This window comes from Manis pentadactyla, chromosome 1 (assembly GCF_030020395.1).
Source record: "Manis pentadactyla isolate mManPen7 chromosome 1, mManPen7.hap1, whole genome shotgun sequence".
Lineage (NCBI taxonomy): Eukaryota > Metazoa > Chordata > Mammalia > Pholidota > Manidae > Manis > Manis pentadactyla.
The window spans coordinates 186,186,515-186,330,693 of NC_080019.1; the positions used below are offsets into that span (position 1 = coordinate 186,186,515).

The 144,179-nt window shown below is 37.9% G+C and overlaps 4 protein-coding genes and 1 non-coding gene across 20 annotated transcripts; 1 reads left to right on the plus strand and 4 right to left on the minus strand.

Moving 5' to 3' along the window:
* Positions 1–7,018: 7,018 nt before the first annotated feature.
* On the minus strand, positions 7,019–43,434 carry GART (phosphoribosylglycinamide formyltransferase, phosphoribosylglycinamide synthetase, phosphoribosylaminoimidazole synthetase). 6 transcript variants are annotated; one of them, XM_036880213.2, is made up of 22 exons: positions 41,211–43,434; positions 37,300–37,489; positions 35,123–35,218; positions 34,591–34,765; positions 33,397–33,508; positions 32,550–32,618; positions 31,925–32,050; positions 30,584–30,671; positions 30,113–30,198; positions 29,750–29,918; positions 27,514–27,745; positions 25,794–25,888; positions 25,320–25,429; positions 24,752–24,950; positions 23,491–23,742; positions 23,086–23,238; positions 19,654–19,860; positions 18,356–18,493; positions 10,830–10,960; positions 10,414–10,555; positions 9,272–9,387; positions 7,019–9,179 (listed from the first exon to the last, which is right to left on the minus strand). In XM_036880213.2, exons 2-22 carry the CDS (start codon positions 37,448–37,450, stop codon positions 8,988–8,990), a joined length of 3,039 nt encoding a protein of 1,012 aa, XP_036736108.1. In that variant the 5' UTR covers positions 37,451–37,489; positions 41,211–43,434; the 3' UTR covers positions 7,019–8,987. The 6 variants fall into 6 exon arrangements, with proteins under 6 accessions (XP_036736108.1, XP_057360211.1, XP_036736107.1 ...); XM_057504228.1 differs by lacking the exon at positions 41,211–43,434 and adding an exon at positions 40,704–40,815; XM_036880212.2 differs by lacking the exon at positions 41,211–43,434 and adding an exon at positions 39,785–40,622.
* On the minus strand, positions 31,491–31,592 carry LOC118909644 (U6 spliceosomal RNA). The gene has a single exon (XR_005023722.1). It is a non-coding gene; the product is annotated as a U6 spliceosomal RNA (small nuclear RNA).
* SON (SON DNA and RNA binding protein) lies at positions 40,788–71,733 on the plus strand. Of its 5 annotated transcripts, none has more exons than XM_036880194.2 (12): positions 40,788–40,934; positions 43,940–44,106; positions 45,830–51,775; positions 53,062–53,222; positions 55,128–55,274; positions 55,439–55,627; positions 62,560–62,670; positions 63,813–63,929; positions 67,976–68,123; positions 69,847–69,918; positions 70,017–70,132; positions 70,616–71,733. In XM_036880194.2, the coding sequence occupies exons 1-12, from the start codon at positions 40,858–40,860 to the stop codon at positions 70,673–70,675; spliced, it is 7,311 nt and encodes a 2,436-aa protein (XP_036736089.2). In that variant the 5' UTR covers positions 40,788–40,857; the 3' UTR covers positions 70,676–71,733. The 5 variants fall into 5 exon arrangements, 4 of the variants coding, with proteins under 4 accessions (XP_036736089.2, XP_036736088.2, XP_036736090.2 ...); XM_036880193.2 differs by having other exon boundaries at positions 70,669–71,733; XR_005023696.2 differs by lacking the exons at positions 70,017–70,132; positions 70,616–71,733 and adding an exon at positions 67,279–67,358 and having other exon boundaries at positions 69,847–69,919.
* On the minus strand, positions 55,396–80,136 carry DONSON (DNA replication fork stabilization factor DONSON). 3 transcript variants are annotated; one of them, XM_057504247.1, is made up of 14 exons: positions 80,119–80,136; positions 79,650–80,084; positions 78,909–78,989; positions 77,551–77,754; positions 76,455–76,633; positions 75,739–75,917; positions 74,995–75,076; positions 74,778–74,882; positions 74,119–74,317; positions 73,198–73,407; positions 72,518–72,663; positions 66,686–66,782; positions 61,694–61,732; positions 55,396–55,559 (listed from the first exon to the last, which is right to left on the minus strand). In XM_057504247.1, the coding sequence occupies exons 2-11, from the start codon at positions 79,947–79,949 to the stop codon at positions 72,526–72,528; spliced, it is 1,677 nt and encodes a 558-aa protein (XP_057360230.1). In that variant the 5' UTR covers positions 79,950–80,084; positions 80,119–80,136; the 3' UTR covers positions 55,396–55,559; positions 61,694–61,732; positions 66,686–66,782; positions 72,518–72,525. The 3 variants fall into 3 exon arrangements, with proteins under 3 accessions (XP_057360230.1, XP_036736114.1, XP_036736115.1); XM_036880219.2 differs by lacking the exons at positions 66,686–66,782; positions 80,119–80,136 and having other exon boundaries at positions 79,650–80,064; XM_036880220.2 differs by lacking the exons at positions 55,396–55,559; positions 61,694–61,732; positions 80,119–80,136 and having other exon boundaries at positions 66,670–66,782; positions 79,650–80,064.
* On the minus strand, positions 80,133–109,292 carry CRYZL1 (crystallin zeta like 1). 5 transcript variants are annotated; one of them, XM_036880223.2, is made up of 14 exons: positions 109,117–109,292; positions 100,891–100,958; positions 99,214–99,291; positions 97,143–97,215; positions 94,119–94,163; positions 92,836–92,904; positions 89,067–89,200; positions 87,961–88,072; positions 86,024–86,122; positions 84,851–84,972; positions 83,913–84,018; positions 81,648–81,693; positions 81,025–81,105; positions 80,210–80,270 (listed from the first exon to the last, which is right to left on the minus strand). In XM_036880223.2, exons 2-14 carry the CDS (start codon positions 100,954–100,956, stop codon positions 80,225–80,227), a joined length of 1,077 nt encoding a protein of 358 aa, XP_036736118.1. In that variant the 5' UTR covers positions 100,957–100,958; positions 109,117–109,292; the 3' UTR covers positions 80,210–80,224. The 5 variants fall into 5 exon arrangements, 4 of the variants coding, with proteins under 4 accessions (XP_036736118.1, XP_036736120.1, XP_036736125.1 ...); XM_036880225.2 differs by lacking the exon at positions 80,210–80,270 and having other exon boundaries at positions 80,558–81,105; positions 109,117–109,280; XR_008998380.1 differs by lacking the exons at positions 81,648–81,693; positions 83,913–84,018 and having other exon boundaries at positions 80,133–80,266; positions 81,021–81,105; positions 109,117–109,260.
* Positions 109,293–144,179: the final 34,887 nt, after the last annotated feature.

The window sequence follows — 144,179 nt, forward strand, 5'->3', positions numbered from 1 at the left end:
AAGACTAAAAGTAACAAATGCTGTTGAGGATGTGGAGAAAGGGGAACCTTCCTACACTGCTGGTGGGAAGGTTTCATGTGAAACTTTCATAAGAGTGTATATCAATAATACCTTAATAAAAAAGCTAGTTCAACCATTGTGGAAAGCAATATGGAGGTTTCTCAAAAAACTAAAAGTAAAAATACAATTTGACCCAGGCATTCCACTCCTAGTTATTTACCCAAAGAATATAATTTCTCAGATTCAAAAAGATATATGCATTCCTATGTTTATTGCAGCACTACTTACAATAACCAAGATATGGAAGCAACCTAAGTGTCCATCAGTAGATGAATGTATAAAGAAGAAGTGGTACATATATACAATGGAATACTATTCAGCCATAAGAAGAAAACAATTCCTATTATTTGCAAGAACATGATTGGAGCTGGAGGATATTATGCTCAGTGAAATAAGTCAGGTGAAGAAAGACAAGTACCAAATGATTTCCCTAATTTGTGGAGTATAAGAACAAAGCAAAACTGATTGAACAAAACAGCAACAGACTCACAGACTCCAAGAAGGGACTAGTGGTTACTAAAGGGGAGGATTTGGGGGAGGGTGGGTGGGGAGGGAGGGAGAAGGGGATTGAGAGGAATTATGATTGGCACAGATGGTGTGGGGGATCATGGGGAAGGCAGTGTAGCACAGAGAAGGCAAATAGTGACTCTGTGGCATGTTACTATACTGTTGGACAGTGACTGCAATGGGATATGGGGGGGACATGATAACAGGGGGGAATGTAGTAACCACATTGTTTTTTCATGTGAAACCTTCATAAGAGTGTATATCAATAATACCTTAACAAAAAAATAAATTATAATATGATAAAAAATAAATGAATAAATAAAATAGCATCACAGAGGAAAAAAAAGAATAATGTAACCAAGGAGGTATAAGATACTGAAAAGTATAAAATTGCTGAAAGAAATTTAAAAGACCTAAGTAAATAGAAAGACAGTCTAAAAACAAAGCAAACCTGAAGGAACAAAATAGCAGCAGACTCACAGACTCTTAAGAAGGGACTAGTGGTTACTAAAGAGGAGGGTTTGGGGAAGGTGAGTGGAGAGGGAGAAGGGATTAAGCAGCAACATAATTGTCAATCACAATACAGGTGGGTCACGGGGAAAGCCGTATAGCATGGAGAAGACAAGTAGTGACTCTACAGCATCTTACTACACTGATGGACAGTGACTGCAATGGCGGGGGTGAGGACCTGATAATATGGGTGAATGTTGAAACCACAATGTTGTTCATGTGAAACCTTCATAGGATTGTATATTAATGACACTTTAATAAAAAAATAGACATACTCGATCATAGATTGGAAGACTCAATATTGTTAAAATATCAATACTCCTCTAATTGATCTACAGATTAGACACAATTCTTTTTAAAATCTCACTTGACTTTTTTGTAAAAACTGACAAGGTGATCCTAAATACAAATGGAAATTAAAGGAACACAGAATATGAAAAACAATCTTGAAAAAAAAAAACAGAACAAAGTTGGAGGTTACAGTTCCTGATTTCAAAACTCGCTACAAAGCTACAGTAATCAAGACTTTGTGTGCTAGCACAAAGATAAACACATAGATAAATGGAAAAAATTGAGAGTCCAGAAATAAGCCCCTATATTTATGGCCAATCAATTTTTGACAAGGGTGCCAAGATGATTAAGTGGGGGGAAAATAGTCTTTTCAACAAATGGTCCTGGGTCAACTGGATATCTACATGCAAATGAATGAAGTCAAGACCTACCTCACACCATATGCAAAATTGACTCAAAATGGATGAAAACCAATGATCTGAAATCAAAACTCTTTTAAGGAAACATAGGCCTAAATCTTTGTGACCTTGCATTTGTCAATGATTTTTTTAGATATGACATCAGAAACACAAGTAACAAAAGGAAAAAAATAGAGAAATTGGATTGCAACAAAATTAAAAACCTTTGTGCTTCAGAAAAAAAGTGTGCTTCAGAGGACCATCGAGAAACTGAAAAGATAACCCACATAAATGGGAGAAAAATTTTGCAAATCATGTATGTGATAGGGTCTAGTGCCAGTGTCCAGAATATATATAGTACTTTCACAACTCATTAATAAAAAGACATTTAAGACTATTTAAAAATAAGCAGCGTTGGAATAGGCATTTCTCCGAAGAAGATATAAAAATGGCTAATAAAACATGAAAAGATGCCTAACATTAGTCATTAGGGGAATGTAACTCAAAAACACAAGGAGATACCACTTCACACCTACTGGGATGGCTATAATCACAACTGCAAAGTGTTGGCGAGGAGAGATCAAAGCCCTCATATATTTCTGGTATAAATGTAAAATGGAACAGCCCTTTAGAAAACAGTTTTGAGTTTCTCATAAAGTTAAACAAGGAACTGCCATATGACCCAGTAATTTCACTACTAGGTTTATACCCAAGAGAATTAGAAACACACTTCCACATAAAAACTTGCACATGATTATTCATAGCAGCATTATTCATGATAGCCAAAAGTAGAAACAACTCACATGTCCATCCACTGATGATCAAATAAAATGTATATTCACACAATGGAATATTATTATTCCATCACAAAATGATTAAAATACTGTTTCATATTACATAAGGGATGGAAATATGCTAAATGAAGAAGCCAGATACTAAAGGTGAGTGATTGCTAGTAGATAGGAGTTGCTTTTTGAAGAGATGAAAATTTTCTGGAATTACATAATGGTTATGGTAGTTCAACCTTGTTAATATTCTAAAATTCACGGAACTGTGCACTTTAAAGATTGTGTTTTGTAGTATGCGGTGTATATCTTAATGAAAAATCAAATTATTCTTGTGTTAAAAACTGGAGTGCATTTGGTATCTTATGTAGTTTAATATGGAGTAACTCATACCTAATAGGATCCTAGGGCTATCTTAAACTATAATTGAAAATGTGTAGCTGAATGATTTAGAGTTTGATTTAAAGCTGAAATCTTCCAGAATTTATATATATTATCAGCATATCTAAGCAAATTTAGCCATCAACTTATTTTATAAGTTTAATGTATCAAAGTAATAACTCAGACTAAAAAATCAGATAATAGAAGTATTTAGGAAGGAAAACAAATACAGAAAACTTAAAATTCAGCCTCAAATGTTTTCATTTGTCAGTGGACAACTATTAATCAAAGTCTGCTTAACAATGATAGTTAGCTAAACTCATAAGTAATATAGTAAGATATATAAGCTGAGTTTTGAATTTGTAACTTTAATAAATTGAATATTAGTTTTAAAGAGTAGCTAGTTAAAAAAAATGTTAGTTTTAAAAAGTAATTCACTTAAAAATAATGCCGGAAAAATCTCCCCTCTCATCCCTGCCCCTTTCCTTTGCTGAAGGGATGGTACCAGCTGCTTGTGTGTCCTTACCGAGATCGTTAATACATGAGAATGTTCTTTTACCTGACTCCCCTTTTATATATAAATGGAAACATACATACATACATACCTTTCTTTACTTTTTTGCTTAATAACATATATTGATCAAAAAAAATCTTACCATTCTTTTGAAGAAAATATTTACAGAGTGCTTCCTGGGTTTACCCTCTACTTTTCGAATCTTCAAAGTGACCTCTATCAACAGCCAACCCTGCATGGTGGTTGGGCTGGTCCTTCTGTCAACTGGCTGAAAGATGCCACTGCAGTGATGGCTCTTGGTGTTCCAGAATGTTCACCTGGGTCCTTGCACCTCAGATGTGGAGACAATAGATGTTAAGGGCTGAATTGTATCTCTGTTTCCAAAATTTGTATGTTGAACTCCAAATCCCCAGTACCTCAGAATGTGGCAAATAGTAAATCTGGCCTTTAAAGGAGTGATTAAATTAAAATGAAGCCATCAGAGTGGTCCTAATCCAGTCTGACTGGTGTCCTTATAAGAGGAGGAAATGTGGACACACGAAGGGACTCCAGGAATGTGGGCACCCAAAGGAAAGACTATGTGAGGACACAGTGAGAAGGTGGCCTCAGAAGCCAAACCTGCAACATCTTGAGGTTGGACATCCAGCCTCCAAAACTGTGAGAAAATTATTTCTGTTGTTTAAGCTCCCTGGTCTGTGGTGTTTTGTTATAGCAGCGCTAGTGAACTAACACTGCTTTCTCCCAGATGGAAAACTCTAAAAGCAGCTTTAGCCCCCTCAGTGCACTCTTGCTGGACACAGACCGACCTGCAGGTCTAGCTTCAGCCTCCCCACCTCCTCCAGAGCCATTTCCCCACCTTGGATATGTGCATTTTGGTGGAGCAAGCTTGGGGCCCCAAGGCTTCCCCAGGCAAAGGAACAGATTTATGATTCTGGCATTTCTGGCATACTGAAAGGTACATGGGGTTGGGGTGAGGGTGGTTATTTCTCTCCTCACTCTAGTTGACCTCTTAAGAGAAAGGAGCCAGAAGCTTTCCCTGCTCCTTGAAACGCCCTTCTCCCAACTTCGGTGGCATCCCTCCATCCCGGTCCTCTCTGCTGTACTGCTGATGCATTTTCGGGCTGTGCTGGCTGCTCCTCTCTCACTTAACTGCTAACTGTTCTAGTGCTGCAGTGTCTCCCAGGCCATGGGCTCTTGTTACTTTCCTCATCTACACTCTCCAACCCGCTCAGTTCCAGGGCCTAAGCTCCCACTCTAAGCTAATGACTGACCCTGGAGGGGTAGGGAGATATTCAGGACACAAATCCTTAAAGGTGCCAAGAAATCACCTTCCCTCTCCAACTCAGTCTTCACTCATTTTGCAAAAGAAAGACACACCTTGCAAGACCTGACTCTGCCCTGGGTGCTGTAAACACCCTCAGGGCACCAAAAAGAGGCACAGTGGAAAAAGTTGATTTGCTGGGATGCTGCAAAAGGAAAATAAATCCTTTACAAGTTAGAGGGTTTCTAATACTTGGCTTGCAACAAAGTGAAGGAGGACCCAATAGGTTTGTCAGCTGGATATTTAATTTGACATAATTTTTGATGAAAGATCTTGTTTTGTTTTTGCATATAGCAAGCAGTCAAGGAACTGATAGTGCTGTAACAATATTACTTTTTTCCCTGTTAATTTTTAGAGTTTAGTAGTGCAGAAAAATTTTTAATGCAGTTTGACTTCCACAGTCTTTCAATTCATGAACTTAAAAATGAAATCGACCTGGACTATTAATATCTTCCTACCTTTATTGGTATGCTCAGAATACAGGTGGGACTCAGGAGTTAGTATTAAGGCTAGTAAATTTAGCCATGGGAATTACCAGTTAACAGGTGGAGGATTTGAGGATTAGGATTGCTACTCAGATAGTCGGTTTTTAATATGATTTCCATCACAAAGCATAGAAGTCCGATCTGTAATCACTAAAGTGACTTCACATTCTGAATGTGAAGTATTTTTAAAGTTTGATGTTTTCAAAAAAGATTAAATGTAGTCTTGTATTTCAAAAACTATGAATTAAGCTTTTATAGTGACAGTTGTATCTCTCTTTTTGGGGGTAACAGTTTTATTGAGATATAATTCATGGCACATAATTCACCCATGTAAAGCGTACAGTTCAATGACTTTAGGTATGTTCATGGGCTGGTGCACCTATCACCACCATCAATTCTAGAACATTCTCATTACACAAAGAGAAACCCTGCATCATTAGTCATCAGTCCCCAAATACCTCTATTCCTATGGGCAACTTGGGCAACTACTAATCTACGATCTGTCTCTGTGGATTTGCCTATCCTGGACATTTCATATGAATGGAATTATAGACATTTGGTCATATGTGACTGGATTTTCACTTAGCGTAACATTTCAAGATTCATTCATGTGGTAGCATGTGTCAGTACTTCATCCCTTTTTACTACTGAATAATATTCCATTGAATGGATATTCTATATTTATCAATTCATTAGCTGATAGACATTCAGATTTTTTCTACTTTTGAATTTTTAAATGTTAATTAACAATTGGCTCCAGGTAAAGGAAAATGGCCTATGTTGTGGTAAATATAAGGTTAATGGTTTGGGAAAGAATGGTTATCAGAGACTCTCTCTTTTAAACAATGGTGGAGGCAAAATTTATGTATTAGGGAGATAATTGGTAAAAGCGGCTCAGGGAAATGAGAAGCCAAGAGGAACTGTTAGCACAACATGAACTTAAAAAAAAACACCCAAACACAACTGGAACTTCATTAATTTTCTGAATTACTTGAAGCAGCGTCACCAAACTATGGAGTTGGACCTTTGTCATCCTGGGGCTGCTGAGCAGGGCAACCCCCTTGCTGTGTTTGGGGGCATCCTCCCATCATGTGAGAAGCAGTTTCACTCTTTCACAGCCCGAAGGTCATATTCTTGTTCTCCAGGACTCTGGCTGTGAAAGTGGGGTAGGTGACCTAAACTTGGTCAGTCAGATAATCCTGCCTGTGATTTTTAAGCCTGGGATGAGTGACCCAGAGCCAGGGGCAGGCAGAGTGCATTTCAGTCATGGGGTAGCTGCTTCAGTGCCCACTGGAAGTGGGGCCAGCAGAGCCTGACTTGGCCATGGCAGCAGTGTCCCTGCCAGTCTCTTCCTGGGGCACTTTTGACTGTGGTTCTGGCTGCTTAGCATGGGAGAGAACAGCCACGGAAACAGGAGTGAAAAAAAGTAATGAAGAGGGATTAGCTGTACCAGTTATTCAACTTTATAATCATTAAATACTACATTGTACTTGAGTTAGAGTTTGTATAGTACTTGAAAATTGTAAAAAACTGGAGGAGCACTGAGAGACCATAAATCTCTTAGAAATGAAAACATTCCTATGTAGAACATTTGGTTTACTTTGGAACTTGAGCATTTGAATCCCTTCTCTTCGTAATCAGCAGGGCTGATGAACTGTTGGATTCCCACTCCCACCCACTGCCCATTATCTTTCTAGCTGAACACAATGTGTGATCAAGGGACTGGTCTCTTTTATTCCTTATACAAATAGAGACAGAGACACCTATTAAAAAAAATCCGTGTTTATTGCATGAAGCAAATATTAACACTTTTTACCCTTGCAGTATGACCTTTTTACAATTTAAATGACCTTTTCTGAGTATCATCATAAACTAATGACTGTCTACATACTCAACATGTCCAAATACTCATCTTATCAAACTAGACAGTAGGATGCTCTTTAAACTGATTCCTTTGTTCTTTCAGTATCAATCCCTATTTCCAAGCGTTTTTTTTTTGTTCCCAGCAACCAGATATTTCAGACGTATTTCGATTCTCCCTGTCCCAAGATATGGACTCAGCTACTTCAAATAGAGCCAAGGTTCTTTTTAGTGGAGATTAGTATCAAAGGGCTTAAAAATTGTATTTCTGAAGTTGCAAGTTCGCACTCATTTTTCAAATTTACATCCTGGTACTAGACTCTAATTTAATTACAGTGTGTGATTTTATCAACTAATATTTTCCTTTGTATCTTTTAACTTTCTATAAACTTCACAGGGAAGTGTTTGGCCTGTTTAATAGGTCCTTAATGTTAAATTTGGTGATATCTATGGGTAGCTGGCAGGGGGTAGGAGTCATACAGCAGTTAAGTATTAAATGAATCCTATTTTTACATTAAAAGGACATATGTGAAATGACACACCTGCATCTTGCTTTGGATGGCAGTTGCTGACTGCAGTCAATGTGAGCAAGGGTAGTCACTGGCCAGCTGCCCAGAAGCAGTGGTTAAGGTCTACAGAAGGTCTCTGTTCTCTTAACCCTCTACTCTTTCCTGTCCTAAGGCTAGAGTTTACTATCTCCTATATATAACTACTCTGAGTCCTTTGCTATTAGGTTTTGAGTTTAAACTCCAAGGGAAGATTTGAACAGGGCCTCCAAGTACCCTCCCAGTAATGTATACAACAGCTGCGCAGGCAGAGCTTAGGCAACACTATCTCGAAGGCTGTAAGGATGTTTGGCTGGCTTTGGACCAAGTGGCCATTCCTTGTTCATTCAGCTTTGGTAGAAACGTGTACCAAGCTTGGTGCCCTATGGGCAGAGTCATGCACATGTGCCCACCATGTCTACCTAACCTCCCGGTTCCAGAATTGCACATCCAGAATGGAAAAGACTGGCTAGAGTGTGAAATACATACAGTGCCATCACACTCTTTACTAGTCTGGATGGACTGCTCTCCATTTTATTTGGCAGTGCCCTTACTCCTCCCAAACAGCACCTACCAGACTTCCACTAACCATATGACAGGCATTTGTCTACTTTAATAGATGGGGAAACAGCACAGAGGATGAGTAATATGCCCGAAGTCCTAAGTTTGAATCTAGAAGCCAGCAAAACTTCCCCTTTAATTCTCTAGTCATTTATAAAAGTATGGTGTTTATAATCCATGGAGTACCTGTGAAGCAGAAATCTGGGTATTATAGTAACTGTCAGTAATTAGAGGGCTGGTTAATGATATTACAAAGCACAAAGTACACTATCCCCCAGAAATGGGAGCTACCCAGAAATTTTATGACATTAAATTATGATCAGGATAATTAGAGAAGTCTTAATTCAAACTGGCACAGATATACAATTTGCAGAAAAGATATTAACCCTTTAAACTTGATTAGATTAGAGAAGATAGAACAACAAAAAAAATGGAGGTTGATATTGGTCAGAAAAAGAGGATAAGACAAACTAAGAGTTTTGTTAACTTGTTTGGCTGAAAGTTAAAGGAATTCTGAATTACTAGCCTGATTATGAACAGGAAGGTCCTGAACTGGTAAAACCTGGAAGACTACTGAGGATGATACATGTATGTCTTAGATATGCTGAACTAGTCTTGTTTTTAATAAATCTGATGTTTAAAAAAATGGCCAAAGAGGTAAGGGTGAGGTCTTCTTTTTTAGCAGTTTTTCTTTTGGGTTGAGGCACCATGCAAACAACCAGACTTCTTTAAAAAATGGCTCCCTTCCTGATTTAGGAGACTTCAGACTTCATTCCTCTCTGACCCAGCAGATCTTGCCATTTTCTCCCAGCTGTACAGTTCCATTGGCCACCAGCTGGAGGGCTGCAGGAAATATCTTATGTTCTGCTAATTTTACTCTTTCAGACAGAGTTGAAACCGTGTCATCCCTCTTCACAGGAACAGCTTCTTGTAAAATAATTTGTCCAGCATCCACATCTTCCTGGAAAAGGAAGAAAACATTTGAACATTACCTTCTGACCAGTACTGTTTACATCTAAGCACTAATGTTTTGGCAGAAAGAGACATACTCACAGATACAAAGTGCACAGTGCACCCAGTGACTGTGACACCAGCAGCCAGGGCCTGCTCATGGGCTTTTGAACCCTTAAAAGATGGAAGCAAGGATGGGTGGATGTTGAGCATTTTCCCTAGAAATTAACAGAATGATAGTGGTCAGAATTTAAAAATCCTATGAATTCAGTCAAAGGAATGTATGTTTTCCTGTCTAGAATCAACAGTCAACAGGGGTAGGATTTCTTGGATGGGTATTGCTTTGTCAAAAAATGGAAATGAGGTAAAGGGAAATAAAGCTTCTCATCCAAGGAGGTCCTGGGGGCAGCAAGTTCTGCCTGGCCCAGCTGAAGACAGAGGGACTCTGAACAGGAGCCTGCAGTAACTAGAAACTGGATGGGAGGCAATCTAACCCAGATCATAGGGCTCCAGAAGAAAATTCAGTTTGTTGCTGGCACATAATATTAAAAAGGAACAGAAGGTTCTTGTGTAGTGTCTATGTATTTGACTTCTAACCACTAAGTGGCATATCTAACAGCCAAATGCTAGTTTAGTTCTGTGTGCCTTATGTCAGCAAAGGCATTGGCCTGTTTTATATTATGCCACAAGTATTCTAACTATACTCATTTAAGAAAACAAACTCCTTGGAGAAAACATGCACTTACTGCCCAAATGTGTGTACATAAGAACAACAGGACGCAGTCAAAACTTTTGTGGGGAAAGGGCCATACAAGATACTATGTTTTCTAGCAAAACCACCTTCCTTGTCATTTTCTGACAATGGTCTACACTTCCTAAGGAGACAATGAACTCTTCCATTTTGGGCTACAAGGAATCACTTACTCTTGTTTCTAAGCAAGTAGTTTCCCTTGAACATATCTGCTCAGAACATGAGATATTGCCTTTGTTGTAACATGAAACAAACTTTGGCTCTATTAGAAAAAGTGATTAATTATAGCAGGCCAAAGAAAACTGAGAGAGAAGGGTAATAAATCATGATTGTGCCACTTTTTGGGCTAAGGCAAAGGAAATTAAATTGCAACCTGTGTTACAATAAAATGTCACAGTAAATATTTCATGAGTGGGATTGTTTGGTAAGTTAACCACCCTGTTGTCCATTTTCAGTCAATTTCTCAATGAGGTGTCAAACAATTTTTGCTTACCATTCCATTTTCTCACAAAGGGGCCAGATAAAATTCTCATGAATCCTGCAAGACAGACTATGTCTGTGGAGAACTCTTCTAGGACTTGGTCAATGGCAGTGTCAAATTCTATACGACTTTTATATAACTTATGATTAATTACCTGTAAGAGAAAAATAAAGTGCAATTTTTCTCAACAAATTACCAAATTAATTAAAAACTCAACTTTTACCTAGACTAGATTTCACTTCCTTCTGAAGACACACCAGGTATAAAGAATTAAGGAATGGACAGGGTAAAGTAGAAGGCAAGCAAGCCCAGGACCCACCCCAAATCCAGAAATCCAGAGAACAAGTGCCCTGCAGACCCAGGTTCTGGGGGGCTGATTACGAGCTGATGTGTAGTCTGCAGGAAAGCTCCTTTCCAAAGTCACTTACTCTGGTGGGAATCCCGGCTCTTTCTGCTCTACCTAAGCCAGCCACAGCAGCGTTGTTAGAGACAACGACAACAATGTGTGCAGAGCTACTTGGTTCCCTAGTACTGTCAATGAGAGCTTGGAGGTTAGATCCTGAAAAAGAGAAAAACACAAGTAAGCTCACATTTCTTAAAAAAGAGCTACGTGACACTTTGAATAGGGACTAGTCAAGATTGCCGAATAAATAACTTAGAAAAGACTGCCAAAAATACATGAGGCTCTTAAATTCCCTTCTTCTTGGGAGTAGCTCCGCTTACTGAAGAAGATGCTGCCAAACCATCAATCTGCTTAACAAAGCCAGTGAGAACTTCAAATTTACTTGGATGACTTTTGGTTTTTTAACACCCCTTAAAGTAACCTGATTGATAGTAGGGGATTAAAAAATATAGAGAATCTAAGCGGACAGCTTAAAGAGGGCAGCGTGAGAGGTGAGATAGAAACCTCCTCCCAAAACCACATTTAACGTGAAATATAGCAAATACAACTAATTCTGAAAGAGCAACAGAAAAGAAGGCTGTGACAAGACTGCCTACATCTGGGGAAAAGAGCAGACCTCACAGAAAAGGGTAAAGTACTAAAGCCATGATCCAGCGGGATCCAAGCTCTTCCACCATCACAGCTCACTGGTGGGAGGAACTGACGCAGAGTGGGAGGGGGTGGAGGTCTAGGACTGCTGAACACCAAGTGCTGGAGGTCTGCTCTGGGGGCACCAACCTACATTATATGGTGCTCTGGAGATTAGTAGGGTTGGAAAGCTAAGACAGGCGGAATACTCAGAGAGACTGAAAATCCAGCTGCTTGTGGAGAACAGGTACCCACAACGAGCCGCTCTGGGACAAAAGAAAGGCAGGCACTCTGAGAGACTTCCCAACGGCGAGAGGGCTGCTAAAGGGGCAAGGATTACACAGAGCTTGCTGCTCGAGAGAAAGGACAGGTGGACAAAATTGACCTGGTGAACTCAGCCCAGCAGGTTGGGGATTCACGGGAGCTTCAGGCGTTCCATTCCCTGGCTGCCAATGCAGCTCCAAGTCTCCTCACCATGATACACAGCCTGCTGCTCCTTCCTTCTGGCCAGCATTGGCTCATAAGCCTGATGCCCCTGTGATTGCGCCAGGCCAGCCAGAGGGCAGCCCAGCCTATGGAAGCTACAAGGGCATAATGCAGGGGCTCATTCCTGCGTGCTTGGCCCATTGGCCCTGGCAGTAGAGGGAGGCATTGCAGCTGGGAAGCAGGAAAGAGCTTTTTCTCCAGGGCGGGCACCAAAGCGGTCGCCTGTGACCCCTGCCGTTGCTCCCGGCCAACCAGGGCAATGGTGCCTATGGCATCTAAAGGGTCGTATCCAAAGGCTACTCCCTGCATGCTTGGCTCTCTGGCCCTGACAGTGGAGGTAAGCACTACAACTGGGAAGCAGGAAAGAGTGCTTTCCTCCCGGCAGGCACAAGAGCTGCTCGCCTGTGACCCCCGCCACTGCTCCAGGGGCTGAGCAGCTCTAGAAAGTAGAGCTTCTGGACACTAGAGGACGCCACCTACACCAAGTTATTTTGATAAATATGAAATGTCAAAAGAACCTAGTACAAACCCAGATCCCACAAACACCAGAAAGAGGACCAAGTGAAACTGAACTGAACAATCCTCGTGAAAAAGATTTCAAAATAAAAATCATAAACATGCTCACAGAACTACAGAAAAATATTCAAGACTTCAGGGAGGAATTCAAGAAAGAGACAGAAACTGAAAATAACAGTATTCAAAGTAAAACATACAATGGAGGGATTTAAAAGCAGATTAGATAAAGTAGAGGAGTTGGTAAATTAAATAGAAATTAGAGAACATGAATACAAAGAAGCTGAGGCAGAGAGAGAAAAAAGAATCTCTAGGAATGAAAGAATATTAAGAAAACTGTGCGACCAACCCAAATGGAACAATATTCGCATTATAGGGGTACCAGAATAAGAACAGAGAGGAAAGGGGATAGAAAGTGTCTTTGAGGAAAATATTGTTGAGAACTTCCCCAATCAGGGGAAGGAAATAGTCTCTCAGGCCACAGAAGTGCACAGATCTCCCAATACAATGGACCCAAGGAAGACAACAAGAAGACATATAATAATTAAAATGGCAAAGATCAAGGAAAAAGACAAAGTATTAAAAGCAGCCAGAGAGAGAATAAAGATTATATACAAAGGGAAACCCATCAGGTTATCATCAGACTTCTAAGCAGAAACCTTACAGGCCAGAAGGGAGTGGCATGATGTATTTAATGCAATGAAACAGAAGGGCCATGAAACAAGAATACTCTATTCAGCAAGATTATCAATTACATTTTAAGGAGGGATTAAACAATTTCCAGATAAGCTAAAGTTGAGAGAATTTACCTCCCACAAATCATCTTTACAGTGTATTTTGGAGAGACTGCTCTAGATGGAAGTATTCCTGAGGCTAAGTAGCTTACACCAGAGAAAATAAAACCACAGTAAAGGAAGTAAAGCAATTAAATACTATGCAAATGAAAAATTAAATGAACTACCCGCAGAGTCAGTCAAGGGATACACAAAGAGCACAGAATATGATACATAATATATAAAGAATGGAGGAAGAAGAAGAAGGAGAAAAAAAAGAACCTTTAGACTGTGTTTGTAAGAGCATACTAAGTGAGTTAAGTTAGACTGTTAGATAGTAAAGAAGCTACCCTTGAACCTTTGGTAACCATGAATCTAAAGCCTGCAATGGCAATAAGTACATTTCTATTGATAATCACTCTAAATATAAATGGTCTGAATGCACCAACAGACTAAAAGTGAAGGGATGGAAAAAGATATTTCATGCAACTAATAGGGAGAAAAAACTGGAGCTGCAGTACTTGAATCAGACAAAATAGACTTCAAAACAAAGAAAGTAACAAGAAACAAAGAGGGATATTCCATAATGGTAAAGTGGTCAATCCAACAAGAGGATATAACCATTATAAATAACTATGCACCCAACATAGGAGCACCAAAATATGTGAAACAAATACTAACAGAATTAAAGGGGGAAATAGAATGCAATGCATTTATTTTAGGAGACTTCAACACACTACTCACTCCAAAGGACAGACAATAAGTAAGGAGACAAAGCTACTGAACAAAAGATTAGAACGACAGGATACTCCACCCAAAAGCAGAAGGATACACATTCTTCTCAAGTGCACATGGAACATTTTCAAGAATAGATCATATACTAGGCCACAAAAAGAGCCTCAGTAAATTCAGAAGGATTGAAATTGTACCAACTGGCTTCTCAGACTACAAAGGTATGAAACTAGAAATAAATTGTGCAAAGAAAACAAAAAGGCTACAAACACATGGAGGCTTAACAACATGCTCCTAAATAATCAATGGATCAATGACCAAATAAAAACAGATCAAGCAACATATGGAGACAAATAAAAACAATAACTCAACTACCCAAAATCTGTGGGATTCAGTGAAGGCCATGCTAAGAGGGAAGTATATTGCAATACAGGCTTACCTCAGAAAAGAAGAACAATTCCATATAAACAGTCCAAACTCACAATTAATAAAACTATAAAAAGAAGAACAAATGAGGCCCAAAGTCAGTAGGAGAAAAGGACATAATAAAGATCAGAGCATAAATAAATAAACTCAAGAAGAATAATACAGTGGAAAGAATCAACAAAAGCAGGAGATGGTTCTTCGACAAAATTAACAAAATGGATAAATCCCTATCCAGACTTATGAAGAAAAAAAGAGAGTGTACACACATAAACAGAATCAAAAACGAGAAAGGAAAAATCACTTCAGACACCACAGAAATACGAAGAATTATTAGAGAATACTATGAAAACCTATATGCTAATGAACTGGATAACCTAGAAGAAATGGACAACTTTCTAGAAAAATACAACCTTCCAAGGCTGACCCAGGAAGAAGCAGAAGATCTGAATAGACCAATAACCATCAACAAAATTGAACTGGTAATCAATAAACTACTCAAGAACAAAATGCCTGGACCAGATGGCTTCACTGCTGATTTTTATCAAACATTTAGTGAAGACCTAATACCCATCCTCCTTAAAGTTTTCCAAAAAGTAGAAGAAGAAGCAATACGCTGAAACTCATTCTATGAGGCCAGCATCATGCTAATACCAAAACCGGACAAAGATACCACAAAAAAGAAATTTACAGACCAATATCCCTGATGAACATAGATTCAAAAGTATTCAACAAAATATTAGCAAATCGGATTCAAAAATACATCAAAAAAAAGATCAACCATCATGATCAAGTAGGATTCATGCCAGGGATGTAAGGATGGTACAATATTAGAAAATCCATCAACATCATCCACCACATCAACAAAAAGGACAAAAATCACATAGCCATCTCCACAGATGCTGAAAAGCTTTCGACAAAATTCAACATCCATTCATGATAAAAACTCTCAACAAAATGGGGTAGAGGGCAAGTACCTCAACATCATAAAGGCCATATATGACAAAACCACAGCCAACATCATACTTGACAGTGAAAAGCTGAAAGCTTTTCCTTTAAGATCAGGAAAAAGACAAGGATGCCCACTCTCCCCACTTTTATCCAACATAGTACTGGAGGTCTTAGCTATGGCAATCAGACAACACAAAGAAATAAAGGCATCTAGATTGGTAAGGAAGAAGTTAAACTGTCACTGTTTGCAAATGACATGATATTGTATATAAAAAACCCTAAAGAATCCATCCCCAAACTACTAGAACTAATAACTGAATTCAGCAAAGTTGCAGGATACAAAATTAATACACAGAAATCTGTTGCATTCCTGTATACTAATTATGAACTAGCAGAAAGAGAAATCAGGAAAACAATTCCATTCAGAATTGCATCAAAAAGAATAAAATATTTAGGAATAAACCTAACCAAGGAGATGAAAGACCTATACCCTGAAAACTATAAGACCCTCACGAGAGAAATTAAAGAAGATACCAATGAATGGAAACACGTCCTGTGCTCATGGATAGGAAGAATTAATATTGTCAAAATGACCATCCTGCTTAAGGCAATCTATAGATTCAATGCAATCCGTATCAAAATACCATTGGCATTCTTATGGGGGAATTACACTCCCCAACTTCATGCTCTACTACAAAGCCACAGTAATCAAGAAAGACAATTTGGTACTGGCACAAGAACAGACCCATAGATCAATGGAACAGAATAGAGAGCCCAGATATAAACCCAAGCATATATGGTTAGTTAATATATATTTACAGTTAATATACGATAAAGGTGCCATGGATATACAATTGGGAAAATGACAGCCTGTTCGACAACTGGTGTTGGCAAAACTGGACAGCTACATGTAAGAGAATGAAACTGGATCATTGTCTAACTCCATATACAAAAGTAAACTTGAAATGAATCAAAGACCTGAATGTAAGTCATGAAACCATAAAACTCTTAGAACAAAACATAGGCAAAAATCTCTTAAATATAAACATCAGCAACTTTTTCCTGAACACATCTCCTTGGGTAAGGGAAACAAAAGCAAAAATGAACAAATGGGACTACCTCAAGCTAAAAAGCTTCTGTACAGTAGAGGACACCATCAGGTGAACAAAAAGGTATCTTACAGTATGGGAGAATATATTTGTAAATGACATATCCAACAAGGGGTTAACATCCAAAATATATAAAGAGCTCACACAGCTCAACATCCATAAAGCAAATAACCTGATTAAAAAATGGGCAGAGGATCTTAACAGACAATTCTTCAAAGAAGAAATTCAGATGGTCAACAGGCACATGAAAAGATGCTCCACATCGCTAATTATCAGGGAAATGCAAATTAAGAACACAATGAGATATCACCTCACGCCAGTAAGGATGGTCAGCAACCAAAACACTAAGAATAACAAATGCTGGTGAGAATGTGGAGAAAGGGGAACCCTGCTTCACTGCTGGTGGGAATATAAAGTAGTTCAACCATTGTGGAAAGCAATAGAGAGGTTCCTCAAAAAACTAAAAATAGAAATACCATTTGACCCAGGAATTCCACTCCTAGGAATTTACTAAAAGAAAACAACATCCTTGATTCTAAAAGACATATGCACCCCTATGTTTATCACAGCACTATTTACCATAGCCAAGATATTGAAGCAACCTAAGTGTCCATCAGTAGATGAATGGATAAAGAAGAGGTGGTACATATGCAGAATGATTATTCAGCCATAAGAAGAAAACAAATCCTACAATTTGCAACAATATGGAAGGAGCTGGAGGGTATTATGCTCCCTCCATAAGTAAGCCAGGTGGAGAAAGACACATACCAAATGATTTCCCTCATTTGTGGAATATAACAATGAAGCAAAACTGAAGGAACAAAACAGAAGCAGACTCAGAGACTCCAAGAAGGGACTAGCAGTTACCAAAGGGGAGGGGTGCGGGAGGGCGAGTGGGGAGGGAGGGAGAAGGGGATTGAAGGGTATTATGATTGGCACAGATGGTGTGGGGGGGATCATGGGGAAGACACTGTAGCACAGAGAAGACAAGTAGTCACTCTGTGGCATCTTACTACGCTGATAGACAGTGACTGAAATGGGGTGTGGAGGGGACTTGATAATATGGGTGACTGTAGCAACCACTGTTTTTCATGTGAAACCTTTATAAGAATGTATATCAGTGATACCTTAATAAAAAAAAGTAAAAAAAAATTCCCTTCTTTGAAAATGGATTAGTAATTTATGAAAATATAGCTAATCCTGGTTCTAGGCTATGTAATGCAAAAAATATCTTATGATGTAGCATAGCAATAGAAACTGTATAACATGATTAAGCTGCCTAATTAAGTAAGAAAAATCAACCCTCTCAAGAATAAAACACTATGGCCTTTCTAATAGTTTCTTTGCTTTAACATCAACTTGCGCCTAAAGCATACTGAAACCTTAAAATGGACTTGTAACACAATTACACTTCCAGGAGTGTATTCTAAAAAAAAATCAGATATGCATTTAAGGCACATTGCATACTTTAAGAGTGTTTGCAACAATGTTACTTAACAATAGTGGAAAAAAAATGCTACATTCATCTGAGAGAACATGATGCTCTTATTACTTTATCTCTCTATCTACATGAATCAAATATAAATTTTATGTCCTTATTAATATTAACAATGAAAAAAACCCTCAAGTGTTGTTAAGACTTCTCCATTACAAAGCTTTCATTCCAAAGAAGCTGGATTTTCCATTTTTTTCCTCTCCTAGTTTCTCCTTCTTCAACTGTCTGCCTGACACCCTCTACTTTTCCTTTAGGAATTGTTTCAAATGCCTGAGAAACGTGGAAAGGCTGAGGATGCAGAAAGACAACACTCCTTGATGATCCTCTGCCCCACCCTGCTGAGAGTATTCCCATAACCTGAAAGGAGATTTTTAAAAGAGGGGAAAAGGGTGAAAGTGAAGGGCCTTTTCTGCAACTCTATAGTAAAGAGGCCACATCTCACCTGTTCCAGATATTAAGACAGCCACTCTTGCCCTTTTTGGTTGGACAAACGAATGATTTTTCAGGATGCCATTCTCCAAAGCTGATCCATTTATTTGCATGGTGTCAATCAGATGCTTGACTCTCACACGAGGAAAACCTCCATTTGAAACATACCCAATAAATAAGAAAAACTGTGAATTAACAGTAATAATGGAAAGAAATGTTATTTTATGAAAACTTTAGAATACTGTATATTATTCTGAAAATAAGATGTGCAAGGACTAAAATGGGTAACAGGTCTGTATTACTTAACATTACTCATCCAAAAACAAAAAACTTCTGAAGGCGAACATAATTACCTACCTCAGTTAAAAGCTACAGCATATCATTGTATCTAAACAAAGAATGGAGGATATACTACTGCCTGCCAGTGTTCTGTCCCCACCCCTCCACATCTTCTATTCATGGGAGTGCTATGACCTCCTGGCCTCAAGAGTAGGCATGTCACCCAAGTGAGGCCATTCAAAGATTTAATATAGGATGTTCAGAAACAGAGGGACTTTTGTTTACTTATTGCAATGTGAGCTGAAGGATGTAGGCTCAAGACATCTTTCTGGTATTTGGAGAACCTGCCTGAAAATTAAACCTGCACAACAGAGGAATCAAAGGCAAATAAATACAGACAAAATCCACAAGCCCTGAAGTCTGTTAGCTAATCTGTGTGGGTTTTCTGTTACTCTGCCAGTTTCTAGTATTCCTCATGGAGTCCTGATTCACACAGCACTTGCTAAGGTGCTCGCTCACTCCTCCTTGAATTGAGCTGAAGCACAGATAACAGACTGAGATGTCTTGTGTGTAGGAAGATTACATGGGGAAGTGGTTGCAGGGAACCAGAGTGAGGATCTGGGAAGAGCAATATAGAGGAGCCAATGTAAGAGTGAGATCAAATTGGTCACCACTGTGGGCAACTGGGGCTTGATCCTTCTGGGAATCTCAAAGGAGACATGTAGACTGTGCCTCAGAACCGCTCCCTACTTCTGTCCCTAAAGTGGGCATTTACTCACTAGCTCTTATCCCATTGGTCAAGGGTTGTCCTGGGGGGTGTAGTTGTGCATGTGACTTCTACACAGAGGTGTCAGAACTCTGAGGCAGAAATGAATAGATGGTTGCTGTTACTGATGTGGGAGTGGTCATGTTACAGCTGTGTAAAGATAGTTGCCATAGCAATGGCTGGAATAAAAGGTGGGCAGGGAGTGTTTGAGACACAATTATATTTAAGATTAAATACCTAAGAGCAACTAAATAAGGAGCAATTACCTTCAGGACATGCAACCACCCTGCCAATCACCCAGGCTTCTTCCTTGTGCTGCTGAATGTCCCTCAGAATCTGCTCTGTCAGATCCTTTGATACCACGAGGGCAGCCCCAATGCCACAGTTAAATGTTCTGGCCATCTCTTCTTCAGAGAGATGTCCTTCCTGCTGTAACCACGAGAAGATCCTAGGGATCCTCCAGGTCTGGGCATCTGAAAACAGGTAAAGGTGTTTAACTATTGTCTTACACATGCACAAAGCTACAGAAATAACAAGTACTGCTATTTTATATCAGGCAAAACTATATAATGGCTTTTTGTAAGTTTTTTTTGGATCCATTTATTTTTTAGACATTAAAAACATGTTTTTACATACTTGGCCAGCATTCACAATTGAGTGAGGTTTTGTACTGCATTAACTAACTAGATTTTTAAAAATCTCTAATGGATTAAATGTGCTAATAGCTGAATTCCTGTAAAGGCTGGCATACTACCCTTTTGTGAGTGTTTACCTGGGTCTTAGTGACCAAAATGTACCCTAAGTATGATGTAAACCTATGTGGCTTATATATAGATTTGGAAGAAATGAATATACTATTAAAAAGTCATGGTATACAGAAAGTTTAAGATCAATATCCTGTCTCTCTGCATTTATCTTAACATTTAGACTTAGGTCTGTTATAAGAATATATCCTCTATTATCACAATACAATTAAAATGTCTAATAAAAAAATACCCATATACACATAAAGGCCTATATATATATATTTATACACACACACAAAAAAATTCTTGAATAATAAAAGAATTTGGATAGGCCTTTTTAATCTACAGTTATGGGATATGACTTACAAAAACATAATTATTTATTTATAATGCTCTTTTGAAAGGAAAGTCACAGTGAACTAAGGTTGACTATCAGTTCCCCTTATTTATTTGGTATGTCTGCAGTATAATCAGTTTTTTAATGCTCTGGAGTTGATACAATTTTTAAAAGGCATCACATGTCTATGAATCTTCTCCCCTATGAGATTTAATCCCAGTTCTACTAGCTGGGAATGTCCATTCTTAAGAGCTGGGCACAAAAGATTTAGTTACCATGATATGCTCACTATTCTGTCAATAGTCAAAAAGTCACCAGCAATGTAAAACCAAACGGCAGTATATCCATAAAAAAATGAATTACTTAAAATGCTAAAAAATGATATTATGACAGGTAAATGTGAATTAAAAGGCAGGGTAAACAGCAGATTGCTAAACTATGAGCTCATTTTAGCACAAAGATTTACAAAGTATTTATTTATGGAAAAAAAACTGACAAAGAGCATAGTTTCTACAAATGATCAAGTATGTCATGAGTAATATAACAAGTTGTGGAAATTTAATGCTGAAAATTCCTTACTTAAAAGTGTTGTCAAAGTATGATTCTTGGAAGAAACCTCAGAGGCTGATGCAAGGGACTGAATTGTGTTTTCACCGGGAAAGATATTTGTATAACTCAAAACACGATGGCTTTTATGACTATGACTATATCAACTCTCAATTTTCTGATGTGGGGACCATTATGTTATTTTTAACCAGTGGTGTGTGCTACAGACAGCTTGTAAGGCCATTAAAAACCATTTAAAAATTGGCTAGGATGGGAGTATTTACAGAAATTGTCAAATGCACGGAGCAGCCTGCCTTTTCCCTATTCATCAGTAGGCCACTATTTTTAACCAATTGAAGAGGGTAGTGAAAACTTCCTTAAGGTTTTGTTTATGTTCACTGGAAAGCATTTCTACTGCAGGAATATGTTAAACCATTAATTTAATCGTTCGCTGTGCCCTGTGCCCTTCAACTCCGTGCTATGCTAATGAAGGGATTCCATTCAGCTCAGCCCTGTCTAGCCATCTCCTCTGCTTCCTTGGCTAGGCTGACCTCCTGTTTAACCGCTCTCCCAGTGTACCCTTCCTGTTTCCTCACTTCTGCACAACCTCTCTGACTTCTCAGATTCTCTCCTTCACATACTCTGACTCCAGGGTTAGCTCAGTAAATCTACTCAACTGCATCCCTAGCTGCTTCCCCCGACTGATCCTGCCACCTGCCGAGCCCAAATGCATCAACCAAATCAAGCTATTTTTTGGCTCTTGTCTCAAGGCTACACACGCTCTTACTTTGGGTGAAAAATTACTTACCCAGCTTCAATTTCACCATCAGTGCTGTTTGCTGTCTCACTCTCATCCTGACCTTGACTGCTTCATTATTTATCCCTCTCCTCAAGCCCCTGCTCCACGTTTGCTCATCTCATAAGCCCTTCTTACGTCACTAGGAAAAGGCATTATTTTGTGTTAACTCCTTGAGTTTCTACTCCCTCAAGCTAATTTATATTTGTTGACTATGAGAGCTGGAACAGTTTCTCTGTCTCTTTACCCTACAAAAATAGGGAGGGGAAATCTGTCCCTCACTTTGCCATGAGCATAGGTGTATTCCAACCCTTCCTTTTTACCACTAAGTTTACTGAAACAGCAATCTGCACTCACTGCCTCCCATCTCTGCCACCCATCCCAGCCAATTATCTGGTGGGTGGCATCTGCCTTCACCATGCTGCTTTTTGAGCTACCTCTGAAGTATCCAGACCAATTTCTGGTCCTTATCCTAGATTTCTGTGCCGCACCCGACACTGCTGACCGGCGGCATGTTCAAATCCTTCCTAGGAGTTGATGGTACTTTTGTATGGTTTACTCCCTGCTTCTGATTGTTCTTTTTCAGTAATTCTACTTCTGCCAACCTTTAAGGGACAGAACACTAAAGAACAACCTTTTGGTCTCTTCTGCTCTCTTGGCCATAATTATTATTACCTGCATATGAGCACCAAACTTCTGCTTAGAGACAACTTGCAATAAACATACTGAAGATTTAAAACATTATATTCCCACTTCCTGCTCCAAATCTACTCTTCTTCCTGTGTTATGGATGTTACTGTCTACTCACCTGCTTTAACAGAACTTGTGACTTCTTTGTCCTTCTAAGCACAAAATAATTCTCAAATCTGCCTCCCTTGTCTATGCCTTGGTTTGGGTCCTCCCTATGTCCGGTAGGGACTATTTAAATGCTGCCACTTCCCCTCCTGGAAGGTTCCTGGGTCCGTCTTGATACAGCTTGCAGTGACCAATCCCCTTGGAGGATCTGCTTACAGCACTTCATCTAAGTCACATGCGATAATTTTATGCCATATAAACACGGCTAATAAAAACTAAAAGGAAAAAAAAAGGAAGCCAAGGCAAATAAAGTAAAAAAAGGTAGAAAAGAGTCAGCCCTAATTTTTTGCCAAAAAACCCAATTAAGAATTTTCCACTTATAATCATATGTGCACTACTTACCACAGAATTTCCTCTCATGATGTATTTTTTTTCTCCTAAAAGTTTTCAAAGCAAAAGTTCCTTTCAGCAATCTTACCTAAATCCACCCCAAGTTTCTGAGGAAGGACTCTGGGGATGTTTTCTAGCAATCCTCCACCAGTAATATGGGCAAAGGCCTTGATGTGCCCTGAACGTAGGACAGGTAACAGTGAATGGCTGTAAATTCTGGTTGGAGTAAGAAGTAAGTCCCCTGTATGTTGGAGAGAGAAGACACAAATTTAGCCTACAAATATAAATCCAGAGCATGTATAAAAAAACAATTCTGAAACAGACTATGACTGTGACCCTGCACAGACACACCAGTTCTACGATAATGTCCAAGTCACAATACCACAGGGCAATGTAATTTATTCCATTCTAAGTTCAAGTAACGAAAGACTAGCCCCACTAATTGGTTGCTCAGACATTTCCAAGCAAGTGAGTTTAAACCTGAGTGTGTTACCTAAGGTCTGGTCACCACAGCCATCTGGTGCTGGAGAGGAGTACTGGAGGGAAGATTTTGCAATAATTTTCCTCACAAGGCTAAACCCATTGCTGTGTAGACCAGATGAAGCCACTCCAATAATGACATCCCCTTCGGTGATTCTTTCCAAGTGAGGGAGTTTTTGATCCCGCTCCATGGCACCCACAGCAAAACCAGCTAGGTCATACTCTCCGGGGGGATACATGTCAGGCATTTCTGCTGTTTCACCTCCTGGAAGAAAAATAAATAAGAGCAAGGAAATCACAAAATGTTTATAAAACTTAGACAAGTTTAAGAAGTAAGGACACCAGCTACTCTTTAATAAGAACAATTAAACATGTGGCAATATCCTGCAGACACTCAAGTGACATGTACTCTGTTAGGTGCTCAACAGAACTTCTGACCAAGCATCTCGGGGGAAGGAGCACTAATTCTCATCAAGGGTGAGTGTAGCCGCAAACATTACTTTCATGAGATGAACACTCAGTTGGACATGTCATTTCTATAGCTAGTTTCCTTTTAGCAATGCTTTCACCTATATTTGATCTTTACACTGCGCTTATGTTCCAGATGATGGTACAGGTTTAGAGAAGTGATTTAATCAGGCCTAACACCAAATGCCTGGTCTAAAAAATACACTATAATTCACTTCACAATCATATCATGTAAAGACAGGGCCTAGGTAGGCAGATTTCAAATTAGAAACTTTTCAAAAAGATGGATGAAAAGGCAATTTTGGCTTTTGGCAGATTTTTCCATAGAAAGGATAATATTAGAGGTACTTTTTTTGTTTATTGGTCAACCTTACAAATTCTTTTGCTCAAAATTCTCATATATATTTAAGCAATATTTCTATGAACCTTGGGTACCCTTTATTCTTATTGTCACTTCTGTGAGAAAATGAGGCCTAAGATTCAGAATGCCAAAAACCCATCTGTCTCTGTTGTAGGGCCAGTAGGGAGGAAATAACCCCTACCCTGTCTGTCCAGGAGGCCTTTGAGAAAGAGAGTACTAGAAATATCGACCGAAGATCAGGGAGAAAGGTAAGGCCTGGCATCTAAGTCTGGGGAAGAGGGTGTTGAGGGTACCAGGGTCTAACTTTTCTTCAGGTTGTGTTATCTTTATTTGCCTCATCTTGTGATATAGTTTCTTTGTTAGCTATATTGGTACTGATCATGTTTACACACCAGACTAAAATACAGGAAGAGGAAGGATGCATGGTTCAAAAGGATGATCTTACCAATGAGAGCACATCCAGCTTTTCCACAAGCTTTAGCGATTCCAGTGATAACAGTTTCAGTTGTATTGAGGTCAAGTTTTCCACAGGAAAAGTAATCAAGGAAGAAGAGGGGCTCTGCTCCTTGTGCCAGAATATCATTTACACACATTGCAACCAAATCTTGACCAATGGTATCATGCTTGTTGCACTGCTGGGCAATCTATGGAAATACAAGATGCATGTCCACATAATAGAATAAGCTCCAAATTATAATTGCTCATTTCTCAATGGAGGCTCACAAATATTATTGACTTTTGGCTAGCTGCTCTGAACACCTAAAGACAAAAGAACACTTAATGCTGATAAGCTATGTGGTTCAAAAGGATCCCCTTTTATGCATTAAAATCACCCCTCCATCCAGATATACCAATAATAGTGTTGTCAGAAACATTTAGATATATTAGCCATACTATATGGTTATATGGTATGGTTTAGTACATATATGTCAAGAGGGGAAAAGTGTGCATTTTATACACAGTAAATTCTTATGTTTCACAAAAGGCCTTTACTCACATAGGTGTCTGATTACCTTCAGTTTAGTTCCAACACCATCTGTTCCACAGGCCAGAAGAGGATCTTTGAAACCAGCTGCTCTCAGATCAAAAAGACCAGCAAAACCTCCAAGATCAACATCACAGCCTGTTGGAGAGGAATTAATTACTTGCTGCATTTCAATAGATTAGTTAAACATGAATATAAACCTCTTCCTAAGACTGGCTAAAACAAGAGATGCCTTTCCTGAGAATGGGAGAGAGTATCATATGCTAAAAGAATCAATCAAGGAAGTAATTAAGTATTAAAGGGCAGACAAATCTTTTTGAATTTAATGTCATGAGAAAGAAATGCTTTTCTCAATATTAGAAATAAGAAAATACAAAGACTATGGGTTTGGCTTAACCTGGCATTAACTTGGAACATTTTCCTCAGGAAACAACAAAGCCCAAATCAATTCACAATGTTTGTCAAAGCTAATGAACTAGCAAAGTACAGGAATCTGATTTACCTGGTCTGGAGGTGGCTTTTGCTGAAGGCTTAATTTTTTGGACAAGCATATTTCCAGCTGCAATGTCTACCCCAGATTCCTTGTAAGTCAGGCCCCTAAAGAATTAACACAAAAACAAAAACAAAGATATTACCTAAAAGCCAGGGAAAATCATTTTTATCTTAAGCAGAAGATATCCCTATTGATTCCTGTCTGCCCTAATGTGCTGGGCCCCAACCATAAATTTTCATTTACTGGTCTACAGCAGGCCCTAGGAATTAAAATGCATTTAAATAACCTCTCCAGTTGATTTCATTGTATCATTACTATTGAGAACTACATCTCTAAATAAACTCTTTCTTTTAGAAGTACAAAAGGAGCCAAATACACCAATACTTTCCCACAACCTGTCTCTGTTCTCTGTTCAATTTTAGTATGGGAAAGAAAGCAGTGCAAAAACTGAGTCAAAAGAAAAGAAAATCAGGATAATTAGAACTCTACAAAAAATTGCCTAAATAATGAAGCTGCGATCTTATTGCAATGAAAGACTTGCATGAGATTCCTTAAAGCTGAAGACAAGTAAGAAACGAGATTTAAAAAAACTATGGGAAAAACCAAACCAAATAATGGTATTCAGTGTATCATTTCCTTCCATAGAGGGTCAACACATTGGAGCAGTGAATGGTACTGTGATTTCAAGTCTTGCCTTACAAAAATGAGAACTTTGGCTTAGTTGAATACATGAATATGTGTAGTTTTATTAGAAACAAGGTGCCAGGGTTCAAATAGAGTTGAGAGCTTTGTCAGTTAACTCCAATGAAGTCAGCAGTCCAGGGTCATGCTCAGAAAGGAAACAAAGTTCTACTGGTTAAAAAAACCCTTTTGTCAGGTAGCAGCTGTCATTTTCTTCATCTTTAAAGAACTAGACTAGTATGAAGATTGCATCCCCTTTAACAGGTCATTTCAGTGGAATCTATTATTTTACAGTGAAAAATAAAATTTTAGCATGGCATTTTAATGTTCTTACTTCTAAAAAAATTCTAGTATTAGCTTAAAAAATTTGCTTATCAGTAACAGTATAGATTGAATTAAGTTGCTAAAAATTTCTCATTTTGTCCTAAAACATATTTATTTCTCATAGATGAAATCAACAATAGTAACTGTGATATAGTTACAAAATCAAAACACCCACATTTCCAATGAAAAGTTTATTGATTTTATAAAGGAATAGTTGTACATGCCAATTAACCAATCAATAAGTGGTTAAAAATGCACTTCAGTAATAGGTATAAATAGTGAAAAAATGAGACAGCCAAAATTTTACAGTATATCAAACTAAGTTAGTTGCAAAGTAGATGACCAATATTATCATCTTGAATTATTTGACAAGACCAGAACTTAAAGATATAAATACAATAGTATTTAAATAGATAACTCACGCAAAATTATTTCCCCATCTTTATTTAATAATTGACAGTTATATATATTTAAAGTATACAATGTGAAAAATTCAACATCTCTGTGACTTCATTGTATTTTTCAAACATAAGGAAATACCATGAAGTCTGTTCCATTTAATTTGAATGTTGTTATGAGTAGTTTTGATTCTAACTAAATGCAAATCAAAATCAGATCAGTCCCATAGACAGAAAATACAGGGTGAGAGTATAGTACTAATTTTCTACATAGCCATTTATGCCAGTTCTGAAGCTGTGCTATAATCCCTCAGTAAGAAATTTACCTGGGCTGTTGGAAGAGAGCTATGGCACGATAGCCAATGTCCTTCCTGTAAGTGGCTCCCTCAAACTTTATAGCAGCTAGTCCTTTCTCGGCTTCTTCAAGGGCTGAGATGAGACTTTCCCGGATGGCTGTTACTGTAAGGACTCTACCTCCATTAGTCACCACTTTGCCATCTTTTAGGGTAGTGCCTGCTTGGAACACCTCTAGTCCTAAAGCTTGAGCCTCAGGAAACCCTGGTGAGAGAGTACATTTGACCTATTATTTGCAGTAACAATATTCTACACTTGCAGTTTATAATTTCCAAAAGTTTTGAAAATCTTTATTTCACTGAAGTGAATTTCCCAAGAATCCTACCAGGAAGAACTAATGCAATATACTACTCAACAGACCCTTTCTTTTAAGAACCGTTTGTTCTGCTCTAGGGTGACAAAAGTATTCCTAAAACCTTGTGTTATCATAAATCTCATGTAAGAACTATTGTTTCAATGAGAGAGGGGGGAAAAAAAGCTATGGCCTGAAAAGTTTGAGACTTTTGAGACTTAAAGGCACAAAGGTACTTTCTTCTGACAAAACGTCAAAAACTAAAAAGATAAAATCTGAACATTAATTAATAAGTCCTGCATTTGATCACATTATATTTAAGAATAAAGGAATTTCTTTTTTTATCATAGCCATTCAAGTAAAGTTGCTTGCTTTCTTTTTTAAATAACCAATAGGATCACTGCATGCAAACAGATTCTTACTCTTTACCCTAATTAACAGTTGTAAAATTCTAAGACAAGCTTGATTTAAATTAGGTTTTGCACTCAGTCTAAAATTCCTGGCTTCATTTTCTTCTGAATTATCTTTAAGCTCTCATACACAATTTTACTCTTAAAATATTATTAGACTATTATTTTCTAAATTCTAAAATGACTAGCACAGACAGTTTATACAAAGATAAATTCTTAGTTAAAAAAAAAGAAATTCTTATATCCCGTTTTTCTTTTTTGGTCTCCATTACTCTTTTAGCATCATATTTGGTAGTTTGTTAAGACGTGTCTTCCCTAAGTGTTTTTATAACAGGGGTATTCTCTCGAATGATACTGGGATACTGTTGGTGTTGGTAAAACCCAGTATTGCAGTGTCAGAAATGACTACTACACCTGTCACCTCTACTTAGGGAAATTTCACCAACACAAGGGATCTTGATTCTAGCCCCTTTCTCTGTTCCTTTTAAAAGGCAATCAATTCCTAACTGCCCAGTGGCCATGTGTGGGATTCATAGGGCAATGGATTGGTTTTCTGGGCAAGACAGTAACAGGGTGTTTGAATCAAACACACTATTGGGGTACTGAATGAGGCAAAACTACAGCCTGCTAGGCTTATGGCACTGGAAGTTATCTGGCATTTCAAGACACTGTTTTATTTTAACATCATTTAATTAGATGCCTCAACCTCCTGTAAAGAGAAACAGAAGAGAAGGCTTTACTTTATTATTATTAGTATTATTTTTTAAATTAAAGTATCATTGATAATCTTATGTTGGTTTCAAATACACAACACAGTGGTTCAACATTTACCCATATTATCAACTCCTCACCCCCTCCAGTGCGGTCACTGTTCACCAGCGATGTGTTACAGAATCATTAATTGTATTCTCCATGCTGTACTACTATCCTAGTGACCAACCTATATTGTGACTGTGAATTATTGTGCCCCTTAATCCCTTTCCCCCCACCCTCTTCAACCCCTCCCCTTTGGTAACCACTAGTCTCTTCTTGGTATCTAAGAGTCTACTGCCATTTTGTTCGACAAGGCTTTACTTTTGAAACTGTTTTAATCTTCTCATCCAAGTGACTATAGTATGCACTGCAAACTGGGGGGGTACACTTGTGATCATGTCTCTGAAATTTCTCATTGATATGCTTTATTCTAACATTCCTCTGACTTTCATACATTCCCATTATCTTCCTGGCTCTGGGACAGGGGAAGAGAAGGCAGTACTGGGTGATTCTTGGGAAATTTGGGTAGGCCCACTTAAATATTCCTTGTGCTGGAAAGGAAATGGATGGCAGTTCTTTAAATTTTGGATATTTGAACACCAATATTTAATAGGCAATACGGTTATGTTAAGAACCCCTGAAAGGTTTCCTCCTCACACCCTTAAAATGAGCAGAGCATAGCCCAGGAGAAAGGCCTACTATGGTACCAGCTACTTGTCACATTGTAATTCAACCTTTTGTTCTGATATTCACCTGTTATTTCCACACCCTTGGTGTAGTCTCCTGGGTAACCTTTACTTGCCATGACAACAGTTACGGCAGTGCGGTTTTTGTGCCAAACAGGCAGAGATGTGCAGAGCCGGCCATCTAAGGTAGACTGAATCACTTCATAAAGATCACTTTTAAGAAGTGGGAGGATCACCTGTAGAAACATAATCAACATGGCAGTTGAGAGCAGTTTTATTTCTCTTTAGAAATTTCATTCACTGGGATACCAGCAGAACTTGCATATATTTCTGAAAGGTAATTATTTCAATGCTGATAAATCCTGAGATTAAAACAACACACATCTTCTAGAAATGTATACTTTATATATTATCTTTAATGATTACCCACTTGGCACTCTGGATCACCGAAACGGCAATTAAACTCCAGAACTTTTGGGCCATCCTTGGTCAGCATTATACCAGCATAGAGAACACCTTCATTAAAAAAGAAAAATCCACAATGAAGACATTGTGCTGAGACTATAAAAATTAGAATATAAACTTCTAACACTTGATAGTGACTCTATAGCATCTTACTACACTAATGGACAGTGACTGCAATGGGCTATGGGGTGGGGGACCCTTGTTAATATGGGTGAATATTGTCACCACAATGTTGTTTATGTGCAACCTTCATAAGATTGCATATCAACTATACCTTCAAAAAAAAAAAAAACTTCTAATGCTTGAAGTTTTGGAATAACCAAATGCTATAGTAGTGGTCAATTAAAAGGTGGTGAAAAAAGAGAAACTGGGTAGGTTTTGTCAAAGGTGTAAACTGACTCAATGATAATGTCCATGATGACAACAGTGTGCTTACCTGTGTATGGCATACCCTCCTGCCGCATGCCATCCACCGTCCTCTGAAGAATGGTATTTTTTATTTTTAGCAACAAATCCTTAGAAACCTGGGGAACACACAGGAATACTTAAATGTAACTGGTATTTAAAAAAATCATCTTGGAAGTGGTATCACGTGGGACATAGAAAACTATCACTTTTTTTTTAACCACTTGATTGGCTAAGCACTTTAAATTCATTAAAAATCCTCACACTAACTCTATCAAGTAGGAATTTAGCATTATTCTTACAAAAGAAGACTTCTGAGACATACAAATTGTAAACAGAAGCTGGATTATGTATTTATTGATCAGTGTCAGCCACTGTTTTAGGATTAAGTGACCATTAAATCACCTTTTACTACTAAACATATAGATTTTCAAACATATACATGCTTAAAGGTCACTAAAAAGTTTCCTGAAACATAATAAGAATGAAAAAAGCCCTCTTCCACCTTACGGCTCCTTTGTATTCTTTCAAAGTAGCCTATGCATATTTCATCTACTGCCTATAAATTTAAGAATCTTGGAGCTGATATATTTAATTGTAAAAACTAGACTTAAAGACTGTTCTCATATTAAAATCACTTTTATCAAATGGTATTTTTAGTATTTATAGTCTAAAGTCAATCTTGTTTGGTTTTTTAATCTGTTAATGAAGAAAAATATCTAAAGGCATTACATTATTAGCAGAAAGGATTATGACTATCATCAATGAAAAGAATGGATGAATTTCTGAAGTGCTAATCTACTCAATGAAGATTTCTTATAAATCTTTGGGAACACACTTTATCTATAAATTATGAAATAGAAAAATCAAAAGTACAAATTATGGCCTGCCTGGGTTCTCAATTCACGCGCCCCCACCTCCCCAGACTTCCTTTTTTAAAAAATATGGATTCATAAATTTGCATGTCATCCTTGCACAGGGCCCATGTTCATCTTCTCTGTATCGTTTCAATTTAGTATATGTGCTGCCAAAGCAAGCACAGAGACTCCTCTTACTGAGCACTTATGTGATGACCTTTGATATCCAAAGATGAGTAAGAGGTAATTCTAGACTATAATTGGCTCCCATGGGTTAAAAACAGGGTATAAAGAGGAGGGGCTAGAAGGATATGTTCAATCCATACTTAACTTAGTTCTTCAAAGGTTTTCAGAAAAGGTTAGTTTTAAGAGTGAGACTATAAGAGATACTTTTCATTTACTAGGAAACCAAATTGCGGATTAATTTATAGAACAAAACAAAACAAAACAGGACAGCTTCGTCTAGAAGACCAAAAACAATGATGACTGAACTTCAGCTTGCTTCTGGGAAGTACCTGAGGTGCTGGGCAGTAGGCTCCCATTCCCCCTGTGTTGGGGCCATGATCTCCCTCCAGCAACCGCTTATGGTCCTGTGCTGCAGGCATGGGGGCCACAGATCTCCCATCAGTGAAGCACAAACACTGTAAAGAAAACAAAATAGTCCACCTACCCTAAGTGCCAAGAAAGTTGGAAAAAGTAATTTAATAAGAACTCTATCTACTTTGACTCTTCTCAGAGGACAAGTTGTCTTTTCTTAAAGTAAAATGAATTGAAACATAAACAACCCTAAGTTACCTGTATCAAGAATCACAAGATACTCAATTTCTGAAGAATCTGTAAGTTTAAAGGGAGGATGGGGAAAAAAAAATCAAGCTACCCCTAAAGTAAAATATTTCAACCTTTCCCACCTTTAAATTTTGTGATATAAGTCTAAATCCCCTACTGATACACTAGTGATGATTAAAAGAGAATATATTCTTTTCCATTGTATCCCCAATACTAAAAGTATACAAATTCTTTTGCTAACTGCTGGGTTATGCTTTTAGATGAAGCAACCAGAGTAAACCAAGGCTTTTTTGGGCTCATAGGTCAGATAACACAGCTTCTACTCTATAAAGCCAGTAAGATGAATATACGTACAGACACCTCTTCTCCTTCAAGAAGTTCTTCAATGACAATTGTTTCTCCAGCTGCTCCAAAAGCTTTATTCTTAATGTAGATTAAAAAAAGAAAGATGTAAATTCTAAGCTTTTAATATTTATTATTAATTAAATGACAATAATTAATAAAATGACAATTGGCCATTGTCATTTTCCACCATTTGTATTATGATCAAATGCACTATTATTGAAAATTCCCTTTCTAAAAGCCTCGAAAGGATCCTAGTTTTAAAGTGGCAATGATCTACAGCTAGCATGAGTACACATGAAATGAACACATCACTTACAATCTCCTGGGAATCCAGCTTCCTAGTTTCAAATAAGGTAACAGAAAAACAGATGCTTTCATCGCTATTTCTGATATCTCATTATAATTATGTATGTTTGCCTACAATAATTATACTGAAGAATTTCTATAAGGAGAGAGGGGAACCCACCATAACCAAGATGGATCATATTAGAAAAGTAAAGTTATTAATTCATTGCTTTACTTCTCTTAGACCTGGGACACAAAGGACAAATACTTTTGTCATCATGGATGGTGGAGAATTTACTTATATATTCTAGTCTGAGGATTTTCCACCTTTCAGTAGAAGATAACAAAGGATGCAAGAACTTACTTCCAAAGAAGAGAATCTGGGTTAGCCATCAGTGTACATCTATAACTCTTTTATAGAGATGGATTATAATAAATAGTAATGTGACAAGTAACTCACCAGTGTTTGCTAGATATGTTTTCCTTATCTTGATGTACATTTTGTAAACTTAAGAGTATTTATCTAGTGTGACTAAAAAATCAAAAACTTTTTCAGAGGAAATCAACCTACCTGCATGATTTCCTGTACAGCTTTACAGGCCTCTTCTTTGCTTTCTGCAACAATCACCCCTTTCCCAGCTGCAAGACCACTGGCCTTCACAACCAAAGCAGGGAAGTCTGCACTGTGAAGACAGAGTAATCTTCAATACCAATAAACCCTTACAACTCAGAGGCTGAAACGATTTGGGATTGTGCAATGAAATGCTATAGCAACAACTGAAAAGCAGAAAGAAAAAAATTACTGATCATACCAATACCATTTTGATGCACTTCCCACCAGGAATTTTTTCCCTTATGTATTCCTTTATAGTTGTGATTATAAAGTACACACAATTTTGCTTTTTCATTTATCATGAGATCATATAGGAAAATCTTTGGAAGAATAAAGTAGTTGTATAGCACAGATATTAGAACTGATCATTAAGATACAAAGGAGTGGATTGTATTCTCTTTCAGGTAGAAATATAGCCGTATAAGACCAATATAAGCATGGGTACACGACCGTTTCTCAAAGTACACATAAAAAAATGTAGTTGGTCATTTCTTCAGTTGAGTGGGACTGAAGATCTAGAAGGCGACTTATCCAAAGTAAGTAACAAAATTGTTACTTATTCAAGGCATCTGGCTACTTAGGAAATAATAATATTCAGTGTCTAAGAATCCCTGTAGGATGAAGAACGAATAAAGAATGAAACTGACCCAACTGAAAGGACAATATACCAGGTAACAGGGAGAAGTGTCAACAAGGAAAGGGCAAAGGTGTGTGTCTGTCCACATTCATTGATTTCTCAATGTTTTCCATGTAACAGAGAACAAGGATGTTAATTCTAAGATTGAGGATTGAGTAGGGGTACCAGAAGGCCAAGGGATGATTCCTCAGTCTAATTAATTATTTATGAAAAAAATCAATATCCTTTATGTTGTAAGACGCCACTGTGTTTGTCAATCTGGCTGTGAAGAGTGCGTGACTGCAGACCCAATCTATCTTCCTCCCTAGAAATTATTAATATATTTAAAAAAAATCATCTTTCTGAAAGACCATGATTGTACAACTATATATACACAGAATTCCATTTTATTTTGATGGTGGAAAAAGGCAACCTATACAGCACGTTGTTTTAAAAAATTATCTTATGCAAAACTTGTGACACAAAAGTGATCTATATATTTAAATACTGTAACAAAACCACCACCTTCTAGCTACCTCATAATGAAGCTGTAGGCCTTCTCAGGTTTGTTGAAAGCTCTCCATTGTGCTGTTGGGATTCCATGTCGGTCCATAAACTCTTTGGCAAATCTTTTGCTGGACTCTAACTGAGCTGCTTCTGCTCTGGGGCCAAAGCATCGCACTCCTGCAGACATCAGGTTCCCAACAATTCCTATTGATGGAAACAAGTAGCCTTAGGTGAGCAAGGTCTCAGTAGGGTCTTTTCATTCTAAAGAATTAGGATTAGACTAAATCTACATTGAGATAAATACACTGGAAGAATAAAGTAGTTGTATAGCACAGATATTAAAACTGATCATTAAGATACAAAGGAGTTAATTGTATTCTCATTCAGAGAATGAGAATTCAGGGGAAAAAAATCTAGAATCCATAAATTTCAAGAGGGTGAAAACTTTTTCCAATGTAGTATTATATTAGATTCTCATCAGTAAAAGGAATTGGACTATATGCTCCTAAGCTCCTGTTGGCACTGCATATATTGTAATAAATAAACAGAAATGAGCTTTACCAGCAGCCAGAGGTGCTTCTGGTCCAACAACTACGAATTCAATTTTCTCATCTTTGCAGAACTGAGCAAGGGCAGTGTGATCACTGATTGAGATGGCTGTGAAAAGAAAAAAGAAACAAACCCATCTCACTTATGAAACAGTGTTGAAGTTGACTGTTATGCTGAAGCCAAGGACTACACTTCAATATGCTTAGTAACTGTTGGTTTTCTCTTATTGGTATAGGTGATAGTTTCACCACAAGAAATTCAGAGCACAGTGCATTAGGCTAACCAACAAAGCTCAGTTTTCAATCACTGTAGCCAGTTGGATGAAAATACCAGTAAGTTTCCCAAAGAGCTATAAAGTACTTTCTCAACTATAGCATTCATGTCACTAGTGTTGACTGTATAGTAAACAAAAAGTATATCACAGAATATACTCAGAAATTGGTTTTTAAATGTCATTCATTCAAGATCTACTGAGACCACTATGTGCTTAGTCACTGGGTTAAGATGTTAACATAAACAGGGTCCCTATACTTAGAATGCTATATTCCACTGAGGGAATGTCGGGTGATAAATATATAAGCAAAAAAATACCAAGTGTGAACAAAATAGGCAATTTTGATACGAGGTGAATTAGGCTATTTCTGGTTGAGTCAGGGTGTTTTCACACACAGATGTTTAAACTAAGAACTGAATGATGATTTTAAGATGTAGCTCACTTCTCCAACCTTTAAGCTAGGTCAATTTTCTTTCTTGATTGAGTTCTAAGTAAACAGCAGTAGAATCAACCATATACTAAGCATTGGTTGGTTCTACACTGCTTTCCTGCTTCACTGTTATCTGGACTACCATTCTAATGGCTGAAATCTGGAATTATTCTGCACATATGTGGTATTTGTGATGTGCAAGGAATTAAGTGCAGAAAAGACAGAGTTCTCAATCTACAAAAACTGCCTGAGTAGGATAAAGATGGCACACATGCACTTTGGCTTAGGAGCTGCAAACACATCTGGGCTGAGCAGACCCAACTATTTCAGCCCAGAAGAAGGTAGCAAGAAGATACACCTAACTGGTTGCTGCAAGTGCTGTCATGACAACCTTGGGAGACTTTAAGGGGTTGGCCTGCACATAAATTGCATCTAGATAAAATGTGCCAGTTTAATAAACAGATACACTAAGAGCTAAGTTCTTAGGGAAGCAGAGATTTTCTTATTTATTTTTTTCTTATTATTTTGGTTCTATGTATGCAATTATCTCCTCCCAGTTTGTGGCTTTTGGGTCTATGTTCTCTTCATAAATATTATGTACCACACAGGGTACTAGGCACAGTACAACAAGACAAAAGAGTTCCTTGCCCTCATGTAGCCTACGTTCTAGAACTTACAGCTGGCCTAAGGAGGAAATAAAAATAGATGGACAACAGCAAAGTAAAAATAAATACAAATAATGGTTCATGACTGACAACAAATGAAATGCGGATGGACATGCTTTACTTAGAAACTTTTGGCAAGACCTCTTTGAGGACATAACATATAAGAGATCTGAATGATGAGGAGCCAGTCATACTAGAGGTGGGAACAAATACAAAGAGCAGGGAACTCTGTTTGGGAAACTGGCAGGACTGCATGGACAGAAGACAGTGAAAAGAAAACAAAAGATATAAAGATTGGGTTGGAAAAGGCAGGCAGGAGCCAGATCACAGAAGGCTTTGTAAAGAACGTTAAGGAGTTCTGAGTTTTATTCTAACCACTATGGGAAGTCACTGAAGAGTTTAATGTACCATAAGAACTGATCACTTTTACCAGTGGAAGAGATAAAAGGTGAGATCTATTATAGCATTAGAATTCCAGAACTTACATTTAATAGCACTGCTCAACTTTTCATTTCTGAAAATACACATCAAAATGTCTTTAACTTATATTAGGCATTTGTGACTTTTTAAATGGATGTGTTTTATAAGGAAATGCCACCCCCAAACAACAGGGTACCTCCAAATAACAAAATGCCACTCTCCAACAACAGGGTACCTTAAATTTACAACAGATGGCAAGTATTCAAATTACCACATACATTTAAAGGTTAAGGAAAACATTCAAATTTGGATAGCAACTAACTTTATAAAGGATAGATGTTGCCGACAGCTTATCATTTATAATTATTGACTGTTACTGCTCACTTTAAAACATGATTACCATTACCAGTATTTGAAATCTTTTCAGAGCAGGCAGTGCCTGCATTTCCTGGGGCAACCAACACCTGTTTGACATGATCAGACTGTGCAAGTTTCCAGGCCAGTGTATGTTCCCTTCCTCCATTGCCAACGACAAGTACTCGGGCTGTCATTGCTGTTTGCAAAGCAGGAATTTAAAAGGAAAATGAAAGCTGCAGGAAGAAAATCACAGTTGATATTTTAGAATGCACATACTTCAGAAATTACCATTTCTAAATATGGTTTAAGTAGTCATACAAATATTTTATTCCAATGAATCATCTGTGAAAAATTAGGGTTCTTAATTTGAGAAATATGATTGTACTCATTGGTTAAGGAGTGAAATGGCAACTTAGTCTCTTACCTGGTTAAAAAAAAAAAAAACTTCTGTGAATAATCACCCTTCCTTGGGCTTCACTTTTAAAAGACTTAATAATCATCAAGCCTCAGTTAAAAATGAATCCTGATGTTTTAAATTTAGGCCCCAAATTTAAATGAATTGTTTTTAAACCTTGAGGTCTTAAAGACTTTAAAGTTATCTTACATTGAAAGAATTCAGGCTAGGGCATAGTAAATTTTTCACCTCTGAGGGCCACACAGTCTATTTGAAACTATAGAGCTCTGCTGCTATAGCACAAAAGCAGCCATAGACAATTCATACATGGCTGAACATGGCTATGCCCAGTAAGTGCTTACATGAATAGGCAGTGGGCTGTAGGTTATAATTTGCCTATTTCTGTTCCATGCAATAGGAAGGTACCAGAGGTTTGTAAAGATAAGCATGACTGTGTTTCAACAAAACTTTACTTATGGGCACTACAATTTGAATTTCATATAATTTTCAAGGGTCATAAAAACACAATTCTCCCTTTTATTTTTTTCCAACCATTTAATGATATAAAAATTATTCTTATTTGGTGAGCTGTACAAAAACAGGTAGCAGTAAGGATTTGGCCCAAGGGCCAGTTTGCTGATCCCTTAAGAAGATAGTGGAATTATGTTAGAGAATTGGTAGAGAAAGGAAATTTGAACATGTCTCACTTCACTTCTGACATTTGCTTCTGAGCAGTATGGGCACAACAGGTACCTCTCAAGTTAGCCGTGTGACCTTGACTAAACTTTTACTATCTGTAATTCAATTTCTTCACATCTTTAAAGGTAAAAGAGAACTTGGTTTATGAGGTCATGTATGGATTAACTGAAATGACACATAAACAATTAGTACAATTTGACACTCAGCAGTAGTAAATGCTAAATTGTTATATTTATTACTTTTACCTAATTTGCTACTTTAGGGAAAGGTGTTTAACAGGAAAAAAAAGCCAAGGGAATGAATAATTTGCCACATTTATTTACTAATTTTCAGAAGATTAATTATGTATAAGGCAGACTTGAAAATGAAAAAGAAAACTGAAATCGGCAACTTCTTGTGAGATACTAGGATTACACATTTAAAGAAAAATCTAAGACGATATTATAAAAAACTAACATTTTTTTGCTCACTCTGTGCCATATGCTATTCCAAATGCTTTTCATGAATTACCTCACTTAGGCTTTGTGAGAATCCTATGAGGTAGATACTATTATTGTCTTCACTTACAGGTAAGAAACAGATTCAGTTAGGTTAAGTAACCTGAGGGAGGTCACACAGCTAAGAAGAGGTGAAGCCTGGATTACAATGGAAGCAATTTTACTTTACATACTCTCACAGTTGATATGGTGATCACTGAAAATTTGAGGAAGAAATACAAAATTATTTTCTGAAAGGGAAAAGCTGTTTTAATGGAAAACAGAGACCTGCCATGTGGATAGAAATATCTGAAATAAACATCATCTTTAAATCTAGAGGAAACATTACAGTTAGTTTGAATAAGAGGTGCAGTGAAGGTAAACTGTCCTGGTTACTACAGTAACTGGGTCACTGACAGAGAATTAGGACTCAGCCTGAAGGAATTTACACCAGGAGTGGTTAGGAGGCCTACCTGCTCTGAACAGTGGCTTGGTTTAGGTTGAGACTGCCCCTTACTAGCTGGGACACCTTAAGGAGCTTAATTAACCTTCTTGGGCCTCAGTCAGCTAAATGGGTAACTTACAACGAGAATCAGCGGGCCAGGTAAAGCCATTTCAAAGGATTTGGTGGAATATATAAAATAGAAAACTATTACAAATGTGGACCAAATAACCGGCTAGGGGATGGGTACACACCGGGAAAATATGCAATTTACGCTTATGACCTAAAAAAACCATAAAGATACAAAAAGGCCCTGACATCTCAAAACAGGTAAAGTGATAGGATCCGATGTAAACTTCAGTTAAAAGTGACAGCACATGGGCAACCCACACCCAAGGCATTTAAAAGTAAGATGAAAATTCCTACAGCCAAAATACCTCCTACAGTTTCACTCAATTCCTGGTGTTAAATCTCAAAACCACAGCCATAACCGAACTTAAAAGCGGAGGGAACTTACGCACCAACACAGAGAGGTCTCGCCGCTTGTCCTTAGAAGCCCATTCCGCGCGCTCCGAGCCCGGGGTCCCGCCACGCGCCGGAAGTCGGCCGAAGGGGATCCGGCGCACGCGCACCCCCCTCCCCGCTCCGCCCCGCCCGGGGGGATTGAGCCTCCTATTGGTTCGGGCGGCCAGGAGTCCCGGCCGCGAGGTAGTCAAGTGCCAATCCCTCCAGTTTACCGGTTTGATACAGAGCAAAGCTACCAGGGCTTTGCCCGTCTACGATGTAATGCTATAGTATCCCGTGCCTTGTAACGTCGCTGGTCCTCCTCCAGAGCCTCCTGCGCTCTGAGGAGGCGGAGCGCCAAAATGCTAAACCTCCACTGAGCCAATTGTGTTTGCTAGTCAGAACTGACCAGACACCTCCTGACATGTCTTGCTCCTAACGAGACTAGAATGTACCAGGCCTTGAACACAGGTCACTCAGGACCTGTGGCCTGATACTAAAACAAAACAAAAAGCGAGGCAGATTATAGAATGCCATGAGAACTGGGGACAAAAAGGTGTTCTTCGTATTCACATCCCGGGGGGCAGGCGCTGATTAGTGCTTTCCCGGAGGCATCTCCCTGGCGAAAACTCAACTTGGCATCACCCGGGAATGCTGGAGGCCGCCTGTCAAATACATTGTTGCCCTTCTTGCTCCCTTTCCTCACAGCATTTGATCTCGGGCGTTTAGTGGCTAAAATAAGCCACATAAGCCACACAAATGCCGTTAGGGACTGAGAACTTAAGCTGATGGAGTCGCCACAAGATAGACTTCTCCTGTAATGGCGCCTGCGTCAGTCACTAACATGGCGGACTTGGTCGTGCGCGGCGCAAACGTCAGCAGCTCTACCCTAGCCGCTCAGAAACAGCGAAGGAGAGCGAGGCCGTGCTTACTGATTGGTGCAGCGGTGGAGCGTGCAGGTCTGGACGCTCCCACAGGAGCCAATCAGAACGGCAAGAGAAGGAATTGGCCGCTGCGCCTCTTCCCGAGGCATGTTGGGAGCCTGGAGGACTAGCGAGGAGGAGTTGAGAGAACGGAGCGGACGCCATGGCGACCAACATCGAGCAGATTTTTAGGTCTTTCGTGGTCAGTAAATTCCGGGAAATTCAACAGGAGCTTTCCAGGTAAGCGCTTCCCAGACTCTTCTACTCACAAGGGGCCGTTAGGGTCCTATGCAGCCTTCCATGGCACCTTTCTGAAGAGACGCCGTTTCTCGCCTCAGGCCCCGCTACAGCTCCGCCTGGGCCTGGGATCCATTTTCCTCCCTACCCCCCCCCCCCACTCCCGATCCGCTCCCTCCCTTCCCAACGAGGAACTTCGCCCCTTCTGAATAACCCAGATTCCCTTTCTAGAACCGAGTTAAGATGTTCACTCTTCTTTCCCATTTGGTTATCCCCTACCTTTAGCTACTTGTAGGCCTGGTTGTCCACCGGGGACGGGCCTAGTTCCTTTCTCAGCTCCTCCTCCGCAGCCGCGTTTCCCCTCCCCCTCTCCACCTCCGCGGATTTCACCGGCCGGTGCCCAGGACCGGAAAGGGTCTCTTAACGGCCGTTTCTTGGGTAATCTTAAATCCGCTTTATTATTTGCAAGCTTCAGACCATTTGAGGGTCGGTATCCTTTAATTAGATTATTTGGGCCCTAGAGTCCTGTGACTTCCACCAGGCCCCATTCTAGATTAGAAATTTAAAGCAGCTCAAATTGATGTTACCTACATTGACAAGATATTAGAGGTGAGGATGGAAAGGGACTTTGGATTACCAATAATTTATTAATTTCTCAAGTGGAAAGTGGGCTTTGTGTGTAGGCCTAAATTTTTTTGCTACCCCCGTCCCAATTGACGTACCTGACGGACGCGCAACTTTTGTCATTATTATTGTACTCCACATAGTTTACCTTTGTTTCCACAAAATTGAACGGGAAGAGATTTCCAAAGAAACAGTTGTTTACTCAGGAAGGAAAATAGTGTGGGTCATGTTGTCGTTCATTGGTTGTCTTTTAGTATTTTTGCTTTAATAACAAATATTCTGAGTTGAAACGTTTTCGGTAGTTGTATTTTAAAAGTTGAGAGTAAGCGCAATATGTGAATTTGAAGATGACCCGAATATGTGATTGTAAATAAGCACTCAGATTAACAGTTATTGGTGCGGTGAGATAGTATTGTTAGAAGTATTATTTTTGCAGAATATGTTGTTTTTTAAGTGGGAAATAGGACCGCCCACTCATTTCATTGCTTCCTAAAATTTTGTTACGTGCTAGTGTTTTTAGGGTGATGGGTGATGAGAAAAGACCAGAGAAAGGGAATATAATTTTTCTGAAAGCTTTTAGTTGCATGCAGTAATTGTGTTTGCTTATTGAAATGCCTTGTTTTTAATACCTTTAAAAAGTCAGTTTTTGTATTAGAAAATAGTCATAATTTAGAAAAAATTGAAAAAACCCCACAGTCATTGATGTTCTTAATGTGAATGTTTTTCTTGTGTGTGCAGATTCACACACGTATTCTGTGAAATGATACTGTTTTTTTCACTTAATACACTATGAACAAGTTTTGTCTTTTATCAGAGACTCAGTAGTCTTTTGGGACATTTTTCCTGGCTCCATAGGATTATGTTGTAGGAATGTACTGTTGGCTATTTAGGTGATTTGAAGTTTTCTTCCTATTTCAATAATTGAGATAAACATCTGGTAGCTTTAAAATGATTATTTTCTCATAGACTTTTTAAGTTATACTTGTCTGATTTTTAAATTGTGGTCTTTATGTGAGGTGATTATGAGTTTGTAAGTGCTTAGGAAAAGTGTAAAAGAGCTCTAGAGAGCCTGAAAAAAATGCTGGACAAAGCAATTTATTACTAAAGGAATATTCAGTTTTCTCAAATAACATGTAATACAGTATCAGTGTAAGAAATTTTAAATTATTTGTCATTTCACTTAGCTACATTTCCCTTTTTCCATCTATTTTTACATATATCATTTTGGGTGAGGAGAATGACAGTAAGATAAAGTAATTTTCTATTGGTTAAGAGTATGCCTGGTTTTGAATACCAGCTTCACAAAGCTGTTTGACCTTCAGCTAGGTTTCTTGTCTTTGTGCTTCATTTTCCTCACTTATAAAATCAGAGTAATAGTGCTGGTCTTAAGAGTTTTGTTAGGATTAAGTAAGTTTAAAAGTGTAAACCTGTGAGACACTAATTAACAGCCAGTAAAAGTTACTGGTATTATATGATATACTGTATTGTATTGGAAACCAAATGTTCCTTGGTAACATTTTGTTAACCACTGATTTCTTTGTTTTTTTGACCATTCAGCCTTTTAATCAGGTAGTGGAGCATAATTGATTTTGTTACCGAAAATTTGAACGTGTTGAAATTATTTTTTAAAACAACTGTGTAAATTTACCCAAAAAGAGCAAAAATGAGTTGGTAAATGACATGTCTTATGTAAATAGTCTTCTGGCCCTGTGAATTGAATATAAATTAAGTCACCTATTACTGTTAGTGTAAGCAAGTTGTCACTTGTTTCACATGAATTTTTTTTGAATAATCAAGTTTCTTTAACACTAAGATTTTTGACAACTGGGTAAAAATTCTGTAAATGATTTTTCTTCATAAACTTAAAGGCATTTCAATAACTCATTAGTTTACAAGCTGTCAGAGGCTACAATTTACCCTTTTCATTCACTGTGTGTGTTAATTTTGTATTTCTTAATACTGTTGACAGTTGTGATCATGCAAAGGTGCAGCCTTATTGTAGATTCTACTATCATGATGTGTTAAGTCATGTTTTTCCTTGGATTTGTGATTGTGATCTTAAGTTTTTTCCCTTTGAGATCAATACACAAGTAATGCAAATCTAAATCAACTTAGATTTCTGGGAGTATTTTATTTAAGAAAAAAAATGAGCTCAGAAACCTGTTCTGAAGACTTTTTCTTTTAACTTTCACAGCTCTGAAAACTAAAAATGAGAATGTACCAACTATAAGTACATAGTGTTAACTATTGGAGGGGAATATCATCTGAAAGAAAAAAATGGGATGTATGAACAATAAGATTTTATTTTAAGTAACTGAGTTAAAAATATATATTGTATGGTGTGGTAAAAATATTCATGAATTTCGATAACTTTTCTTGTCAAGTGGAAGAAATGAAGGCCAGCTCAATGGTGAAACAAATGCACCTAGTGAAGGAAACCAGGCAGGTGATGTAGCTGCCTCCTCCAGGAGCCTACCAAATGAAGAAATAGTTCAGAAGATAGAGGAAGTACTTTCTGGGGTCTTAGATACAGAACTACGATGTAAGCCAGGTAAGTTGGATATAATCAGCCGTCTCAAGTTTCAAGAATTTTTTTTCAGTAGTAATTAACATGTTATTTCTTGACTGTAAGGGTATTTAAAATGTTCATTAGATCTAAAACCAATACATCTCCAAGTTTTAGTTAATTTGTTTAATGAAGACTTGTTTAAATCCTTTGAAAATATAGTTGTACTGAAACATGAGCATTGATGAACTTGTTGGCTTTACTGGTGGAATGTAACTTTATTTGATTCAGTCTTATAGTGCTTCAGTGACAGGATTTTCAGGATTTAAAATGTGGGTTTTCTTCTAGTAATGTTTAAGTGTCACTTTTGGAAGGTGTAGGAGCCTAAACCAAATCTAATGATTTTAAAACACTGGGAGGTTGTATTTTAAAAGCCCAGGTTTAGAGATTGCCTTGTTTCTGCATCCACTTCTCTCAAAAGTATACTGAATAGAGAGGAAATATTGTGTATTAAGAATTTTTGGAATTGATTAAAATAATTGGTGTTTAGAAATAAAAGATTTATGATCAGTCTCAAAAATAGCTAAATCTTCATTGAGTTTTGGAAATGGTATGGTATGGTTTTTAATTTTTAATATTACTATTTTTGGTATAGGGTATGGTTAAAAAAGAAAGACTTTAGCCCTATTTAGATTCACTGTTCTAGCAACTTTTTCTTGATTGAAGTCTAACTTAGGTGACATTTGGTGCCTCATAAAAAACTAATAGACGATTAGTTTTGCTTTGGAATAGATCTCATGTGTTAATTTTTCCATAATCTTAGTGGCCTGGATTTCTGGAGAGTTTTTTTCTGGCATCACTAAGATTTATCTAATATGATATTGGTACTAGATTAAATCCCATCTGATTGTACAGTGGTTATAAGCTTTCTCTTTCAGATATGCAGATTGAAATGTTCTTAAGTTACATGTTAATGCCTGTAAGAACTTCCCAAAATGAGTGTATTTTTTAAAAATAGAAACATTAAAAATCAGTATTAGTCATTTCAGGAGTGTATTGGGGGAAAAGATGTTATTTTTATTAAAGTGTAATATGGGTGTGATAAGTCAAGTTCCATATCGCTGTACGTTTATTTGTTGTTCATGCCTCTGTATATACTATATAAAGGCAATCACATTTGCTGAGGGGCTTACTGTGTGCCAGGCATTGTTCAATGTACTTGGTATGTTTTAGTTTACTTCTTTAACTCATAAAAGAGACACAGAGTGTCAATAATTTGTCCGAGTGCATTCCTCTAGCGAGTGGTGGGTTAATTCAGGATCCAAAAGCAGACATTCTGTTCCAATAGGAGTTAAAAAATAGTAACAAAATACTTAACATTGATATTTTTAATAGAAATTTTAATAATTGGTAATACGAAAGGTATTCATCTGTAAGTGTAGTTTAAAAGTAATTTTCTGGGTAATTCCAGAGGTGGAGAAAATCATTTAAAAATGAATTTAATATAACACATCTTAATAATAATTCTAAATGTTTTGTGATATTCTGAAAACTTTTAAACCCAGGCTTTAGTTGTAGAAAGTAGTAGTGGGAAAGTGTGAGTTCTAAGATTATTGGTTTATGGAAAAGAGTATATATATTCAATGACTTTTTTATTTAATAAGTGTTATACTATGGTGTTCTAATGTAGAATGTGAAATCTTGGTTTATGTGATTTATCTAAACTACTTTGGGGAATGTTTGACAAATTAATTTCCATTGATTTCAGACCTGAAGGAGGCCTCCAGAAAAAGTAGATGTGTATCTGTACAAACAGATCCAACTGATGAAATTCCCACCAAAAAGTCAAAGAAGCATAAAAAGCACAAAAATAAAAAGAAGAAAAAGAAGAAAGAGAAGGAAAAAAAGTACAAAAGACAGCCAGAAGAATCTGAATCACAGCTGAAATCACATCATGATGGGAACATAGATTTAGAATCGGATTCCTTTTTGAAGTTTGATTCTGAACCTTCAGCGATGGCACTGGAGCATCCTGTAAGAGTGTTTGGCCTATCTGAGACCAGTGAATCTGCAGTTGTGTTAGAACCTCCTATACTATCAATGGAGATCTCAGAGCCACACACCTTAGAAACTCTGAAGCCAGCTACAAAAACTGCAGAACTGTCAGTTGCATCTGCATCAGTAATCTCAGTGCAGTCAGAGCAGTCTGTGGCAGTAATGCTGGAACCATCCATGACAAAGGTTCTGGATTCTTTTGCAACAGCACCAGTGCCTACTACAGCAGTAGTGCTAAAGTCATCTGAGCCAGTTGTAACAATGTCGGTGGAGTATCAGACAAAGTCTGTGCTGAAATCTTTGGAGAGCGTACCTCCAGAGCCATCAAAGATCATGTTGTTGGAACCTCCAGTAGCAAAAGTGCTAGAGCCATCAGAAATCCTTGTGTCATCAGAGATACCTACTGAGGTGCACCCTGAGCCAAGCACATCAACAACAATGGATTTTCCAGAGTCAGCTGCAACTGAAGTGCTAAGATTGCCAGAGCAACCTGTAGAAGTACCATCGGAGATTGCAGATTCATCCATGACAAGACCACAGGAGTTGCTGGAGCTGCCCAAGACCACACCGTTGGAGCTGCCGGAGTCGTCGGTGGCCTCAGTGATGGAGTTGCCGGGGCCACCTGCGACCTCCATGCTGGAGTTGCAGGGGCCCCCTGTGACTCCAGTGCTGGAGTTACCTGGGCCCTCTGCTACCCCGGTGCCAGAGTTGCCAGGGCCCCTTTCTACCCCAGTGCCTGAGTTGCTAGGGCCCCCTGCGACAGCGGTGCCTGAGTTGCCGGGGCCCTCTGTGACATCAGTGCCACAGTTGTCGCAGGAATTGCCAGGGCTTCCAGCACCATCTATGGGGTTGGAGCCACCACAGGAGGTACCAGAGCCACCTGTGATGGCACAGGAGTTGCCAGGGCTGCCTGTGGTGACAGCAGCAGTAGAGTTGCCAGGGCAGCCTGCGGTAACAGTAGCAATGGAGTTGACCGAACAACCTGTGACGACGACAGAGTTGGAGCAGCCCGTGGGGATGACAACGGTGGAACATCCTGGGCAGCCTGAGGTGACAACGGCAACAGGGTTGCTGGGGCAGCCTGAGGCAGCGATGGTGCTGGAGTTGCCAGGACAGCCAGTGGCAACAACAGCGCTGGAGTTGCCAGGGCAGCCTTTGGTGACTGGGGTGCCAGAGTTGCCAGGGCTGCCTTCGGCAACTAGGGCACTGGAGTTGTCGGGGCAGCCTGTGGCAACTGGGGCACTGGAGTTGCCTGGGCAGCTCATGGCAGCTGGGGCACTGGAGTTTGCGGGGCAGTCTGGGGCAGCTGGAGCACTGGAGCTTTTGGGGCAGCCTCTGGCAACAGGGGTGCTGGAGTTGCCAGGGCAGCCTGGGGCGCCAGAGTTGCCTGGGCAGCCGGTGGCAACTGTGGCGCTGGAGATCTCTGTTCAGTCTGTGGTGACAACGGAGCTGTCAACGATGACCGTGTCGCAGTCCCTGGAGGTGCCCTCGACGACAGCGCTGGAATCCTATAATACGGTAGCACAGGAGCTGCCTACTACATTAGTGGGGGAAACTTCTGTAACAGTAGGAGTGGATCCCTTGATGGCCCAGGAATCCCATATGTTAGCTTCTAACACCATGGAGACCCATATGTTAGCATCCAACACCATGGATTCCCAGATGCTAGCGTCCAACACCATGGACTCCCAGATGCTAGCATCCAACACCATGGACTCCCAGATGTTAGCCTCTAGCACCATGGACTCCCAGATGTTAGCAACCAGCTCCATGGACTCCCAGATGTTAGCAACCAGCTCCATGGACTCCCAGATGTTAGCAACCAGCTCCATGGACTCCCAGATGTTAGCAACCAGCTCCATGGACTCCCAGATGTTAGCAACCAGCTCCATGGACTCCCAGATGTTAGCAACCAGCTCCATGGACTCCCAGATGTTAGCAACCAGCTCCATGGACTCCCAGATGTTAGCAACCAGCACCATGGACTCCCAGATGTTAGCCACCAGCACCATGGACTCCCAGATGTTAGCAACTAGCTCTATGGATTCCCAGATGTTAGCATCTGGCACTATGGACTCTCAGATGTTAGCTTCCGGCTCCATGGATGCCCAGATGTTAGCGTCTGGTACCATGGATGCCCAGATGTTAGCATCTAGTACCCAAGATTCTGCTATGTTGGGTTCAAAATCTCCTGATCCTTACAGGTTAGCTCAAGATCCTTACAGGTTAGCTCAGGATCCCTATAGGTTAGGTCATGACCCTTACAGGTTAGGCCATGATGCTTACAGATTAGGGCAGGATCCTTACAGATTAGGCCATGATCCCTACAGACTAACTCCTGATCCCTACAGGATGTCACCAAGACCCTATAGGATAGCACCCAGGTCCTATAGGATAGCTCCCAGGCCATATAGGTTAGCACCTAGACCCCTGATGTTAGCATCTAGACGTTCTATGATGATGTCCTATGCTGCAGAACGTTCCATGATGTCATCTTATGAACGCTCTATGATGTCTTACGAGCGGTCTATGATGTCCCCTATGGCTGAGCGCTCTATGATGTCAGCCTATGAGCGCTCTATGATGTCAGCCTATGAGCGCTCTATGATGTCCCCTATGGCTGAGCGCTCTATGATGTCAGCTTACGAACGCTCTATGATGTCAGCTTACGAGCGCTCCATGATGTCCCCGATGGCTGACCGATCTATGATGTCCATGGGTGCCGACCGCTCTATGATGTCGTCATACTCCGCTGCTGACCGGTCTATGATGTCATCGTACTCTGCAGCTGACCGATCTATGATGTCATCTTATGCTGCTGATCGCTCAATGATGTCTATGGCAGCTGATTCTTACACCGATTCTTACACTGATACATACACAGAGGCATATATGGTACCACCTTTGCCTCCTGAAGAGCCTCCAACAATGCCACCATTGCCACCTGAGGAGCCACCAATGACACCACCACTGCCTCCTGAGGAACCCCCAGAGGGTCCAACATTATCCACTGAGCAGTCAGCATTAACAGCTGAAAATACTTGGCCTACTGAGGTGCCAGCATTACCTCCTGAAGAATCTGTATCGCTGCCTGAAACTGTGAGTCAAAATGAGATTTCAGAGCCTTCAGCATTGCTTGCTAATTATTCAGTGTCAGCATCAGAGCCTTCAGTGTTAACATCAGAGGCTGCTGTCACTGCCCCAGAACCACCGCTAGAGCCAGAGTCTTCAGTTACGTCAACACCTGCAGAGTCTGCTGTAGCAACAGAAGAGCATGAAATTGTTCCAGAGAGACCAGTGACTTATATATCTGAAACTCCCATGTTAGCTGAACCAGCTATGTTAACATCAGAGCCGACTATTATGTCAGAGACAGCAGAAACCTTTGATTCCATGAGAGCTTCAGGACATACTGCCTCAGAGGTATCTATGTCCCTGATAGAGCCAGCAGTAACTATTCCAGAGCCATCACAGCAGAGCACCCTAGAGCTGCCAGCCATGGCTGTCTCAGAGCTGCCAGTCATGGCAGTCCCTGAGCCATCAGCCGTGGCTGTTCCAGCCCCTGCAGTCGTGGCTGTCCCAGAGCTCCCAGCTGTGGTTGTCCCAGAACACCTGGCTGTGGCTGTCTCAGAATACCCAGGTGTGGCTGTCCCAGAATACCCGGCTGTGGCTGTCCTGGACCCACCAGCTGAGTCTATCCTGGAGCCCATGGCATTGGCTGAGCCAGAGCACGTTACTATTCCTGTGCCACATGTTTCCGCCCTGGAGCCTACTGTGCCTGGCCTGGAACCAACAGTGTCAGTCCTTCAGCCTAATGTGATTGTTTCAGAACCATCTGTTTCTGTCCAAGAATCCACTGTGACAGTTTTAGAGTCTGCTGTCACTATTTCAGAGCAGACTCAAGTAATATCAACTGAGACAGTTTTAGAGTCTACACCAATGATACTGGAGTCTAGTGTTAAAAAAGGAATGAATTTACTATCTGGAGATCAAAATTTTGCTCCAGAGATTGGCACACAGGAGATTCCCATGCATTCAAATGAAGAGTCACATGCTGAAGGACATCCGAAGAATGACTCTTTTGAAAGTGAACGTGGTATAAATATAGACAATATAAGTAATCATTTAATTGCTAAAGAGATGGAATATAATGCAGTGTCTGCTGCCATCACTGGTGCTGTTGGTGAAATTGGTGAAGAGAAAATTTTGCCCATCAGTGAGACTAAACAATGCACAGTATTGGATACCTGCCCTAGTGTTAGTGAAGCTGATATAGGAGGAACTCTGTCTTCTACTGGTCCTCTTGCTCCTGAACCTGATGCAATGGGAACTAGTATGGGTATTGAACTTGCCGTAGCATCTGCTTTCAGTTCAATTAGTAAATATGATGTTGAAGTATCTTTAGCTACTCAAGATACTGAACATGACATGGTAATTTCCACCAGCCCCAGTGGTGGTAGTGAAGCTGACATAGAGGGACCTTTGCCTGCTAAAGACATTCATCTTGATTTACCATCTAATTTTATTACTAAAGATGCAGAAGGACCATTACCTGTAGAAGAGAGTGACCAGACATTAGCAGTTGCTCTCAGCCCTAAAGAAAGTAGTGGAGAAAATAAAGAAGTACCTCTCCCTACTAAAGAGATACTGTTTGATTCAGGATTTTCTGCCAATATTGATGATATTAACGAAGCAGATTTAGTGAGACCATTACTTCCTAAGGACATGGAACGACTTACAAGCCTTAGAGCTGGTATTGAAGGACCTTTACTTGCAAGTGATGTTGAACGTGACAAATCTACTGCTAGTCCAGTTGTAATTAGTATACCAGAAAGAGCTTCAGAGTCTTCTTCAGAAGAAAAAGATGATTATGAAATTTTTGTAAAAGTTAAGGACACACATGAAAAAAGCAAGAAAAATAAAAACCGTGACAAAGGTGAGAAAGAGAAGAAAAGAGACTCTTCATTAAGATCTCGAAGTAAACGTTCAAAGTCTTCTGAACACAAGTCACGCAAGCGTACCAGTGAATCTCGTTCTAGGGCAAGGAAGAGATCGTCTAAGTCCAAGTCTCGTCGCTCTCAAACACGTTCACGGTCACGTTCAAGACGCAGGAGGAGGAGCAGCAGATCAAGGTCCAAGTCTAGAGGAAGGCGATCTGTATCAAAAGAGAAACGCAAAAGATCTCCAAAGCACAGATCCAAGTCCAGGGAAAGAAAAAGAAAAAGATCAAGTTCCAGGGATAACCGTAAAACAGTTAGAGCTCGAAGCCGCACCCCAAGTCGTCGGAGTCGGAGTCACACACCAAGTCGTCGAAGAAGGTCTAGATCTGTGGGGAGAAGGAGCTTCAGCATTTCCCCAAGCCGACGGAGCCGCACCCCGAGCCGACGGAGCCGCACCCCAAGCCGACGGAGCCGCACCCCAAGCCGACGGAGCCGTACCCCAAGCCGACGGAGCCGCACCCCAAGCCGACGGAGCCGCACCCCTAGCCGGCGGCGAAGATCAAGATCTGTGGTAAGAAGACGAAGCTTCAGCATATCACCAGTCAGGTTAAGGCGATCACGAACACCCTTGAGAAGAAGGTTCAGCAGATCTCCCATCCGTCGTAAAAGATCCAGGTCTTCTGAAAGAGGCAGATCACCCAAACGTCTCACAGATTTGAGTGAGTCATTTTAAAATTTGATGGTATTGTGACAATGTTTTAAATCTGAGTTGTTTTTTATCTTTGAGGCAAATGGAATATTTTGGGTTATTTAGGATAAATATTAAAAAATTTTTATAATTAGATTAGCTTTGTGCTTGGAAAATGTAGGCATAAGTATATTTGTAACATTAAAAAGACCTGCTTTGGAGTATGGTACAACCAAGATGTTCATTTTGTTTGAACTACCTTCCATAACTAAAAATGAAAAGTACAAGTCCAGTTGAAGACAAGACTAATATGTGCTCAGATTGTTATGTATGTATTCCAATGTAGATCCTTGCAAGTAAGCCTAAATTTACAGTGTTTCTTTTTAATAAGATACATGTCTTTAAAATGAAAATACAGGACTCTTTAATGTTTGTGAAGGTATTTCTGGTTTGTGTAACAGGTAATGGAATTTTGGAGGGAATTTTGCATGTGAGAGGTGGATGGATGATACTAGCAAAATAATGTGAAATTCATTAAAGTGATTTTAATAATCTGCCTGCCTTTAAAAATAATGTCCTCTAGTTTCTCCTTATTTTAAGAAGTGTGCAGAGATGATTAAAGCTTGATGGATAATGCATGACTACTGGCAATAATAATATATCACTATAGATTGGACATACCCAGGTCAGGGTTGTGTAAAGAAAGGCCCTAATAGAATAGAAGGGAGAATGCATTCAGTTCAACAAAAGGTTTCTGAGTTCTTTTTTTTTATTCAAAGCAGAGGAATAGTATGTAATTCTTGAAGTGATTATAGATAGTAGAGGAAATGTGGATAAAATGTGTATATATGTCTCTTACCAAATAGCAAAACTGCCAAAGAACCCCATATTCTGGTGATTGCTCTAAGTACTGGTATAGGTGTTGGCATAAGTAAGGCACTTTGGGAGCACAGTAGAAAGGAATGCTACATTCTGACTTATGACTTGTTGGGAGAAGTGGCACTTGAAGATGTCAGAGATAAGGAAAGTAAGGGTGTGATGATTTTGGAAAATAATCTTTGGCAGGTGTGTCTTTGTGTTTGGCAGGGTGACCATTCTTGTTTGATATTTTAGCTCTTTTGCATAATTGAATGGGAAGCTAAATGTGGGCTTCATTCTTTCAGTAAGAGTCATCTGCTTAGAAGTTTTGAGCCAGCGTGATTTGATTACAGCTGTAAGGGCAGAAAATTAATGCCTTTAATTTTGTTATTGTATAAAAACTTCAGATAAAAAGTGTACAGCCTTTTAGAAAAACTCCTTATATTTTTCCTCTTACAGATAAGGCTCAATTACTTGAAATAGCCAAAGCTAATGCAGCTGCAATGTGTGCTAAGGCTGGTGTTCCTTTACCACCAAACCTAAAGCCTGCACCTCCACCTACAATAGAAGAAAAAGTTGCTAAAAAGTCAGGAGGAGCTACTATAGAAGAACTAACTGAGGTAAGCTAGATAAAATTTGTTTTCTTTCTTAAATGGATTATTCCAGTGATGTTGACTCTGGAGCGTGCCAAAACCCGAATTGTGGGCTGAACTGATAATGGCTGGCACCGAGTGGCCAAAACCCGAAATACAGATGTGGCAGCGGCAGAAGCTCTGTTTAGCAGGCCATTATCCGGGATGGCTAAGCTCCGCTAGCTAAAAGTTACTTCCCATTACTTTTGCTTTCCAGTTTTAGAAGCCAAACTGACTGAGGAGTGGGACGGTTCGTTTGAATGGAGGAGGTGTTGAGTGAGCAACACGCAGAAGCTCGCCTACAGTTTCGTTTCCATTCACGACGCGCTCACTGATCGCCACGAGTGTACTGCATAAACGCAAAGACACAGACAATCTTCAGAAATGATCTTTTGCCACCGGAGCTTGGAAATTAATGAGAATAGCTGGCCATTGCCTGAAAGGAACTTCTTTCGCATCAACATTTCGGGTTTTGGCTGTTTGGTACCAGCCATTGGTGATAATGGCCGGCCATTATCAGTTCTTTCTGCGGTTCGGGTTTTGGCAGTAACATGTATTTTAAACACACTTATTTTTGTTTTTAAGAGTTTGATCTTTTCAATTGAGGCTTTTTTTTTTTTTTGGCTTTATTAATATTTTTTTTGTTTTTGTTTTTTTTTGGGAGGACGCTGAAGTATTGCTGCTAGGATCCAGAAATACCACACTGTTTCATATATTGAAACTTGTTATTGGCTGGCCTTATGCCAGTCTGCCACTGTCAATATATTCTGTTCCCCTTAATTAAAAGCTTGGTATGCTGTTTGTTTTTGGCTAAATGAGCTTTTTATCCTATTGTAGTATTTTCACTTGATAGTGGATGTGACAAATTCTACTGCTTGTATAGAAACAAGTCCACCCAAATTTACTCTGACCTTTTTATAAAGCCAGGAAATGGAGTCTGTTCCTTTTGCTTCTCAGGAAGGAATTGACCTTGCTTTACGTGTCAGACCTCACCCGTTGTACCCTCTCCATCATTCCTTCCTTTGCATTTGTGAGTTCTATTCCTTTAGCCTACCAAACATTTATGGAGAGGCATGTTACTATATAACCCCATTGCACATGTTTAAAATGTTTTATTTTGCCATACATTTAGGGATCATATAGTTTCTTAATCTTTACTTATTTAGATTTATCAATATGAATTATAATTTTTAAATTTAAGGACCTAGTAAAAGCTTCTGTTGCTTATCAACCCCAAGCTCCTTATCCAAAACTTTTGTGAATGCTTAGTGTTTCCCTGTATGTTTTTAGCCTCATCTTTAGCCCTCTTTTCCTTTCTAGTATGTTCCTTCTCACCTTTTTACCACACCTAAGATGATATTTCTTTCCCCTGCCAATCCTTACTCTAAACTATAAAAATCTGGCTTAGAACTCTTCAAGGAATATCCCTTGATTATCAAATTGTGCCTGATTCTATTCACTTAAGCTTTTGTTCTTTCAGCACTTATGTACTCAGTTTGTATTATATCAGTTTGCACTTGTTAATTGTGTTGCTCTGTAAAAGCGTTCCTCAATTATTTCATGTGTATGTATTCTGTCTTTTGAACTAGATTGTAAGCTCCTTGGGAGCAGGGACCATGTCTTCTACTCTTCTACTTTTTTTTTTTTTTTTGTATTCCCTGGACAGTGCCCAGTACAGTGCTCTGCACATAGTAGGTGCTCAATAAATGTTGTTGACTGACTGATACTGATGTGCTAGAGTGTGTTTAAATAATAGCTAGTAAGCTAATTAATCTATCGTTAATCTTGCTTTACTTTTGAAAGTTGATTGTATGTGATTCTGATTTTCTTTAAGAAATTACATGTTACTCATAAAGCTTAAGATTTATCTTTTGTTTGTTTTTACTTTTTAAGAAATGCAAACAGATCGCACAGAGTAAAGAAGATGATGATGTAATAGTGAATAAGCCTCATGTTTCGGATGAAGAGGAAGAAGAACCTCCTTTTTATCATCATCCCTTTAAACTCAGTGAACCCAAACCCATTTTTTTCAATCTGAATGTGAGTATTACTGTTTATATATTGATAAAACAGCACAGCTAAGGAACTACTTAAGTAAAACTCAAGTGGAATTTAACTTTTAAACTTTTGGACTAACTACTGTGAGAAATAATGAACAAAATCATTTTCAGATTATTTTTAATTATGAAAACATTATTTTTTAGATTGCTGCAGCAAAGCCAACTCCACCAAAAAGCCAGGTAACATTAACGAAAGAGTTCCCTGTGTCATCTGGATCTCAACATCGAAAAAAAGAAGCAGATAGTGTTTATGGAGAGTGGGTTCCTGTAGAGAAAAATGGTGAAGAAAACAAAGATGATGATAATGTTTTCAGCAGCAATTTGCCCTCTGAGGTAAGTAAGAGGAATATTATGTATTTTTTCTTTTTTATACCTGAATCTGCCATTTTTATTGTAATTTTATATCTGATTTGGATTCTGTTTCACTCTTCTTAGGGCCGGGTTAAACGGCAGGGCCGGGTTAGACGACAGATGAAACAACCCGCAGCTTCTCATTTGACAGTAACTCGATGCAATTCACTTTGTGGAGCCAAACCACAAAGTGAAAAGCATCGAATTGCAGAGAACAGTGTTATCACATCCCTACCCAACATTGGGCCCTCCTTGCACTTATGGGAAGGTAGCCCAAGGTACAACTATTTAGCTTCCCGTTTTGCCTCAAGGCTCTATAGCTCTAGATTTTGGTGGTAGCAAATTTACTGGGTGGAGGGATTGAGTGGAGAAAGGCAGATCCTCAGGTTCAACACAAGAACTGGATTGGAAAAGGTCATTGTAGGCTGATGTGAGCCTCTTGGATACATAGCCCATTGCGTTTAAATAATGATTTCTTACTATTTCCCTGGGTTGTTTGTCAGATAGTCTTTAATTTTAATCATTTCTTCTCCCCTGTGCTAGCTTGGCCCTTTTGAATTCTTGTGTTTAACCTAATGCTCAGCCTTGGTACTCCATTTCCCTTCTCCTTCCCCTCTTTGCTACTATTAAAAGTTGGAGAAGTGGAATTCACACTTTGAAATTTCCATGAGGCTATAGTTGTATCTTGTCAAAATGACGTAGTAATAACGCCAAGTGTCAAAACAACCCCATTAAAATGCTGCCTGGTTAAATAATGTGCTGCTAAATACAGTGCACATGAAAACAGCAAGACTGTATATATATGTAAATATATATATATATCTGTATCTTTGTATGTATCTCTGTATCTGTATCTTTGCTGTATCTTTTAATAAACAGTTTACTTTTATTTAACTTGTTGTGCAAAATCACGCTTGGGGGATCTGGGAGGGTGGAGACTTACTAGGGGGGGGTGGGAGTTTTAAATGATACCATAGATTAGTTACCACCTGTTACCCTTGGTTTCCAAAGACCAGACATTTGTCCAAGGACTGGACTAGATATGTAAAACCCTTAAAATGTGGGACTTCTTCCCCATTTCCTTTTCTTGCAGTTCTGGGATATGTAGGTCAGAGAGACTTGTACTTGTCACCTTCAAGGTTCCCTTCATTGGCCATGCCACCATCTTCCACTAAATACCTCTGATACCATAAATAAACAAATCCTGTTTATAAAATCAGAAAGTGAACAGAACCCAAATCAGAAACTTGTTTCCCCTGAGCTATTCATAGGTGACATTTTTACTGTGGTTTTTGACCTGCAGCGTTTTAAAAGTTCTATACAATGAAGCTGGACATAACTAGACAATGCAACTTACAGTCATCAGTGATGATCTATACTTACATGGGGTTGAACAGTTGAATCAAATTATACTGTCACCAGTGAGGGAGGGATAGCTGGTTTGGACATTGTTGTAGTAAAATCAGTTGAGTAGCTTAGTAGCTAATCCCCAAGTCAGGCTACCTGCACATCTCAAGAGGGAAAGCTTAACTGACAATGGCAACTGACTTAAATCTTGTAGTAGCTGAATATGAGCCCTGGTAAGAGGACTAGGCTTAGAAATTCTAATGCATATGCTTTTCAGTAATTTCTTGCAGATTAAGCATTTAACAAAGTTGGAGAAAACAGGGAGATTATGTGAGAAAAATTTTCCAACAGAGTGAAGCCCTATAATTTTGCAAAGTTCCAAGGGATTTTCCTGAGAAAATAAGTGACCATAACTATTTTAACTTCAGTTGAACATGGGGAAAGTTCTTAGTGAATCCTGATGATTGTTTCTTTCTGATTGAGTTTAATATGTTTTTATATATTTTGACATTTAGTACTCAGCCATTTTCAGTCTAAACACTAATGGTGCCTTGTTTGTCATCAAGAGTGGGTCTAAGATTTTAATTGTAAGTTGGAGGAATTACTCCAAAGAAATCCCACAGGGAAATGTTGGGTATTCAAGTTATGTAAGTAAAGGGGTCTTCTGTTAAAGCAGGAGAAAAAAAAATTCTGTTTAGAGGGCTAAATAAATGAAGCAGATTTCTCCTCTGAGAGGATATATACAACTATTTGACATTAGAACTCTTCTAGCTTATTTCTTAGAAGATTAGACTAAACAAATGTTTACTTTACTGGAATACAGTTGATAGACCTAGGTTAACTTTAACTTTAGCAAAACAATCCCAAATTTTAGGAAAAGACACAGGATTTTGTTTTGCTTTCAGGTGTCTGTAGTTTTACCTAGCAATAATAGACACCTAGAGGAAGTGTTCTAGTTATTAGCTGCATGCTAAGTAAGTGAAGCAGGTTTCTATATGTTCTCTATGTCAGTGTTTAGAATACTACTGGTGACATTTTCTGGAAGCACTGACTCTTGACTAAGTCAGGTTGAAATAGAGGTAATATAGAGTAAAAGGAAAGTTCTTTTAAATGGTCAATATTTTAACAATAGTCTTTTTCATTTTTTTACCTAGCAGTCTTTTTCATTTTAATAAATATAAATGGAGTTTGTGGTTCTTCAGTTTTAAGCATACAACATTTAGGCAAAGATCACAGATTTGATCTCAGCTTTGCTATAATCCTTAATCCCACCAATTATCTAGCACATGAGTGTTCTTTGGCATAAGTATGAGTGGATAGACGTGGATGGATCAACATAAATCCATATCTTACGGAATATCAACTCAACAGACTGTGTGCCCTACTACCATAGCATCGTCTTCCTACCCAGAAGCCAGCCAGCATCATCCTCAGTAAGAGTGACTACAGAACTTTGACCATATTTGTGTGGATTTGATTTATAAACAAACCAAAAATGTTGGAAAATGAATATTGAAAAAAATTGTCCTTGGGGGCATTAATTTTTGGTAATGAAGTTACCAGAGGCTTATTGATAAGGTGTAGGAGGTTTAAATGTAGTTTCTGACTTAAAATTTCTTGGGTTTACTGTCATAAATGTTTTCGAGGTCCAGAGGTAACTAACTCTCCATTAAGGTCTAGTGATTGCTTATATGTTAAGATAATTTAAATTTATTGAAGAATCTCCAAATCCCAGTGAAACTTAAGTTTAGAAGTTCTATATTTATAAAGTTTAGGAAAGCTAAGTTCTTGGAGTAAGATGAAAATTTCAATTGGAAATTAAACACATAGGTCCTGGCTTTGCTAGAATGTGTTCTCTCCTTAAAGTCTCCTGGGAGGTGAACACTGAATTTCTCTCTCAGCTGTTTCAGGGTTATCTGTTTTCCTGTTTAACTCACTTAGACTAAATGTAAGTTAAGAGAATTTTATATTAAAAAGGTTAATAATTAACTTTGAAACCCATATGAAACAACAGATGTGCTGTACATAGTGTGGCTTTTGTAGTTATCATTTTCAGTATGATTTTTGTATCTTAATTTTTGCTAAATATTTTTAAATCTTTTTATATATAGGTCAGGTACTTTTTCTTTAGTGCTGTTTTCTTGTAATTAAAAATTTCCTTTCATACTGTCGTTTAATCAGATAACCTGCAATTACTTATGTAGAAAATAATTGTGGTATTACTGACCCCCTCCTAATAATTCTCTTTAGCTCTTTTATATTCTATCATTGACTTTCCAAGAAATATCTTTAAGATGCTTGTTCTATTTATGTTAAAACATTTTGTGTTAACAAATGCAAGTAAATTGACTTACAAGAATTTTTTAAATCAGGAAGATACAGAAATAACTTATAACTTAGACTGGGGGGAATGCATGTTATATGGTGTCAATTATGTATTTGATCATTACTAACACTTTTTTAGGTTATAGAAGTAGTAGTAATTGGCTGTGTTGCTGTAGTAGATGAAATAATTTGGATAGGTTTTTATTAATGTGAAGTGAAACTATAATTTGGACACTTTTATATAGTTTATATAGATTTTATATTTTAGAACAGGTTCTAGGAAAAAGGAAGTTAAGCATTTGCCCCCATTATAATACTTAGAATGTTACTACATGATCATAATTATACTTTGTACATTAGGCAGAAAGTCTGCTGTATTAGTGGAACAAATAAGGCTTCTTGATGACAGATTTAAAATAGTATTCCATTTAAGATTTTTTTCCCACTTCTTAGATTATTTTGGTACTTGACACATTCCTATTTTTGAGCAACATTAAAAGATGGTTAAGGCTCTAAATCTCCACTATGTAGTATAATCCCTGCTATATACTATACACCCCCTACCCCAAGTTCAGTGTCATAGTCACTGGCCACTGAAAAATAAGTTCCTTAATTGCACTAGCCACATTTCAAGTGCTCATTAGCTGTCCTTGTAGAAAATCCTATTGGACAGTGCTGCTCTGAAGGGTAGTGGTGATATTTTTTGAGTGTTTAAATACTAATATGTAATGTTTGGTCTAGTCCTTGAATATTAAAGCTTTGCATATTATGTTTGACTTTAATGTGTTAATTGCATACCCTGGGTTACCATGAAAACTGGAAACATGTTTTTTTTTTTTTTGATGCAAACTCTTGAGGATACTTAAGAGGTTAAGAAAATCCTGATTTGTTCCATTTTAAATATACTCACATTGAATAAATGTGAGTATGAAATTAATAGTAAAATTACTATTTATTAATGAAGTTTTGACATACTTGCAGCTCACTTGATAATCCTGTTGAAGAAAGTATTATCTCAGGAAAAAACTAATTGTATCTAAAGTAAATTTATATTAAACATCAAGGTTGCTATATTAAAATTCCTTTCATAGCAAGATGTGAGTTTAACAAAATACTACTGAGGTTTGAATGACCTTTCATCCTTGGGATAAATGATGAGGTGTTTAGGTTATCTGCTTAACTCAATAAAGACTTAAAGAAAAAGTACGAAGATAATGTTTTCAGAAGAATGCATGCACAGATTGGTATATTCATTTGGTTTCCATTTGGAAAGAATTAATTGTAGAAACTATGAAGGTTTCAGAGCCATCTTAACTACATTTTTTTGACTGTATAGTTGGGAACTTGGGATCAGGTCTTGGGATGGTGGGTAGATACATTTTCCTCAGTATCTCCTCTTTAGATTTTTTAGAATAAAAACCTGTTATTTTATCTAAACACTAACAGGTTTATAAAGACTGCTGTTAAACCCAAAGTAATTCTGGCACAGCTAATGAATAGTATTGGAAATACATTTGGTGGCCTGCAAAAATTACATCAGTAATCCTACTTTCCAGTTTTAGGAAACATGCAAGGTAGGCTAAAGGAGTATAAGCTATTGACATGAAATAGCTGGGTTCCTGTTCAAAGCCCTGGCAGTTGGTCAGGATTGTAATAGAAGTGAAAAGTGAACTTACTAAATTTTTCAGTGTTTCAGTCTGACTTAGATTATTTTTTATAGGCCCCAGAAAACTCTTAGTGTGGGTAAATTACTAAACTGACTTAAGAAATTAAAATCTCTTCCATGAGATCTATAAATTGTCTCATAAACAGTTACAGAATGAAGTCAGTTTCATTTTGCTTTCGTTTTTAAGAAAGCAGCATACAAGAATCTACTTTGGTACTTACGTGGAAAAGATATTTTGCTAAAGGAGTACTAGGTAATTGATTCAGCAAAATAACTGGAATGATGGAGTGATTAAAGGAGTCCTAAAGGTAGGAAAAGGAAGATAAGTAATCATGCATGAGAGAAATACACTCTCATAGTCATACACCTTCCTCTACTGTGTAAAGTCTTGTTTTTAAAGGAAGTATTTCATAGGCATTACTCAAATTGTAGGTAGCCTTTATGAGTTTTTATAACAAAACGCTTAGCTGTTAAAACTGTACCGACATCCTTGTATTTGTCATATCCATGTAGTACCTTTTAGTCACTCTTTGAATATGAGAATAAAACCTTCCCATGTCAAAAAAGCATTTTCCCAAAAAAGAACTCTTTTTTGGGTGAGGTAACTAAAAAATATTAATGGGTTGAGTTGTGTTAGAAGAAAGAATTGGAGTGTTGACAGAAATTGACCTGATCTCTTAATGTTAGAACAAAATACATCAAATACTTACTTGATGGATTTTTCCTTCTGTGGTTGAGCCTTCACATATCTGACAAATTGGGAATTAAGAAACATTTAAAAAAGTTAAGCCATAAAGTCACCTCTGCTTAGCATAGTTTTTACAGGTAGAATATGAGCTTTGAAAAGGAGTATCTAAGATATTGCAGTGTATCTTTAGTTTTAATTTGTTATTGTTATGTACCCCCATGGAAATAGGAAATATTTTAACTTTGATCATAAATGTATATAAACCGAAAACTAAAGACTTATTTATTTATATAGTGATGAATATATTCTTTGAAGAAAATTGAGTTCTTAAGACCAAACTATATCTATGAACAATTGCCAGAAGGTGAAAATGTATGCAAACGAGTTAGAGGACAGGCAGATCCATTGATGTGAGTCTAGGTTTCCTGCTTGCTCATTCAGGAATCTTGCTTATTGCTTCTGAAGTCTGCTGATGAAATGTAGTAGGGTAAAGTGAAAACTGCTAATGGGTATAAAATTAGTAATTAAAAAATAGTTCAAAAAATTATATTTATAGTACTATAAACGGCTATTTTGTTAGTGAATGCTAGGGAATTTTAAGTTCTTCATGGAACTTCATGTGATCTTAATTTGATACAGTAGAAATACGAAATTCAGATTTTGGGTTGAGTTCAACTGCTGCCTCTGATGCATTATAACTTACCTTAAACAGTCTTGTCAGCTTTCCAAGGTTATGTTATTTTTTGGAGTCTTCTGACTTTACAGAATTATTAACATGTGATACTGTTGCTTTGTTGTTGACATTTAGCAACTAAAGATACTGACCAGTTTTCAGATTGTAGGGATTCTATTGTAATTTGAGATAATTATCTATGTTTTCTTTCTTAGCCTGTGGACATCTCTACAGCAATGAGTGAGCGAGCACTTGCTCAGAAAAGACTCAGTGAAAATGCATTTGACCTTGAAGCCATGAGCCTGTTAAATCGAGCTCAGGAGCGGGTATGTAACAGTCTTCATGTATAAATGAGAATTTCACTAACCAGATGTTTATGACAGAAGCGTAATCGGTGGCATGTTGTTGAAATGTTGATCCTTATCTTGAAATTCCAAGGAAATAAGTCATTTATCTTAATTAGGTAGCTTTGTTATTAAATAGAAGTGATTTGGGGCCTGATCATTGATATGCTAATATTTATTGTGTACTATGTAAGCAGGAACTGTTTCCTGAGAGAGTAAAATAGAGAAAATATCCTTGTCTCATAGAGTTCATAATCTGGTGTATAAAAATAGTAGCTATGTGCCCTTAAAAGCCCTGTGAGATGTAGCTACTAATATGAATTCCTGTTTTCCAGTTGAGGAAACTGAGATAGAGTGTAAACTAGTAGGTGGGGGAACTGGGATTAAAACTCAGGAAGTCTTGAGTCCAGAGTCTATGCCTATAACAATGGACAGCTTCTCTGCTTGTCCTCTACCTTTCTGTGGTAGATGTATGTACAAACATTAAGTAGATGTTCAGGTAGATAAGAAATACATTGCCTGACAGTACCAGGTGTTTAGTAAATACACTTTGAAAGAATGACAACTGATTCTTTAACCATCACCATAAATGCTGGTGTGATTAATGTAGTGCACAAGTTTTAAAGAAAGCTGATTTATGTATTTGAATAATTTGCTGTTATTACTCCTTAAGCATATATCATGAGTTTGTTCTGGATTTATAATACCTCAAGGAAAGTAGTTAAGAACTCAGGCTGTCATGACACATTTATTAGAATGTATTTATATAAGATACCTTAAGTGGGAGGGAGGGGATCCTTTGCTTTATAAGCTCTTTCTGTTTCACGTATCCATGTGATACTTTGAAGAATGAATATTAGTTATGGTTTTCAGTTATTAGAGATCTCAAATCTTGTTATCAGTGGGATCTACTGAATGTTACCAGCCTCTTTGGAATGTTTAGAAAAACAGTTTTAAATGTGTTTAAGTTTAGTATATATTTTTTTAAGTTGAATATTTAAATCTGTTATTCAGCATTTTCAGGTACTAAAACCATTTCATTTAGTGAATTAAGTCAGTATCAGTGGCATTTTAGTTAGATAACTAATTTTACTTAGTTAATTGAAGCATCTTCTTTTCTTCAGATTGATGCTTGGGCTCAGCTGAACTCTATTCCTGGCCAGTTCACAGGAAGTACAGGAGTACAGGTTCTGACTCAAGAACAGTTGGCTAATACTGGTGCCCAAGCCTGGATTAAAAAGGTACAGAATATAGGCACATACAAAAGTGTCCAAGTACAAAGTTAAAATTAAAAAAAATGTTTTATTAAAAATGCACAAAGAAGCCAGTGACTGTAACCTAAGTTCATGAGTAGACTTGCTATGTGCATATACTCCAGGATGGATACTGAAGATGGACCTGACTCATGAGATAATGGCAAATGTATAAATGTGGCTCAAGAGCTGCTCACTTTGTATCCTGAGGTTATTTTTTTATTGCTGCTGGTTTTTGTGGGGGTGGTTTTTAAAACTATTTTGAATGCTAATAGTGTATCCCAGGTGCTGTTCAGAATATTCCACAGTTCCTGTTAAACTGTTGATCTAATGGTTTCAAAGCAGTGGTTCTCAAATTTTTTCTCATCATGGGATACTTTATTACAGGTTTACTTTTGGTGGATTATTGCCCCCAAGAGCTCTCTACTACCCTAATTTTCCATTCCTCTATTCCTTTGCCCTTCTCTCCCCTTCCTTAGTGCCTGCACTCTCCTGTAAGTTCCTTGGCCCCTATTCTTCACCCTTCTTGTGATCTCCAGCCCCAGATCCCTGTGATGGTCAGCTATTGGTTACAAGTGGTTGGGAGGCCCCAGCATTCACATTGCATGTGGTGTTCTTGCCATGGGACTGGATGGCTGGGGGAGGATGGCTAGTGTGTGGGGTGGGCACTGCTGAAGGGATGAAGGGGCTGGATGGGGATGGAGAATACTATCTGTGGACCACCATTTAGGCCTTGGTGGCCTCTGGTGATCCATAGGCTCAATCTGAGAACCACTGATCTCAATGAAAACATATGTCAAGACCTAAATTCAAGGGAGAGGATGGACGCCCCATGCTGTGAAGATGTAGGTGCTCCTGGTTTCAGATTCCTGCAGTGAGACCTGTGAACTCCATCTATGGCTGCCTCGTTTTGGGGGGAGTCTTAGGTGGTTAAGAACTGCTTTCTGAAGAAACGTGTTCTGGTGAAAGGGGTGTTGCTTGATTGGATGGGTGATGGGAAGTTTGTTTCAGGAATACTGGCAGCATAGCAGTGCTGAAACTGGGAGGCTGCACGGTCTAGTGGACTGGGAAGGTTTCTTATCCTGCTAAACTCCTGACTCCTTTTGTGATCATGGGCAAGTAATTGGAATTTCAGTTTTCCCATTGTCTCAGGAAGACAAGTCCTTATTACTGTTTCACAGGGTGTGATAATCTATAGTGTGATGGGTTCCTATAGAGAATTGCCATGAGTAGCCAGTGAAAGAACAGACTTTCTGAAAAATGAGATTTTGGTTGCTTTAGACCTTTAATCTCGTAACATTTATTTCAGTTTTGATAATGTTATCTCTGGTGATCTTTTTCCTAATAAAATGTATATTTTCACTTTTCTTGCCATTTTTAGGGAAATAGTTGGACTAATAAGTGTATAGTGAGTACATGGTCAGATTCATTAAAAAATGATTATTTTACTAGAGTAGGGGATAGTGTTAGAAAAAATATGAGAATCTAGCAAAATATTTTAAAGTTTGAATCAAGTTTGGACTTAATTACAGTATTTAAAATATTAGTGACTTGTAGTATTTGAAAAATGGCTTTCATCTCACTGGGAGAATTATAAATGTACATCTACTTTAACAGTTTTAATTTTTAATACTGTTTAATCTTGAAGCTTGAGTACTCTCTCAGTTAGACTTGAAATTTATATGGCTGTTTAGGCACATAAAATTAAATAGTCATATACATTACTAGATAGAAACTTCTGAATGTAATTCCATGACAAGATTTTGGGCTTCACGTGCCAATCTGGAATGTTTGTATACTTAAACTCCATGTTAACATAACTTTTAAGAAGTGAATCTTACTGATTCAACTGGTTCCCCATAAATCTTCCTTTTTTTAAAAAATTTCCAGTCTTCTAGGTGCTTGACAGATTTTAAATAATTTAGTCATTTAAATCATTAGTATAAATCATTGTGATAAATTAGCTTGAGACAAAGATGTGTTTATTCATCAGACCAAATCTTAAATTAGTGCTTTCAGGAAAAACTTCCATTTGTATGTTACTGAAGAATGTTTGCTACTAATTTAAAGGAAGGAACATTTTATTAATAAAAGCCAGAACATGTGGAAAAGTAGGCAACTGAAAATTTAACATTTATTACAAAACTATCTACTAGCTGTGTTTAGGAAACCTTTTCTAATGACTGTTTGGCTTTTTCTTGCCTTGCATTATCCCAGTGCACTCCTTGTATGTTAAACCCACATGAAATGCTAGCATTCTCTGTATTCTTAGTTTGTTGCAGTATATTCTTAGATGAAGAGTAATGGGAATTTATCATTATCATTTGTGTTTAAAATTAAAAAAATTTTAAGTGGTTATTTAAAAGAACCTTTATTTTCTGGAAGGGAAATGATTTTTGGACATGACCTGATGAATATTGTGTACTATTGTAATCTTATTAATCAGCTTTTTGGTGAACTGTTTACACACTGTGGTAAAGAAACAGATAAAGGTATTAGAGAATGGAAACAAAATTGGAAACCTGGGTTATCTGGGGATTTGTATTATACTCTGCACAGTTGCCCTTTTTTTTAGGAGTGTTTCCTGGAAAAGAGGGGCGGATGAACCTGAAGTAAGTAAAAGTCATTCTAGGTGTGTAGCAACAAGGCAGTTGATACCCAAGCATCAGCTAACTTTCCTCTTTATACATCAACACTGCATGGCCTGCCCCAAATAAGGAACTGAACCAGGGGTATGTTTTTACCTCCACAGCTGCCTCCTTCCATCAGAGCACCTTGTTGAACTTAATGTCTAGTCACACATCATTGGCATGTTTTCTTCCCAGCATATAACTTTAAAAGCTGGGAAAAAAATAAGATTATACAGTTTTACTTCTGTGTAAAAACAATACTTTAAAAATTTAGTATTAACTTATCAATACAGGAAATTATTAATGCATACTATACTACCAAAATTTTTGACTCCCTCTCTTAGTAAGTTAATGACTTGTTGCTCTATATTTGCTAGAGAATGTAAATCTAAAATATAATAAGCGGAAATAAAGCATGATTTAGAGATGTATGTTATCACTGTTTAAAACGTGGCCATAAAGATCAAAAGTAGAATTCAACGTTTTGTTATATACATGGGTGCCCTTTAGAGAGATGCACTGCATGTTTCTTAATTTGTGAAAATAATTATTGATAATGCCAATGTATCTATAATTGTGCATCTTATGACATTAAGTAGTTTGCTGCTTTGATGGAAATTACGGTTCAGTGGGTTGGATACAAGAGAGATGACTGTTCACAGAATAACCTGTGAACTTTCACCCCTCTGTATGGAAACTTGTTTCAGGGCCAAATCCTTGTAGCTGTCTTCTTGCCCCGGTCAGTGCCAGCCCTACTATTCACAACACTGCTGCTACCGAGGCCTAGGTATGTAAACGTTTAAGGAGTTTTTTAAAAGTCTTTTAACATCAAGCTAGGTTTTAAAAGAATTCACATCCAGGTTAAAGGGTTATCTTTTTGCTTCATAGGGATTTTCTAAGTAAAATATTTACACTTGCTTTATTGGTAGAATGGGAAAGAAAACTTTGGATAATGACAATATGTTTCTTCAGTGTCCAAACTATTTCTAAATGATTTCTGGGCTTTATTCATTAACTAGGTACACCTGGGACAATTAATATTGACTGTTTTAACATTGCCTTCTTTTTATTTTGCAAGCTAAGAAGAGGTACCAGTGAACCTAAATAGTGGACGAAAACAGGAGTGTTCTAATTTTTTTGGGGGGTGGGGGGCATGAGGGCCACTGTTTTAAAACTGCCATTTATTCGCTGTATTTGACTTTCAAAATACTATTATGTTAATGTGAAAATAATTAGAACATACACACTACAGTATGTGTATAAGAATAGAAGCATTGAAATTTTATTGCTAAAATATAACAAATCTAGAAGTAAAATAAGATTTCTTTTTTAAAAGTTACACTGCATTTATAGTCAAATTCTAACTGTAAAATGGGGACATTTTACCTTTCTTTCTTTGGATAGGATCAGTTCTTAAGAGCAGCCCCAGTAACTGGAGGAATGGGAGCCGTTTTGATGAGAAAAATGGGATGGAGAGAAGGAGAAGGATTAGGAAAAAACAAAGAAGGAAATAAGGAACCTATCCTAGTTGATTTTAAGACAGACCGAAAAGGTAACAAGGTTTTTTGGGAATGCTAATTATACCTCCTCTAACATTTAGAATTTCATTATTTCATACATTCTTTTGATGTCAGCAGTCTTGAAATGGAGGCCCCTCATCTGGTTTATATACAGCTGTTTATTAGAAAAAATAAGTTGAGCCCATTTTTAGCAGCTTAAGTAAATACAAGTTGAGTTTTTAAAAGGTAACCTTTGTTGAATATTATGGAAACGTGGGGCATATATCTCTCTGATTAAAATTTTTAGATTTCTTGTTTAGAAAATGGAATTTGCATTTTGTTTTCTCTTGATAGGAAATATAATGCTTGTATTTGTTTCTAGGATTTGTTTATTTTTTCTTTCTCAGTTTATCCTACATAATTGTCATTTCTTACTGGAGTGCTGTTTGGTTTTCACTTTACACAACCCAAATTTTTGCACGTCCTTCTTTTCAAGCTCAGTAATTGAGTGCGCTTAGATCAGGGCTGGAGAATATTAGCCCAACTGGTGACGATGTTACTTTTCCCTCTTCGTATTGCCTTGAGTTTGGGGCACGTTGGAACTTTTCTCTGCCTTATTTCGCTGTTGTCCTCAGATACCTGGGGGTCTATCTATAGCTTGCATGTAGTTGCTAAGTATTAAAAATTTAAAAGATACTTAGTGCCCACAGATAATAGCCAGTTGGTTATCTTTTAAATAATATCTTCCCTTGGAATAATGGGCTAAGTAGAATTCTTGATCACATGCAGCTGCCAGCTTGTGATTTCAATAGTTTGTGTAAGTTTGATTTTTTAAAAACTAGAATTTATTTTCCTTGTCTTTGTAATAGTAAAGGTAAGTTGAAGGTAATGCATTTTAAATTATTGTCTTAATGAATTTGGCTGTAGCTAAATTAATGTATTTACAAAATGTTTGCATCAGAATTTCTACTTTGTTATCCACATAGAATATTGTGTTCCCTTTTTTTAAACAATGATACTCAGAAATAGTATTTTTTATGCTGTAGTAGCATTAATTCAGACTTTAAGTTACTGATTATGTCACATTGACATATTGCTTATACAAGTGTCATAACGTAGTTTCTTGGAAGAAAACATCTGTAGATGCATTGCTTAATTCCAGGGAATACTCTCTTTGGAATTGCACAACATGCCCTGGGTTTGGGAAAGCATACTAGCAGAATTAGCAAAGAAGTGGTTGAATTTCCGCTAGGATAAATGGAAGTTGGGAAAGCACTGACTTTAGATAGTAATATTGCTCAATCCTTTTGGAAAGGGAGATGGTATGCAGTGAGACTGTCTTTTGAGAACATCTGATGTTTGACAAGTCAGAAAGGGCTGGTTTGCTGGGGAAAAAAATGGACCCATTTAATCCAGAGACAACCCTTCTAATTTCTTTTAAAGGGATGGGGAACCTTTGGAACTCAAGTGCAGTAAATAGCCACTACTTTTCAAACTTACAAAGAGACATCTGGAGTTACTGATAATTAAATATGTAATTCAGAAAACATAAGAATTTAATGTGTGAACATTTGATTTCCAATACTGAGGTATATATAGATTTATATATTGAAACACAATAAAATAAAGTCAATATTGATAAATCAAGGGTAGTGGGATTTTGAGTAATACTTATTTAAAGGCATGGATTGAGGTTCAGGTTTCTACAGAAGGAAATAATTGTTTTGCTATATTATAATTTGAAATTTATTCAGTGAATATTGGCTTTTTTAAAAGGTCTTGTGGCTGTAGGGGAAAGAGCACAAAAGAGGTCTGGGAACTTCTCTGCTGCAATGAAAGATTTGTCAGGTAGGGGCACACTTTTTAATTTCCTCTTGCTCCATCCCTGCAATGAATTAATTTATTGCCACAGATGGAAATAACTGGTTATTTTTTTTCCTCTGCAGGCAAACATCCTGTGTCTGCCTTGATGGAAATCTGTAATAAGAGAAGGTGGCAACCACCTGAATTTCTCTTGGTCCATGATAGTGGCCCTGATCATCGCAAACATTTTCTCTTTAGGGTAAATATGAATTTGTGAATTAATTGTATACTTTTATTTGATGACTTAGTGTTAGAGGGAGAGGGATAAGCATTATATGATCACAGGATTAATATATTTGTGGGTTGGGAGTGTGTGTATATATGTACAGATAGAGTGGTGTGGGATTTAGAAACACTGAAGTTTGCTTTAGTAGGACCTGTAAATACCCTCTTTTAAAAGTATGTTATGGGGAAAGATGTGGGCAGAATCTGGTGAACAGTTCTTGTGGAACCTGGGGAATTAAATCAGTCTTATCAAGACTTTTTTCTTCCAATTTGGAGACCTGCTCTTAATTTGCAGCCCCTTTTCCCAAATTATGTGCTGCTTTTGGGTTGTGATTAGCTTGACTTAACATAGTATGGGTTTTATATTTTTGTAAACTATTAGCATTTAGTGAAAAAATACAAAGCTAATAGATATTAAAGTTTGATGCTGTTCTTATTGTATGTTTTTCTTGAATAGGTATTGAGAAATGGAAGCCCTTACCAGCCCAATTGTATGTTTTTCTTGAATAGGTATTGATAAATGGAAGCGCTTACCAGCCCAGCTTTGCCAGCCCTAATAAGAAGCATGCTAAAGCCACAGCAGCTACTGTGGTTCTTCAAGCAATGGGCCTTGTACCAAAGGACCTCATGGCTAATGCCACTTGCTTCAGGAGTGCCTCACGTAGATAGATTGAGGTTTTATATTAATCATTTCAGATAATTTTACTCTGCATCAAAATGTATTTCCTCTTTAATGTTGTAAATATTTGGCAATTTAAGACATTGTGTAAAAAGCAATCTGTACAAACATCTCCAGGCTTTGATTTTTGTACCATGGAAATTGTATTTAACCATACAGGGTTTTGGTATGTTTATATTGTTTACCTTAGTGATGTATTTGTTTAAGTGGCTAACATCCAAACGATTGTTTGAAGGCATCCGTAATCTTCAGTGTGGAATGTTAAATGACGCTTTTATACTGTATTTTGTACTATGATGTAACTTCCCTTCCTTATGGCTAGGCTGCTGTAACACTTGCCTGTAATCAGTGAAGGGCTGTGCACCTTGTACTAGTTCACAATGGGTTCTGCTGGACAGATACTGGGCCAGTGTTATTTGAGGTAATCAAGCAAGATCTGTTCCACAGGGCTAATGCCACCATCTCCCCTTAAAATTTTGTAGAGGATATAAAAAGAAAATGGTATAGTTGTGTGATGATCAGCACCAAGTCCTGCGTTTCCGTCAAAGCCACTTGGGCCACAAGGGAGTTAAGATGAAGTCCGACTAGAATTCTACTGCAGAGGCCAAGTACATTTAGTATGGCATTGAGTTGTGATATAGTTTACTTTGATGTGCATTTTGAATTTCAGCTACACCTAGATAGACGTAAAATGGTAATTAAAATGCTGTAACCAACTTATCTAATAAAATCGGCATCCAGCCACTATTTTGTTGACTATGAGAAAGTTTAAGTTTATGTTAATTTTTAGGGACTGATAGAATATTTCATGTGTATTACAGTGGTATTCATATGTTATGTCTCTAAACTTTATTTTCAAAAGCTTAAGGCCCAAATATAAACTTCTCTGGAATAAATGTGGTGTTTTATTTTCTGGATTATCAAGTGAACATACACATACTTCTTCACTAAGTGCTATTATTTCTTTACCCAATGCTTTTGTTATCTAAGCACTTTTATTTGAGAAAATTTATATATACACACGCACACACGCACACACACACACACACAACATTAAATTCTGTACCATAAGAGTATAATTAACAGTTTGTAGCGCTCTTCTGTGTGGAATACAAAATACCCTTATCTGGATTAACATGCATTATAAAAACAAGTTTAATATATTTGAGAATAGAGGAATTGTAAATCAGTAGGAAAGCAGCTATGGGTAGAAGCATCAACAGCCAGCTCCGTACATGTTGACTACGTTTGTTTTCTACCTTCATAAAACTAGAACCTACTAAATCGTTTTGCCCTACAAATAGTTTTGCCCTAATGCCATTAGTCAGAATGCCGTGAGACAGTTGATAACTAAGTTAGCCTCAATTTCCCATTTCCAAAGAAACAGTTTTCTGCTTTTATAATTACGTTCTAGGGAATCTAAATTTTTCATTGAGTTTTTAAAGAAGTTGGAGTATTTTCATATCTGACTCTTACCAAATGGTAAAACTTTAAAACCTCAATCCTATTGCTTAATGCATGTAATAAAAGTTAATGTAATAGATTAACATTTTAAAACATTTTAACACTTTTAGGTAATGTTCATTTAACTTCCAAAATGAACTTTAAAGCCAAAGGTATAAGAATCTTGAATTTCCTTGCTAGAAGGCTTTTTTCCTCAAAGATTCCTTTTAGGCTTACTTTGATGTTCAGGATCTCCAATTATAAATGTAGTCACTCATTTCCACATGCCGTAAAGATGATTTCCCCAGTATTGGTACTTGACTAAGTTGATCCAGAGTTTTAGGGTGCAATCCACAGTTGGCAAGCTCCTCAGGAGTGGTCTCCTGTGGAAATTGGTATACAAAGTTAGCAAAAAGCACATCAGTCTTTGAATAAGAACTTTTAATAATTACCATGGAACTTTGACAAAAGCTTTGTTCATATTAGTGAGGTAAGGGCAATAAACTATCGAGAAAACTGCATAGTGACATCAAAAATACTAATTTTGGTTTTTATAACTGGCAGACTAAAGTGTAAGGCAAGTTTAAAGGTCTTAAAACCTCTTGAAAACCTATACATATCCAAAATTAAAGGAAGAAATGTGGCTAAATACCCATAATTACAGTAAAGGAATCAGCCTATAAATTCTGGATCAGAGGCTGATGAAGGTAACTCACCTCTTCTGTTTAGCTACTATTGAGTATGATAGCCTCAATTCACAAAATCTACCTCAAAAGCAATAGACACGCCTTCTCAGTAATTATAATTGATTACTTGATTTTTGAGTAATACAGTTAAGTAACTTGAAAAACAAGTTTGGCTGCTCATACATTAATTACTTCACCTAGTTTGAGAAAATTTCACAGCTGTTTACTTACCTTATCCAGTACTTTTTCTATTGGGCAGATATTAAATACAGCAGTTGGCTCATGTGTATACAGTCCTGCAGAAAATGACCCACTCTGTGAAGATTTGAGTAGCATGGTCACTGAATGTAGAGAATGAGGCATGATAGGACCTGTAATCTCCAAACTAAATTGATCCTTGTACCCAGAGTAAGTTTGTGTCTTCACATTTACACTCCGTGCCTTCAAAAAAATTCAAAGAAATTGTGTCATCTCAAGCTTTTGTCCCAAACAATGTGTTCAAAAACTTTATTTTCCTCTGTTAATAATTAGGGAACAGAAGCAGTTCATAAGACTCCAAAAGAATGTTACGTGACTAAGATACTTAAATCGCAGTCTCCAGCATCCTCCAACTGAAGAGAACAGTATACAATATCCTGACGGATGCACTTTCATTGGAGGATATCGGGAAAACTCAATTCTGTTGCTGTTAACATTCAGTATAGTTCTTGTATTTACACACATTTTTAACAATCTGGATATAGTTACTTTTCTCACTTATCCATGATGCAGGTTCTGTCTCCTGTAATTTAACCTCACATTGTTGGCTCTGTTTTATTGGTTGAGACAAAATGAGATTAGGCAACTTTTCCTTAGGATGGCGAAGAAGGAAAGTAATACCGAAATGGTTTTGTTGCCAATTACCCTATTTATAATGATAAAAAAATTATACATAAAACATTTCACTTAATTCATGTATTTTCATGTAGTTCCTTGTTTGTAACTTCTATCAAGGAATTTTTTTACTGGGAAGAAAGCAAAAAACATGCATCATGTAAAAATGGTAGATGGTTACTGAAAGCAAATCAAGAATTTATCCTATTAAAAAGATAAGCACTTGTTAAAAAGCTAGGTTTCGAGGATTAGTATAGAATATATATATTTTTTAATTACCTTCAGCATTTGCATTGTGGCACCCCGAAAAGCTATAGGGGATAAGAGGGTTGGTGGAAGTCCTGCCTGTGGACCCGAGGTAGCAGTTAAGCTCCTACAGTTGATCAAAAAATTCAGTAATGTGAAAGTGTTCATTCCCTTCACCAACACAACAGACTCGGGCCTGTGATCCATTTGCACTTCATGTTTCTCTCTATGCCTGAAAATGACCATCAAGGAAATGGCAAATGCAAATCCCACACCAATGGGAAATGCAAGTCATCCTGATTCTGAATCACCTGGGGCCCTTTTCCCCCATTCCAACCTGTAAATGCTCTTGCTACCTCTCTTCACTGCAATTACAATGCATGTTTAAATCACATCGATTTCTCTGAACATCTGAATTTCTTAGGAATTGACACCTAACTAAAATTATCTTTTCTAGTCGAAAATGTTTTCTCCAGGAGCTTACAGAAAACGGGATGTTTTTACTTAAAAAAAAAAGTTAATAGTAATTGTTCATGGCTTGTTGATACGGGTTTTTGAAAGTTATGACAGAGAATAGTTTTAGTATGATCTTAAGATAATTCAAGATTACAGTCAAAACTGCCAATTATTATAGTGCTCACTAACTCGATTAAATGGAAAACAGTTCTAGTTAAAGGCAACTAAAAGGATACATCTTGATAGACAGCATGTCTGGTTTTTTAATTTTATCTTGCACACCCATCTCTTCCAGCCAGGAAAAACTTTCTTCTTCATCCTCATCACTGATTACTTGCTCCCTAGGAAATTGGCAGTTAGAGCTCCCCATTCATAAAGCTGTTTCCTTTACAAAATCATTGCACTGAGTCTGTAAGTCACTAGACAACATAAAAGGTTAGATTAGCCACATACTCCTCATGTCCCAGGCTTGTTCCAGATGCTTTTTTCTTCTCATGGCCATTTTCTTTTAATAAAGGCAAGGAAAATTCAATACCTACACGAGAAAAGAAAAATGTCACTGAGCTTTCTTTAACATGACCTAAAAGAATTTAACAGGTGTGCTCTTTTAGAAACTATGAAATTTGAAAATGTTGAGTTTTTATATTTCATCTACTAAGTAAGTAGCTTTCAAGCTTTCTTGACAGCAGCCCATCTCACACACCCCTTGAAACGAGGTGGTTCAGGAAATAATACACTCTTACTACATGTGGTACTCTTTCATAAAGTATATTCTACTCTCTTTCTGTTTTTAAAAAGTTGCCAACTGAATCCACTAAATAGATTTTGTGATCCACTCATGTGCTGACCCAGTTTAAATTTGTTATTTTTAAAAGGGTGTAGGTAATTTGTACTATAAAAGAATATATATTATATATTATAATATTAATAATATTAAAGAGAAGTATAATCAGATTGGGAATTTTCAGCCCAATATGTGTTTAGAGATCAGAGAAAGGAACATCATTTAAAGAAATGTATAAAGGACAGCTTAAATAACTGTTGGGAAAAGTTAGAAATGAAGAAATAAGACATTTCTTAATACAGGTAAAACTGGTAAAAGTCAATTCAGCTGGTAAAAGACCATTCGAATTTTAGCTTTCAAGGAAAGCATTTACTATATAGTATGGTCGTCTCATTTTAAACCTATAGTTTTACCTTCATTTTTCATAGCTTCTCTGATGCCTCTAGTTGTAGGAGATATGAGAGCTGTGATTACATCATTTCCTGCGAATCCTGCTGCACGGAACAGGACAGTAAACTGATAGGTACAAACGTAGAAATAAGGGCAAAATTTTGTCTTCAGAAGATTATATAGAGAAGTGAAGCTCACAGACCTATGATGCAAAAACATTTTTTTAAGGTATTATTAAAAAATTCAACATCTAAAATTTAATTTTGTACAATTCAGTCCGATACTCACCTGATTTAAACACAACACAAATATCACAGATAACTGTTTGAATTTTTTGTCATTACATACAACTGGGCTTTTAAAGGACTGAAATTGGTCATGGGACTTCTAAATACTTTAACAAATAGTGTTTACCACTTAAAACACTAACTACTTTTTCCTTGAACTTAATTGATAACTGGTTGCTGAGCAGCTTCTGCTGATGAGAAGTAGCCACTGACAGTGTTAAAGAATTATGTCCATGTATATTTAATCAAACACATTCCACAACTGCATGAAGAGTGAATAAGAGCAAGGAAGTCAACAATTAAGATGTTGTTTATTGACAGTTTAGATAAAATAATTTAGAAGGACACAGAGATCCTTCTACCATTATACATTTCCACATCATAGAGTAAGGAGAGAAAACTGCTAAAATGAAATTTCTCTACTGGGTTGCACAAGTTTTTACTGATCTTACCAGTCACTCATTAAAATGTGTTGCAGGGTTTCATCATTTGACCAAGGGCTTATCCTTCCGGTCATTTTTCTATCAGCTCCAATGCGAGGAAACAGTGGTAACCAAGAAAAGGCAGGGTGGAGCCAATAGATAAGGCTTTGCTGGAAGGCACAACGGAGCTTGGTGGAGAGTTTGGGATCCTAAAATTCAGAGATGATAGTGATTGGACAGTTTCTGCCCCATTAGAAGTATAAAATTCCATTAGAAAGACACTTCCATTAAAAATATACTTCTGCTGCCTATAGGAAAGTGCTAGTAATTGTTACAGGGGCTAAAATGTGGCTGGTTCTTGTTTGGGAAGGCCTTTCTTGCCACCAATTAAAGACTGCTAAGCCATCTGTCAGAAAGGAACACTCATCAAACATAGATGCCATCTCTTCTGTTCTCTTGAGAATATTGACCATCTTTTTTATCATGAGAGGTGGGGTGTGTGTATGGGTGTGTGGGTAACATTATGTTCAGCTCCCTCCCAGCAGTTTTAAAAGAAGCCAGTAAAAACTGATAATGGGAACTGCAAATTACCCACATCGGTTAAAAAAGATGGACCAAGTCCTTTCAAGTAATCCCTTTTAACCTAGTTTGAGCAGATGAGCTGCTTGTAAGTAATGCAGTTATATTTCTCTAAAACCAGTCGAGAACTCATGAATTCTACTAAACTTACAAGAGCCCATCAGCCAGGTGGCAAGAATTAGTACACTTACAGAAACAATATACATTATGCGAGACAATCAGTAAAATAACCAGCAATCCTGCTCCTCAATTGTTTTTCATGTATTTAGGCATTAGAAAGTAATGGGTTTAGTTCAAACAAGGCCTGCCTGCAATACCAACTGATACTCAGGATAGGTCTCCAAATATAACGGGCGATTATTGAATTTGAATGAAGATAACTGTACAAAAGCACCATCTAGGAAATACAAAATTTCCCAAGACTTTGTGTCTTTAAAATGCCAGAAGAAAGTTTTAATGGAAGGAAATATCTCTGGTATTTTGCAGAGAAGTATATGTTACACTTAATCTGTTACTTTAAAACATAGCTACTTCCTTTCAGAATTACCTGGATACTTTGAGGCAGAGTAACTTCTGTTGCCCTACAATGCTGCACCACACCTTGAGCCTCTTCCTGTGCTTTCAAATGATCTGCCCAGGTAAAGGGTTGAGGAGAGGTGAAAAGGAGTCGAGTTTTAATACTCCAGTCCGCAGGTAACTCAGTACTTTCTGAGGATGGAATATCAGATTCGGAGGATGATATGTGGGGAGTCTTTTAGAAAACAAAGAGCATGATAATTAGTAAAATACCAAGGAAAAAAGCCTTCCATCTACAGACTTTATCAACTAACACATATACTCATGATCACTGAAATGTCAACATTTTGTAAACTGTATAATAAATAACATTGAAAATACACTACACACTGAAAATGTCTGGAAAGAGCTGCACTAAACTGTTACCAGTGGTTATCTCTGGGAGGCTGGAATTTCTTGCTGCTGTTTAGGGGTGGTGGTGGCGGCGGCAGAGGAGCAGAGTTCACATTTTAGTATATAAACAATATAAAGTTCTATATGGCTTAATTGCAAGAGACATGTACTATTTTCATGGTAATTAAAAAAATACAATCTATTGATATTGTTATTAAAGCAGAAATCTTCCAATATTTCAAAAAGCACCTCTTAAGCCTCTCAAACTCTGGAACCAGGGTTAACAGCCTCTCCTGCAGGTAACTTAAGTGGGGCTTTCAGAAGCCATATTTACAAAGCATTTCCTGACTTCAAAAATTTCCTCCCAAACTGTTCTGCTCTACTTTCAAGTCAATATTCTCCACATCACAAGGAATTCTTTTATGTGACATCACCAAAAAATAATAGGAGATACTATTTCCAACAGACATCATGAAGGCCGTTTATTTACAAGAAAGAGAGCCTGGGCCTTGGAGAGCTCATCTAGCCTCCTGCCAACAAGGACAAACTATGCATTCACTATCACAACAGAAATACCCAGGGAATGGAATCAGAAGTGAGTGGGTGAGTGTGTGTGCGTGGTGTCCAAAGTTCAACGATACGCCGCAGCACATGGAGGTAATCCGGGGGATCTGGCTGAAAATTCCCAAGAGGACTCAAAGCCGCTGGGCCTGGGGGCGGTTGGCTCTGTGGGTTGAAGCTAGCGTTGTCACTACTTTATAGAGAAGAGGGTTAGCAACTGTTGGGGGTTGAAAGGAAACCCACATTTCCTATTTCAGCGTTGATGCCATTGTACACACACCACTACAACATACGGAGTCCTTTACTGTGGCCAGTGCCACTTTTTCAACCCTGGTGGAGATGATCGCTCCCTTCGGGCTCTCTTCCAAGTAAATGCTTCTGAGAACTATGAATTTAAAGAATACACACGTTCTAATGACATTTAAGAAGTATTACCTGGAGTAATTCAGTAACGTCTGTTCTTTCAGGAAACTTCTCTTCCCATAACAAATCATTCTTTTGATTAGAATCTAAAAACTGAGGTTAAAAAAAACAGTCCTTTTTAATCTTAAATGATGCTGGCATCTGTTTTAATTATGTACAAAGCCCCACCTGGCATACAAGTTTCTCAGTAAGTAAAAGTGTACGAATTTACACGCGCCCAAATCGGTACAGCAGAGTGTTTCACTTCAATTTTGTGTTCGTACTTTACTATAAAAAAAAGGCTAGTAACTTACGCATCTAATAACTGATGCACCAATCTCCAATAAAAAGATCCAAAATGCTTTGGGGCAAGGCAAATGCTGGCAAATTCTGACCCCACGAATCCTCAACCTTCCTCCATCCCCAGAATAATTCTGAGCGCGTGAGGAGGCACGGAGGCGCTCAGGCAAAGCGGGTCCTGTAGTAACACCCGTCGAACCGCGGTCTTCAGGACTTGGGAGTCTTCGAGCTACCGCCCCACCGATTCCTGACCCCACCAACAGGGGCTGCTGCGCTAACCCCTCAAACCAGAGGCCCCAGGCTCCCGGCTGGGGGCGCGCACCGCATACACTCGGCCTCCCAGGGCTCAGGGCACCTCGAGACAACCGGCACCCCTTTCCCTCCTCGAACGCGAGAACTTGCCGTCCCCGATTCACAGCAGAGCCAATTCAAGACTGCAGGAGCCCCAGGGCTGTCGTGTACGCAGGCACTCACCGGGCCCGGCGCCGCCTGCTCGGCGCGGGGCTCCGCGGCGGCCCGCGGACGGGTGTCCAGGCGGGCGAAGGGGTTTCTCCGGGCCGCAGCCAGGCCGCCGCCGCCGCAGCCTCTGTCCGCCGCCGACGGAAAGGGGCGGAGGGGCAGCCCGGCTGCCAGGGCGGCGTGGCGGGGCGCCGGCTTGGGCAGCTCCCTGGGCACAGCGGTGGCCTCAAGACTCCGGGCCCTCTTCCGTCGGAGCCGCAAAGTCTCCGGCGGCTTTTTGAAACCGGGCGAGTAGCCGGGAACCGAGAAGGCCATGACCCACCCAGCCACCCCGCTGGCGCTTCCCGCGCGTGCCGGCCCCGCCCCCGAGGCCCCGCTCCGCGCGTGCGCCGTAGGCCTCTCGAGGCCCCGCCCCTGCCGCGATCCTCCGAGGCGGCCTCCGCTGCCCTGGCGGTGGTTCCCGGGGCGCCGCCCTGGCGCTCCTGCGGGTCTTTGGACGTGGTCGCGGAGCCGGGTGCTGCGTGGTTGGGAGGCACGCGGTCGAGGGCACGGGTCAGCACTCCCTGTTGGACACCGAAACAGACCGCTATTTAAATCCGCATCAGGGGTGTGATGAGCCCGGGGTTTGGCGCCTGGCTGAAAAGGAAACGTCACACTTGAGCGGCTGCTTCGACAAGCTTACACAGGGCACTGGCGACGTCCAGAGCTGGGGACAGCGCTCCGGGCCTCCTTCTCTCACCCCACATAGAGAACCCAGATAGGAAATCAGCACGCTGGCTCTGCCAGCGCACCTCGAGCACGCCTTTCCAAGCGTGGCCACTGCACCCTCCACACGCACACTGCAGTTACTGTCATGCTCCACTTCGATCCCAAGAAAACCATGAATAAATACTTGAGAAAAATATTAAGTCCATGGGCTAGAGCCTTTGAGACTTGAAAATATACTCAATTATTAAATTACGACAGCAAAGTCCTGTTAAGGAAGGAAGGTGTCACGAATGAAGTTGATACAAAATTAATACCGTTATTTTGACATACCATTAGACTAACAGCTTTATCAATAGAGTAGCCTGGCTTTTGCTGAAAGCAGTTTTCTTCGTGGAAAGAATTTTATAACAGAGGCAAATATACAGAAACAGTAACTAAAAAGGCTTTCAGAATATTCCCTTTAGATGTTATAGAATTGTCTCCACTGCGCAATAATTTTTCAAATACTTTTCAAAAACGTGATATAACTGAGCATCTTGTCTCAGCAGCAAAATGGAACAACTTGCTTTTGTCTTCCATGACTTTGCTGAACAATTTCCAAGCAAACTCTGGCTTCAAATACTGGAATGGGTTTGTCCAACTGAGGTCTGAGAAAGAACAAAATTAAAATTGAACAACTTGCTTTTTTCTTCCTTGATTTTTCTGAACAACTTCCATGGTAACTTTCGCCTCATACAGTGGAATTGGCTCATCCAACTGAGGCCTGAGGAAGAATGAAATTATTAGAAATGTCAGGTCAAGGGAAAGATGAGTAGAGCACATAGGACGATAGGTGACCAACTGAAAATATCTAGAGTTCAATTCCATTACTTTAAGTAATTCAAACAGCCTTGTTCATTACTCTCTCTACTGTTAAAAGTGGTTAAATTTCGAAAAGGAAAAATGCCTACTGTGCCTACTCTTTTTGGATAAAGAGATCCACTTTTAAAAAATTGTACTTTTCCCTCTTCTCATGTTGGGGGCTATTTCAAGTTGCTTTGGGAAAGGTGATGAGGAAAAGCAATGCGTGAGGTATGGTATGGCATGGAGTAAGGAAAAGCCAGGAGCCACTTGTACCTCAGGAAAAGCTTACTGGTGTACTACAATATACACTTTGAGAACAGTAAAGAACAGCTGTTTAAACGAAATAATAAATATAGAGGCAACGGGTATACTGTGCAAGCTGAAAAAAAAATGGAAATGTTCACCTTATCTCCTTGAAAATAGGAAAATAAACAAGAACAATGACTTGGTTACTTAGCGTACCTAAAAACACCAGTTGATAACTTCTCCATCACATCTTTTAAGATACGTAGCTGGAAAGATTGTTAAGGTGGCAATGTAAAGGAGACAGTATCAAATAAAACCAATACGCAGAAGATGCTAGGCAAGTCACCTTTTTTTCCTTAAGTTTAGCACTAACAGTTCAAAATTTCAGCTACAGAAATTCTGTAAGCTGTCAAGTTTACCTCTCAAAAAGGTTATAGAGAACTGATCTGAGAGAGGTGACATAACAGAGCTGTAACTTCTAAGGACAAGTGATGAAAGCAGTCAGGCCTAATGCCTGTCTTAAGCAATGACTAGTGTGTCCCAAATGGATGGCAATGGAATGGTGTCCGGTCAGCATTTTAGCACCATGGATACAGTATTTTTAATTAAAAGCAATTTTAGCACTTACGTCTCCTACTTTAGGTGCACATTTATTTACTAAACTGGCTAATAATAGGCTCAAAATTTCTATGCAGTAAAGTTAAACTGTGTATGTGTGACATATATAATTAATAGAATAAAGTTAAAATTAAAAAATATAGTCATTTAATTGAAATTATAAAAGGACTGAGAGTATATGTTAATTAGTAGAACTAGAAAATTATTTATGGCATATCATCACACAACTGGAGGGAGCTGTCTGTGAAGTCACAAGCAGTAACTGGCCCATGTGTGAACTGAATGAGGAAGGTTGCACAAGTGAGGACTAAAGTCTGATCCAGGACTTTAGAAAATGTAAATATAGAAAATATGAACATAAACCATTTTAAAGTTTTTAGAAGGACTGAAAGAATACTGATTCACTTATTTCCATATTGTAAATTCTCCACTTTTGTTAATGAAATGGCCAACAGTATGTGTACGTATATATGTATATGTGTGTGTGTGTACATACACACACATAAAAATGTGTATTTTGGATTTTTGAAATTTAACATCATTTCACATGATGATGTCCATGGATTTGTCAACTAGGTAAAAATAATCTTCTCACCGGGTGGTAGGGCAACTGAGAGAATTAACACAGGCAAAACAGCCAGCCTAGGTTCTGACATGCAAGATTCAAAACATCTTAACTAATGTTACTCTGAATACATGGCATTCTCTACTGTTAACATCCCATGATATTCTTAATAATTACAATGTTTTTGGATATTTATGTTGCTTAAACTTTAAAGAATTCTTTTAGGCAGTTAAAAATTAAGTTTATTTTCCGAATTTAATAGGAGAAAGTAATCAGAAATAGTTTAAACTCATATATTCACTACATTAAGGATATATTCTGGTTTTGAAATGTACTCTTTAAAACTCAACATATACAGTATATTAGTTAAATACTACTATTTGAAAGCTCTGAACTAAGTCTGTCATTGCTACTAGAGTAGGCTGGCTTTTTTACACATCACAATTATACACATTTAACAGGAAGTACAACATTCAGTGGAGACTAATGTAAGGCTATGCAAGGCTCTTCACACGAGTATAGTAACGAGAACTTATTTTTTAAAGAATTTCATTTTTAATGAAAACTTATAAAATTTTTACATAAAAAATTTTACCATGTGCAGCTGTCTTCAAAATAGTCATCTTAGAAATAAAAGGCTTATTCTTAAGTTGACCTTGCTATTTCTTTTGGAAATGCTTTCATATTCTCAAGAAAACTTTTCATTACTTTTAATAAAACAAGAATGATTCAGTTTCTTACCAGATTTGTCTTTGAGTGATTTACATTAAAAAAAAATCAAATCCATCTTCATTTAATAAAGAACTCTTAGCATTGATAGTCTTAAAAACTCTCCACAAAGTCTATTTTGGTAAGTATTCTCAAATGTTTTGCACAATGGCACCATCACAGGAATAAGGATGCATGCAGCCTCTCAAGGTGACATGTAATTTCCATAATGCCAGGTTAAAAATCAAGCAAATTCTTCCATCTATCTGTGGTTATCTGTCATTCAGAAATGAACAAGGCTGCCTGAGTATGACTCCTGTCCTGCTTTCTTGCTGTGTCCTTGAGCATGTATTAACTTTTCTATGCTTCAAATACTTCACCTGTGAAATAGGGGTAATAACAGTACTTACACCTCATGGGGCTGTTTTCATGTTTAAATAAATTAATACCTACAAAGCACTTGGAACATTGCATGCTCGGTGAAAGTTAGCTGCTATTATTATTAGTTATTGCTGTCACTATTAAAGAACTTGATGAGAGTACTAGGTAAATGTCAAGCCAGAAATTCAAATCACTAGAAAAAAGGATATAAAGGTATTTTCCCTGTTGTACATTTGACAAATTCCAAACTTCATCATTAAGGAAGGCCACCGTTGCTCCCTTGAGGAAAAGGCAATGGCTATCTGGCGGATCCAACTTGGACAGAATGCATAAAGACTGATCAATTACTGTGAGTTGGACAACAGAAAGATGATTGATACCTTGAGCCAGAAAAACTTCCAAGCAAATTAAATACTCAAATCACAAATAATCAGCACACAATCTTTAATAACAATATGTAAACTATAAGGTTTTCTTTTCTAATTCATTGCTCAAATTGATGGAACAGCTAGGTCAGGTACAAGGCCAATCTAAAGGTGATGGAGTGGTTGTGTGTGTGAGTTCATGTGTGTGATTTCTGGCTGCTACTTACCAGTCATGTTCGTTGTGAGGATGTCAGAAAATCAATGAAGGTTTAGTGTAAAGAATTAGAATATCTGCATATCAACCATGATAAAAATATTTAATTTGAATTCTATTGAGAAATGTAACTGGCAGACTATATATATATATATATATATATATACATATATATATATATATATATATACACACACACATATATATATACATACATAGTAAATTCCAATTTGATTAATTGGGAAATAGCCATAATTTTATATAGAAGTATTTTGTTAAGTCATGTTAACAATAATGTTTGTTGCTAAGAAAAACCTTATTTGAAATACTCTTAAAATATTCAGAAGTTACTACTTCTTAAATAAAGGCCTCTACTAGGCACTATTTCAACATCTTGGCCAACATGGAGCTACAAGTTAAAAAAAGAGCCAATTATCTTTAAGTATAGGGTATAATTCAGAATGAATACTAATTTAGCCACATCTTGCCTCAAAAGACTTAGGCATTATTCTTTGTTAATTACATCCTTTTGGTGTAAATAGTAATGCTTTATTATTTCTCATATTACCTGCAAGTTTTCCTCCGTTGTTACCCAATGGCCTCCAACACCAAGAAGTGTGATGATATCATGTTTATGGGGTAGTAGTTGTAATTTTACAGCTGGTTCATCATCTTTACTATATAGTCTCACTTACAAGGGAGTAGTTTTAAAAAAAGAGAAAGAAGAAATATATTTTATAGCAATCTAACAAAAATTTATTCTTCAGACTAGTTCTCTTTACTTTTTAATGTGGGAATGAGGAAGCATTTTTCTTAGAAAGAGGTAACACAATGTATCAGACAGACACCTTAAAAAACACTTTTTGCATTAAAACTGGTCATAAAATTTACTCTAGATTTAGTTATAAATGAAATAACTAAAGATAAAAAATCTATTTCCATTTGAAAACCAGGCAAGGTGACATAGCCCATAACTAAGTCTGATGATTTTAATTATAACATTGGTAGCTTTAATACTCTGGGAAAAGTTGACATACTTTGACATAATTATTGAAATCTTCATTTGAAAATTAATGAAGTATAAATTCACTTCCACTGAAAGATTTTTCTGAGTTAATTTCAAATACTGAAAATACTGGTTAAAAAGAAACACGATTGTCATAGTTGTACTTATCTACAGTTTTCATGATAAAGTATAAACTGTAACAAAGTAAACAGAATCCCTTCGCAGACTTGTGAAACTCATCCTAAAGGTGTGATGGCTAAGTGTGTACAGACTAGGTGTTAAATAGATATTTAACTTCTGTAGTTCAACTACAAGAGTTCAAGGGAAGTAAAAAGAACAAAATTGTGTGTTTTCCAAATAGAGACCACAAAAGTCTTCATCCAATAGAGGGCAGCCATACTAGCAGAATTGACCGAGTAAATATCTGAGACCTGAACTAATGTGTCTATCTGGGAACCACTGAGGAAATCATGTTTGTAGATTTCTTGTAGAGATATTTTAATTCAAATGCCTATACATTAAAGGTAACCATGTTCTCTCTCTTAGACAATGTTTACAATGGGAATAAAATGAAGAAGCTCCAATTTAAATTTTAAAAAGAAAAAAAAACCCAAACTAAACATCAATTTAATAATAATGTTAATAATTATTCTCTGGATTATATATATTTTTTTCTGAAACTTATTCATCACACTAAAAAAATAACACAGACTACTGATTTAGGAAGGTACCCACCTCCAGCATCTATGACAATGTCTACTCCTAGGCCACCTGTTTCTTCTAAACAGCTTTCAGCAACATGGGCTTTCCCATTAGATACATCAATCACTCGGGCTGTGAAGGACAGGAAATCAGACAACTGTACTGTTCTCCATGTGATCAAACAAACCAAAGAAAAAGAAAAGCATGTGTGTGTATACATATATATATATACTATATACACACTATATATGTTCTCTGAAATGAATAAAGTGGTTCAAACAACTATTGAATCCGAATTACACTTTTTTCATCTAACCCAATATTGGTAAGGATCAATTTAGATGAAGGGGCTGGTATATCCAATAACATAAAAATATGAGCATTCTGTGGATGTGTTCCAAGGCTGGTCCATTGACACAGGGGACTATTTCCTCTAGCTAAAGAGTGGTTGTTGCCAGAACTGAGAATCTATAAACCAGAGATACATACATATTAAGACATGAACTGAAAGATTAAGCAGTTTCTTAAGTATGTTCAGATTTAAGAGTTTAGAGCTAAAGAGTACAAAAAGTATTTATGTGAGATGGTACTTCTCTATTAAAGGCTGTTTTATCCTTTGTTAGCCATAGAAGCCCCCCACCCGCTACTCCTCCACTTGCTCCCCAAAATGAAGAGAAATCCTGAAGGCAAAGAAAAAAAATATGATTATTTTTAGCAGTTAGTGAAAATTAAACTAAAATATTTAACTGGTTGCTTTAAAGTATTATATTCACAGACCAAGTCAAGGAGAGAATAAAAAAATACCCTCAGTATTTGAACTGGCAAAATGAAGACATTTGTATTTCATTTTTGTTATCTTTTAACACGTTTTTAAAGAGAAATCTTCTGAGAAGCTGCTCAGATTCAAGGTTATCTTGGATTCAAATCCAAAGCGATCCAAGATTCAGGGGGTGGGGGAAGGGGGGGGAGGACCCAGGGAAGGGGACTGAAACACACGGGAAGGGCAGGGTTAACTCAGAAGAAACCTTTCCCTTCAACAATTCCATTCGTGCTTCCTCCCCACTCCATTCCATTTTCAATCTCTTCTCTTCCCCTTTTTCCTATTTTCTGCTTTTCTCCATGCCAGCTTAACCTTCCTTCCATTTTTTAGTTATCTCTGCCAGAAGCATAATGTAACAGTGGAAATAACAGGAGCTTTAAGGTTAGACAGGCCTGGCTTCAAATCCCATCCCAGTCCTTCTGGTTGTGTATTCTTAGACACGCTACTAAACTCTAGATGTGGTTTCCTGCTTAGCCAACACAGGGCTGTGGGAGACTTAGGGCGGCACCATCCATCTCATACTCAGTAAATCTTACTTCCCTTCCTCCTGCTTCCCTTACACTCTGCTCATCCTCTTTTTTCTCCTGTTAGTTTTTCCATTATTATCTTTTTCCTTTCCTTTTTCATTGTTTTCAGTCTCTGTTTTCATTCTCCTTTCCATATTTGTTGCTGTCCAGCTAGGTTCAATCTTTTCAAGAGCTCCTGTATCTCTGCCATGTCCTGTTCACCATATGCTCTATCTGACCTGTTTCTGTGTCAGTGGATCCTCTCCCTTCCTGACGTATCACAGAAAATAGGCAACTTTAGAGGTATGTCACTACGTAAAAGAGGCTGAGAAATATACAAAGTGATGCAAAAATCTGATTTACTGAGTTAAACTGGAGAGACACCAGATACTTTAAAGCTGTGTCAAAGACTGCCTAACTCAAACTTCGGGGAGTTGATAACCATGCGGCAAAGAAAAAAAACATTAAAAAATGTAGGTTTAAAAAACACATAATTAAAAAATTAAAACTATCACTTAAGTAAACTTGGATTTAGCACTGGGACTAAATGCATTTTAAGTGATTTTCATTTGGGATTTCATACTTTAACAGGTGCAGTTTTTAAGGTGATATCCCTTCAAAATTTTGTTTGAAAGTCTACTTACCTAGTGAAGGCCTGAGTCTTTCAAGGCGTTGTTTGTCTTCGAGGCTGCATGCTGTGGTGATCACTTTGGCTCCTCTGTGGTGTGCTAACTGGATAGCTATTGTACCAAGTGCCTGTGTGGAAAAAATTACACACTGGGTTTGCAGATGTAGGGCAGAGGCCGTATCTAACTTATTTTATGGTTGTTTAAGTAAGTATAATACTTTAGTGCTACTTTAGTATATTTTTAAATGCAATCTGATAGAAAAAGAAGAAAATATGGCCAAGTTCAGTAGGTGAGACACTCTTTGGAAGGGTGTGGTGGGAGGGACGTGTGCCACATGTTCTCCCAAGTCTGATCACAGCATGTCATTTCGGGATGGAGGGCCACATTCATAAACACAGCCTTGGAAAGAGAAAACTGGGCCTTTAAGGGCCTTGTCAGCATGATTTTCTAAGCAAATTATATAATACCTGTGGGAGTCTGGCTACCTCTCTTTGAAGATCAAAGCACCTCAAAAGCTCCACCCTTCTGCTGACCCGTGGGCTAAAGTTCAGGAAACACCACTGTCCTGATGTTGGACATCAGATTGAAGTAAGTACTGAAGACAGTTCCACCCTTTTCTCAAAGTAAAGAAGACTAAAAACATTTTCATCAACAGCCAGCTAGATAAGAAGGAATTCACTCCAAGCTTTATAACATTTTTTGGATTATAATATTCTATTTTTAATGTATTTTCAGTGTCTTGATTTTTTTGATGATACATTTAATATATTTAAATAAGCACATTTTTTATCCCGTGGGCCCCATCTATAAATGCAATATACTTTACTAACGTAAGTGTATGGGATATATAAAATGGGTAGAGTTTTGGGGTACAGCTTCAAAGACTTCATGAGTTATTTCAGGCTTTGTTTGCTAGGCATGAAGAAGAAATGGCTTGTCTGCTTTTTTAAGGCACTAGCAGATTCAAAATAACAAGAAACTAACCACACTAACTTTTATTTCCTACTGATAAAAGCTGTTTAATAAAATGGGAGTTTGGTAAAGAAATCAATGAATTAGCTGGTGGCAAACAATTATATTAGCAAATGGATGCCCTATTCCCTAAGTCTACTAGTACCTACACTTGCTCCATCCATTATCAGCACTGATTTTCCAGAAGACAGATGGGAAAGATAATGCAGGGCAGTATAGGCTCGTACTCCATCCCGAATAGTTCCAGCAGCTTCGGTCCATGTAACTTTTTCTGGTTTGTGAACTATCACAAGAAACAGGAGGAAACAATCAATCCTATTAGTCCTGCCTCCTGGACCCGTCTGTTTCTCCACTCCCACCATGGCCTTGGCCTGGGCCTCTACCCCTATTATCTTTCCCCTGTACTGTGGTTTCTTTGCTTCCATTCTTGCCCATGTATAACCCACCCGCAAAATACGACCAGAGTGTGTGTCCATTTTAAAAAACACTTTATTGTGAAATAAAACACAAGCAGAAAAAGACATAAAGCATTAAGTTCAGCTGGATGAAGAGATATAAAGCAAATATATAAGCCATGACTGTCCTGGTTGAGAGAGAGTATAGCTCTCACCCAGCAGCCTCGTCTCTCCCACCAGAGGTCACCACCATTCCTTTTTTGTTTTTTAAATCAAGATATAACTGACATCAGTGGTCACCACCATAATTTCTTATTTGCCTTCATAGTTTATCACTCAATTATGCATTCCTAAACAATACAATTTAGTTTTGCTTCATTTTGGACTTTACCTAAATGGAATTGTACCATGTGCATTCTTTTCTATCTTGCTTTTTTGCTTAACATTGTTTTTAAGTCATCCTTTTTCTTGTACATGTGGCTATAGTGTTTTCTCTTTTGTCATCTTATGGCACCCTGCCATGTGAAAACCTTTTCATTTGGTTATCTGTTCTCCAGCGAGGAACATTTGTGTTATTCTGTTTTTGGCAGTTATAAACAATGCTGCTAAAAATGATAAAAGATAGTGTTATGCTGGTGCATGTTTCTTTAGGATGTTTACTGAGGAATGGAAATCCCAGGTCCCAGGGTATTTTACCTTTGACTTTATCCAATCTAAAGTGACTGTATGAATTAACATTGCCATAGAAATGTATTAGAGCTCCTATTACTATGGACATTCTTGTCAACCTTCAGGATTATCATGCATTTTTACCAATCATGAAGGTGTGTGATTTTTTTTTACTGTGATTTTTAATTTTCTTTTCACTCACTACCAAAGAAGTTGAGCATCTTTCCATGTTTACTGGCTATCTAGAGTTCCTTTTGTGAAGTACCTGTTCAAGTGTTTATCAATTTTTCTATTGTTATCATTTTCTTGTTGATTTACAGGTATTTTTTTATATATTCCAGATGAGTCATTTGCTTGTTTATGTTATAAATATTATCTTTATGGGCTTCTCTTTTCAATCTCTTTAATGGTGTCTTTGAGAAACAGAAGTGTCAGAATGATCTTTTTAAAAATATAAACAACATTCTAACACTTCTCTGTTTAAAATTCATCAATGACTTTCCATCGCACTTGAAAGAAAATACAAACTCCTAACATAGTTTAAAGATTTCTATTCTATATGATCTGACCCTGAAGCTGCTCCTTAATATGTTTAATTACTTATTATTTTTAAAGTTGCACACTACATGTGATTTTTTCACAGCACAAGCAAACCTTCCTCATTTTACCTAAAATCAACTTTATAACACTTTTCATAGTCTTTACCAGCTCTGATATATATTTTTCCTCTAGTGGGAAATCAGATGGCATAGCACAGGACAGTCAGCACCGCACTTACCAACTAATAGTGCCATCTAGTGTGGAAACACTGTCCATGCGCACACGGCGATGTTCAGACAAACAAGGAGTTAACAGTAAAACACACCAAACATCAGGTGGTATCACACACCGCAGTTTATTTCCTACCCAAATCTTTAAGATAGCTATTTCTATCTTAAAATATCTTTACTATCTTTACCCTCTTTTACTGTTTATGAAATGGGATTCAGGGTAATTAATTAATTAGTCTGGGGCCACATAACAAGTAAGTTTGAATGTCTGACTATAAAGCACATTTACTCTATCAGCACATGTTCAATCTATATGCAATTTACTTACATGGAGATTTTTGGGAACATTTTCCATCATAAGAATTGGGACTACTTATATTTTCATTAAAAATCCTAACAAGAAGTTCTTAAAATTCGAACAGGAATAAAACTAGTTAGATAGCAAAGGCTCTAAAACTGCATGGTTAGATGTGGTTTAAATAAGAGATCCTTGCTTTTGTGTTAGATGCTCCACAAGTATTTGCATTATAAAAACTTAACAAAATAAATAAAGAGCTATGTATGGATTAACAATAACAGTGTATCAGAACCAAATAATTATAATTTCAACTCTACTTTAAGTCCAAAGAAATAATGCCAAAAATATGTGCCAAATTTTTAATGAAAAAGTTATTTTTATTTTGACCGACAGGCTTGGGAACTGAAAGCAGAAGAGTTGGAATAATTACTCAATTTTTAACTCTTATCTTCAATATTTTACAACAGGATTGATAAGACGTTTTGGGGAGAGTTGTTTGGAACCTCATTCTTCGGTTTGGTGAAAGAAAAGACTTATTTGAGGGTTACTAAGTGCTGAATTTCCATTAAAAAAAAAATAGAATAGGAACTAAAATAGGAATCCATTAATCTTCCCCTGCCAATCTCCAGGGAACATACTGAAATTACTTCCTTTTTCACAAAACGTTGGAGCTGCAGCAGAGCTTAGAGGTTATCTAGTTTGACATCCCTTTCATAGCCAAAGTAAACATGCCCAGGGTCTTGCCTAAAGATCACACACAGTGGTCATTCTTAAAGTACTTATTTAAAGAAACATTTTACTGTATTTTCTTTCTCAAGGAATATCTGCAATTGTTTTCTCTATATATGTTCATGGATTTTTGGACTATAATCATGCTGATTTGTAGGAAGATAAAAGGTCATTTGTGTGGCTTCCCAGTCTTAGCTTAAGCTTTACAGCTAGGAAACCGATGTTCTAGTTTGCTTTTCTCCATTTGGCCCATTTTATCATCCTCCAGTATTCGGCAATGCCTAAAGGGATGGGCCTTTTAGTAGTGTGTGTGCTTTTTTTTTTTTTATGTTTTACTTTTTATTTTGGTATCATTAATCTACAATTACATGAGGAACATTATGTTTACTAGACTACCCCCATCACCAAGTCCCCCCAACAAGCCCCATTACAGTCACTGTCCATCAGTGTAGTAAGATGCTGTAGAATCACTACTTGTATTCTCTGTGTTGCACAGCCCTCCCCGTGCCTGCCCCATTATACATGCTAATCGTAATGCCCCCTTTCTTTATCCCCACCGCCTTATCCCTCTCTTCCCACCCACCCTCCCCAGTCCCTTTCCCCTTGGTAACTGTTAGTCCATTCTTGGGTTCTGTGATTCTGCTGCTGTTTTGTTTCTTCAGTTTTTTTCTTTGTTCTTATACTCCACATATGAGTGACATCATTTGGTACTTGTCTTTCTCCACCTGGCTTATTTCACTGAGGCGTGTGTTTTTTTAATAGTTAACCTTCTATAAGAATTTAGTTTAGGGAACTCAGTCAAAGCTCAAGCCTGGGAATCCAAATCAAAGGTTTTAATTGACTGAATAGTTATAAGATTCTCAAAAGAGCAGGTCCAATAAGGCCCAAGAAAATCCTGGGGGCAAAAATAGTATAGTTTCTGGAGAAGGAGTCAGTTGTGGTCCTCTAAAGATATCTTACTATCTGCACAGTATCTATCTAAATAACTATGGACCAGACTTTCATTGCATGAAGTGACTTACTTATATGAGCCCCAAAAGACTGAGCTGCCACATACCCAAGTAATGCTCATGTACTCTAACCACGTCACAAAGTCCAGGGTCTTCAGAATCCAGGGGTAAGATTCCTGTCGATTAAAACAAGACACTTAAGGGAAAGAAACAATCTCAGTATGAATTCATCCCTAATGAGATGCCAGTAAGTATCAGTTTAAATTTTGGTCAGTGGTATTCTGAGGAGGAGTCTAGGAATTACTAATGTGGGGAAGGGAGAGACTGCAGAAACATGGAAGGAAAGTAGATAGCTCATTTTCTTACATGAAGCTCTATCACCTGTACTCTTCTTCTCCTTCTTTCACCTCTGCGTAATGGTAAGGACGACTGCTGATGTACAGAGCCAAGTTAGAGTATTGCAAGCAGGGCACCTAGATTCATTATTAAATAGTCTCTGATGCCTTCCCACAGTTTCATTCTGTAAGATACCCCAGGAGACTTCCAATAAACTCCCATTTTCCTCTAAACTAGTCTAATTTTATCTTTGGTCTAATACAAAAACAATCTTGACTATACAGGGTCACTGACATCTTAGCCAGATAAAAAAGGTAAGACAGAAATAATAAATTCTCCAAGAAAATATGTGAATAAAAGGCAACACTGTAAAAAGCTGATGAAAATCTTCCTACAAATCTATTCTTAACAGCTTTGAGCATGCTGTAATGTTAAATATTTTCTGAATTTATATGAATATATTCCTATGAATATTTGCACAGAGAAATGGTAATTTCAAGACTACCACTAAAGCCATATCTCATATGTTGTTCGACTGTCTCAGATACAGGTATAAAAGTATGCATATTTGCAAAATAGCATGGACTCTGGATTAAAAAAACAACAACAAATGTTTCTAGTAAATTTTTACTTTTACAAGACTAGTAAGGGAGCAGCCCTGTAAAATTCAAGTTGGGTTTGGAGTGGAGCTTCTGTATTAGCGACGTCAGTCAGTAGTCTTCAAGCAGATGCCCTGTGGCTTTTCCTGTCTCTAGAGTCTCCAGTCCAGCCACAGACTGGTGTCCTGTCAGGAAGGGGCTCACTGAGCACAGCACAATGTGTCATCTTTCTCTCTGAATAATGTTAGAGTCAAATACTGAAAAGCTTTAAATGTTCTGCTATTGAGAGCAGAATCCCAATTTTCTTGATCAATGGGTATTTGAGAGCAACTTCCCGAAATCAGGAAAGTATTTGAATATGAAGAAAAGTCAAAATAAACATTAATAATTGTCTAGAAAAAAAGATATGACAGTAAAACAGATGAGTTCAAATAGCACTATTAACTGTAACTTACCAACAACTTCATCATCTGGTTGAAAGAATGTTACCTTGCTTCCGACTAAAGAGTGGAGAAAATTAATAATTAGTATCATGAGGTCATTAAGTAACTATTATTTACCTATTAAATCAAAAGGTCCACATGTTTATAAAAAGCCACTGATTCAGAGAAAAGGCCAAGAACTTCCAGGACATTGTAATGGTCTATAAGGACTACTGAACAGAACGCTTCAAATCTGGATTGTCTATAAAATTTCTACCAAATCTGGGCCATGTGGCTGTTACCACAGAGAAGGACATCACTCTACTTAGCAAAGGATGAAGGATTAGAGGAAAATAATGCACTCCCCAGCTCCTATGACGATCACATTGCTTTCCACCCTTCCTGCGGCTAGCCCAATCTTCTACCTTTATTTTAGATGCAGAATCTCAAGACACACCACAAGGAATTCTGGTTGAGTCACATGTAAAATTACTTTGATTTGGGATTATGCAAATAAATTCAGACCAATGCCAAGAAGTTTTTGGGAACTATACAGAAATGATAGTTACATTTTCTCTGCACATAGAAAGAAAAATCCCTTACCATCATTCACAAATCTTTAGAATATTTTTGTTCAGTTACCAAGGGAAAGATGAGGAAAAAACCAAATGGTTGAAAGCCGATGTGTGTCCAGCATTTTGGTGTATTACCACATTTAATCTTCACGGCAAAACACCCATGTACGGTAGGTTATTATTTACTCCTATTTAACAGTCAAGGAAACTGAGGTAAAGCAGTTAAGAAAGGAAGAAACCTGAAGTCTGGAGTGGCCCCTCTGGCTGGCTGCCAGCAAAATGGCCCCAGAGTTCATTTGCTGGTGCTCAGCAAGTAACTCTAAATCTGATATTCCTACACTCATTTCCTCTTCTTATACTTTGCCTTTTCTCTGGATCCCTCCTGTGCCATCATCCCCCAATATTTTTGGCTTCTGATCCACTGTACTTTTCTTTCTGTTCTGCTGCTGATCCCTCCCTCCTGGGATCATTCTGATTCTTGTTTCTTGGCTTCCTTCACACTCCTTTTGTTACTTGAATAGAGGCCATGTTTGTATCTCCTCCATTTCTACTCTCTCCGAGTAAACTCATTAACTCTATGACTTCATATATAACCTACATGCTGATCGCTCTCCAATATGAACATTTCCAGCACAGATCTCTTACCTTTGAGCTTAAACTCACATAATTGCTTACTAGATATTTCCAGTGAAGTCACTTATGGACTTTGAACTCAACGAGCATAAATTTAAATTCACTATCTTCCTCCAGGTTGGATCCTTTTCCCTTGTCAATTGGTGCTACCATTTCAGACCTTAAGCAGAATCCAGTAAATCACTCCTGGCTTTTATTTGCTTTTAATAGACCTGTTCCAGGCAATTATTAAGTCCTGCTGATTTTACTCACTCAGCATTTCTTGAACATACCCCCCTTCACCTCTGCCACTGTCTGGGCTATAAACTTAGTCATCTCGTTTGTTGGTTAACAATCCTATCGGTCCTCTTGCCAACAGCCTGGTTTCCCTCAAAACTACCCTTCCATATGGCTACTCTAATAATCTCCCTAAAACCCAATCTGACATATGAGGCTCATTATGGCTCTGGCCCTTGTCTGCCCTCTGCCTCATTTTTGGGGGGCAAGGAATCAAGCGTTTATATCATCATTTAAATATTTTATTATCTTTTATTCTGCTATTTTTGATGGAGAATTTTCTTTCCCAAATGTTTCTCTTCTGCCATGTCTTTTGCCTCCAATACCTGCCCAGAATTTATGTTGCTCCAGCAATACCAAATTCTGTAATTCTTACATGTATCACATTATTACTTGCGTCTTTTTCTTTGCTCATGATATCCTCTCTGCTGAGTGTGATTCTCCTCCTGCCTGCCTCTTACTGTCTGGCTAACTTACCCAAGAAGCCCTTCCTGTTTCTTTCAGCTGGGTGGGGCACCTCTTTGGAACTTTCATAATAATCTGCTTATACGTGTGTATCTGTCTTCCCCTAGATAGTGAACTCTTTGAGGGCGGGGACTTTGTCTTAGTTATTTTCATATACCAAGCACTTAGCAAGTGCATATTAAACGTGGAATGAAGGTTGGGGTGAGGATTTAAAAATGTGTAACTGCTGAATCACTGTGTTGTATACTTGAAAGCAGTATAATATTGTATAACAACTATACTTCAATAAAAAAAAATGTGGAATGAATCAATGAATGAGACTGACCATGTTCTGGCTATTATAATTCTTATTTTTATTTTCTGAGAAGAAAGAAGAGGAAATGAAATTATGATTTAGCTATGGGCAAAGAAAACATTGAGAAAGAACAACAATTATAGATTAAAATCACAGGTAAAACTCAGTCAAACTCACATTACGTATTCATTCACTCACATATGCAGAAAGAACAAGCATATACCAATTGATCATGAACTACCTGTTGGCAGTTGAATATGAAAAGTAGGTCTATTTAGGTACAAATTATTTCAAATTCCATTCTGTATGTTAGGACCATTATTTACTAAATAAAACTTGATTTTTAAAAAAAATTTAAGGCAATCATGAAATCTTAGTGGTTATTTCTTCTCAGAACCCATTTATGGATGATCAAATCACTTAACTTTTAAAGGCTCAATTTAGGCAAACTTAAAAATTGAATGCAAATGTGGTTACAGTATAAAAATTCTGGCCCAATGCCAACTAAAACAAGTATGCTGGTTTGTAAACATAAAAAGGACAACACTGATCATTCTACTCAATATGATTACTTATGGATTTAAATATGTAATCCCTAAATATTTATCAAACTGTATTAAGTTCTTCAATTATAAAACACCAATTAAGTTCTATTTTCTTTTTAATTAAAAAAGGAAAACATTTATACATAATTATATTTTATATTTGAAGCAGTGTGTATAATGTGTTGGTAAACCAATTAGTTACTGTCTACCTTAGAAAATACAGATTTCTTTTACCGTAGAAAATGGGTATTTATATCTGCAAACTTACCATCTAACACAATTCCAGCAATTTCTCTCCCAACAGGGAAGAAATCCCTCTCCATCTTCATTTCTGCCAGAAGCTGCATCATGATAAAGGCTGTTTAACGTCAAGAATAAACCCTGGCCTCTGCTCATACACAAGGAAAGCAAGAGCAAAAATCAAACCACAGAAAGAGCAAATATGAATTCAATTTTTTGGAATTAAGACAGAGTAATAACTTCACAGAACAGGTTTCTCTATACAGCAGAAAACCGAGTTTGCTGAGGAATTGATATGTAGGAACTGATACGTTTATGTTAAATGACAGTTGATATGCAGGACTTAGGTATGAGTATTATTGTTCCAACCACCATTAACATCCTTTATTTAACATTTTCTCTGTGGCAAATATGAAGGGAAATTATGGTCAAAACACTTCTTGGTTGGCTAAACACTTTTACTAGTCACCTCAATCTGGAGTGGAGTTTGGAGAGGACATCATTCAATAAGGGAGATGTGGCCAATAAGAACAAAAGGTTCTCACTCCCATATCCTTTAAAATCATCTGAGTGTTTCTCACAAGTCTTGGGTTAGGGGGCAGGTAGGAAGAAGTGATGGATGTACATAAGGGAAAGTCCTGTATAATTTCAGATTGGAGGTTTTTTTTTTAAAAGGATAAATTATTTATTTTTTCAGAAATGAGCATGTGTTAGATTCTGACCAAATTAAGTACTTGACTTTTAAAGTGACAGAGTATACATAGATAAGACTGTAGCTCTTGACACACTTTTATTATACTACTAGAGATACAGAACTTATTTATAGATATCGTAGTATTTTAGGAGCAGTAAGAAAAAAGTTGAAATAATTCTCTTGTATAATTCCTTTATTTTTGATCTCCTATATATACTTGATTGCCAGAAAAGTCTCCTTTTCAGTACAAAACTTTATACTTTTTCTAAGATGTTCATACGACATTCTTATAGATAACTGGGTGTTTTCAGTCTGTCTTTTGTGCAGCTTTTACAGAGCTATCCTCATGGTTTTAGCAATTACATCCTATGTCCATCATTGACTATATGCATTTTCTTACATTACCACACAGTTTTCATAACTGTTATGCTTAATGGTTGGGCACCATTTCATTAAGTCGATTTTACTATAATTTACTATTTATTTTTGTTAGACATGGAGATAAATTTCCTAGACTAGGATTTTAATGGGTTTTTCATAGTTTTAAAAGAACACCTGGGAAGGGCTAAAACACAGAACTCTGCAGACAAGTAGTAGTAATAGTAGTAATATTCCTGGTGAAAGGACTTTAAGGCATCTCACTAATTCACTTCTCAAGTCATGTTCATGTTAGAGTTGCCTAATAGAAGCCTGTAATCTTGGTCCATATTTCTCTCAATGTGACTTTTCTGCAGAAAAACTTAGATTCTAGAATGCTGGGGACATTTTAATCCAGTAAGTTAAGGGTTCAATAAAACTACGGTATTACTATTTATAAAACTGAGTAAATGGACCTGGCTCTACTTATCTTGGCACATTTAACCACATTAATACACTATTTGAAGACTTTTCATCTATTTCATAGTCAGTCATGGAAGATTATTGTGCAGTGATTGAGGTTGGTGATTTGTGTGTGTGTGTGTGTGTGAGTGTGTGAGAAAGAGAGAGAGAGAGAGACAAAGAGAAATGATAAGCAGTATATATACGAGCCCTATCTGAAGACATTACCTAGAAATACTTATACAATAGTTAATAAATAAATTACTTGATTAGGTTTCTCATTTCTATTTTTAATATATTTAATAAAGGTAAGTTCTTCCTTGGTTATAAGCCTTGGTAATTATAAATTCTCAGCCTTTCACAATGTAAAAGAGTTCATATTTTCATATAATAACATGTAATGCATGACTTTAACTAGACTAATAATTTATCTTAATGTAGGAATATACACAATTCACATGTTTTCACTGGCTGTTCTATTCTTCTAAGGATGCTTCAGAAGTCAGTTACCATTATAATATAATTGTGTAGTAACTATACTATGAAACTCTCATTTGAATTTTAGCCAAAATAAAAGCAGCAATACCTTTGTATTTATCTGGCTCAAAGCACAAGCTTTCACTTGAAGTTTTACATAGTTATCCTCTGTAACAGGAAGGTTCTCCTAGGACCAAATGATAATAAAATAATTATACATTTCTTTGAGAACACTGCCTTTATGTTGTGAAAGGTTTCATATATAATTGAACAAGATTAAAAAGACTCCAAATCTCACAGTTAACTAAAAAATCTGTAAGTAATCATCTGATACTATGAATAAAAAAAGTAGAAAGGGAATTTTGGGATAAAATTTTTAAAAAGGTGTAGGATACTTACGTTGAAAATGCACTCAAAAACTGACATGGATATATGTGTAGACAATAAACTTAGGATAAGAAAGCAGAGCAACAAGTAATGTACTTTATTTCAATCTAAATAATCTCAAAGCAGAGAACCTTCAACACCTACAGGGATATCTTTATACATACAACATAGAGACTTTACTGATTTGCGAATATTCTTAATGCTATAAATGAAGTTATTTAGTGTCATTTAACTTAAACTTAAACTTATTTAACATCTGTCTGGACATTTCAACATGCCCCATAGGATTCTGGGGTCAAAATATAAACTTAATGGAACTTAATTACCCTTCCTATTCCATACCCAGATATAACTTTAGATGCAAAAATATTTCTCAGGCACTTGATGTCATCTACCTATATTATTAAATATGGTATCACCTCCCCCAAATAACCATATTCTACCACCAAATAATTAAAATATTCTCCTTAACTCCAGATATAACCCCAAATTAGATCAAAAGCTGGCTAAGAATATCTACTTGCACTGCTCCTCTTATGGCCTATCATTGACGTAAACACAATATTCTGGGATTATCTTTTTAATTTTGGATTTGATATTTGATATTATAGATACAAAAATATCTATGAATTTGTGAACCTGCAGATTATTCTCCCTGAGAGCCAATCAAACCTCTTAGACCTTTATCCTGACCCAAAGTAGAAGCCAAGCTATTTGAGATTTAGAATCTGAACTGATTTTGTAGTGAAAGATTAACAGAAAAACTGGATTATGTTCACGATCCAGAAATTCTTATTATTACTATGAAACACATCTAGCACTTAGTTTTCATCCCTATGTATACTATGGAATGGTTTCGGCTTCTGCAAGCCTTTCAATCACCAACATATGAAAATTCCATCTGTTTAAAGTGATTAAACACTACAGACCATTTAAGGCTTAGTGAATGAGATAAGTTTGCAAAGCTCAGAAATGAGTGTGGAAAATAATGCTTTTCTACCTTTTTCATTTCACACTAAGAGAGAATGTATTCTTTGAAATATGGATATGATCTGAACATTCACTTTATTGTACTGTGGTATTCAGACTAAGTTGAGTTATTTTGCAACATACAAGACTATCAAGGTTGTTGTGTTTTCCTAATATCTTTTATAACACCAACCAGGGGAATTAAAAATTCTTCTGTAGCAACTCTTTTAAAAATATAGTTATACTATAATATGGACCATGGTTTTCATATGGGAGTAAAGGAAAAGTAATTTGTAGAGTTTCATTTAAGTAATTTCCCCTTACTTAGTTCCACTCAGAGTAACTTACAACAGATCATTGAAAACTGAGTCTATTACATACAGAAAAGATACTATCTTGTTTCATTTAATGATTCAATAATTTTTCTTACCCTTTCTTGAAATACAAATGTTATTTCTTCGTTTGTAGAACTCCGTTGAAAATATAAGCCTTTCATACCTAAAAAAGGAAGAAAAAAAATACACATGAAATAAAAATGTCTTCCAGATCAAATGAGAGGAAAAACTGAAAATTGTGCTGAAGGCTAAAATGACAACTATAAATGTAGTATTCAAACAAATAAATTTAGATAATAGTTCTTGAAAATGATCAAATAAGACTATGCAATAATCTTGAGGTATGTGTCTTAATGAGAATGGGTTTGGAGTTCAACCTTTCACACAAAGGTAAGTATATGCTTAATTTTACTTTGCTATTGAATAAAAATTACTAGATGCACTTAGAAAAAAAAACTTATGAGAAGTAGAGAGCTCAATTTTAATCACCAAAGGTGCCATTTAAAGGTCTTTCAATGTCTTAAAAAAGACCATTTAAAAAAGGAAAAACTGACAGTTAAGAAACTTGTTGAAATTGTGTCCCTAATTCTTCTGTATCAGTTTATAAACCATTTAATGAAAATATTTAAACCTGTATTCTGTGGACCTCTTGAAGCATCTCTAAGGATTCTACAGATGTTTCTTAAATTTTCATAGTAATTATATGGCAAGGCTATTTTTTAAAATGGAAATTTTACAGAAGTATAAATACCCATAGAAAAATGCACAGATGCTAAGTGGATAGCTTGCTGAATTTTATAAAGTAAATATGGCTGTATCACAGCAAGGAAACACTTCACCATGAGAACTCCAGATGCTCCTGTTGTGTTCCTCTTCTAGTCACTACTTCCCCTTCCTAAGGATACTCAATATGTTGAGTTTCAATAGCACAGATAAGTTTGGCCTGTTTGCAACTTTATATAAATGAAATAATACTCCGTTATGTCTGGTTTCTTTCTCTCAGCATCGTATTTGTGAGTTTCACTCATGTTGTTGGCTGTAGTTGATCTAGATCACTTTCTCATTGCTCTACACTTACATGAATAAATTACTATTTATCCATTCTACTATAGATACTTGATTGTTTCCAGTTTGGGCTTTTGCAAATTATCTTATTAAGAACATTTTTGTACATACTTTCTGGTGAAAGTAGTATTGTTGCATTCATTTTATGGATAAGGAAACTGAGTCTTACAGAGGTTAAGGCACATATCTAGGTCTCATAGCACCAGCTGGGCCATGGCTGGGACAAACGAGGTGCTACCCACTCCAAAGTCGTTTCTCTTAAAGGTTATATTTAACGGTTTTCTACAACTAGATTCTATATCCTTTAGTTTAGGGTAATTATTATAAAGAACTTGTTGAAAGAACTAGATACATAATTTGCAGGGCTCACTGCAAAATGAAAATGTGGGGAACCTTGTCCAGTAATTATTAAAATTTCAAGACTGTGATAGCAGAGCATTAAACTAAGCACAGGTCCCTGAGACTGCAGTCCAGTGTGACTGCACAGGTCCTACACCCACAAAGCCAGCCTCACATGTTGAATCTTAGTGGATCTAATGGATTTACATGAGGAGCTTTTACTGATCGGTTCAGTAATGGTTGCTACTTTCTAGAATGTGATAATCAAATGCTGGAACTAATAGAAATGAATACACATTGAAGACATATATGGAACTATGTATGTAGTATGTATCAGCAAGTATATAAAAACAGGATGAGCTAGGTGAGATCATTAACTAACACTTAGCTTTTGGTTGTGGAAGCTGTATGTCAGTGTGTTTGTTGGGATGGTAGGGGAGAGGGGAAGAATCTAAGCATCGATACACAGCAGCTATATATTCCCTATACCATAAAGTCTAACCTCTTTTCCCTAGCTTCCAAGACTGTCTAAAAGCATACCCACTGTCCCTAGTCTATCTTACCCGTCCCCCCAACGCTGCCCCATTTTTCTAACATACTCTCTTTTTGATCTGGTCAGTATGACTTCACACCATCTGGTCACTGGTCTCAGGGCTTCCAGGCACTGCTTGTTCTCTGAGACTGTGAGGTCCTTACTCTACAGACTACAAATGAATATTGCTCAAGTCCTACTCCCTCTCTGAAACCACCAGCAATGATACTCAATCTATCCCATCTGTGCCATGCTTCTAGCTTTCGTTACATACTAACAAAGAAAACCTGGCCTTATTCATATACTAACCAGAGGGTTTTCCCAGCTATTGCCTAGGAGAATCAGTAACCGTTATTATGAACTATAATTTCTGCTTCTACACAGTCTAGAGCTACTAGATTTGACTTTTCAAGAAATGGAACAATTATATTTCAACCCCTTGATTTCAAAGCAGATCACTTTGTAATTCTGGAAGCCACTGTTTTCCCTGCCCATTTCAGCTTAAAACATGGCCTGCCTCTCAGATCATCAGTCATGGACCTCATATTGCATGTATCCCAATTTCAGAGACCCTGGAAGGTAACTCTTTGTACACCTAGGGTCCCCTAGACAAACATTATATACATAATAATGCCAATATTTTCAGTCAGATCATCCTAAATAGTTTCTCCAAATTAGGTTAAAATTGGCCTGGCTAGTAAAATAAAGTAACGATTAGTTGGTCCAATAAGAAACCATTTAGGAACAATAATATCCTCTAACTTACAATTGGAGTAAAGAAGTGTTTTTTACAAAAGTGGCCAGAATAAAACTGAGAAATATTTACTTGTTTTACAACCCCAAAAAAGGAATACTGAGTAATTAACATGAAGAAAATGGTAGAATGGATGGCATTCAAGGTCCACACAGTTCTGTAGACATTGGTCCAGATAAAATGAAACAGCCCATTATTTAATTAAGATTTTTATTGAATGTAAAGATACTTATATAGAGGAATAAAATAACTGAATATCTTTTAAAATAAAAACATAAATCAAAATATGCAATGCTTATTAAGTGCCATTTCCAAGAATGAATGTCATTGATTTCAAAACTATGTATTCTACTGTTTCCTTTATCAAAAAGTGTTACCTAAAACTTTTAAATGAAAACAAACCTGTTTAAAAATGTAGGCTGATAAGCCCTAAAAAAGCATAAAGATTTTATTTTTTCCAGCTACGTCACTCTTTAAATATGTTTGACATAAGTCCACAAATTGAGGGTTATGTTTGTAGTATTTAAAATTTTTATAATGGTCACACATTAAGCCTACTCAAAATCTTGAGAAACAAATAATAAGACACCTATATAAAATAATCTTTAGTACAAAGCAGAAAAAGGAATTTGTATAAATTAAACACTTGAATATAAATAACACCTCAAGAAAGTAGTCAAGAAAAGTACTAATCTTTTAAGAGATTTCTAAAAAAATCATTGGGAAGAAATGTCAAGTGGTTTCATTTTAAATTTATAACAGCAACATGAACTCCACTTGCTCTTCTCTCGCTACATTTAATCGCCCAAGGAACTCATCTATTAATAATTGTAAATAAAACCTCCACAGATCATTCTTTATCTACACTTTCAGACTGAAAGTGTTCTGAGTATCCAATCCACCTCAAATTCAGCAGACATAAAACTGGACTCTTCAGTCATCAAGGATATCTTAAGAGTCTGTCATAATTCCTTCCTCTGTATTAAGTCATTGATCATAAAGCTTCCTTTTCCTTTATGATGTCTTGGCTCACCTGCTCAGTTTTTGTTTTCACGGGTGGTCAGCACAGGTGATGCTCAAATTTCTCCTTCCCCAACATCAACTTTGCAATATTGTGGCCACTTAAGGTTCAGAATTCAGTTGTAATGTTGCTAACCCATCCTCACTTTTATTTTAAAGAAAGCAAAGATACACTGTCAAGCAGTTAGGCTACAGAAAAAACAGATGAAGTAAATGTGGCCCCATATGCTTATCATAATGTCAGGTGCACAGCATTATGATACTAGCTGGCTGGATTGTACAGGGTAAACATTCTGTTATATTGAAGAGGTGACTTAATATTAAATTGTAACAGTGCCCTTACTCAATTGTGAGACTTTTCATACATGTCCACATATCAAATCAAGAAGTATGTCAAACTGCATGTCCAAATATTGGTTAAAAAAAAAGGTCCACACAGTGCCTGCACTGGGGCATGGGTGGGGACTTGGTAATATGGGTAAATGTAGTAACTACATTGTTTTTTCGTGTGAAACCTTCATAAGTGTATATCAATAATACCTTAAAAAAATTAAAAAAAAAAAAAAGGTCTACAGAATGTAAATTAGTTCAACTATTGTGGAAAGCAATATGGAGGTTCCTCAAAAAAATACCATTTGACCCAGGAATTCCACTCCTAGGAATTTACCCTAAGAATGCAGGATCCCAGTTTCAAAAAGGAATATGCACCCCTATATTTATCACAGCATTGTTTACAAAAGCCAAGAAATGGAAGCAACCTAAGTGTTCATCAGCAGATGAATGGATAAAGAAGAGGTGGGACATACATACAATGGAATATTATTCAGCCATAAGAAGAAAACAAATCCTACCATTTGCAACACATGGATGGAGCTAGAGGGTATTAGGCTCAGTGAAATAAGCCAGGCGGAGAAAGACAAGTACCAAATGATTTCACTTATCTGTGGAGCATAAGAACAAAGAAAAAACTGAAGGAACAAAACAGCAGCAGACTCACAGAACCCAAGAATGGGCTAACAGTTACCAAAGGGAAAGGGACTGGGGAGGTTGGGTGAGAAGGGAGGGAGAAGGGGAATAAGGGGCCTTACGATTAGCACACATAATGTAGGGAGGGGGCACGGGGAAGGCAGTATAGCACAAAGACAAGTAGTGATTCTATAGCATCTTAGTAAGCTGATGGACAGTGACTGAAATCAGGTATGTGGTGGGGACTTGATAATGGGGAGAATCTAGTAACCACAATGTTTGCTCATGTAATTGTATATTAATGATACAAAAAAAAAGTTAAAAAAAATGGTCCACATAAAGTAAATAGCTGGAAGTTTGGTTCAAATGCCACCCTTTGTAGGTTGTGCAGAATGGTAGAACTAACTAGATAGGCCAGCTCTGCCTTTTGAGGAGGAAGGTAATTGCATGGTCAAAACTGGAGGACAGCCCTTCATTGAGTACACAATGGCCTCTAGAAATTTGTATACTCTAAGGACACTTTGCATAAGGAATGAGTACACAGGTGTTTTGCTGCATACAGCTTGCATTTGCTACATACAATTCCTGTTACAAGATGGGCACAGGACACACTGTGATAGCGGCTCACATCTGGCTAAACTCTGGAAAGCATTTCTAGCTAATAGCATGTGTTATATGAAGTTTTTACTTTCACATTCAGTTATCTAATTTAAAACTTAGGAAAATGCATGAAGTTGTACGGCCCCTATCACTATGGAGGGATTTAAACAGAGGGTGGATATACACTTACAGTGGTTGCATAAAGGGGATTCAAGCATCAGTCAAAGGGGATGGGGGATGTGATGACCATATTAAAGCTAATTATAACAATCTAGATTTCTATGAACATTATCAAGACATACTCAACTGAATTTACACATGTGTAGCATAATCTTTACATCTCATGCAACCTGAGGAATTAGGAAAAATTTCATTTTTGATTTAGGCTTTATGAGAGGCAAAAAAATAAAAAAAGCATTTGTTTGGAAATGTTAACATATTGCCTATCTGCAACAAGTGATTTCCATATTTGTCTAGAACACTAGCTCCTTCTGAACAATGACCCTTCTGAATCTCAAAACAATTTTTTAATAACTCTCCAATCTCCCAGAGAGCATAACTTTAATCATTTGTTGACTTATATCATATCTTTTCACTTAGAGTTCTTATTAGAGGCATTTCCCAGCCAGTACCCCAGTACCTCTCAGGGGTGGTAGTGGGTAGGTCAGGGAGATTGGAAATTTTTGGTTCACTTACCACTCAATGTAGGACCATTTAATATAGTAAGATCCAGAACAACAGAGACTTAAAGACTTGCATTTTATATATCTGGATTAGTATCATATTTTCCCAAATTGTACAACTGGGGAACAATGAAGCCAAACATATGTTGAATGACAGCCTTGCTATTATGCTAGGGCTTAATCATGTGACACTGAGACAATGAAGATGGTGATGAGGACAAGCAATTAAGAGATCCTCCCTAAATTTCTACCACACTCTTTTGGTCCTCTCCAATTGATTTAACCGATCTTTTTTACTGACTAAAATTAGTGCAGTTTGTAAATTCTTATTTAATTTTCCAATTCACTGTAAGATCCTAACGAAAGAACTTCTTGCTTCAGATGCAAAATAGGAATCATAATCTTGATTAAATATTTACTGATAAATTTACAATCATGAAATTATTAACAAGATGTATCATATATATCAATGTGTAAAAATAGAAGAAAAATATTTTGCAAAATACCGTATTTTAGCATGTGTGAACATGTATTTTTGCTCTTCTACTCATAAAACTCTCATTAGCTCAATGGAATACTGTTCATGGAATCTAGAAAAATCATAAAGTCTTTGAAATACTGTATGTGAAATTCAAAGGAGCAAGAAAACATTCATTTTTAAGAATTAAAAAGATGTCACCATAAACAAAACCAAAAAACACTGTGATTCCATTTTAAGAATTCCCAAGCTTTCCCATATTCCTATTTTAGAACAGTACACAAATGAATCAAGACACAGTACTGTCCAGGGTATAGTACTGGCCCAGAGGCCTAAATAACTCGAGGTTTTGAACATTCTTCTTCCACCAGAACTTTGATTTTGAATGCACAGCATAGAGAGTTGTAAAACTACCAAAAACTTTCACTGCAACTGACAGGTAACTTCACCTTGTATGGTGAACTCTCTCTCTTTCAAATTTGAATCTCTCTTCCCCAGCTGTAATCTGGAGCAGAGGCATCTATGAGGTGAAATCAGTGATAAAAGATATAATTATCTTTTGGTGGTGGCAGTGGATGACAAAACAGGATTTAGAAGTTGTAACTGACCAGAATTTGACTCCTGGTTCTCCCACTTACTAGCTGTATTACTTTGAGCTATTTAATTTTAACCTTCTGGGCCTTTGATTCCCTATCTATAAAACAGAGATAATAGTAGTAGTTACTAGTTAGCTCAAAGGGCTGCTTTAAGGATTAAACAATATATGCAAAGCACTCAGGACAACACATGGCACAAAATCAGCATTCAGTAAGTGTTGGCTATTTTTACTATTAGGTCTGTAAACTGGGTAGAGAACCTTTAAAATAGTCTGAACCCATCTCACACAGCAGCAAAGGTCATATGCAATCTGAACTTAAACACCTTTCAGTTTCTTCAGTGGGTTATTATATTATCTGGACTTCTGCTGTCCAGCAAGAGTAGCCACTAGCCACAGGTGGCTAAGGAAACTGGACTGCGTCTAGTCGTAAATGAGATGCGCTCAAGTATAAATACGCACCGGATTTCGAAGACAGTATAAAAAAAAGAATGTTCAGTATCTGAATTTTAAAATATTTGATTACGGATCGAAATGATAATATCTTGGATATACTAGGTTAAGTGAAGCATATTATTACAATTAATTCTACGTGTTTTTCATGTTTTTTAATGTGGCTACCCGAAAATTTAATCTTAAATAAGTGTCTCGCCTTGCATTCGTATTGGGCTGAACTGATGCTACTCATAACGTGGACCAGAGGCTCCTGGAAGCTTGTTAGAAATGCAGATTCTTAGGCTCCGCACAGACTTAACAGATCAGCCATCTGCACTTACTTCAACGTGATTCTGAGGTGATTCTTAAGCATTGCTCCAGAGTTTTCCGTTGTAGAGCTAAAGAGGGCAAATATAAATGCGAACACCTTTGCTTTAGATAATAGCTCACCGAAAAAGGAGCAATTATGAAGAAGAGAGAGGGGGCAGAGGGGTACGGAAGAAAGAAAAACTCATAGTACAAGAACAAAAAGAAGCGGGGTAAAACCCAAACTGAAGATTCAGTGGAAGGGAACTTCCAGACTTTTTCCTCCATAAATGTGGAGGGAGATGCAAACTGAGATAATACTTACAACCAAAACCCATAGGGACCAGGAAATGGTCAGACAAATCAAGTCTTACCAGCCGCCCCTCAGCGGCCTCAGCTACGCTAGGCCTGGGCCCGAGGCAGTCTGGGGTTGAGGTGCGACGCGAAGCACCATCCGCCTCAGGGCTGCACGGTTCTGCGGGGCTTCTCTTAATCTTTTGCCCAAAGGCCCGGTTCACGAGACACATAATGCGTTTTCCGGGACTCACCTGCTTTCGAGCGGCCCTAGCAGCTTGCGCGATCGCCACCGCCACCTTGGAGTCCCTTTGCAGAAAGCCCGCCCACGCTGGCCCATGTACTGCTTCCATTGGTCAGGCCGCTCGTCATTCCTGGAGAAGGCTGTAGAGAACGCCATAGCAACCGAACCCAGAACTACAACTCCCGGCGTGCTCTGCGCGGAGGAGAAGCGAGACGCCGTAACAGGGTCTACCAATAAATGGGCGAAGTTTCAGTCTCCGAGACGGGTTCCGTTTTATGCAAATTCCGGATAAAGACCACACCCTTCCTCATTCCAACCTTTTGCTGTACATCTTTCTTTGAACCGTGCCCCGCCTCCCTTTTCGCCTCCAAATATTCTCTCCTTTAGGACTTTCCGTAACTAAGTTGAATGCATCTTAACTAGTTCCTCGCACAGCAACGGACAGATACACCAGAGTCGTGGAAAAAGCACCTTCATAAAACGAGTCAAGGAAATTCCGACCAGAGGCCTACGGTGACGCCTTTTGGGAAGAGTCTGGGAGGAAGGAGATTCCTACTCCCACCCCCTTGTGGTTGCTCATTGGCTTACTGGTTGTCACTCCGTCCTCTTCCATTTTTATCAGCTTCAAGCCCTTTGGTTCCCGCGGCGGGCGGGGCTAGCGATAGGGGGCGGTGAGGAGGTTCAGGCCCCTTCTCCCGATTGGCAGGCTGCTTGTCCCCACCCACTTGTGGGCGGAGAGGGAGCGGTGGGTGGTGGCGGGGGAGGTGGCCGAAGGAGATGATGAGATAGGCGGGAGAGAGGGAGCGAGGGAGGGAGCGAAGGAGGTAGAGAAGAGCGGAGGAAAGGGGAGGGAGCGCAGCTTGGTTGCTCCGTAGTACGGCGGCTCGCGAGGGAGAATCCCGAGAGGGCTCCGGGACGCACGGAGAGGCGGGCGGGCGGGTGGGGATGGTGTGCGGTGTTGCGGCTCCTGCGTCCCTCCCCTCGGCGAGTGAGTTCCACTGATTTGTCCCTGGGGCGGCAGCGCGGACCCGCCTGGAGATGAGGTGAGGAGCTGGCTGGATGGTGGCGGCCTGGACCGAGAGGCGGCGGGGGCGGGGGTCTGCCCGGGGGTCGGCTCGAAGGCCGCCCGGGGCGCCCGTCCCGCTGGCCGGCGCGGTTCCGTTCGGCCGCTCTTCGGCTTTTGCCGCGCACCCGGGAGGCGCGGCACTGACCGCCCTGCGCCTGGTCCTTCCCCATCCTCCCGGGGGCGGTAGCAGGGAGGCCGGCTGGCCGGCGCCGGAGGCCGGGGCGCCGCTGCTGCTGGATGGGCTTCGGGTTGAATGGGCGTCCGCAGCGCTGGCCGGGTGGGGTTTTTCCCTCCCCAGGGGGCGTGGGGCGGTCGGTCCTTCCAGGGCTGACCTGGCTGCCCTCGGCCGCCCGAGTGTGGCCGGCCCGCCAAGCCTCGCCTCCCTGCTGGCCTCCCGGGGATCCGGAGCGGGCGGGGAGCGGCATCGCGCCGCCAGCCTCCCCCCGGTCTCGAGTCCCTGGCTCATCCCTTTTTCTCCCTCGTGTGCCTGCAGAATCCCTGTCAGTGAAGGGCAGTCAATGCCATTTGGCCCCAAGTCGTCCTGTCGGGACTGACTGATGGTATTTCACAGAAAGCGGCTCTCTTTTCAGTGGGAGCGCATCCCCGGTGTCCGCTGCTTCTCCTTCCCTTCTTTACGCACAGACACAGGTTTTATGGTGTGGACCGAAGGCACAATTGCCGTCTCTCCGTGCTTGGGCGAGAAAATGTGATCTGTATTTTCTGGAAAAGAAAAACCAACGAGGGATGGGGTTCCACCTTCCTTTACTTCTTTTGATTAGAAAATTTAGTAGACAGGCGTCTTTTGGTGTGATTCAGACTAAAGAAGGCTTTGCTTTTGAAGAAATAGCTTAGCGGCTTCTCTGTTGAGTTGGAGGCTACGTAGACTTTTGATGGCCTGTTCATATGAAAGTTTCCTTTAAACTTTGCCATCATCAGTGCTCTTCTCAAGGCAGCACCAAGCCTGAAATTTTAAATGTATGCAGACTCCGGACAGATCAGTTTCTTTGTGCTTATCTGCTGGATCCTACCTACTCTTGCTATTACCGTGGTTAGAACATACAAATAATATAAAAAGTACAGTAAAAAGTTTATATAATAGAAGCGAATGCCATACGAACAAACACATCTGGAAAATCTCAATCCTGTTACTGGGGAGGTAGTTTTACTAACCTCTGATGGATGAAAGAACAGACTCAGATCTCATGGATTATGTAGTGGACGGGATCTGAGGGCAGCAACTGGGGCTAGGACCCAGCAAGCCAGCTGGTTTGTGAAGTGCTACACTTAACCTATAAAATAGGAGGAATGTATTTGTTTGGGTATGTTTCTTTTGTAGGTGACTTAAGGTGCAGAAGATTAAGTCCCCCTCAAAGTTATGTTTTATACCTGTCTCTGAAAACAAAATACTGTATTTTTGTTTTAGTTTCTTAAATTAGTTTACTTGAGACATTTATGTTGTGATGGGAGTTTCCTTGTAATTATAAATGTGTATTTCTAATATTGAAGAGAATTCTTTCTGTAGGAAGTTTGTAAAGAACACAGGAACGTTTAATCCAAATTGAGAAATCTGGGACATTAATTTAGCGATGGCATAAAACTCCTTTAAGTATCTTCAGTAAGAAGTGTTTCTGATAAAACTTTTTTGTTTTAAAAAGGTATTTATGTAAGAATGTATCTGTTGAAATTGCTGAGGCACATGGTATCTTCACAAAACCCTATTATTATTCTGCCTGAGTAAGAGAGGAAATGAACAAATTTTTGATGTACTTTGGAACCCTGTGTATTGTTCAGATACTAAGCATTGTGAAATAGGGCATAAAATGAGCGGTAGCAAGTTCCGTGAAATGTTTGTCCCTCTTAGCATTTTTTTTTTGTTTTTTTGCTGTAGACTGGAAATTTCCTTTTTCTTAATACTTAACTCTAATATTGGCAGTGGAATTCTCTCAACTTCATCTTTTCCTCAGATGCCTAAGTTGAGGCAAACTCGAGTCTCCTGTAAGAGGATAAGGAGGATGTGCTGGAGCATTCCTTTACTCTTATTCATCCTGTTAATTTGCTGGATTTGTGAATTATAGGGAATTAGTTACGTGAGGGTTGGGCTTATATTACTCAGTTCAAATTCCACTGCCTTAGAGCTATTCTCTTCTGAATGATCATTCTCTTCTGAATGGTTCCACTTACTGGTGGCTTTCTCAAAATCTGGACCTCTTACATCATCTAGATCACTTACCTTAGAGCTATTCTCTTCTGAATGATCATTCTCTTCTGAATGGTTCCACTTACTGGTGGCTTTCTCAAAATCTGGACCTCTTACATCATCTAGATCACTTACATCATCATTAACTGAGGTTCTTGCTCAATACAGATTGTTTGTTACTCATCTCAGAATCAGACTCCTGGAGGTGAGGCCCTGGAATTGTTATTTTCAGCAAGTCCTCTAGGAATTTCTTCTGCACAGGAAAGTTAGAGAACCACTGGCATTCTGCTTCCTTCTCAGTAAGCATCTCCTAAGACCATCTCCTAAAGTGGATAGCAAGTTTTTCAAATAACAGAGTAAGTTTTATACCTTACCCTACTAATAAAAAACTTATTGTGACATTCAGATATGTAATGTACCTGTAATACACATTTTAGAAGGGCAGAGACTTTGGTTCATCATTGTATCTCCAGTGCCTAGAATAGTGCCTAAAGGAACTTGATTATCTATCTATCTATCTATCTATCTATCTATCTATCTATCTATCTATCTATCTATCTATCTATCTATCTGTGAGTGAACTATATTGCAGTGAGGCCACATTTTAGAAACTTGTAAATTTACGTTTAAAAAATAATTACTGTTTATGGCAGTAATTTGGAATTACTGAGTGGGAATTGGAATACTGAAAAATAAAAAGTAGAAACTATAAAATACTCATAAGTCTGCTACCTGAGTACATACCTCTCCAAACCCTTTTTTGTGTATGTGTGGCTATTCATATATAGTTCTGGTAGCAAATATTGGATCTTGTTATACATATTGGATCCTGTTATACATATGATTGCTTTGTAACCTGTTTTTTTGCTGAAAACTTCATGAATCTTTCCATGTCTATATTCACTTGTAATAGTTCAGTAACTGAATAATATTCCATTTTATGGATCTATGATAATTTAACCAATTTTTTTTTATTAGACATTAGATTGTTTCTTTTTCCCTCCAGCTATTATCATAACTCTGCAGTGATTATCCTCCCACATACACCTCTGTATATACTTGTGAGATTTTTTCCTTTAGGATAAGTTCTAGAAGTGGAATTGCAGAATCAAAGTATATGCTCAGTTTTAAGGGATTTGATACATATTTCCAATTTACTATTTAGAAAGGTTGTAGCAATTTACACCCTTCCTATGATAGGTGAGAGTTCCCTTTCCCTCCCCACTCCTTTTTTGGGGGGAATTGACTTAACCAGTGACAAACTTAGTGAACTTTTTCTTAAATTCAGGTATCATTGATATGAGCAACATTGTGGTTACAACATTCACATGAGCAACATGGTGGTTACAACATTCACGCATATAATCAAGTACCCCCCCACACCCGCTTGCAGTCACTGTCCATCAGCATAGTGAGATGCTAGAGTCCTTAGTGAACTCTATTTTTAGGAAGAAGAATGGAATGTTAATATAACCTGATGAGTAGTATGATATAGAAAGTCAGAAAAGTCATACATCAATAATAGTGATTGGCTAACATTAAGTCCTTTTGCAGAATTTTACAAGACTTAACTCAATCTTTTTTTTTGTTTTTTTTTTAAATAAATATGCCTTGGAAACTGAGGTACTAGCAGTTGAGTAGCTTAGAGAGCCAGCAAGTGGCTGTGCAGATGTGTAACTCCAGAGCCCAAACTCTCAGCTACAGTGCTGGGCTGCCTATTTCCTGGAAATTTTAATAGGCATTGTGGGACTTTTGCATTCCTGATTTCTGTTTTGGAATAACCTAAAGTTTCCCTGATGTGCATTAATTTATAAATTAGGTGGGGCACAGATTTGAATCTCTGTCATTGAGAAGTTCATCACATAAGTTAGCTCAGAGGTAAGCCTGTCTTCTGTCATCTCTCAAAGCAGCTGGTTGTCCTTAATTCTGTAGTGGTTTTCCTAAAGTGCACCTGCATAAAAAATGGGACTAGCATCATAGAAAAGACTAATGAAGTTTGAAAAGGCAGTTCACTTGTGATATGGACTTGCCTTGGAAACGAGACTATAGATAAAAGTGTGATTAGGATGACAGTCAGGAGTCTGTCCAGACACTTACATGTTGGCCAGTTTGGAGATTTGAAGCGGCCTGTGGAAGTTCACTTCAGGAATGCTAAGGCCTCACTGTAGAGAGATGTCACAGATCTATTGAGAGATTATTAAAAAAAACCAAACCAATAAATAAATTTGATGCTAGAATATCATTAAAGTTTGTTGCTAACGTTTGTGGCCCTCTGACAATGTGAATTTCAAGCAAGTTAATAATGTATGTGAATTCATCAATGCTCTTTTATTAACTTTTTTCTAGTAGAATTAATGATTGGTAGCTTACCTTATTAACTTATTGCCTATAGAGTGTTGGTGAAATTGTTTTGCCTTCAGCTTTCTGGCCTGAGTTTGTCTGTGCTGCCTAGTGAGGAGGACTGCCATGGCTCAGTTTTAAGCTGGTCCCCAAAACCCGTTCTCGTTGTGTGGGGCAGGGCTCTGCCCAGGCCTTGTGGGAATGGTACTGAGTACATTTCACTCTTCATTGAAAGGTAAAGCCAGGAGTTGAACTGAGGGATGTGATAAGAGTTTTGGGTTCAGCTGAATTTGAATGTGAAAATAACAAGGTCATAGCAGTTGGTCAAAGTTTTCTTTTTATACTTAGTGGTTAAAATTAAATGACCTCTCCTTGATATAGGAGGGCAGTTCTTTTGATTCTCTGTTGCTTTGGTGAGCATTTTGACTTGTTTCTCTGTCAGTGATGGTTTTGTTCACCCTTGTGTTTTGTCAGCAAGTCCTTCTAGTGACTAGTGGCATGAATTTGCAAGACATGGGTACAGCTCATGGAAGTGAATGAAGCCAACTGGCTTTAGTGCCATGCTTTAACTAACTTAGTTAAGAAGAACACGGATTCTTTTTTTTTTATTATCAAAGTATCATTGATATTCAACCTTATGAAGGTTTCACATGAGCAGTGGTTACAACATTCACCCATATTATCAAGTTCCCCTACCGCCAACCTCATTGCAGTCACAGTCCAGCAGCATGGTAAGATGCTGTAGAGTCATTACTTGAAGAAGGACACTGATTCTTATGGTAAAAGCATGGAAACAAGATGCCATTGGAGTCATTACTTGTGTGTGTGTAGGGCTAATTATTGCTCTCTCAGGCAAATTTCTGGAATTCTTTGAAACTCAACTGCTCCATGCTTGCTGAATTGGAGTATTGCATTTTAGTCACTGACATATAAAAGCTGTATAGCTAGTAATGAAAGAAACCTTGAAAACTTGACAAAAAAATTAGTGCTATTCCTGGTATACCGAAAGTTTCAGTGAGTAAAGCTCCTTTCTCCTTTTATTTTTCCTCTTTCCTTCAGTTACGATAAATAACTACATTAAATGGAGTCGGTAAATTGATAATAAATTTATTATAGGTAGTTCTGCTTATTTTCACATCCCTTCAGATACAGTCATTACGATTGTTGCTTTAATATTCTTTAAGTGATTAGAGAAATTGAGTTGGAAGAGATCCTGGTAGAGGGGGTAGTAGGATATAAGTTCTGGTAGGGCAGGGAGTTTTGTCTGTGTTGTTCACCTTATCCCCAGGACCTAAAACAGTGCCTGGTGCATGGGGTACACTCATCAGGTATTTGTTGGCATGTTGAATAGATTAGTGTTTGAGGACCCGATTGCCTGGAGGCCAGAGTCAGGGTGACCCAAGTGCAGTCAACACAGGAATGACAGGTGAGGAATATAGGAGATGGGCTGGTTGGGATTTATTTAGAGTCAGGGGAATTAGGAAGCTAATGTTACATTTTTTTAATTTTTTAAATTTTTATTAAGGTATTATTGATATATACTCTTATGAAGGTTTCACATGAAAAAACAATGTGGTTACTACATTCACCCATATTATCGTGTCCCCCCTGTACCCCATTGCAGTCACTGCCCATCAGTGTAGTAAGATGCCACAGAGTCACTATTTGCCTTCTCTGTGCTACACTGTCTTCCCCATGATCCCCCCCACACCATGTGTGCCAATCATAATACCCCTCAATCCCCTTCTCCCTCCCTCCCCACCTGCCCTCCCCTACCCCTCCCCTTTGGTAACCACTAGTCCCTTCCTGGAGTCTGTGAGTCTGCTGCTGTTTTGTTCCTTCAGTTTTGCTTCGTTGTTATACTTCACAAATGAGGGAAATCATTTGGCACTTGTCTTTATCTGCCTGGCTTATTTCACTGAGCATAATATTCTCCAGCTCCATTCATATTGTTGCAAATGGCAGAATTTGTTTCTTTCTTATGGCTGAGTAGTATTCCATTGTGTATATGTACCATGTCTTCTTTATCCATTCATCTACTGATAGACACTCAGGTTCCTTACATATCTTAGCTATTGTAAATAGTGCTGCAATAAACATAGGGGTGCACATGTCTTTTTGAACCTGAGAAATTATATTTTTTGGGTAAATTCCTGGAAGTGAAATACCCGGGTCAAATGGTATTTCTATTTTTAGTATTTGAGGAACCTCCATATTGCTTTCCACAATGGCTGAACTAGCTTACATTCCCACCAGCAGTGTAGGAGGGTTCCCCTTTCTCTACATGCTCGCCAGCATTTACTGTTCTTAGTCTTTTCGATACTGGCCATCCTAACTGGTGTGAGGTGATATCTCATTGTGATTTTTATTTGCATTTCCCTGATAATTAGTGATGTGGAGCATCTTTTCAGGTGCCTGTTGGCCATCTGAATTTCTTCTTTGGAGAATTGTCTCTTTATATCCCCTGCCCATATTTTAATTGGGTTATTTGCTTTTTGGGTATTGAGGCGTGTGAGTTCTTTATATATTTTGGATGTTAACCCCTTGTCGGATATGTCGTTTACAAATATATTCTCCCATACTGTAGGATGCCTTTTTGTTCTGTTGATGATGTCCTTTGCTGTACAGAAGCTTTTAAGTTTGATGTAGTCTCATGTGTTCATTTTTGCTTTTGTTTCCCTTGCTCGAAGAGATGCGTTCAGGAGAAAGTTGCTCGTGTTTATATTCAGGAGATTTTTGCCTATGTTATCTTCTAAGAGTTTTATGGTTTTATGACTTACATTCACATCTTTGATCCATTTTGAGTTTAGTTTTGTGTATGGGGTTAGACAATAATCCAGTTTCATTCTCTTGCATGTAGCTGTCCAGTTTTGCCAACACTGGTTGTTGAAGAGGCTGTCATTTCCCTGTTGTATGTCCATGGCTCCTTATTCATATATTAATTGACCATGTATGCTTGGGTTTATATCTGGGCTCTCTAGTCTGTTCTTATGCCAGTACCAAATTGTCTTGATTACTGTGGCTTTGTAGTAGAGCTTGAAGTCGGGAGGGTAATCCCCCCAGCTTTTTTCTTCCTTCTCAGGATTGCTTTGGCTATTCAGGGTCTTTTGTGGTTCCATATGAATTTTAGAACTATTTGCTTTAGTTTGTTGAAGAATGCTGTTTGTATTTTGATAGGGATTGTATTGAAATTGTAGATTGCTTTAGGCAGGATAGCCATTTTGACAATATTAATTCTTCCTATTCGTGAGTACGGAATGTGTTTCATTTATTGGTATCTTCTTTAATTTCTCTCTTGTCTTGTAGTTATCAGTGTATAGGTCTTCCACTTCCTTGGTTAGGTTTATTCCTAGGTATTTTATTCTTTTTGATGCAATTGTGAATGGAATTGTTTTCCTGATTTCTCTTTCGCTAGTTCATCATTAGTGTATAGGAATGCAACAGATTCTGTGTATTAATTTTGTATGCTGCAACTTTTCTGAATTCAAATATTAGATCTAGTAGTTTTAGAGTGGATTCTTTAGGGTTTTTTTATGTACAATATCATGTCATCTGCAAACAGGGACAGTTTGACTTCTTCCTTGCCAATCTGGATGCCTTTTATTTGTTTGTGTTGTCTGATTGCCATGGCTAGGACCTTCAGAACTGTGTTGAATAAAAGTGGGAAGAGTGGGCATCCTTGTCTTGTTCCTGATCTTAAAGGAAAGGCTTTCAGCTTCTCGCTGTTAAGTATGATGTAGGCTGTGGGTTTGTCATATATGGCCTTTATTATGTTGAGGTACTTGCCCTCTATACCCATTTGTTGAGAGTTTTTCTCATGAATGGATGTTGAATTTTGTCAAATGCTCTTTTAGCATTTATGGAGATGATGATATGGTTTTTGTCCTTTTTGTTGATGTGGTGGGTGATGTTGATAGATTTTCTAATATTATACCATCACTAATGTACATTTTAAGCAGAGGAGTCCCATAATTTGCTTTTGCATAGAATGGTCACTCTGGATGTCATGTGGGAAGAATGGAGAGCAAGAGAGAGGTGTAGAAATGACTTCACTTTCTGCTACCTGTGGATGTTGACATTTTGACCCAGCCTTGTACTTTTTCTTTACCATGAGGATAATATGATTTGCTCTATGAGGTTTCAGAGATGGGGTGAAATGAATGGTGATTCGTATAAATTTTTTGAAGTTCTCTGAGGAAAAGAGAACCTTATAAACCTACTGTTATTGATCTATTAAACACTGTAAAATAAAGATCAGGAATTTCCTTTTTAACCATTGAGTAAATCAGGGTTATGAATATAAATTTCTGATATTTGTTGTTTACATTTATTGGTGAAAGAAACTATAGGTATATGGAAATGAATCTTTAAGTAGCTTTTATGAATTGAGTGTCCATAGAAGCTATTCAGTTGGAGGAATATAACATTTGTAAAATGCTGCTATTGTCTGTCCAATCTGATGTTTTAATTAGTATTGAAGGGAGGGAAACACTGTAGTAATTGTAACCTTACATTACTTCCTTAGTTCCATTAGCTTTAAACCACAGTTATTATGTTATCTTTAGTTGTTTTGTTTTCTTTAGATGAAATGATATTGCAGTTGTGATTTGCTAATTTAAAAAATTGTGTGTTTTTTCTTAATACAAAAGACCATGTGTTATTGAAGAAAACTTTTGAAAAAATTAAGAGAAAAGCATACCCAGAATTTCACTGTCCTGCCATACTGACAGTTCATACCCTGCAAGGGGGTCAGTCCGCTCAAATTACCTGACTGGTTAGGCATGAGAAAACTTAACAGTCTGGAAGATGTGAAGGCATGCTAGGGGCCTCTGGGCACTGAAGATAGTCCCATGAATGGGGCAGCCCAGGGCCAGTCAGCTCAGAGATTTGTGGCCCTGGGAGGACGCATCTTGGTGTTACACCTTCTAGTTCTTCAAGAGAAGCTGGAAATCTAGAAATACAGAATTAATATGAAACCTGATTTTTATGTGGGCTGTAATTTTTATTAACACACTGGGGTTCAAACAAAGCATACCTGAGGGCTAAATTCAGTCTTTGTTGCCTTGCCAGTTTATAATGTCAGGTACATACAGTTTTGTAGCCTGTGGTTTTCACTTAATATGTTAGGATATATTTCTGAGCTTTAATAGCATGCTGCCCTCCAGTGTGTTCTCTGGCTGTGTGTACCTATTTCTTGCTCCTTTTCAGCACTGGATAAAACCATCTCAAAAAAATCTTAACCAATTTTATTTAACTTGCATTTTTTTGGTGCTGTCATTGAGTTTGACCATTTATTAAATGATTATTGGCTTTATATTTACTTGGTAACCAGCCACCTTGTAGGAACTCAGTGCCAGTAGTGTTACAGTCATTTATTCAGTGCTTCTCAACCTTTTCAATATCATTTAATATTAGTACCTCATTAGCCCCAGTAATTAGTGCTAACGGCAAGCATCATCCCCAAACCTGAGGACAGCAGTACGGAGCACAGTACCATAACCTTTTTAAGATACTGTGGTTGGGAGGTTCTGAGTTTGGTTAGTGGCTCGGTGAATGTTTGAGCATGTGTTCTGAGCCTGGCATTGTGCTAGGTGTCCGGCCTTGAGCCAAGACAGAATCTCAGCTCTCTAAGACGTTATGGCTTTTTCATTTGTCTTGGGTTTTTCATGCAGATCATATTTATAGAAGACACTTTTTATTTCTATAATTTATGATGTATTTTTTAGCTTGTATTTCATTGTTGACATGAACTCCCAAAGCAGTGGTGAATGTTACTTACCTTCTAATCTCTTAAATGCAATTTAATTCTCTTAAATTCTGTTATACTCCAGACCCAGCAAAAGTCTAAAATGGACTTTGATGACCAGTTCCTTATTTTGATGATTGAAAAACCAAGGTGTACAAATTTGGGACTTGCGTAAATGGGAACTTTTGGAGTGTATGTCTGACCCAACATGAATCCTTTAACCTACCTATCTACTCCCTGTCAACTTCTTCCTCCCCACTGAAGATAGAGGATTGAACTGGATTTGGGCACCTGACCAAGCTAGCCCAATCTGTGTCCCTTACCTGGAAATTTGAAATTGTGCCCAAGAGGGAGGGGTTTGACCTTAACATCCTCATGGGCCATGAGGTAAAAAGTGGGAGTTACAGGCAGTTATGTTCTGCTGTTCTGTCTGGGACAGAGAAAGGAGGCTTAAAGATGAGAGCATAAAGCAAGGAGCAGAAAGAGAGAACTACCTGAGTCTGATGGCTTCAAACTGTCTCCTCCAGTCCTTTCTGGCTTCTATTAAATACTCCTCTTTTGTCCACATTTCCCCTTTATCCCCTTTTGGTGTAAGTCAGCTGCCTTTGGTTTTCTGTTACTGTGATCAAAGCTTCTTCTCATTCTCAGCACTCTATTCTTTGTGTAATAGTACTTTGGCTCTTAAATGTCTTGACTATTGCCTGAGAAAATTGTGAATTTATTACTGTTTTCTCCATATGACAACACCGTCACAAGTTAAGGATAGCAAGAAACACAGAAATACACAAATTTAATCTAATTCAGGTAGTCACCATTTTATTGGAAAAGACTATTTTGTGAGTGTGGATGCCTCCTCTGACTTATCTCAAACTAGTTGAGATCTCTAGCTGAGGGAAGACAGGAAGGAAGAAACTTCCAGGTGTTGTAGAATTTCTGTGGTGTTATTTCCCTCCACATATAGATAATATTTTTACTACATGAAAACTGGAGACATTCGCAGTGTATAGTATTGCGTGCATCTGTGTAGGGGGTGAATTGGAAGTCTGTTCAAGAGTATTCTGTTCAAGCCATTGAAACAAGACTTTTAACTTTAATATCTAAGTATCAGGAAATTGAATCACAGTGTAATTTACCTGGGGCTAGGTTTATTCGTAGATTAGCTTTCTGTGTCATGGTGTTGTCATAAAAGGTCAGTGCTAAGTTAAAGTAGTCCACTGTCCTAAGGGTGGGGAGGGAAAAAAAAGAAAAGGAAGAGAAGGGATGGATTGTAGTAGAGAAGGAAGATGAAGTGCAGTGCTACAGTTTTCCTTGTTCGTAATTGTATATATCTGAACTTTTTCATTGCAAATGGAAGAAGCACAAAGTTGTCTTAAGAGAAAAGGTAAATGTGCTGACTCACCTACTTGTCAAGTCTAAGGGTTCTGATTGGCCTGGCTTCGTCATATGCCTGAACCATTCAAGCCAGACCTTTGGGCCTTCCTTTTGTACCTGTTGATAAGGTTGGTACCTCAGCTCCTGGAGTTAACGGAAAAGGGAGAGTGAGATCAATGATGAGAAGAAAGAATGCTGGGCAGACAAAACCCTTGTCCAACACACTCATCATGTATAGTGATCATATGGAAAGGGGCTGATGGTGACCTCTTTTTTTTTTTCTTTAGAGGATAGTCTTTAATAAAACAATACAAAGATACCAAACAGTCAAAAGTATATATGAACTTTCTTCTCAGAAATGTTTGCTTTTTAAATTTAAATGCTCAGTGTGCTGCCCACAGAGTTTGTGGTGTTCCTAGAGCATTTTAACCCCAAATATATTGTACTATTATGCAATTCTCTAGGTAGGATGAAGTTTGGGAGTCTTGTCAGTTATCTGGCTAGCTCACCGTAAGTTTAGAACTGTGGACTTTATTGTCACCAGTGTGACCATTACTGTAATTACAGATTTTCTCAGATTTGTTTCAGGTGTTAAGGTATGTTGGCATTCTCTCTTGGCTCATAACTTTTATGTGGCTTTTTAACTTGTGGTTGATCTGGAACTGCTAGAAAGGTGTGTATGCTTTGGAAAAGTTGGAGCTGGAAAGGGATATCCTTCAGCCATCTGCTTTTTTTACTGGACTCCAGAAAAGATAGTAACATGACCTTTTTCAGAGGGGCATAGGCCACTTTTTGAGATTTTTATAGTTGTTCTAAGAGGCTGATAACATAGGTGGCGAGAGCTTATGGTATCTTGAAAAATATGTTGCCCTTATTTTTTAAATTATGTATCTGCAGTGTGATTTATTTCACGTGTTCTGATTACAGTTCCATCTGGAAACTCTAGTTCCTGGTTGTTCTTCATTTTATCTCAGATTGTCAGTTTCCTCTTAACTTCATTTCCTTCCGTGTGCAAGTGGGACCTCAGAGTGGGTCATTTCAGCTATTTCCTTGCCCTGTTGTCCTGTCATCTACCCTGCAGACCTCCATTGCTCGACCAACCCACCTATCTGTGTTCTGTTTCCTGTGTTTGTGCCACTAACAGCTGGCTGAAGAAAGCCATACAGAATTGTGGCCTTCTGTCCTTACCAGTGTAGCTGTGTCCTGCCGAGTCTTCTTTCTCAGCTTTCTCTCCATTCCTCAGACACTGTGCCAAATCAACCCCTTCCTCAAGCCTCCCTGCTCCTTTTCGGAGGCACCCAGACTTCAATGTCAGGAGTGATCCTGCGGCCTGTTTGGACCTGCTGCCCACCTCCCAGGTGGCTGTTGTAAATCCGTCTTACTCACACTTACTCTTTGCTTCTTGAGGTAAGAGGGAGGAGGAAGAGGTGAGGTGGGTGTCTGCTTCCCTTTCCTGGGTTCTGGGTGCTGTTCCTTTCTGCTTCCTCCGAACAGCCCTGCGTTCTCCTGTGCCAGTGCCCCTCAGTAGTGCCACAGCTACATCCTGCTTGACTGCTGTGATTTATTGGGTGCCTGTGGTAGGAGCAAAGAGGACAGTAGTGACAGATCCCTGTCCTTATTCCATTTATATATATATATATATATATATATATCCTATATATATATATATATATTTTTTTTTTTTTCTTTTCCAGCCCACTTTTTAAAAAATAAAGTATCATTGATATACAATCTTATGAAAGTTTCACATGAACAACATTGTGGTTTCAACATTCACCCATATTATCAACTCCTCACTGTGCTCCCCCCCATTATAGTCACTGTCCATCAGCATAGTGAGATGCTATAGTCATTACTTGTCTTCTCCGTGCTGTACTGCCTTCCCTGTGACTTACCTATATTGTGATTGCGAATTATAGTGCCCCTCAATCCCGTTCTCCCTCCGTCCCCAACCATGCTCCCCAACCTTTTCCCTTTGATAACCACTAGTCCCTTTTTGGAGTCTGTTATCACTCCATTTATATTTTACTGGGTCAGACATACATATTGGGAAAAAAACCACATAAATAAATGATTCCCAGCTGTTGTAAGTGCTATAAGGACAGTGTTCCAGAGGACTGAGTCTAGTTCTAGGGCCTCGGGAAGATGTGGAATGTACTTCAGATCTGAAGTATGTATAGGATTTAATCAGGGAAGGGAAAGCAGTTGTTTTCCAGGCTGAGAGACCAGCATGGGAGCGGGGCGTCTGCCATACAGGAGCACAGTATATTTGAAAAGAAGGCCAGTGAGGCTGCTGTGAGGATGTTGGAGAGGGAGGGAGGCCATACCTTGCAGGGCCTTGTAGGCATGTAAAAGGGTTTGGGATGGATCTACAAGCCTGCATCTGAATTATGCTTGTTCTGTCTCCTGTGCCTTCTATTTCCTCCCATCCTCTGCTCTTTCCTTCACATCTGCTCAGATTTGTCTCGCCTGCTTCTGTACTCCCTCTGACTGTTGGCATCTCATGTCTTACTGTAATGGCCATGACTCTTGGAAGTGGAGTTTATATAAGTTGGGTTTCTCTTCTTCTTATTCCTCTTACCCACTGCAGTCTGGTTCTTCCCCTGCCTTGCTGTTGTTGATTGCCGAGCACAATTTTCCATCCATTTGTCTCTTGATCTTTCCATTACTTCTGACACATTTCTTTTTTTTTTTTTAATTTTTTATTAAGGTATTATTGATATACACTCTTATGAAGGTTTCACATGAAAAAACAATGTGTTTACTACATTTACCCGTATTATCAAGTTCCCACCCATACGCCAATGCAGTCACTGTCCATCAGTGCAGCAAGATGCCACAGATCCACTATTTGCCTTCTTTGTGCTACACTGTTCTCCCCGTAACTCCCCACACCATGTGTACTAATCATAATACCCCTGAATCCCCTTCTCCCTCCCTCCTCACCCGCCCTCCCCGACCCCTCCCCTTTGGTAACCACTAGTTCCTTCTTGGAGTCTGTGAGTCTGCTGCTATTTTGTTCCTTCAGTTTTGCTTCGTTGTTATACTCCACAAATGAGGGAAATCATTTGGCACTTGTCTTTCTCTGCCTGGCTTATTTCACTGAGCAAAATGTCCTCCAGCTCCATCCATGTTGTTGCAAATGGCAGAATTTGTTTCTTTCTTATGGCTGAATAGTATTCCATTGTGTATATGTACCGCATCTTCTTTATCCATTCATCTACTGATGTACATTTAGGTTGCTTCCATATCTTGGCTATTGGCTTTGTTTTCTCCCCTTTCTCACATCCAGGACTTCTCATCCTCCTCTGAGGGCTCCTGTCCTTAAATACTGCTGTCATTAGAGCTGGTTTTTCTATTCCCTTTCTGCCCATGCATTGGCTTCCAGGACAGTTATTTCCACTATTAGAATTTTAGTTACCGCAAATAAATCTGTGCTTACCTGGAACACTACCCTTTCTCCTGAGTTCTGACCTCTTATCTAAGCACCTATTGTATTCCTTGGGCACTTTAAATTCAGCTGTGCCTAAAACATAGCTAGCCCACTACCTTTCTTCTGACTAGCCTCTTTCTCTGCTTGCATTTCCCATTGTGGTGAATGATATGATTATCTACCTTTTTGTTCATGCTTTCTGCAATTATTTATTGAGTAGCTACTGTATATCAATGTCTGTGTTACTCAGTGGTGTGATAAAAGAATATAGTTGGTCTTTGTCCTTGGTTCAAGGCACAGAGCCCCTAAAACTAGAATTCCCTATGTAAGAGTGTCTTCTGTTATCTAAAATGAGCTCCTTTAGGTCTTTTTTGAGCTTCTTTAGATCTTATCTTGAGTTAATGCTATCAAAGTGACTCCCAGCCTCCACAGCTGCCACCACCCCCTGGGAAGGGGGAGGGCCAGAGATTGGGTTTAATCACGTGGTCATTGCTTTACTCAACCATGCCTGCCTAAATGAAAGTCTGTATAAAAATCCTAGAATGATGAAGTTTGGAGAGCTCTGGTTTGGTGAACACGTGGATATATGAGAAGGTGGGCCCCATATTTCCTGGAGGAGGAGAAGGCATGGATGCTCTGCTAATGCCTTTCCCCGTACTTTGCCCAATTTATTCTCTTCCATTTAGTTGTTCCAGAGCTGTATTATCTTTGTAATAAGAGTGTAATCATAAGTATGGAGCTTTCCTGAGGTCTGTGAGTAGTTCTATTGAATTCCTGAATCTGGTGGAGGAGAGTGTTTGTGGGACCCCTTGAATTTGTAGACTGCCTGGCAGAAGTACTGGTAGCTTGGAGATAACTCCAGACTTTATGGCTGGTGTTTGAAGAGGGCTTGAGCCCCTAACTTGACCCTGTACTAACCCTAGGTAGGTAATGTCAGAACTGAATTGAATTGTAGGATACCAGGTTGGTATTAGAGAACTGTTGTTAGAACTCATACTCTGACTATAGGGTATCTAGATATCTATATACTGAATAGGTTCTGTACGTGTCCGTAAGCCAGATAGGTGGACAGGCAGTTATAATGCAGCCATGCAAGTTGTCAGCCTGGACTCTTTTTCTCTGATTCTGAAATTTTTGTTGCTTGATTCTGTCAATTCTGTCTCTGAAATACCTATTTATAAATTCATCCTTTTCTCTAGCCCCACTGCTGTTGATTTAGTTCAGGCTTTATCATATTTCACCTTACTGCTTTGCTGTTACTGGTAGCCAGACTGGTCTGGCTTCCCTAATCCATTTGGTTTTACCTACCATTGTTGCCACTTACTTAATAAAATCTTCCTCTTTGGTTTCTTCTCCTGTGGCACCAGTTTTCACCCTTTGGTATTAGGATCCTTGTATACTCCTAAAAGGTATTGAGCACCTCCAGGAGCTTTTCTTTATGTGGGTTTTTTATCTGTAACTATTTGCCAGTTTAGAAATTAAAGTGAGAAATGTACAAAATGTTAATTAATATATTGAAAATATCTGTAATAAACCCATTACATACTTACATAAAAATAGATTTTTAGGAAAATGTTTCACAAAACAAAAAAATTTAGTGAGAAGCATGGTGTCATTTTACATTTTTGCAGATTTCTTTAATGTCTGGCTTAGTAGAAGACAACGGGAGCCTCATATCTGCTCCCACAGTCTGTTGCGAAATGTTGTTTTGGCTGAAGTAGTTGAAGAAAATCTGGCCTTACCCAGATATGTAGTTGGAAAAAGCAGGAATCTTTTAATGGCATTTTTACAAAATAGTGGTTATTCTTTGATACTACACCAAAAATTGACACTCGTAGTTTTGTAAGGGTTAGTTGGAATGTGCGATCTGAAATCATGTTAGTGAAATTCTCATACTCTTATTACAATAAAATCTGTTAACCCATCTTGCAGTTTGAGTGGAGATTTTACTCCTGTGTGGTTTCATAACTTCATGTATTGGTCATTTGGAAAATATTGGTTCACTGCATTTTGTAGATCTTCCAAATGTTGATATGTTTCATTAAACAATGAGAATCTCATTTGTTAATATTATTACACATCTTATTGGAAAATTCTGTAAATGTTGGGAAGCAGTCTGACTCACAGTGGCAGATACGAGTTTTCCCAATTTTAAGTTTTTACCCAAAAGATCAACTTTTATCATTAGCAACAAATACTTTTCAGTTATTTTTCTTGAAGCAACAGGCTCACTTCATTTTTGAGAAACTCTCTGCCAGATCCTTAAGTCTGAATAACCACAGTTTTTCTGTTGTTGTTCTGCCAAATAAAAATTGTGTTCCATGAAAAAAATGTATAGTTCACTTGCAACTCATTTGCACAAATGTGATTCCTAGAGACACTGGTCATAGTGCCATAGAAGTGCTTTATGACTACTTCCCTGTTAGTCACACAGATATTAAACAGGTGGACTAAAGGGCTAAAATTTAATAAGGTAATAATTTTTAATGACTCCTCAAGTACATCCTACAGTGGAACTGAATATTGTTTACTGTGACTAACCACCAGCAGAATCCAGTGCCAAAGCCGGCAGCAGTTTACCCCCCTTATTTTTGTGTCAGTGCAAATATAAGCACAGTGAAGAGGAAAGATAATGTTTGAGTACCATTATGATAATCATTTTGACCTTCTGGACCCCTTGAAAGGTCGTGGGAGCTCCAGGGAGCCACTGACCTTGCTGGGAATTGCTACTACCTTCTAGAATACAATCTAAACCTTTACTATAGTCTGAAGAATGCTTGATGCTCTTCTGTCCCTGTTGACTTTTCTAGTTTCTTTCTTTTCTTTTCCATCTGTACCTAGCCTTTCCCAACTCTGGCCACCTGTACCTCAAAATGTTGTCCGTCTGTCATGTGCACTTCACATTCATTTCCCTCAACCTAGCATTTCCTTTTCCCTCTTCTGCCTCCTGCAGTCTGTCTCTGGCTTATCCTTCAGGCCAAGCTGGGCACCCCTGAAGTACGAGCCCCCTGCTCCAGCCCTTAGTTACTTTCCCTTTGATTCATACCCCTCTCCCGAACTTTTGATTGTACCTCCTCCCATCTGTTTTCTAGGTCCCTTTGATTATACTTCTTAATTTGACAATCTTCTCAAAGTAGAAGAGCATTTTACATCTCTTTTGTGACTTAGCCATATTCATGCTGATATTTGTGTATGGCATGTGGCTTAGCCTAATTAAATGAAACATTTGAGCAAATAGACGGGATTTTTTTTTTTGACCCTTCTGCTCTATCAGAAATGGTATTACATTAGATCTAGCCCAGGGAATAAACTGATTTCCTTTAATAACTATCTGAATGATGTCCATTTTCCTAATCAGGAAGCCTCCCTTGTATCTTCCAGATTCTGGATTATATGCCTCCAAATTCATCAGATAAGTGACCTTTGTTGCTTACCTTATGTAGAATATGCTTTAGAATGACTTCTGGTGTTATGTGACCTACACCTATTGCCCTGTGTTTACTGAGTACTGTCATGTCTCAGGTATCTTGCAAGAGACTTTCACATGTCCCATCTAAAATTTGTTTTTTAAAATTCAATGAGATAAATGGTAAATACCCTTATGTTACAGATGAGAACACAGAACCTCTCACATTTGCTATCATTTGTAGTAACGAAAACATTACAGATGGCATGTTGGGTAGCTGAACTTAAAATAATTCTTGTATTATAACAATATGAAACGAAACTTGCTATAAATGAGCATTTATTGGGTAACCACATTCAAGACTTCAGTCTACCTTTTAATTCAGGAACTGGTTTTTAAAGGATTGTTCTAGAGTAGACCTAAAATTCGTTGAAGCTAAGGTCTCATAACTCTAGATCGTGCAGCATGCCAGGTACATCAGGTAGTAAGGCCTGTAATGACTGCTCAGAAAATGAAATCTATAAACTCTAGCATTGTGTTCATTTTGGTTTTGTTATGAAATACATTGATTGCTTTTAGATTTCTTCTGAAGGTTGAAATTCAGTTTATAAAGCCATTAACTGATATATAATTACATTGTAAATTATGGGTTTGAGTTGGATGGGCCTTTAGGCCATGGCTTTGCTGGTAACTGTAACCTCTTAAAATTGTAGACAAAATGGAACACAGAAACTCTTGGAAATAGATGGTTGAGTCACAATATCCTGAATAATTTTTTGTCAGATTTAAGACTGTTGGAAAAGCTCTAGATTGGAATGATAAAATGATATTCACCCATCTGGTATGGGGCTGGCTTTGTGACATTCCTAAACCCAATTAAAGAGGTAAGTTCTAGAACCAGAGTTACTTAAAAGATTTGTGCAGATAGTGGGGGTTGGGGAACTTGAAAGTGACATTAAAATGTAGTTACTAGCACTTTCTAAAAAAAGTCCTCAGGCACTCGGGCAAGGTTTATTATTTCATGGTTGAGAGGCAATATAGCAAAGGGATTCAGAGTACAAATTTTGGAGCCAAACTGCTCAACTACTGTTGTTTTTTCTCCGAAATAGTAGTTTACAGCAGTAATAGTATATAGATGTTTTAGTACAATACCTTTCAGGTTCCTGGACCTGATTTCAATGTGTGTGTGGTGGGGATGCGAATCTTCCACACATGCACCACCACGCAATTCTGGAACACCAACACCAGATTCCCTTTATAGGATGAAGGTTAAGGTTTCTATCCTATAAGGCTGCCCTCCACCCTCCATTCCAGACACCCATTACAAGCCCCAGGCAGTTAGTTACCTGTGCTTCTGATCTACCAGCTACAGATTGGAGGTTCCAAGACCTGTCCCTTGGCTTCAATTAATTTGCTAGAGCAGCTCACAGAACAAAGGAAAACACTTAACTTTTACCAGTTTAGTAAAGGTACAAGTTAACAGCCAGATGAAGAAATACATCAGGCAAGATCCCAAGTAAAGGAGGTTCTGTCCTTGTGGAGCTTAGGGCCTGGCTTTGGGGCACTTGGAAGTGGTCTGGTTCCCCAAGCTTTCTGCAACATAGAAACAGAATCCAAGAGAGCAATAAGCTCTTCTCAGGGGTTTTTGTGAGGGCTTTTTTGCATAGTTATGATTACTAAATCATTAACTATTGGCTGATTCAACTCCTGCGGGATCCAAAACTCTTCCATTAACATGACAAGACACCCATTTCACCTTTAAGACAGCAGTGTTTTCAGGAACCATGGATGAAGACCAAATACACCTGGGAAATACATATTTGGTGATATGAATGACCAAATATGTATTTCTTATGACTCATTATATGGCAGCTTATGATTACTGTATAATCATAAGCCAGCTTTTGAACTTTTTGGTGCCTTTGTTTCCTCATCTGTAAAATGAGTTTGATTACAGTCTTGTAGGATTGTTTTGAGGATGTTAAAGCACTTAGCACAATCCCTCCCTAAATGGTAAGCACTTTATTAGACTTGTCAGTTATCATTACTATTTTATCATATATGATCCAACTCTAGATTTATAATTTAAGACAAAAAATGTAAGTATTATATAGTGTTGTTGTCAGTTGATTCTGTGACCTCATTTATGTCCTCAGTTGTTCTTTCTGTCATATGGGAGGTTGGCATTTGTCTTAAGCGTCATAGAGAAGGGAGAACCAGATGCTTGGTAGGTTCAAGTGCTCTCCTCTACTTGTAAAAAATAGACATAAGAACTCTCAAAATCCAACAACAAAAAGAAACAACCCAATTTATGAAATGGGCAAAAGACATGAATAGACTTTTCTCCAAAGAAGATATACAAATGGCCAAAAAGCACATGAAAAGATGCTCAATGCATCTAGTCATTAAGGAAATAGAAGTCAAGCTATGAGATGCTACTTCACATCCATTAGGATGACTATTACTAAAAAACAAAACAAAAGCAAAAACAGAAATGGCAAGTATTGACAAGGATATGGAGAAACTGGAGTCTTCATATGTTACTGGTGGGAATAAGATAGTGCCTCTGCTGTGAAAAAGTTTAGTTCCCTAATAAGCTAAATATATAGTTATCATATGACCTGGAAAGTCCATTCCTAGGTGTCTGCCCAAAAGAATAAAAAAACGAATGTTCAAACAAAAATGTAAACACAGATGTTCCTAGCAACCTTATTCACAGTAGCCAAAAGATGAAAACAACCCAGATGTCCATCAGCTTTTGTTTTTAGTGGACAAATTGTGGTATAGTCCTATGACAATGTTATTCAGCCATAAAAAGGAATGAATGATACATACTACAACATGGATGAACTTTGAAATCATTATGGTAAGTGGAAGAAGCTAAACACAAAAGGTCATGTACTATATGAATCCATTTATATGAAATACTCAGAATAGGCAAATCTGCAGAGACAAAGCATATTAGTAGTTGCTGGGGCAGGGTATGTGGTTTCTTTTTGGAATGAAGAAAATGTGCTGAAATTAGATATTGGTGATGATTGAAAAACATAGTGAATGTATAAGTATCCTGAATCATACACTTTAAAATGGTTAAAATGGTAAATTTTATATGTATTCACAATTTAAAAAATCAGACATAGTATTTAGTTTACCTTAGTGGCAATTTTGTCAAAATATTTTCTTAAACTCTTTTTTTGTAATTATAAGATGAGTTCATTTTCAATTCATGTATGGTTTGATGAAGTGTATTGTAATTATAATTATTCTTTTATAGGCATAGAAAAGGCAGAAAATGAAAGCAATGGACATTTTGATACCCATTCTTTCTTTGGAGCAAAGGTTCTCAAAGTATAGTCTGGAGCCCCTGATGGTCACTGAGACCCTTTCAGAGGGTCTACAAATTCATATTATTTTCATAATGATGTTAGATAAAATGTTACTGGCATATCTTGGAAATACTGCTGGTTTGGTTCCAGACCACTACAATAAATCAAATAGTGTAATAAAGTGAATATCACCATGAATTTTTTCATTTCCCATTGCATTTAAGAGTTATGCTTTCACTACATTGTTATCTATTAAGTGTGCAGTAGCATTATGTCTAAGAAAAGTGATGTATATACCTTAATTAAAAAATAGTTTATTGCTAAAAAATAACCATCATATGAACTTTCAAGAAGTCGTAATCACTGACCATAGATTACTATAACAAATATAATAATAATGGTGAAGTTTGAAAAACTGCAAGAATTACCAAAATGTGACACAGAGACATGCAGTGAGCAAATGCTCTTGAAGAAATGGCGCTGATGTATTTGCTTGATGCAGGGTTGTCACACACCTTTGGTTTACAAAAATTGCAATATCTGCGAAGTGCAATAAAATGAAGTGCAATAAAATGACATATACCTCTGTTTCCCCTTTTTACTCTCATTCTCCATAAGCCTACAGTGTAGTTTTCCAGTGGCTGTATCACATTTGATGATATCATCTCTTTGATGGCTAATGGTTTATATGCTTGTATATGTCTGTTTTTTAGAATTTTCTAAGGGAAGCTCTTTGGGGACCCTCAATAATTTTTAAGAGTGTGAAAGGGTCCTGAGGCCTGAGAACTAGAGAACCAATGTCTTACTGAAAATGTTACGTGCTAATAATAAAAAAAATAGGCGCTGTATTGTGCGTTCTTGAAAAAAAGGGGAATAATAACTCAAATGAGTTTTTTTTTTTTGGTTATTTTACATCTTTATTTCTAGAGGTTATTAGATTTGGAATGAGGGTTCTTTTCAAGATTCCAGTTCTTTTCAGGACACTGTAGGTCTCCAGCTTAGGAAAAGGATCTGAGTTATTGGTAAGTCTATAGTTTCGAATTTGAACATAATTTACAGTAGAAATGATATTAGATATGGTGATTAACTTTACCAGTTCAGTACTCTCACACTTTTATAATCCATAATGTATTTGAAATACAGTAACAGCTAATGTTTACTGAGTGCTTATGTACAGGCAGTGTTCTAGGTTTTGCCAGGGATTGACTCATTTAATCCTGACAACTCTGCAGAATAGGGACTGTTCTAATGGTTAAGTAACTTACCCATCACCCCACAACCAGTGAGCAGCAGGCAGACCTGGTATCAGGACCTATGCAGTCTCGCCCCAGTTTGCACTGTTACCACTATGCTATATATTGCCTATATGTGCACATGCTGCATCATAATAGTTCTCTGAGAATATATATAGTTCCCATTTGGAAGGCCCGCACTTAAGACTTTTTAAATACTGCGTGGCAATGTTGGAAGGGGGCTAGGGGTCTGGTGCCTAAGGCGAGGGCTCCAGCAAAGAGGTGGTTGGAGGAGAAACAGGGAGCTATAGGGGGGTGCCAAACTGTATGCCTAGGATGCTTCTGGTCTGGTTTTCTAGTTGGATGTTTCCTTTCTAGAGATTGGCTCAGCTTTTTTTTTTTTTCTCCTTTCTCTTACAGATTGGCTTTTAAGAGTATCTCTTCTCTTTTCTGTGGCTCTTTGGAGCCAGATAGATTTTCAGTTTTCTCCTAATCTCTGTCCTTGATTCAAGCACTTACTCTGTTTGAACTTTTCTGGGGGTTTTTAGTATTAACTAGAAATGAAAAAAGTGGTTGAAGAGGGGGAAGATGTTAAAAGTAACCTTTAAAAATGTAACTTAGAACTAATAGGTACAGATACTGGTGTGGATAGGGGTCTTTTGGATTCAGATAATCAAAGTAAAAGTCATCAACCTTCCTATAAAGGTAATTTCACCTAGGTGTGAGCTCTTCCAGGCTTGTCACCACCGAGGCTAGTAGGTGCTTTCTTAGGAGGAATAAGCCAGGCCTCTACCCACATGCTACAAGTGGGAATGCTGCCAAGAGATCTGTACTAGGAACAAAGGTTGGGCCCTCCTGCCTCCTCCCATTTCTCTTCCCACTATCAGTCTTACTACCACAGATCCCTTTTCTAGACCGAAGAGCCACCCTTGGGTGAAGTGGAAAGCAGGGATGGGGCCTGGGAATGTTCCTGGCAGTTGGTGTGAAGGGGAGGTCCCGTTAGTGTTAAAAATTGGGCATTAATAGTACTTTTCCTCTCCTGTTGTTATTTAAGTAAAAGATTTTCTTTGCCGTGTGGCCTCATCCGTTCCTCTGTCTTGAACTGCTCTGGAGGGAAAGCCCAGCTCAGCGGGTGGCAGGCCCAGGCCCTCCCAGTGGAGCAGGGAGGGTGCAGGGCCAGTGCAAGTTCCAGCGGAAATGTGTGACGTTCAGTCGGTGGTTCCTCTTGCCTGCTCTTTTGAACACTTCTGATCTAAAAGGTTTTTGAAGCCAAATCCTTAAGATGTGTGGAATTCTGAAAAGGCTGATTGAAGGTGACCTGGCACAGGGAGAGAGGGGTGGTCTCTTTAGTCTCCTCTTCCACCCTGGGTGGGAACCCAGTCATGATCATGACTACTGTCCAAAAATTCTGGTTTGTTTACATATCAGAAGCAGGGAGAGAAGAATGTATTTTTAACTATTACAATATCTGCATGAAAAAGGGCTATTTGTGCCAGTATTTCCATTTCAGTTCTTATGTTTGTGGCTTTATTTTCTACTTAAATTTTTTTTTAATTAACACAAGGTAACATGTTTATGTTATTAAACCCTCTCTGATTGGCTTCATATTTACTCAGCTGCCAAAGTCAGAAGCTTATACTTCGGTCCCGGATTCCTGCCATTTGCTCACCCCCCCGTGTAACGGGCACTGCTGAACTGGCTTAGCTCTTGCCTTTGGCTTGCTCTGCTCTGTTGTTCGATTGCACCAGCCTTGGACCTCGTCTCTCTCTGCCAGTATTGTCTTCCTTCCATATTTTTTCCACTAGAGCAGCAGTTTTCAAACTTCTTGCATTTTAGTGCTTAAACTTTTTTTTATTGATATACAGTCTTATTTTAGTTTCAACTATAAACACAGTGATTCAACAGTTGCCCGTATTATTAAATCCTCACCACCACTACTAGTACAGATACTGTCTGTCAACATAGAAAGATGTTACAGAATCATTGGCTGTATTCTCCATGCTGTATTACCATTCCTGTGACCAACTTATATCATGATTGAGAATTTTTGTGCCCCTTTATCCCCCTCACCCTGCCTAACCACCCACCCACCCCAACCCCTTCCCCTTTGTAACCACTAGTCACTTCTGAGTGTCTATGAGTCTACTGCTGTTTTGTTCCTTCTGTTTATTTTTTATTTTTGTTTTGGTATCATTAATATAAATCACATGAGCAACACTGTGGTTACTAGATTCCCTTCATTATCAAGTCCCCACCACATACCCCATTACAGTCACTGTCCATCAGCATAGTAAGATGCGATAGAGTCACTACTTGTTTTCTCTGCTGTACGGCCTTCCCCATGCACCCCTACGTTATATGTGCTAATCAAAATGCCCCTTATTTCCCTTCTCCCTTCCTTCCCACCCAAAATCCCCAGTCCCTTTCCCTTTAGCAACTGTTAGTCCATTCTTGGGTTCTGTGAGTCTGTGTTTACCTCAGAGACTGTCAGGACATTAAACCCCATAGAATTATTTGTTCTTATGCTCCACAGATGAGTGAAATCATATGGTACTTGTCTTTCTCTGCCTAGCTTATTTCACTGAGTATAATACCCTCTAGCTCCATCCATGTTGTTGCTAATGGTAGGATATGTTTTCTTCTTATGGCTGAATAATATTCCATTGTGTATAGATACCACATCTTTTTAATCCATTCATCTACTGATGGACACTTAGGTTGCTCCCATTTCTTGCTATTGTAAATAGTGCTGCAATAAACATAGGGGTGCATATGACTTTTTGAAACTGGGATCCTGCCTTCTTAGGATAAATTCCTAGGAGTGGAATTCCTGGGTCAAATGGTATTTCTATTTTGAGTTTTTGAGGAACCTCCATACTACTTTCCACAATGGTTGAACTATTTTACATTCCCACCAACAGTGTAGGAGGGTTCCCCTTTATCCGCATCCTCGCCAGCATTTGTTCCTAGTCTTTTCTGTGTTGACCATCCTAACTGGTGTGAGGTGATACCTCATTGTGGTTTTAATTTGCATTTCCCTGATGATTAGCGATGTGGAGCATCTTTTCATGTGCCTGTTGGCCATCTGAATTTCTTCTTTGGAGAAGTGTCTGTTCATATCCTCCACCCATTTTTTAATAGGGTTATTTGCCTTTTGGGTGTTGAGACGTGTTGAGTTCTTTATATATTTTGGATGTTAACCCCTTGTAAGATATGTCATTTACAAACATATTCTCCCATACTGTAGGATGCCTTTTTGTTCTGCTGATGGTGTCCTTTGCTGTGCAGAAGCTTTTTAGCATGATGTAGTCCCATTTGTTCATTTTTTGTTTTTGTTTCCCTTGCCTGAGGAGATGTATTCAGGAAAAAGTTGCTCATGTTTATATTTAAGAGATTTTTGCCTATGTTTTCTTCTAAGAGTTTTATGGTTTCATGACTTACATTCAGGTCTTTGATCCATTTTGAGTTTATGTTTGTGTATGGGGTTAGACAATAATCCAGTTTCATTCTCTTGCATGTAGCTGTCCAGTTTGGCCAACACTGGTTGTTGAAGAGGCTGTCATTTCCCCATTGTATGTCCATGGCTCCCTTATCATATATTAATTGACCATATATGCTTGGGTTTATATCTGGGCTCTCTAGTGTGTTCAATTGGTCTATGGGTCTGTTCTTATGCCAGTACCAAATTGTCTTGATTACTGTGGCTTTGTAGTAGAGCTTGAAGTCCGGGAGTGTAATCCCTCCCTGCTTTATTCTTCCTTCTCAGGATTGCTTTTGCTATTCAGGGTCTTGTGGTTCCATATGAATTTTAGAACTATTTTCTCTGGTTCGTTGAAGAATGCTGTTGGTATTTTGATAGGAATTGCATTGAAATTGTAGATTGCTTTAGGTAGGATGGCCATTTTGGCAATATTAATTCTTCCTATCCTTGAGTACGGGATGTGTTTCCATTTATTGGTATCTTCTTTACTTTATCTCATGAGTGTCTTGTAGTTGTCAGAGTATAGGTCTTTCACTTCCTTGGTTAGGTTTATTCCTAGGTATTTTATTCTTTTTGATGCAATTGTGAATGAAATTATTTTCCTGATTTCTCTTTCTCCTAGTTCATCATTAGTGTATAGAAATGCAACAGATTTCTGCATATTAATTTTGTATCCTGCAACTTTGCTGAATTCAGATATTAAATATAGTAGTTTTCGAGTGGATTCTTTGGGGTTTTTTATGTACAATATCATGTCATCTGCAAACAGGGACAGTTTAACTTCTTCCTTGCCAATCTGGATGCCTTTTATTTCTTTGTGTTGTCTGATTGCCGTGGCAAGGACCTCCAGAACTATGCTGAATAAAAGTGGGGAGAGTGGGCATCCTCGTCCTGTTCCTGTTCTTAAAGGAAAGGCTTTCAGCTTCTTGCTGTTAAGTATGATGTTGGTTGTGGGTTTGTCATATATGACCTTTATTATGTTGAGGTACTTGCCCTCTATACCCATTTTGTTGAGAGTTTTTATCATGAATGGATGTTGAATTTTGTTGAATGCTTTTTCGGCATCTTATGGAGATTGTGGTTTTTGTCCTTTTTTTGTTGATGTGGTGAATGATGTCAATGGATTTTCTAATATTGTACCGTCCTTGTATCCCTGGAATAAATCCTACTTCTTCATGATGGATGATCTTTTTGATGTATTTTTGAATTTGGTTTGGTAATATGTATTTTTTAATTTTTTTATTAAGGTATGATTGATATACACTCTTATGAAGGTTTCACATGAAAAAACAGTGTGGTTACTGCATTTACCCATATTATCAAGTCCCCACCCATTCTCCAATGCAGGTTTGCTAATATTTTGTTGAGTATTTTTGCACCTATGTTCATCAGGGATATTGGTCTGTAATTTTCTTTTTTTTGTGGTCTCTTTGCCTGCTTTTGGTATTAGAGTGATGCTGGCCTCGTAGAATGAGTTTGGGAGTATTTCCTCCTCTTCTACTTTTTGGAAAACTTTAAGAAGGATGGGTATTAGGTCTTCACTAAATGTTTGATAAAATTCAGCAGTGAAACCATCTGGTATAGGGATTTTGTTCTTAGGTAGTTTTTTGATTACCAATTCAATTTCCTTGCTGGTAATTGGTCTGTTCAGATTTTCTGTTTCTTCCTGGGTCAGCCTTGGAAGGTTGTATTTTTCTAGAAAGTTGTCCATTTCTTCTAGGTTATCCAGTTTGTTCCTTCTGTTTTACTTTGTTTTTATATTCCACAAATAGAGTGAAATTATGTGATATTTATTTGTCTTTCTCTGCCTGGCGTATTTCACTGAGCATAATACCCTCTAGGTCCATCCATACTGTTGCAAATGGCAGGATTTCTTTTCTTTTTATGGCTGGACAATATTCCATTATGTATATGTACCACATCTTCTTTATCCATTCATCTATTGCTGGACACTTAGGTTGCTTACATATCTTGGCTCTGGTAAATAATGCAGCAGTAAACATAGGGGTGCATATATCTTTTCAGATCATGGATTTTGCTTTCTTCAGGTAAATTGCTAGAAGGAAGTGCTGGGTCAAATGGTGTTTCCTTTTCAGATTTTTGAGGAAGTTCTATACTACTTTCCACAGTGGCTGCATCAGTTTACATTTGCACCAACAGTGTAGGAGGGTTCCCTTTCTCCTCATCATCACCAGCACTTGTTATTTCTTATCTTTGGATAGTGGCTATTCTCATTAGTATGAGGTGATATCTCATTGTGGTTTTGATTTTCATTTCCTTGATGATTAGCAATGTGGAGCATCTTTTTCATGTTCCTGTTGGCCATCTGTATTTCTTCTTTGGAGAAATGTCTGTCAGGTCCTCTGCCCATTTTTTAATTGAGTTATTTGTGTGTTTTTTTGGTGTTGAGGCATATGAACTCTTTATATATTTTGGATGTTACCCCCTTGTTGGATAAATCATTTATGAATATATTCTCCCATACTGTAGGTTGCTTTTTTGTTCTGCTGATGGTGTCCTTTGCTGTACAGAAGCTTTTTAGTTTGATGTAGTCCCACTTGTTCATTTTTTATTTCATTTCCCTTTCCTGAGGAGATGTGTCCTGGAAAAAATTGCTCATACTTATATTCAAGAGATTTTTGCCTGTGTATTCTTCTGAGTTTTATGGTTTCATGTCTTATATTCAGGTCTTTCATTTTGTGTATAGGGTTTAGTATAATCCATTTTCATTCTCTTGCATGTAGCTGTCCAGTTTTCCCAACACCAGTTACTGAAGAGGCTGTCTGTTCCCCATTGTAATTCATGACTCCTTTATCGTATATTAATTGTATATGCATGGGTTTATATCTGGACTCTATATTTTATTCCATAGATCTATGGTTCTCTTCTTGTGCCAGTATCATACTGTTTTGATTACTGTAGCTTTGTAGTAGAATGTGAATTCAGGGAGCATAATCCCCCAAGATTTTTTCTTCTTTTTCAGGATTGCTTTGGCTATTCAGGGTCTTTTGTAGTTCCATATGAATTTTAGGACCATTTGTTTTAGTTCATTGAAAAATGCTTTTAGAATTTTGATAGGGATTGCCTTGAATCTGTAAATTTCTTAGCAGTTAAGTTTTATTGAGGACCCTCAAAGAGCATTTGTTTATGTAGGTTCTATTTATTGATATTTATCATAAAAGAATTAAAACTGAGAAATTACTTTTTTTAAACTTTTCATTTATCAGTTAATTTATAAATGAATAATAAACTCATTACAATTTGGCTTAAATAACTTTTTAATGAAAATAGCTGTTTTTCAGAACATTGATGAAAATAGCTGTTTTTCAAAACATTGAGAAATGTATTGAGGAAAGTGGCATTGTTGTGCCTTTTTGCTGCTCTCTTTAATGTCTGGCCTAATTGAAGTCAGCTGGATTCTTGTCCACTGTGTACATTCCCTCCATCATCACAGCAAGCTCTCAGCCTTGTCAGGCCCAACATTCCCTTTTTGTAATACCTCCTTTATTCTCATGAAATTAAATTCATCAATAATATGCACATAATTTAAAAAATATCAATGTAATGCCCTAACTTTTTTCATAAAGAAGAAATTAAAGTAATTTATACTATTTGAATATGTTAGAACTTGATCTTGCCTACCCTGTAAGACAGGGAGTGAGATGCTTGCTGCATGTGCACACTATGATGGAGGTGACTCAGACATTGAGAAGGGCATTATAGCTAGTTAATGACATGACTTTTATGAAATTGTGAACAACTTCTGGTAAAACTCAACACAGTGTTCTCTTGAATTGTACTCCTAGCAAATTGGGTGTATAATAAAAACATGCAATGAATTCTTTGTTTTACATGTAAAATGGAATTTGGTTCTAGGCTCTGATATTTATAAATGGATTTTTTTCCCCTCTGTGAATATCCAGAGAGACATTCGAAAGCTCTGTGGTATGATTCCTTGTATGGGACTGTTCTGAGCAGTCTGTTAAATGCCAGTGGTGCCCTCCAATGAATGTTACAACCAAAAGTACTCCTACATATTTCCAAACATCTTTTGGGGAATGGTACACACCTGTTGAAAACCACTGATTAATGGAATCTTGACTGGGTTAAAAAAAAAAAATCTTTTTAAATGTTAGATGATCATTTTTAAAGTAACTTATGTAATAAAAAAATTTCCAAATGGAAGAATAATTGCCTATAATCTTGCCACCAAAATTACCAGTATTAATATTTTGTCCCATATTTGTCTTGCTGCCTTCTTGTTGTACTATATAAGTAACTTGTCCCATTCAAAAACAGGATAATTTATAAACCAGTTTTTTAATTTAGTTTGACGCTACTTGGTTTTACCTAATTCATGTCCTTTTTAATCATAATAAAATCATTTTTATTTTTGATCATAAAATTAACAATCTTACGTAAGATGCAGACAATACATATTTGTGTCTCTTTTTAACATTGAAAGTGGTGCTAACATCAGGACAAGGGTAGGTAAGGGCAGAACCTGGACTTTCAGGAAGTTGGGTGGCCTTGAACAAGTGACTTTACCTCTCAAATGCTCACTTTTCTTCTAACAGGTATTATATAAACCAATCTAAAGTTCCTTCTCTGGGCAGAGGTGGATCACCATCTGGCTTGGCTAATCTCTTCATGGACTGCATGCAGGCTTCTGGAGGACAGGAAGGTTTCTTATACACCATTTTATCTCTAGCTCTAGCCTAGTACCTGGCTCGCCAATCCACTGAACAAGTGAATGTGGCAAAAATTTATTTTTTTAGAGTGTGAATAAATTTTGTTTCATTTCTAATCATGGTTACATCTCCATCACAGGTAGACACCTCTATTAATTACCACATCAAACCCCAATAGATCCCAATGGAATCTATTGAAACAAAGAAGTTTCTAAAGTTTTTAGCACACCTGATTGTTGTATTTATGTATAGATATGGCTTGAATAGTTACTATTCAGGAGTCTAGTTGATAATTTGATTGTGCGGCCCTGCCTTTGACACGTATAATTAAATGAGTTTGTATGTAGTGTGTTCTTGAGGAAGCCAGGTATGTTTACCTCAGAGACTGTCAGGACTAGAAGCAGTCTCTGCGACTCACTGGTAACTTTAAGATATCTCTACAGGTATGTTTTCTTTCATTGTGGATCTTTTTTTTCTTTCCTTTCAGAATTTTGTTTCCAGACTGTTAAGATTCAAGATTTAGCAGTTGAATCCCCTTGAATGATTTAACATATTACTATTTGAATTCTGAAAAACATAATTTGAAAAATGATATATGACTATTTTTAGGAGAGTATTTTGAAGGCCCAAAGCATGGAGACTGAAATCCATTCTCAAAATTCTGTATGTATCAGAATCACTTGGAGGACTGTGATACAACTGATTGTTGGGTCCCACCCTGGTTTCTTATTCTCTAGGTCTGGGGTGGAGCTTAAAAACTTGCATTTCTAACCACCTCCCAGTTTATGCTGGTGCTGCAGCAGGTCTGGGACCAGACTTTGCGAACCCAGAGCCAACAAATTTAATCAACTGAGTAATAATATGGACGGAGTTAGGGTACCCAGTGTGTTTCAGGAGAATCCCTTTGTGCTCCCTCAAGATATTAGAATGATAAAGGAAACCTGATTTTGGAACATGAAGAGGAGGAGGAAAACAGGCATAAATCCTTGAAAATACTCGTGATAGTTATAGTGGTCATTAATATTAAGATAACGAAAGAGGATTGGGAGTAATTAACTTAATTTTCAAAGTTTATTTTACCTTTTTAAAAATAAGAGTAATGTAATGCATGTTTATAATTGAAAGTTTATAAATGCAGAAAATTTTCTATTCTAGAAGAAACTTGCCCCAAATTATATTTTATTACTGGAAGATATCTTCTGTTAATTTTTTTGATAATTTCCATTCAGTATCTCTTTGATTTGTAGGGATTTTGTTTTTGTTTCCCCAGTCAAATTTTATCAAACAGTAAATGCTCATTATAATGAAAGAAAAAGAACATAAAGAACACATCTGCTGTTAGCTTTTTGCAGTATATTATTAGAGCTCTCTGTATGTGACTATACCTATTGCTATGTATTATCCTGACCATATGGCTTTATAACCTGACTTTTTATGTGTCATTGTCATTAGACATAATTCTGAAGCATCATTTTTAGGTACTGAGTATCCTAATGTAATAATCGTAATTTGTACCTAAATCTTTTCAAACAACCCTAAGGTTTTCAAACACCACCCTTAGGATGAATTCCATGAAGTGGAATTGGTAAATCAAAGTTTCTTGGTAAATCTAAGGGTCTTGATATATTTTTATCACATTGTCTCCAGAAAGGGCTTAGTGATACCTCCCAGGCTCCAAGTCTATTCTTATTCTGTTTCAGTATTTGCCAGCTTGGTAGATGAAATATAGTATCTCCTTGTTTTAATTCAGTTCTTTTGATGATAAGCTAGCACTTTTTTTCAGTGTTAATTGCTCATTTATATTTCTTCTCTTTTGAATTTCTGCTCTTGTCCTTGTGACATTTTCTTTTAGAGTTCATTTTTTTTCTTAATTTATGTAAGCTCTTTGTACTTAGGGATATTAAATTCCTTATGACATATGCCTCAGTATTTATTCCCAATTTTTCATTTGCTTTAAAAGCTTGTAGTATTTTTATTTTATAGAAGTGTTTAAATCCCTGTCCCTCCCACCCCCTCATCACCATTATTTTCCATTTTTAAGGATTTTTGCACATGATGTCAAATGAGAAAATTCTGTCTCCAAGATTTTGTACATACTAATCCATGTTTTGTTCTAGCACACTTTCATGGTTCCATTTTTTTTCACTAGAACCTTTAAGCCATCTGTAATTTATTTTGGTGTGAGCAATACATTTATTCTAGTGTAAGCAAAAGGGATTTACATTTCTTTTACATTTTCAATTTTGTTAGATGAAACATTTTATTATTTAATTATTTTGGTCACACTATGCAAACATTGGGCAAATTTAGGTAGCAAGTTGGAGGTAAGAATTACATTTTCACACTGCTCGAGGAGGAATTCTGAGAAGCCTGAAAGGGTTTGCCGTAGTATATAGAGGTGTAGGGGAGGAGGGGGAGTGGGGCAAGTCTGATATTTCCAGCTTCCAAGAACTACAGACATAGATGGTCAGTTAGGCACCCACTAGGCATATCTTTTGGGGCACCTATTAATAGGCTGTTCCAGATTAACATGGTCAAAACAGAATTCTTGTTGCTATCCCCACCCTAATCTGCATACCCCAGACCTTTCTCATTTTAGGAAATGGTGCCATTACCCACTCAGTTGTGCAAGCCAGAAACTTCACAGCCATCCTGGATTCCTCCCACTTCCATCACTGATACCTACTCCATTGTTAAGTTCTGGCGGCTTTCTGTCCAGAGTGTATCCTGAAGCTGACCACTCCTCACTTCCACTGTTAAAGCTTTAGTCCTGGCCACCACTGT

Coding starts and splice junctions, on each gene's coding strand:
- DONSON (XM_057504247.1), bottom strand. CDS start 79,949: ATGGCCTTCTCGGTTCCCGGCTACTCGCCCGGTTTCAAAAAGCCGCCG. Junction 75,077..75,738: donor AGAAGCTATGAAAAATGAAG/GTAAAACTATAG, acceptor TTTCTCGTGTAG/GTATTGAATTTTCCTTGCCT. Junction 74,318..74,777: donor GACATGCTGTCTATCAAGAT/GTATCCTTTTAG, acceptor GGTCATTTTCAG/GCATAGAGAGAAACATGAAG.
- GART (XM_036880213.2), bottom strand. CDS start 37,450: ATGACAGCCCGAGTACTTGTCGTTGGCAATGGAGGAAGGGAACATACA. Junction 35,219..37,299: donor GATTTCAAATACTGGTAATG/GTAATCATGTTT, acceptor TTCTTTTCACAG/CCATCTCAATCAGTGATCAC. Junction 34,766..35,122: donor AGAAGCACCTCTGGCTGCTG/GTAAAGCTCATT, acceptor TTCCATCAATAG/GAATTGTTGGGAACCTGATG.
- SON (XM_036880193.2), top strand. CDS start 40,858: ATGGCGACCAACATCGAGCAGATTTTTAGGTCTTTCGTGGTCAGTAAA. Junction 55,275..55,438: donor CCATTTTTTTCAATCTGAAT/GTGAGTATTACT, acceptor ATTATTTTTTAG/ATTGCTGCAGCAAAGCCAAC. Junction 70,133..70,668: donor GCAAACATTTTCTCTTTAGG/GTAAATATGAAT, acceptor TTTCTTGAATAG/GTATTGATAAATGGAAGCGC.
- CRYZL1 (XM_036880223.2), bottom strand. CDS start 100,956: ATGAAAGGCTTATATTTTCAACGGAGTTCTACAAACGAAGAAATAACA. Junction 94,164..97,142: donor TGCTGGAATTGTGTTAGATG/GTAAGTTTGCAG, acceptor TCCACTCTTTAG/TCGGAAGCAAGGTAACATTC. Junction 92,905..94,118: donor ACCAGATGATGAAGTTGTTG/GTAAGTTACAGT, acceptor TTTAATCGACAG/GAATCTTACCCCTGGATTCT.